This window comes from Rhipicephalus sanguineus, chromosome 8, assembly GCF_013339695.2.
Source record: "Rhipicephalus sanguineus isolate Rsan-2018 chromosome 8, BIME_Rsan_1.4, whole genome shotgun sequence".
Taxonomy (NCBI): domain Eukaryota; kingdom Metazoa; phylum Arthropoda; class Arachnida; order Ixodida; family Ixodidae; genus Rhipicephalus; species Rhipicephalus sanguineus.
The window spans coordinates 80998474-81142652 of record NC_051183.1 but is presented as its reverse complement, the minus strand read 5'-3'; the positions used below and the strand labels follow the sequence as shown (position 1 = coordinate 81142652).

The 144179-nt window shown below is 48.1% G+C and overlaps 1 protein-coding gene across 2 annotated transcripts; it reads right to left on the bottom strand.

The window, feature by feature from the left end:
- Positions 1-69809: 69809 nt before the first annotated feature.
- On the bottom strand, positions 69810-140527 carry LOC119402171 (uncharacterized). 2 transcript variants are annotated; one of them, XM_049418529.1, is made up of 4 exons: positions 140422-140527; positions 97159-97187; positions 91425-91595; positions 69810-69961 (listed from the first exon to the last, which is right to left on the bottom strand). In XM_049418529.1, exons 1-4 carry the CDS (start codon positions 140429-140431, stop codon positions 69821-69823), a joined length of 351 nt encoding a protein of 116 aa, XP_049274486.1. In that variant the 5' UTR covers positions 140432-140527; the 3' UTR covers positions 69810-69820. The 2 variants fall into 2 exon arrangements, with proteins under 2 accessions (XP_049274486.1, XP_049274487.1); XM_049418530.1 differs by having other exon boundaries at positions 69810-69957.
- Between the last annotated feature and the right edge of the window lie 3652 nt (positions 140528-144179).

Here is a 144179-nt window from a genome sequence, read left to right as displayed (position 1 = left end):
AAGGTTTTCCGCCGACTTCGATGGCGCATCCGCCTGCCACCACTGATGGGCACCCACCAGCGACCGCAGATAGAGAACCTACGCGGTCTCAGCGTGAGTTTGGTGCACGATTGCCCAAGTTACAACTTTTTTACTTTTTCAGGGCAGCTTAACTCGATACCGGCCGCTCTGGGACATGTTCCGGCACTCTGTACACGATAACTCGAGCTTATCTAACCCAGGGGTGCTATGCAGGATGACCCGAGTTTGGCGAAATTCGGGATCTTTCCGACCTCTGCCGACACTCCCTGTTGAACGAGCTAAGAGTACGAGAAGGTGAAATCCATCCCTCAGCGCACGCTCCATTCCATCGATTACGATGGAACGCGGCGTCACGTCAAGGGCGGTCGAGAAGGTTGGGTGGTGTCTTCAAACTAGAGGCACCTTCTTTCATTTGTTTGTCATTCCGCTGAGTGCAGAAGTGCACCCATGCAAGAAAGGAGGCAGAAAGTTCTAACTATATTTTAACACAAAAGTGTTTTATGCAGGAGTCCACGAAGTACTTTCGTCACGGTTATGACGTTAAAAAAAATAGACGCCAACGTGTGAGAAAGAAAAAAACTAAGAAAAAGATCTGGCGCTGGGAATCGAACCCACGACCTCGTGGCCGCGACGGCAAGCGCCCGACGCTGAACCGACTAAGCCAACTTCGCAGATGACAGACATTGCACGAACGCGCCTTATATATTTCACACATCTACTTTCGCACAGTGCTCTCTGTTGGCGGTGTAGGTAGGCGCGGCGGAGCGGGGCGGTGCCGCCGTCTGTGAGATGTGAAAGGAAGTAATGCGTCACGATTGACACTAACAAGCGCTTACTCCGAGATTCCGCGCGATATCGGAGGCCATGGTTAAAGCGTCTCGATACCAGCGAGGGACACTGGCCGCATTGGCATCGCCGAGGGAAGCTAGACGCAGTTACGTTATTTTTGGCTTTCGCTTCGTGTTAGCGTGCGCCGGCTCATCGGAGTAGTGCAGCTTCCACATGCACCAACGGGATTTCTCCGCCGCCGACTACTTCGATTGCGAGAGCACCGACTAACAAAATTGCTGCAATACGCGTTGCAAAAAGGACACGATTTCGACGGGCGAATGCCGTGCCTAGGCGGAGAGAGACAGAGGCCAGCGGGACGCACGCGCTTGCGGCTCGAGCTACGAACCTCTGCCTCCCATGTTGCTGAAGCGCCGTGTGGTAGTAGACGGATTTAGTTGGGCGTCCGCAGCAGCTCTGTGGACGCAGCCTGCGAGCCATTTCCTATGGCAGACTGCGTCCGTAAAAGCAGCTGCGCACGCTCAACTAAATCTGTGCAGTGTATGCATGAACACAGGCGTCGTAACCCATTACTAGTAAACGCACACCGTGCCGCTTCTCTCCTTAGTTGACGACGTTTTGAAGAAGTGCATATCGGGTACCAGTGTTGATTGTGAGCTTGTTGATGTCATCTTTACGCGCGATTCACGATTCGATGATTCCAAATGTAGGATCACAACTTCAGCTACCACAACGGTTTATTCATGATCATGGGCGTTAGTCATCGTGACGGAGACATGCCACTAGGCGTCAGCATGGGAGTATCGACGTGAAACGGTGCTATAGTTGCCAAACACCAGTAGACATTGTAGAGGCTCTGATATATCACTACACGATAAGCACGACTTCTGTCAAGACACGTTTAACGTTCGCGTTATACCGATTCCTATAATGGAGGGATCAGTCATGTTTTTTTACGTGTGCGCGGGCCCTTCGGATTCATTTTCAAGCGTTTAATGTCTGCACTAAGTATCCTTTAGAATAATCAGCAGCGTGGCCTCCGAGAATAGTTCCGAACGAGCGCCTTACAACACCGCGGCTAGAGCTAATCGCCGAGACCACGTGTATATTCACCATGGTCGGCCTCTATATTCTAGCGCGTTGCTCGGCCGGTGCGCGCCCTCCTTCGTCCTCTTATTAATCGTCTGCTCGCTGGCCGAGCAGGCGCTGCCGGCTGATTAGCTAAGTGGCTGGGCGGTATACCTAGCTAAGTCAGGGCATGCTATGACGAAGCCGATTGAACCAAATCATGCTAAGGCCAAGTTAATTAAGCCCCGTCTTACTAGACCACGCTAATGAACCGTGTAAAAGCTAGGAAAACTAATTAAGACCAACCTAATTAATGAAGCTAATTAGGAGCATGTAATTAACACGAAGGTAATCAAGACCTTACCAAGATAGCGTTAATTATTATAGTGCTAATTAGGATTATGCTAAAAACCTCTGTACTGTTCAAGACTTTGCGAATTAAACCTGAGATATTAATGTCGTGGTAATGAAAACATTAACAATCAAGACAGGACTATTCAGTATCATGTTAGTTAAGACCTAGCTTATTAGAGTCATGCTAATTAACGCGGAGCTAATTAGGAGCGCGCTAATTCAAACCAAGCTAATTAGGAGCTTCCTCGCCAAGTACGCTGTAATTATGATCACTCTAATTAGCTTTGTGTTAAGTACATTCGTGCTAATGAGGGCCTAATGAGGAACTGATTCACTAACACCGTGTTAATTAAAACATTACGAATTAAGACATAACTATTCACTGCCAGTTAATTAAGGCCTAGCTAATAAATAGCACGCATATTGAGACCGAACTGACACGGTCACTACTCCGAAGCAGGCCAAGCGTACTGAGTAGACGAACCACGTAATAAGCTCGAAGAAGCTAGGTGACCACAAGCTCCTCCGATGGCCCCAGCCTTGCACAAGTAGTGCAAGCTGACCAAATTATTTTAAATGCAAAGCTGCTGAGTAGCGTCCACTGCATGAAACACTTGACAGTCACACCGGCAATATGAGAGTCCCGAGTTGAACTGGGGCCTTTTCAGAATCAACGATGTTATGCCCGAGTTCGCACGTCAATCAATTTGATTGACAGACGCCCACGGCGAAGATCGTGTCCGCCCACCGCGTTTGCTCTAGCGGAGGAGAAGTGCTCACGGCGCAACGCCAGCGAGCGGCACGATTAATCAATCAGCTTAATCGCACATACTATGCACACACGCACGAAGAACTAAATGTTATATGATCACGTGGCTAGGATGTCTCGTATTCAACTTCACTGCATTCACGATGTACCACTCACAGCGACGACACAAATTCGCAATTGAAGATGGGGCGTTTGCTTTACTTTCGAATCTAAGTGGAGTGTCGAGAGAGCAGCGCACAGACCTCGATTCCAGGGCTAATGACGACTCGTAGTAATATGAATCAGACCTGCAAGCGTCCGTCGCCTCCTTCTGTCAGTGTGCCAAGGCAAACATTTCTTTCATGGCCGGCGTTTTCTGCTCCGAAACTGACTACACGACTGAAACATGCATTAGCCACCTAAGCAGAGCAGAGAAATGTAATGTATTCACAGCGGGTGGCCTTTGCTTCAAGTGTACAGCGAAAAGACACCTCGTAAGAAATTGTTGCACAATGCAAAATATGCAAATGCCGTCGTGCGTCGACAATATGTACCACAAGGACACAAGTACAGGTACAGCAACGGAAAGTACTTCGGATGCAGTCGTGCATGTAGCTACGAACGGCACGACTCCTGGACGCGCTACTGACGTTGTTCTTCAGGCTTTTCGCGCTTGGCTGATCACATCGACAGCTTGTTGTTACGTACATAGGGTTTTAGGCAACGGCAGTCAAAGAACATCCCTACGAGATGACGTTTGCAAGAAGCTTAGGCTAACTCCGATTTTGGAGATGGATGTGGTCATCAGCACGTTTGGACGAGGGCGCTCAGAACGGATTCGACGCGCGAAGGCTGTCAACGTTGCGCTTCTGAGCCAACACGACAGCACTTACAGATACAATCTGTCGTTGTTCCTTTCATCTGCGATCACATAATTGAGGCTCCGAAATTCAACATTGAACTTCAGGAAGTCATCGTTGGCGAAGGAACACCGTTGGCGGATGCTGTTCGTTTCTCAAGCGTGACCTGTGAACAGGCTGTCAGCCTTTTAATCGGTTCTGACTAGTAATGGAAACTGATACCCAATCATAGCGAACGCCGGTGGGATGCCGACAGGAGAGCTTTAATGGCAATGAACACAAACATGGGATGGACTCGTCGAGGACCATTATCCGTCAGTGGACAAGGCGGCCAGTATACAACCAGTCACATCTCTTATGCAAACCAGTAATAGAAAGGGGTGCTCAGTCATAGCGAACGCCGGCGGGGTGCCGATAACAGAGATTTAATCACAATGAACACAAGGATGTGATGGACTCTTCAAGGACCACCATGCGTCGGCGGGCAAGGCGGCCGGTATACAAGTAGTCACATCTGCGCCCTACGAACAGATTTGCACCAGCAGGAGGACCTCTCTTACCGTATGCAATGCTTTCCGGAGCTTGATGCCATTGACATTGTTGAAGGCACAAGCCCGATACAAGAAGACCTCGTCCTAAAGAGGTTCAACAAAGCAGCCAGTTTGCCAAATGGTCGCGATGAAGCTACGTTACCCTGGAAATGAGCAGAGTGGAACTTGGTTCATAAACCCAAGGTGACCATTTCGCAGAAGAAGGAAGCAAATGAACGTTACGACAAAACTGTTAGGCAACACAAGAAAGACGGAAGACAGGCGTACCAAGAAGGTCGCCGCTCATGAAATGTCACAAGAAGCAATCCACGAAGATCTGCGACAAGAGTCCCAGTTGTGTTTGATGCCTCTTCGTGCGGAGCAGGAGAGTTCTTTTTTAATGACCAACTTCAAGAGGAAGTTGAGGACCGAGAAGCTTTCTGCGTAAAACCTCCCATCGCCATCGCAACGACTTTGGACGACGTTAGAAGCCGCGCATTGCTACGCCCAGACTAGCGCTGCACACACCTCACTGAGAACGATGTGCGACGGCGCATTCTTCATACATGTGTGATTGATACTCTCGATGAGCTACGTGAGACGTTGTCGCTACTTAGAGGACGCAAGTGTGTTAAAAAAGGGCTGGGTAACTGTGGTGTGTGCGCGTGATTTCGACTCAATGCTGCCTCAACAAGAACAGCTCTTGCAAAAGACAATGTCTAGCTCACAACTATGTGTCGACTGGTTTTGAACTGTTCGATATGAACACCATACTGGGCTGGTACCGCACTGAGCACTAATAAAGGCTGCAGAGAAATTTTATCAGACACCGTCTATTACAATAAAAATACTTGGGTTTTTCATTCGAAAACCACGATATTATCAAGGACGACGCAGCGTAGGCCTCCGGAAACTTCGATCACCTGGTGTTCTTTAACGTGCACCTAAATCTAAGTACATGGGCCTCCAGCAGACAGTGCTCACAGAAATGCGGCCGCCGAGGTCCGGATTCAATCCCCCGTCCGACGGGTCAGCAGTCGTGCACCGCAACCACAAGACCACTGTGGCGGGTAACCCCTAATGTCGACTTCGCTTCTAAATACAAATGCATTGCTTGGTTGACATTTCTCAGTTACATTATAAGGCACCTTCTATCAAAATGTGAAGTCCCAAGACTGTTTCCGTTACCTTTATGATTGTTTACTGATGCCCACAGGAGCGTCCAGCGTGGATGACCACCGCCACCGAGGAAACCGTTAGGAAACTAGCCATTTGCCCGCGGACAGGAAAAATGCACCAACACCTTGGTATATACAGCGTCGGTGTAAAATGAAATGGTTTCCGAAAAGCCGAGCGTTTTCGAGGTTTTCTTTATTTTTCGAGTCTGCCCTTACGCATAATTATTATAGATTCAAAAATACACATATAAATTCTCTTCGTGTATGAAGTCAAGTAATGAGCGATGGTGAGGTCCACTAATCCAGGGGTCAAGGTCAGGTGGTCGGACATGCCTGGGGCCTCTTGCACTGAGGTGACGACAACGGTTTAATTGCACACCCATGCAAGTCCACAATAAGTGTGTCGCAGTTACATCGCAGACTGGGGCGTCGCAAAATGGGCACGATGTACCATACGGGCCGCGGTACTTTTGCGCCCAAAGGGTCGTCATAGATGGGGTAAGCGCCACCCCAACACGAAGCCTCCACAATGCAACCTCCCCTCGGTAGGTTAAACCACCAGGGAGGTCTGACCCACACGGTGGTACAAGAGCTCGTGTGGTACGTTGGAGGCTTTCTTTTTCCCGGGGCATCTGTCCTTGAGCGTCCACAGGAAAATGCGGTAGTGGGTGCGGTGCAACTTGTGGGTGGCTTGCCAGAAAAGCTTTGACAAGGTCCGGCAAAGCGGCCCGAGGCACCCACTGAACACGTATTCCACAGATGCGGAGGCAGCAAGATGGTGAATACTATCGAGAGTGACGTAGAGCGATACACTCGTCGTATATCGTGGATAGCTTGCGTCGAGTCCGTACGAATGATGAGGTGAGAGCATCTGTCAGGTATAAGAAAAGGTAGCAGCGCTACCAATCCGTCACGTATGGCAGCCAGCTCAGCAAGGTGAGCCGCTGGTGCGGTATCCGCAAAATACGAGCATGTCTGGCTAGCCTCTGGTATTAATCGGCATACAAGAGCGGTATGAATGGTGGTGCCACTCTGGCATCACAATAGGCGACGAGAGTGGCGGCATCTGGTTATCGACACGAAGTAGGCGGGAAACTTGGGCGTTTGCCTGGCATGGAACGGGGCTGTAAAGGCGACCAAGAGGTTTGTTTTCAGTGAGTTGCATTTTGTTCCACGGAGCAATATTGCTCGTCTCTGAAGGTCTATGGTGAACTTCTTTGTGCATCTCCCGCCAATGCAGCAACCGAACAGAACGTTGGTGGCTTGAGGTTGCGTGCACAGCGACGCTGGTGTACGAACTCGTCAATGGTATGTAGGTGGGACTCCTGTTGCCGTACTATCAACGGAGTGATATGTGGCAGTCCAGTTACGGCCCGCAATGGCTTCGTGGTTAATCGCCTCAAGACGTGCCCACTCTGCCAGCGTGAGGTGATTAAATTGGGCACGATAGACGAGCCTCGGTTGCAACATCGAACGAACAAGGAGGCGAGCCATGTTGGAGTTCGCGCCACCACATTTCTTCGCAATCCGTCGTATGAGATGTATTGTTTCTGATGCCTGCTGTTTGCTACGCTTCACCCAAGATCCTGCAGATCCGGTAAAGTGAATTTCAAGGCCAAGCACGCAGAGATTTCAAGCTTCATGTAGCGGTTGCTGATCCAAAATTAATTGCCGAGGCCGGACTCCCAGTATACGACGTCCATACTTGTTCGCAACCGAGATAAACTTTTTTTCTTTGGAGATTTCGAGCCCAATCTGGGTAAAGCAGTTATGAGGTATGTCGAGTATCTCTTGCAAAGCTTTTTCTTGACAGCTGATTTCAGAGTGCACTAACCAAAGCGTGATGTCATCTGCATACATGATATATTTTGCGTAGTATATTATCGCCACCATCCATGCCAGTGGGAGGAGAGCCGCATTAAAAAGAAGTGGTTTGAGCATAGATCCCTGCGGAACACCTGTACGGGAAACAAACTTTCTAAGTTGTTGACCAGCTAGGCGAATGTAGAAGCTGCGATCGTGGAGAAAGGCTTTCACGAACGCGCAGACTCGACTGGAGAATAGGAGCCAATAGAGAATTTACACAATAGCATCATGCCTCACAAGTCCATAGACAGAATGGTGCGAATCCATCAAGAGCAACATCCAAAGAGAACCATGGATAAGAGGTAGGCAAGGCGATCCTCAGTGCCCAGATGCGGACGGAACCCCATTTGGCGAGGATGCTACCAGGAGTATCTCTCGAGCCATCAAGTGATGCGTGTCGCTAGCATACGCTCCGTCAGTTTGTCCAATGTTGAAATGAGAGCTATCGGACGCATGCGTGCGATATTTCCTGGAGGCTTTCCTGGTTTGGGAATGCGAATCACTTCTGCATGCCGCCAAGGTTCAGCAGTGGCTGCAGTAAACCAAGCTTTCTTTATGACCTCTAACCAGACTAGCAAAACCTTGCCTTCGGTGCTTTTGTAAAGCTCATAAGGTATGCCATTCGGTCCGGGTGCTTTGCTCAGTTTTTATTGGTCTATTGCTGATAAGAATTCGGCCGTAGTGAAATCAGCCTGTATGGCCTCTATATCGGTGAGCGTAGGAAGCGTACCTGCATACGCTGGGAGCTGTGAATGGAGTTGGTGCCATGTCTAACGCAGGAAAGAATGTGTGGGCGGCGATGTCGGTGAATACTGCTGGGGTCTGGCCAGAGGCTAACGGGGCGCAGTCTGCGGGGTCAGGAGGCCGCCGACCGCGTTGCATGGCTGGGAAGGTGCGCCATATAGAGGCATTAGATGCCGAATGCCCGAATGAGAACGACCAGTCGATCCGACGGCCGCGTTCCAGGCGGCGTTCGTGGCGCCGAGCCGCTGCTTGAAGGCGCTGGGCTTTCAACCGAATGGCACTTGCAGTAGGGTCACGTTTTGACGCTAATTATGCTTGACGGCGCGATACCCATAGGCGCAAAAGCCGCAAATTTGGAGCAGGTCGCGATTCATCCACCCATGACACACGTGTTGCTTGAGCTAGTGCGCGCTTACGCAATCATAGGGATCCGAAAGATTGCGAGAGGTAGCGTTTTCAGAAAACACTCTGTACTGGTCCCAATACACCACGCGGCAAGGCCGGTGAAGGCGGCCAGTTCCGCCCGAATGTAAACGAAGGTTAATTAGGTGGTGCTCGTTACCCCAATAGTCAGGTTCAAATGTCCAGGAGACCGCAGTGCCGCCAAGCCACCAAGGTAAGTCCGGTGAATGACGCAACGCGCTAGGCTGATCATGCCAACAAGTGGGCACTGACATATCATTAAGAGCGGTAAAGTGTGCGTCCGAAATGTGTCCAGCACACTTACGCCACGCGCACTGCAATAAGCATAACCCCATTTTGTGTAAGGCGCGTTAAACTTGCCTGCTACCATTATGGGGCATCCAGGATGCTGTCGTCTTAAGTGCGCCAACCAGCCGAGGGACATGCGAGCCACACGACCACTTTACGGACGGGCGTAGAACGAAACAACGATAACGTCGGTGCGTTGGAGACGAAATAAAACAGCCACGACTTCCTGCCACAAAGTACCCCGTTGCGAAAGGTCCGCGTGGGTCTGATGAAGAGTGGATTGCACAGAAACTGCAACCTTTCCAGGCGGAGCATCCGGCGTTGAACACCGGCGATCCAACACTGAAGGCGAATAGTGCGCCACGTAACCTGGTATGGGTGGCAGGCCATTAGATTCCTGAAGAAGTAGATCCCGTGCACGCAGCTTTCCATATTAGAGACGATGTTGTAGCTCTCCCTTTTTTCCGACAATACCGCGGCAGTTCCCTTGTAACATGCCTTCCAGTGAATTTGATGTAGACGCCATCATGTATTGAGATTAGCCACTAGTACCCAAGTGAGATGCTGGAGTATCTGCGCAATGAAGTACAGGAGTTTTTGGGGCGAAAGAGATTTCGACTTGGGTGCTGAGACAGGAGTTTGTGTCATAGGGGCAGTAGTTGACACCGACGGTGTATGTAGCGAATGAATGCGTTCCGTCTCGCCGACGCTGGAGCAATGCACGGTGTTGCTTGAGACGCTGAATTTCCTTTTCAAGGCTGGCAAGGCGCGAATCTATCTCGAACTGATCATTTGCCGAGGTAAGCTGCACGTCTTTTAACACTGGAGGAGCATGTCGGGGTCGCGAACTTGACGCAACCACAGCACTATAACTAGGTGTTAGAGTTTTCACTGATTTAATTGCGAGGACTCCATTACAGAGAATGAAATATGCCACGCGGTGCTCCTTAGGAGAACGCTATAGGAACTAAGCAGCCACCGATTTCCGGGTATGAATGAAACTACAAATTTGACACAGCAGATGTACCATCAATCCTTCAGGAAAATGTTTTAGACAACATCAAACTTGTTAATGTACTGAAGACAGCCCTAGCAGGTAAAAATGCTCCAGTCTGAGTATTGCAGCGACTTTTAGCATGTTACTTTATTAGCATGTAGTGTCTCGCTGCGCAGTTTCAGCAGTTCCATGGTGGGGACAAGTTGTACCCAGCGCCTCCACTATTTCAAACGGGTGTGTTTTACAGGCAGGAGCTGACACCGCGAAGCACTGTTTTATCTATCCCAAGGGATAACTCGAAGCAGGCCAACGAACTCATTCCATCGTCTCCCTCGAGCCCTGTGTCCACTGCCTTTATTATAATATATATATATATATATATATATATATATATACGACGCACAACTCCTAAAAACTCTTTTTTATGTTGTTTTTGTTTTGTTCGTTTGTTTAGAAATTAGGCGGTGAATCGTGCGTGCTCCTCAAGAACCATAATGATGCTAATTGCAACCGCCATAACGGATCAAAATTTGTCTTCGCCAGGGCATCGTAAACACCGTCGACCAATTAAGGAACTTCAATCTCGAAGGCAATATATTGTCTCAACGCAGATGCACTGACTTGCGAGAAGATCTTGTCACACTTATGACGAGAACCTTACGTTGTTCTGCGTGTTGGGCTGGTTAGGCCAAGAAGCGGCTCAGTCCGAGCTTCTTTGTCCTCTTCTACCTGTGGGGGCTCACACAACCATGCGGCATTAGTCCCCCCTTTGAAAAGCATCGACTCGATGCTTGTAAAAAAAAAATAACTACAACACGCGCAGACGCAGAGAACCAGAGACTAAGTACCAATAGCCGCAGGGGAAAATAAGATGACGCACCGACACTTGCGCCATGTGCAAACAGGAAAATACAAAGGAAACAACCACAGGAGTCACATGGTAACAGAAGTAGCGCGAACGCACAAGGGCTACTGTGTGTAGTACGGCTTGAGTCGTACGACATGCACGGTTTCGGGCCGAAGTTGTCGACGTGAAGACACTGCGCCGTCCGGAAATACTTCGTAGGTGAGGTCACTGACACGTCGGAGAACCTTGTACGGTCCGAAATAGCGGCTCAGAAGTTTTTCAGACAAGCTTGGTCGTCGGATAGGTGTCCACACCCACACTCGGTCGCCAGGGTGGTAGGAGACGTTTCGACGGCGAAGGTTGTAACGTCGCGCATCTGCGTCTTGTTGATGACTGATATTTACGCGAGCCACTTGACGAGCTTCTTCGGCGTACTGGGTGTATTGCTCGGCGTCTGGAGCAAGTTCATCGCTATGATCGCACGGAAGCATAGCATCGAGCATGGTTTGCACGTTGCGTCCGTAAACAAGGCGGAAAGGTGAAAATCGCGTTGTTTCCTGCGTTGCCGTATTGTACGCAAACGTGATATATGGCAAAATCTCGTCCCAGGTTTTGTGGTGTACGTCCACGTACATTGAGAGCATGTCTGCTATGGTCTTGTTAAGTCTTTCCGTCAGTCCATTTGTTTGTGGATGGTAAGCTGTTGTTTTTCGGTGACTTGTGCAGCTCAGTTTAAAAATGTCTTCCATCATTTGTGCCGTAAATGACGTCCCTCTGTCCGTAATCACACATGACGGCGCGCCATGTCGCAGGATGATGTGGTGCACGAAGAACTTCGCGACTTCAGACGCCGTGCCGCGAGGTAACGCCTTTGTCTCGGCATAACGGGTCAAGTAATCGGTTGCCACTATAATCCATTTGTTTCCGGTGGACGACAAAGGGAAGGGTCCTAGAAGGTCCATACCCACAAGGTCGAATGGAGTCCGCGGTGGTGCAATCGGGTGGAGAAGGCCCGCGGGTTTCACAGGGGGCGTCTTGCGACGCTGGCACTCGCGGCAGCCTTGCACGTAGCGGTGTACGCTAGCCGATAGTCGTGGCCAGTAGTACTGCTGGCGCACCCTGGCGAGAGTCCGCGAGTAGCCCAAGTGTCCTGACGTGGGCTCGTCGTGGCACGCAAGGAGGACGTCATCACGCATGTCAGCTGGGACAACGAGGAGAAAGGCTTTGTCGCTACCTCGCGCGTTTTTCTTGTAAAGGATGCCCCTTCTAAGACAAAATGATGACAGCTCGCGAGCAATGTGTCGAGGAACGTGGGAGTTTCGGCCTTCTAAGGAATCGATAACAGGGCGCAATTCTTGATCTGCTCGCTGTCTTGACATGAAGTCAGAATTGCTGACTGCTCCGAGAAAAGCATCGGCCTCCTCTAAGTCCATATCGGGATGCCCCACAGGTGCTCGAGAAAGCGCGTCGGCATCTTCGTGTTTGCGTCCAGACCTGTACACAATCGTGATGTCGAACTCCTGCAAGCGCAAGCTCCATCGAGCGAGACGGCCAGACGGATCTCTGAGATTGGCCAGCCAGCACAGCGAGTGGTGATCAGTCACCACTTTGAACGGACGGCCGTAGAGGTAAGGACGGAACTTTGCCGTCGCCCACACGACTGCAAGGCATTCCTTTTCTGAAGTAGAGTAGTTGGCCTCGGCTCGGGAGAGTGTACGACTGGCGTAAGCGATGACATACTCAGCGCCGCCGTGTCGTTGTACAAGGACAGCGCCAAGTCCGACGTTGCTGGCATCTGTGTGTACTTCAGTAGCAGCGTCCTCGTCAAAATGGGCTAGAACAGGTGCTGTTTGCATTCGCTGCCGTAACTCTGCGAAAGCTGCCTCTTGTTCTGTAGTCCAGGCAAAGGGTACATCATCTCGGGTCAGTCGCGTGAGCGGTTCGGCTATCTTCGAGAAGTTGGCAATGAACCGACGATAATAAGCACACAAGCCGAGGAAACGTCGCACTGCTCTCTTGTCTGACGGAACAGGGAAGGCGGCGACGGCTGCAGTTTTCTCTGGATCGGGCCGAACTCCATCCGCGCTCACGACATGTCCCAGGAATTTCAGCTCTTCATACCCGAAATGGCACTTCTGGGGCTTCAGCGTGAGTTCAGCAGAACGAATGGCTTCCAGAACCATTCTTAGGCGCTTGAGATGTTCTTCGAAGCTCTCAGAGAAGATGACCACATCGTCAAGGTATACAAGGCAGCTTTGCCACTTCAAGCCAGCGAGAACGGTATCCATCATCCGCTGGAAAGTGGCTGGAGCAGAACAGAGGCCGAAAGGAAGAACTCGGAATTCATAAAGCCCATCTGGAGTTACAAACGCTGTCTTTTCTCGGTCTCGCTCATCAACCTCTATCTGCCAATAGCCGCTCTTTAAATCGATCGATGAAAAATACTTGGCGTGTCGCAACCTGTCGAGAGAGTCGTCGACCCGTGGAAGCGGGTAAACGTCTTTCTTTGTGACGCTATTGAGCTTCCTGTAATCAATGCAGAATCGTAGCGTTCCGTCTTTCTTCTTCACTAAAACGACTGGCGAGGACCACGGGCTGCTGGACGGTTGAATAACACCATCATCGAGCATCTCCTTTACCTGTGTCTGAATAGCTTCGCGTTCTTTAGCAGAAACACGGTAAGGTTGCTGTCTGATTGGGCGAACGTCATCGTCGGTAATAATTCGGTGCTTCGTGAGGGGCGTTTGACCGACTCGAGACGAAGAGGCGAAGCAAGATTGAAACTCCTTCAAAAGGTTGTGAAGTGCGGCCTTCCTCTCGTCCGAAAGCTTCAAATTGACGTCGATGTGGTCCAGAAACCTGTCCCCATCACTCATTTCCTCGGACGCGAAGCACTCCGTGACGTCAGCTACAGGGTCACCATAGGCCACAGTGGTGCCGCGGAAAAGATGCCGGTGCTCGAAGTTGAAATTCGTCACAAGTATCTGTGACCGTCCGTCACGAACACGCACAAGACTTCGGGCTGCGCACACACCTTGAAGCAGCAAGAGTGATAGGTTGCTCTCGGCGACCGCGTCACCGTCTCGGAGATCTTCACAAGTGACCTCTATGAAAGCAGTCGCTCGTGGTGGCAGCGTCACGCTTTCGTCAGCAACACGCAGCGCAGGTCTACGACAGCTATCGGCGTCTCGATCTGTTGCGCGTTGCGTCGAGAAGGTCACCATTCGTTCGCGGAGATTTATAATCGCGCCGTTCTCGCGAAGGAAGTCCATGCCGAGGATGAGCTGACGAGAGCAGTCGCGGAGGACGAGGCAGGTCACCACAAATGTTGACGCACGTATTTTCACTCTTGCGGTACAGCGACCCAATGGTGTAACAACATGTCCTCCAGCTGTGCGAATACGTGTTCCATTCCATGGCGTCATCACTTTCTTAAGACTAGTGGCCAGTTTTCCGCTAATAATTGAATAGTCTGCACCCGTATCCACCAATGCGCTGACCTGAAGACCGTCTATCAGCACAGGAATGTCGAGCGAGACTCGGTCACTGTGTTGAGATGTAGATTCCGGCGTTTCTCTGGCACTGCACTCAAACGGGGATTTAATGTCCTCGGCGTTTCGCGCAAGCGTCGATGGGAGGTCTTCCACTTCACACTTATGACGAGAACCTTACGTTGTTCTGCGTGTTGGGCTGGTTAGGCCAAGAAGCGGCTCAGTCCGAGCTTCTTTGTCCTCTTCTACCTGTGGGGGCTCACACAACCATGCGGCAATATCAACATTCGCATGAAGTGTCTATTTTAAAGTTCAAATAGTTGAATACCGTTGTTTATTTAGTTAATTGTTTCAAATTTAAAAGGAAATGCCGCTTGATACATTTGCTTTGAGTGAATGACCTGAGATGGAATGCTATGCTTATATTGCCATTTGATGGCGGTAAAGCATAGCGCTTGAGTTAACAGGATCCCCGGCCACGATTTCAGTGCTGCTACCGTGTTCTAGATCTTGCAAAATCATTGTGAAACGCTTGCCGAAAGTTCAACGGTATGAGCAATAGAGTGTTCCAAGAGATCAGCGCTGTTGACAGAGAAAAACTTCGGGAAAAAAATGCAATTGCTCAGTACGCCCTAACATTCCATTAACGTTTTGCTGGCGGCGCAGCCTTCAGCCATTACCACCAGGGGTAAGCGTGGCACTGCAATCTTACAAAAAAATTACACCATTTCCCGCTAAAGGGGACCATGAGGCGATGCGAAGCCGGAGCACTTGCACGATCGCGTTCCGTTGGCGTTCTTTGGGCATGCTACCGACCTCGCATCGTGGAACGCGAAGAGGAACGCTACGCGCGTCTAGTCTTCTCTCTAGCCTGGCCGTTCATTCTCACAGGGCGAGCGGGAACGCGGTCGGCAGGCGTGCGAGAGAGGAACAGCGTAGGAGAGGAGAGAGAGAGGGAGGGGACACGCATGCGCTGGTGCTGATCGCGGCGTTGCGCAGGAGAGAATTTCGGCATGTCTAGCCCGCGTTTCAGAGGAAGAGGGGAAAGGGGAAGTGGAGAGGGGGAGGGGGAGAGGGAATGTGGAGAGGAGGAGGGGAAAGGGGAAGTGGAGAGGGTATGTGCAGTAAGGGTGGTCACGCCGCACACCACCACCACCACCACCGGATTGAACTCCGCCATAAGATACTTCGCATCTAAAAACATTCTCGGAAGGTCTCTTGAGCGATATCGTTAGATACACATACTAGCCGCCATTATCTACGTTTTGTAGGATCTGATTATTTAGTCTTTCTCTCACGAGAGCTTTGCCCAGTGGCGCCCGTATTTTCGCAGCCTACAGGTATGACCGCAGAATTGTTTACAGTAGAGGTGTCTTTTATATAGATTTGACAATACCGCGTTGAAATTAAATGTATTTTTTAATTAATATACAATTAAGCAGTGTCACCTTGAAGCTTTCCCCTTGGCCTTCTCCTTGGAAACTGCAATGCCATCATGAGGCGCGATGTAATAGGGTAATCATAAATAACTGCCCTCCTGAGTTTCTTCAACGTGAACCTAAATCTAAGTGCCTCAGCGTTCTTGCCTTTCGACACAAGGAAGATACGGCGCCAAGGCACTCGAATGAAACTCTCGGCCTCATGTTCGGTAACGTAGGGCCACAGTCGCTCAGGTTTGACCTTGCGGAATAGATAGCTACCCCGCAAAGAGTAATTGTGGATGCGACCCTCATGCTTTACCTACGCGTCTGGTGGTGGCACACGCAGGTCGTCGTTTGTGTGCCCTGTTGTATTCCTTGGGTTACCTGTGTTTTTACGAGCAGCCGAAGCTGATATCAGGGGGCTATTTTGTACGCGTTCTGTAACAGAACGGAGGCGGGACCGAACGGAAGAACTAGAGGGAGCAAGCAGCCAATAGCTAGCTAAGGAATTGGGGAATGTTTTCAGCACACGAAAAAATATGAAGTTGTCATAGCTGAACATTAATATTGCCTGACAATGTTCTTCAAAGCTTTACACTGAAGAACGCGATTACTTCAACAATTCATTTGTGTTAGCATCTTGATATGGCGCTAGGTGGTGTCACAGTTTCGAGAGACGGTTGATAGTGGCGCTGGCTACCATACTGTTCAAACCAATGCTTCTAGTATTTGTCCACTTGTAGTAATATTTGAACAGCGCCAGCGCTCGAACGGTTATTCAGACGAAAGTGCCACCGGAACTCCTCTTCAGTCATCACCTCAACGCATCTTCTACCTCGGAGCCTCGTTTCCGCGTGACTGCAGCAGCCACGCAGGCGACACGAAGTGGCGTGAACGAGAACGGAGACGCCATTTTCGCAAACTGTAGCAAAAGAGAGATGGCTGAATACCAGTCAGCGCGTGAAGCCGCTCTTCTTCTCCTCAGCCCACGCGCATACGTTTCGATCCAATCCAAGTCGTCCGGAGACCGTTTTGTATCCATTTTTGTCGATAAAAGGGGGAACAAGTGGCGGTATTTTGTAAGCATTCCTAAAACGGACGGTCCGCCTCCGTCCGTTTTAGGAATGCTTACAAAATACCGCCAAAGGTCTCCGGCCGTTCTGTGGCTATCACGTGACCGTTCTATGGCTTTTGCAGGCTATTCTCACGTCTTCGACCGTTAAACAATGCATATTGAATTTCAATTTCAATCGAGCCTCGACCAATCCCGTGCAGCTCATAGAACGCTCTGCCTCTGTTCTCTGACAAAACGCTTACAAATAGCACCCCAGAGGCCACTTTTAAAGAAGCCCGTAGATGAGATCTGCTCCGCTAGGTGCCGCAACGGTCCCAGCCGTGCACAGTCTTTCCATGAACGAAATTAATTATTCTTCAATAATTATCGTGACAGCTAAGCCCCGCCACGGTGGTCTAGTGGTTATGGCGCTCGACTGCTGACCCGAAGGTCGCGGGGTCGAATCCCGGCCGCGGCGGCTGCATTTTCGATAGAGGCGAAAATGTTTGAGGCCCGTGTACTTAGATTTAGGTGCACGTTAAAGAACCCCAGGTGGTCGAATTTCCGGAGCCCTCCACTACCGCGTCTCTCATAATCATATCGTGGTTTTGGGACGTTAAACCCCAGATATTATTATATATCGTGACAGCTAATTGACCTTCGTGATATGTACGGTTGTGCTGCGATATCACATGTATAGAACATAACTCATAACTTGAGCCAGAGTCATCGATTTCTATTTTGAGGCGCGTTCATATAGATATTTAGAAACGGGCAAGTAAGCGCTCGACATGATACGCTTGGAAGATGAGCACGAGTGTTACTCGGTGTTCGTGCCACTAAAAACCTATACTCCATTTCACAAATTTCCTTCCAGCACTGTGGAAACTACAGCGCCCCTCAGCCAATAGGAAGGGCGAAAACCCCTTGCGATGTATTCATCCGCGCCGTGTCGTATGCTAAGCGTCCCCATGGCGTCTACGCGCCCGGATTGGGCGTGTAAAGCGAGCAGGCTGCAATAAAAGAGAACATTGCTGCAGCCATCGACACTGGTGCCGTCCGCCTCGAATTTATCACGTCGTCGTCGTGCGCTGTGTGGCCCGTAAGTTCCTAACTGACGCTCGTGTCTGCTTTAGATTCATTTTCTGACGCTTCGACAGCAATATATTCGCGACTATATTGCGCTATTTTCATGAACCGCTATCAAATGCTCGGCACGACAGGCTTAACATGCGTGGATAAACAAACGTGTGATCTAGCCAGTAATGACAAAAAGTCACAGTTTCGCCGCAAGGGCGAAGCAATGAATGCGATAGCAAGGAATTGAAATGTCACACAAAGAACGAGAAGCAGCTAGATACTTGCAGCGCGCCGCTGAAGCAGAAAGGAGGACACCCTAAAGAACGCAGAAGCATGCTGAGTGCAAGCGTGATTTAACAACTGTCACAGCTACACTCTAAGGCGAAATTACCCGAACGAGGAGTCACAGAGCCCAATAGGCACACGCGATGAACGGTTAGACCGTCGTAGGAGCAAGCGGAGAGGGATGCGTGCCGTGTGCAAACCAGTTAGTTTGCAAAGGGATGAACGGCGCGGGAGATGCAGGCCGTGTGCATGGATACGTTCCGTGTGCGAACTGTTGTCAGGGGAACTCCTCGCTCCTCCTCGCTTGGGTCAGTCTTCCAACTTGTGTGGTTCGCGCTGGCGTGTTGCCGCTTGTGTCGCGCTCGGAGTTCGCCGATCTAGGAACTACGGCTCGGTGCCTTTGATATACACATATGCGTGGATGAGTGTGTCGTGCTGCTTTTACGTTTCGCCGCACCCTCGAAATCTGGAGCTGCTCTCGACACGTCGCGACGCCGCGCTGTATATGTCCGGCGTAGTCACGGCACTGCGTCGCCACCGGCTAGGAATCGCGGCCGAGAAGACAGTAGGCCTATCGGATCCATGACTTCAATCTGACTCGGGGCACAAATCAGCGCTGGATTCTTTCACAAGTAAGTGATCGCTCTTTATTCTACCGTACCTATCGCTTGCGCGAAACTGATCGCGATTATCGGTAACGGACTCGATCGTGTTGTATATCGCGCGGACGAAATGCACCGCGAGGGCCGGTTTGGGCGTGAGCTCGCCTGTGCTTTGTGACCGCCTGGTTATTGGCCGCCATTGTCGTCGCCTGTCCGGATGTTCGCTCACCGATGATTCGCCGTGGTGATGAGCTGCGAGCTCGCGATATTAGCAATATTAGGAGAGGCCTCGCCGCTGTTTTGCGACTCGTCCAAAACGCTGTGCGGTAGCAACGAGCTCGATTGTATGCCGCGCCCTTGAAATGCACCGGCATGGGTTGGCGGGTGCTTCAGCTACCCGACTTCAGCTGCGTTTCGGAACTCTGCGGAAATTGGTCGCCGTGACCTTCGGCTTCCTCGACGCTCGCTCGCAAGCAGTTCGCCGCCGTTCGTGGCGTCGACCCCGCTTTCGCTCGCTGTACTGGTGCTCGGTCGAGGAATTTGGTGGAAATTGGACGCCGTTATCGTCGGCATCCCCTTCGCTCGCTCGCAAGCAGCCTGGCGCCGTTCGTGGCGTCGGCTTCGCGTTCGCGCGCTGTTCTGCTCGAGTTTAGCTGGCGGCTGCGGCGGCTGACGGGCTTGCTCGAGCTTACGACGCCGCTGGCAAAAAACTCGCCGGCTCGTTGGGGCACGGTGGTTGGCGGCGCCGCGGCGTGATGGATGCGGCTGCCGCACTTGAAGTGTTTGCGCTGTGTGGCTTGAAATGCGTCTTTGATGACGTATGACATCACGGTGAAATTATTTACATGCCATATTTTAGACGTGTGTTTTTATTTCACCTTGCACGTATTTGCCATGTACGTGCGTCTTATCCCCTCTGTGACGTGTCGCAGACTATTTGCAATAATTTTGTGCTTCGCAGGGGTGAAATTATTTGCGTGCCAAGTTTTAGACGTGTTTTAGTTCACCTTGCACGTTTTTGCATAGTGCGTGCGTCTTCACTCTCGCTGTCACGTGACTAAATATTTGCAATATTTTTTGTGCTTTGTAGGATGCAGCCGTTGCCCACAACGAGCAGAATGCTGTATGCCCTGCTTCACAGAAAGGACTGTACGAGATATGACAACGCGGCTGGATCTGTATTGGACATTTTGTAGTGAATTCAGTGAAAGAAGGCAGAAACTTCATGTGTACAGAAAAAATAAAACGTTTCATTGTCTCACTTTTGTCTTTCGTTGTCGCATTGAATGGAAAGCAGTGACACACGCATGACTAAATATTCTTTTGCGTGTCCTTTTCCGCGGCATTTGATGCTCACCGCGGAAAGAAACACGCGAAAAAAGTATTAGGTCTTGCGGAGAGTAACTGTAGAAAATCATCCCTGGGATAAAAACGCCAGGCCTGCGCTGAAACCGCAGCACAGTCACAGCGAAAGCTGGAAGAGCGGCGTTTCTGGAGCCCGTTAAGCTCTCTTGGGGCTACAATACAAGTGCACTAGAAAGGTACCCACTACGCCACAAATCAAAATTTTTGTGAAGTTCGGAAGCGCCCACTAAGCCATTATTCGTCATTCTATGGAGAAGCGAGGCACCAGCTACACGTCTGTAAGGCATTATGTGCACTTTGTTGACGTGACGACTGATGACGATGAAGAATTATGGCTCAGCCCTTTGTAATGGGTTGGAATCTTTAAACGGCCCACCAGTTATGTAATTTGCATTGGGTGACGCCCGGTCGCTATTTCCCTCTCCCGTCATGCTGTATACGTTGGCGTGGAAGAGAGACGGGGGGGGGGGCGAAGAACTTTATTGAGACCCCGAGGTAATGGATCATGCGCTTATGGGCTTCCTTGGCAACCAATACAAGTGCACTTGCGAGGAACCCACTACGCTATAAATCATTGTAATCTTACTGAGACCCCGAGGAAGTGGATCATGCGCTTATGGGCTTCCTTGGCAACCAATGCAAGTGCACTTGCGAGGAACCCACTACGCTATAAATAATTGTAATTTTTTAGAAGTAGGGCAGCAGGCACTGTGCCATTTTTCGTCATTCTACAGAGAGCGTTGGTACCTGCTAAACGCATGTAAGGGATTATGCGCACTTTGTTGATTCTGCGCCTGATGACGATGAAGAATTATGGCGGAGCCCTTTTGTAATGGGTTGGAAGCATTCAACAACCTACTCGTTGCGCAATTCGCAATTGTTTGACGCCTGGTTACAGAATTCGCGTTGTGCGACGCTTGGTGCTTATTTTATTCTTCTACCACGCTATATTGCATAGGCTAATGTGGTTCCTTCCCGACATGAAGCCTGTATAGGACCTTTTTGCAAAGCAGTTTCAAGCACCGGCATGGCTGAGAGGTTGAATACTGGGCTCCCACGCAGAGGGCCCAGGTTCGAACCTCGTTCCATCCTGGAATTTTTTTTCTTATTTAGTTCTTTTCCTTATTTCGAGCGATACTGGTTACGGACACCGGCGGCAGCGGCGGCGGCGGCAGCGGCGGCGGCGGACAACTACGGCGCCAAAAACGGCCGGAGAAATGATCTCATAACAGCTTTCGCTGTAAAAGTTCATCCGAATGGAGCGTTTGAGTGGACCGACCGTTGGTCCTTGCGAGGTGCAACTGCGAGGACTAACGGTTGCCCGGTAAGGTGTAAATGTGAGGACCAAACGTTAGTCCATTGAGGTGATCTGTGGGGACTAACATTTGCCCGGTAAGGTGTAAATGTGAGGACTAAATGTTAGTCCATTGTGGGGACTAGCTGTTAGACCCGGTGCCGTTAGTCCTTGAAGAGATTATTGGCTGTGGCAGCCCCATTTGTCCCCAAAAGAACGAACCGCACACCCTTTTAACACCCTTTTGCCTTAGAGTGTATGACGTCTATGTGCTTGAGCAACGCGCTGCAAGTGTCGACATTGAGAATCAGACGCTCTTAGATATTTCTTCTTTTAAACTGCGGCGCTTGGAATGACCCCTGCGTCTCCAGCCACACGGGCGCGTTTGATGCAAGGTGTGCCTGGTGTTCTTTGCTTTTTTGTAGCGTTAGCTACACTTGCCTAGCCGGCACCGATTTCGCGTGGGTCATCACGAGCCGTGCTGCGCATGCGCGAGGATGAGTGCGGAGCCGGCATCTCACGCGCTCTCCGCCACCGCCGCGCGCGGCTCGCCGCTGCTGGTGGCGGAGAGCGGGAGGAGTGGCGTCGTAACCGGGCAGACAGACTGGCGCAGGCGCGCGCGACTCGCCGCTGCTGCTCTGCGCATTCGAGAGGAGTGACGTCGTAGCCATGGCGCGCGCAGCTATTCGCCTTCCCTGTGCAGTCGCCGTCTGACAATGGGCTGGTGCCGCTTGATAGCGCCCCTGACTGGCGTTTGCAGGTGGGTAACGCCATGGAGAAGGAGAGCGCAAATGCTGCTCAACTGCGCAGAAGATCCGAGAAGCTTATGTCATCGGATCCCGAAGTAGTTGCCTGGCAATTAGCGGTTCAGCGTACGAAGAATGAAGAGGAAGGCTAAAAGTGCTGTGGAGGCACTGGAGGAAAGGGAGGAACGTCTAGCAAGGCGGCGTCGCCAGGATCCTGAGGGACGTGCCCGACCACCTCTGCAGCAGCAACAACGAGACGCCGTTGATGACGTCAAGGCTTGCCGATAGACTGCCTTTACTGTGAAACTTGGCGAAAGCACCAGTGCGACTCGGACCTTCGAGACATACTCCGTAAACAATCCGTTTCGATACGTGTGCAACGTGTGTGAAAGACTATGGCACATGAAAGACTTCACGCCGCTAAGTAGTGCCATGCGTGAAACGTTGAGTTTAGTGGCGGCGCCTGAGTGGGCTGAAACCGTGGCGCGGGTTTGTACAACGTGCAAGAACTTTCTCGTTAAGCAGAACATTCCGCTCTTTAGCGTTACCAATGGGTATCGTTACCCGGCCATGCCGCCAGGTCTACCGGTTCTGAACGATGTGGCGGAATGTGTGGCATGACAATCAAGCTAATCCTAGACAGTCTGGAAAGCTCAGAATAATCAGCTGAACCTCTGTTAACGCTACGAATGTCCTGGCATAGCCGAGCTAAGCCATTGCAATTTTTTTTCTTCCACACCACGAGTGGGTACAGCAAATGGCCGCTTTTTCGTGCGCGTGTCAAGGGCAGTATTCGAATTCAAAGAAAATTAGGAGCGCTGCGTCTGCAAGTGTCGACTATCGAGAATCAGACGCTCTTAGATATTTCTTTCTCTTTGAAACTGCGGTGTTTGGAGTGACCCGCTGCGTTTCTTGCCACGCGAGGGCGTCTGATGCAAGGTGTGCTCGGTGTTCTTTGTTTTCTTCTTCCACATCACGAGTGGGTACAGAAAAGGGCCACTTTGTCATGCGCGTCCCAAGGGCAGTTTTCAAACTGAAAGAAAATTAGGTGCGTGATAGAAAACACGCTCACGCTCCTCCGACATTCGCTTACCACCAGCGGTACATGGTGTACATAAATTGCTCGCAGTTATTTCGCCGGCGCGTACATGGCGTGTGGCTTTGCCTAACGCAGCGTGCTGGGGAGCGAGTGGTTGCTGGTTCGAATCCGCAGTCCGGCACTTCAGAATTTTTTTCTTCTGCTTTATTTTTCTTTGTGCATTTTTATATACACATATAGATAATATACATATCAGGGGCATGACGGCGACGGCAAAAATCAGCCGAGAGTGCCCATATAATTGCGATCGCAATAAAACGATGCGGCTTGGCTTCGTTACAGTTACCTGGCAATAACTTCACCGTATCGATTGACGGTTGCTGCATATTCAGCAACGTGGATCTATTTTTGTCCAGCTTAGAGCGCTTAAGGGACGAGGACGAAGTTCAAAGAAGGTAACGAGAGAGCGCCAACTCGCAACTAAACTTTATGAAGAGAAACAGCACGAATAAATTCAAGCGCTGCAAGCTGGTCAAAAATGAACTATTCCCAATTATCCCAGCTTTCTCTTCGTGGAAAAGGGGATCTAGTAAAAGCTTACCACCAGATTCTTGTGGAACTTTCTGACATTACTAAAACCGCAATCATAAAATCTTACGGCATGTTTGAATATATGTGCATACCCTTCGGTCTCCGAAATGCTGCTCAAACATTTCAGCGGCTGGTTGATCGAGTGCTACCTGAGGTTTCCTCTGTTTAGATGACATTCTTTTTTCAGTCGATCTGCTCTGGAACACGAATCTGACCTACGTAAAGTCTTTGAACGTCTGCGTCAATATAGCCTTGCTATCAACGTCGCCAACAGTGAGTTTGGGGTCGATTTCCTCGAGTAGAACAGCACGGCATCCGGCGCGTCTCACTCCGCGTCGACGACAATAAAGATTTCCCGCAACCGTCAACCAAAAAGAAATTGCGGGAATTTCTTGTCGTCATAAGTTACTACCGCTGTTAATTCCTCCCTGTGCTTTCATCTTGCAGCCGCTTCACAGTCTAATCTCTGGAAAAACACACGCTAACACTCGTATAATATGGACGAATGCTGCTTAATGTACATTTGACGATGCCAAAAACGCTCTCGCTTCTTCCACTTTTTTGGCGTACTCGAAACCAGACGCGCCAATATCCGTTATCTTAGACGCCAACGGCATAGTTCTTGGCGCTGTTCATCAACAGCTGGGTGACAATACATGGCAGCCTTTCTTCTCAATAAAGCTGGCATTGCAGGAAACCCGCTACAGCACTTTCGGCCGCCAACTGCTCGAAATCTACCTCGCAGTCCACCACTTCCGTCACAACCTGGAAGGTCGTTAGACCTTTATTCTCACCAATCAGACACCACACATTTACGCTCTTACTTCCAACAGTTCCCCGCACACGCCACGCAAAATTATCTAGCTTGCCTATATTTACGAGTTCACTACTCACATTCGAGGTATTAGTGGTGTCTACGATACCGTTGATGACGCTCTGTCATGGATTCACATCAACGAAAGCCAAGCAACTCGCTGCCGCATTGACTTCATTCGCTAAGCAATCGCTCAGCGCACAGACCCTTGATTTTGACCCTTCCACCTGCAAACAACTCCATGCGTTTCGACGAGGTCTTACTACTTGGCTGCGACTTCAGCGTCATTTGCGACGGGTCTACAGGCCATCCTCGGCCGTATGTCCCAAAACAATTTTGATGGCAAGTTTTTGACGCTCTATACTCCTTATCACACACACAACTGCGACCAACACAACGTTTACTCACCTACCGCTACGTGTGGACATGTATGAATGCTGAAGTCAGTTGCTGGGTGCGGATTATATCCAGTGCATGTTTACCAAGGTAAACATACACACCATGAGCGGACATGCTCATTTTTCAACACCAGACGTATGTTTTTGCCACGTTCATTCGACATTGCGCCCCCGCTACCACCGTCCGCGAACCAATGATACATACTCACTTGTATCGACCGATTTATCCTCTCGCCGGAATGAATGTCGCTTTCCGCTGCCTGTAATTTTTTGTAATTTTTGTACCTTTGTAATTTAGGCTTTTTTCTGGGTGAAGGGGCCAGTCAAGCTGTGTAATGCAGCTTTTTTCCTTCGCACCAAACTACGTATAGAGTGTATTTTCATGTACTTGTCACATGGTTGAATGAACTCAAACTCAACAATGCAGCTAAGTCACGTTACTGCAGAATCTTAATGAGAACTCACAGACAATAATGCCAAGGAAAGTACTTTCTTTGGCATTATTGTCTGTTAGTTCTGGTTGATATAGTGTCTAAGAAAGAAAAACGAGCCCTTAAACGTCCACTTGTTTTCTTACTGCAGAATCTGTTTCCCACGCTCCCGTAAATACCTAGGTTGTTCGTTACAGCGTGCCACACACCATGACGACCAACCAAGGAAGACAATATGAATCGTCTCCTTTCGGAGCTCTCCCTCGCCTTCTAGGCGTAACCCACATACGAACCACAGCATACCACCGAATTTCGAATCGCATGGTAGAGCACTTCCATCATCAACTGAAAGCATCCCTTCGTGTCAAGACTCAGCCATTCCATGGACATAACCCCTGCCTTTGGTTCTACTAGGTTTTCGCACCGCTGTGAAAGAAGATACACAGTGCTCATTGGCAGAGCTAGTTTTGGGAACAACAGTTCGCGTACCTAGCAAGTTCTTTGCCTTGGAACCGACATCTGTTGTCGTACTTATGCCGACCGCCTGGGAATTACTCTGGCTACGGCTGTACCACCGCCACTCAAACATGATCGCAAGACCGTTTATATGAGCCCATCAATACTTCATACCAGCCACGCATTCATCTGTCACATGGTACTCGTACTCGATTAGAAGGGGCTAATGATGGCCCTTTCAAAGTGCTGAAGAGCGATTCTCTGTGATTAACTCCTTGTTGATAGACGCAAGAAAAACGATTTCAATAGAACGTTTGAAGCCAGCTTATGCAGACGCTGGCAACTCCTCGACGGCAACGCCGTGATCACTGGGGTGTGAGCCATCTAGTGATCAGTGTGCTTTGCGTCCGCGGTTGAAGGCGAAGAGACCGACAAGCTCCGACATCATGGCCATGACATGGGTTTCGTCACCCGGCTAATAAATATTTGCCTCCTATTCCCACACATAATTAACCTGTTAGCCTGACTAGCCTGCCATTACTGCTACATTGGGTATTTTTCGAATCACTGTCAAGCATTGCCTCGGCTCCCAAAAAACGCACTCATTCGTACGTTTTCTGGGAACCAGTTACATTACAAACTGATACTTTTTCCTAAATGCAAGAAGAGATCTGTATAGGGGCATATTTTATATGTTATTTCCACCTCCATTTTTGCGCTCATTGTATACTACACTACCTGGACATGATGTGCTTGGGCGCGCAGAAAAGGCCTATGTATTGATACTCCAAGACATTTCTTAACAAAATCCATATCGAAAGACTTCATATACAAGCCTGCTTAAGCAGAAAAGACACCTTTGCATGTTCAGTAATATTGTCTCATTCGTGAAGTTCCAGAAACTATAAAACATTGCTTCATTGCTGCAAGGTCGCCAGCCTATTTCGGGACAATCTCGAAAGGGCTTTTAAAAACAAATCGATGTAAGCTGTCACAGAGTAAGTTAGGTCGTGCCCCCCAAAAGCAATGTAATGCTTATTGACAGGCTCCTACTAGTGGATATGCACGGCTTATTGAAAACTCTAGTGTTAGACAGTCATGCAGAACCAATTCTAATATCTGCGTTGAAAAAAATCGGCAGATCCCACGCAATGTGGGAATCGATGTAATGCGAAGCAGCCAGCAAAGAGCTGCATACGTCGTCTTGTTTGTCATTGAGGCTACTGAAGTCATTCATGTCGTGACATCTAGTTCGCTTTATATCGCGAGATTGCCATACATGCATGCGTGTACAATCTGGTATATGCCATGCTGATGAACCATATATTCTGCTACATATATAGGGATGCATGACCTGCTACTTATGTTCGTCAAGCACTCCTGTCATGCCATACCAATTTTGGTACATATCCAGTTAACAAAACGGCCGCGTGGCGTATAAATCATGATATAAATCATGAGCGTGGCGTATAAATCATACCCTACATGACATGCATGTTATGATTTCCGTGTTACCACCTCTTATTTATGTTTGTCACACAGTCACGTCGCGAGACATCAATTTTGGTGTATATCAAGCTAGCGAAACAGCCACGAGCGCACCGTGAGCGTGGCACGTAAGTCACGCTTTGCATGACATGCGTGTCATGATTTTAATGTTAACTCCTGTTATTTGTGTTTGTTAGACAGTCACGTGACGTAATACCAATTTTGGTGCATATCAACTTAGCGAAACGGCCGGAAGCGCACCATGAGCGTGGAATGTAAATTATGCTGTACATGACATGCGTGTCATGATTTTCATGTTAACTCCTGTTGTTTGTGTTCGTCACGCAGTCACGTCACGAGATAGCAATTTTAGTGTATATCAAGCTAGCAAAACGGCCGCCAGCGCACCATGAGCGTGGCACGTAAGTCATGCTGTACATGACATGCGTGTCATGATTTTCATGTTAACTCCTGTTATTTGTGTTCGTTACACAGTTACGTCATGCAATTCCAATTTTGCCGTATATCAAGCTAGCGCACCATGAGCATGGCACGTAAGTCATGCTGTACATGACATGCGTATCATGGTTTTCATGTTAACTCCTGTTATTTGTGTTCGTTACAGTCACGTCACGCAATAGCAATTTTGGTGTGTATCAAGCTAGCGAAACGGCCGCAAGCGCACCATGAGCGTGGAATGTAAATCATGCTGTGCATGACATGCGTGTCATGATTTGCACGTTTGGACCTGTCACTTATGTTCGTCATACACTCTTGTCGCGCCATACCAATTTTGGTATATATGAAATTAACGAAACGGCCGCAAGAGCACCAAGACAGTGGCATGTAAATCATGTCGTTCATGACATGGATACCATGATTTTCATGCTATGGCCTGTCATTTAAGTTCGTCATAAAGCCATATTACGCCATACCAATTTTGATGTACATCCTATTAACGAAACGGCCAGGAGAGCACAAAGTCATAGGCGGCTAGATAGATCGATAGACACGCTCAAAGTCGCAGCAGTTCGCTAAGAAATACTTCGCATTTAATATACAAACGGCTTTAAAGCTAAACTATTTTTATGACCACTTTGAGTTCTATGATCACTGAACTGGTGCCCACTTATGAAACGTATTGATTTCGTACCGTTTTCGAGAACAATATTCCGTAAAATTTGTTCTCTGAGGTGCTTGTCGAGCGCTTGTTGACGCGGCGTTGGATGTTTTATTCCCTCATATGCATCAAGCACGTTTATAAAGAGTACCTTGAAAGAAAGAAAGAATAAACAAAGCGCTGATATTCCTCTGTGGTAAAATACCTGATTGCTGCGCAAAATGCCTACGTTTGTTTCATGCATAAACCGCCATTTTCTTTGATTCTTTGCGTCCATTTGGAATTTTCGTTCACGGACAATGTCCCCGGTGCTGACATTCTGCGCCACGGGCTCTTTGGCACTATCACATTAAAAGACCAACAACCGCTTTGTCAACAACCCTGTTGACAAAAGAAATAAGTGCGCCTTTGCGCAGTTCAGTGACTTTGAGATAGAATTAAGCACTTTGTTTGAAACATTCATGTACATTCTATGGAGTGCACTGAACCAGCGTTCTTGAAATAGGACTCGTGATATCTTCGGTATCTGAGAAAGCGAGAGATTAGTTGCAGTGAACAAAGTTTAAGTTCATTGGAAATGTGCCTTGCCGTATTGAAGTGCTATGCTCTGAGTAGTTTCTTCACAGTCTCCGGGCATTGCCCTCTTAACCTAAGAGTAATTGGTTGTCTTGGCTCGCAGATGCATTGCTTGACACATAGTGAATATTTCGCAGTGTAAATAAGGTGTGAACTTGTCCAGGTAAATCTGAATTTTGTATGATTGACTTAATCACTTCTGGTGCACTTAAACTTAGCGTCATTATGAGAGTGCTTGACAGGCTTACCTCTGAAACAAGCACGAATTTTATGGCAGTAACCTGAAAGATTACTTCTTCGTAAATTTTATGTAGCGGCTATAAGTGACAATTTTTAGTTCGTGGAGCACTTCTCTAAGACCCTCATTGCTTGATAATGTATAGATATGGCTCCGCGTTTTCGGAGATTATTTTTGTTGAAATTCGGAGGTGTTTTCGCAGTTTTTTAAAACTTCAGCCTTTATCGCAGTATATTTCTCGTAAATCGCCAATTATCCAAAATTCGGTGTTAAATTTTGCATTACAAGTAGTTGCAATGTGTTCTTACTAATTTTTATTCCTACAACAAAGCGTTGTATTCTTTATTATAATTTTTTCTCCATCTTTGTGTTTTTTTTTCACATGCTGAGAGAGAGAGAGAGAGAAAGGAAAAGCAGGGAGGTTAACCAGAAGAATTCTCCGGCTTGCTACCCTGCAAGTGGGAAGGGGGAAGGGGGTGTAAAAGAACGAAAAAAGAAGAAGAGATGTGACGACAGCACGCGCCAAAATACAACAAAAAAAGCAAAGTCGTGAGCGTAGTCCAAGTACTACACGACAACATTTTGTGCCAACAGTGACAGTTTGACATTGATTCCGGTTGCTTGAAGAAACCACAACAACGCCCTCAGAGCGGCTCGTGCTGAAGACCGGGTAGGCCAGGGCCCTAGGATGTTGTTTATGCACCCTGGTAATAACGCTGCTGACGTGCGCTGCTCTAAACTAGCCAAACTGTACTTTTGGGGGGCAGGATCTAGTCAAGCTGCTTCTGTATGAACAACATAAATCACACGTGGTAACATGAAAATCATATCATGTATGTCGTGTAGGGCATAATTTACATGCCCTGCTCATGGTGCGCTCGCGGCCGTTTCGCTAGCTTGATATAAAATAAAATTTGCATTGCATGACATGACTGCATGACGAACATAAATGACAGGTCGTAACATGACAATCAAGATATGCATGTCATGATTTATCTGACATGGTCTCGGGGCGCTCGCGACCGTTTCATTATATGAATATATACGAAAACTGGTACGATGAAGCATTTCTGTATGGTGAACATAAATGATAGGTGGCAACATGAAATTATGACGTGCGTGTCATGTACGCCATGACATACATGCCCCGCTCTTGGTGCGCTTGCGGCCGTTTCGCTATCTTCACATGTACCAAATTGGGTATTGCATGCCGTGACTGTATGAACAACATAAATCACAGGTGGTAACATGACAATCATAACATGCATGCCATCTAGGGCATGATTTACATGCCATGCTCATGGTGCACTAGCGGCCGCTTCGCTAGCTTGATATTAACGAAAATTTATATTGCATAACATGCCTGCATGACGAACATAAATAACCTCTCTTATAATCATATCTTGGTTTTGGGACGTTAAAACCCCAGAACATAAATGACTGGTTGTAACATGAATATCATGACATGCCTGTCGTCTAGGGCATGATTTAAATCTTCAAAAGTACGCGTAGTCAACACAGACACAAACGAAAAAGTACAGGACGTAAGGCAACGAGCGCAATAGCTCTCTAGATGAATCAACACTAACTAGCCCACCTTATAGCTCTCCTCAATAATTTACATGGCACGCTCGTGGGTTGCTCGCGGCCGTTTCGCTCGCTTGAAATACACCAAAACTGGTATTGCGTGACGTGACTGTATGAAGAGCATAAATGACAGGTGGTAACATGGCAGCCATGACATGCATTTCACGTGCAGCATGATTTACATGCCAAACTCATAGTGCACTCGCGACTGGTTCTCTAGCTTGGTATACCCCAAAAGTGGTATTTGGGGGAGTGACTGTATGACGAATATAACTGACAGATGGCAACATGACAATCATGACGTGTATGTCGTGTAGGGCATGATTTACCTGCCACGCTCATGGGCTGCTCGCGGCCGTTTTGCTAGCTTAACATACACCAACATTGGTATTGCGTGACGCGACTGTATGATGAACACAAATGACAGGTGGTAACATGACATGCATTTCAGTTACAGCATGAATTACATTCCACGCTCACGGTGCGCTCTGGGCCGTTTCTCTAGCTTAATATATACCAAAACTGGTCCTGTGTGAAGTGACTGTATGACGAACATAAATGACAGGTCCAAAAACGCAAATCATAACATGCATCTCATCAACGGCACGATTTACATACACTGTCTTGGTGCGCTTAAGGCTGTTTTGTTAACTGAATATACACCGAAATTGGTATGGCATGACATGAGTTCCTGATGAGCATAAACGACATGCCACGTGTTGCACATACTAGAATATCCGTTTCATTATATTAAAGATTGTACATGCATGAATGCATTACTGTGAGTTTCTTTCCTCATACGTGTAGGCAAAACGTGCCTATAAAAAAGGCAGCGCCCGAAACGCGAGAGTGTTTATCAATGAATGGAAACCCGTTTATTCTACACTGGAGTGCTCTGAGGTTGCTGCGGTGGAAAGGGAGGAAGTACACTGTGTGTGTGGCTTTAAAAAGAAACTCTATACAATTGAGAGTACTAAGTAGTTAGTTACAAAGAAATAATGTGTCGTGTCCTTCGCGCTCTGTTTGGAAAAATGGTTGACGATTTGGAGTACCACGGTACCACATGTACTCTACTATGAGTGAGCTTTGTGTGTTCAGAGAAATGTATTGTATGACAGACGCTTAACACCAATAACAATTTAACATGACTTTTTCTTGCTAGAAATAAGGTCACGAGAAAGACAAAACGTAATTAAGTAACATGGACATAAACACATGAAATGACGCGGAGGCAACACGTCCAATTGATATTTGGCGCATATACACGCACATACAAATAGTATGTCACAAAAAACCAGGTATGAACGCGGCAAAAGAACCGCTGCGATGGAGCCAAGTGTAAAAGTTCACGCCTTGCTAATGTCATCCTGAAAAGTCTCCCTAACAGATATGGTTATATCTGAGAGTTCACTTCCCTATTCAAATTGCTTTACTTGTAACCTTCTCAATAACAACACTTCAAAAAAAACAATTAAATTTCCGTTTTATTCTTTAAGCAAACGATTACCAGGTAAAGAAAGTGCTTCAAATGGTGCCGTTCGAACGTCAGCTTCAAATTCCTCATCAAGGGCAGAGTCAACCAAAAGTAACAATGATAATCATAACAACGAATGAATGAATCAATGAACGAACGAACAAATGAATGAATGTTTGAATCAATCAATCAATCAATCAATCAACGAATCCAGGCAGAACCTCCATTGGGATTCCTCTGTGTGATGCGTATCCGTACAGCTTTACTGCAATTTGTAGCTGTCCCTATAACTTTGTATTCAGGGAACATCAGCAATGCGTCTTTTTCTCCTTAGAGCTTCTAAGCGTAGAAGCGCGAATTGAGCTATACGACCAGAAGGCTCTTCCCCAGAAGGAAGCCTGCTCAGGGAATATTGGTCAGTTATCACTTGGAATGTGCGGCCGTAGAGGGAGGTCAGATCGGAATTTAGTTATGGGCCAAATTATAGAAGAAGGATTGTTTTTCCGGGAAAAAAATGTTTAGTTTCCGCCTTCGTCAGTCCGCTGCTGGCGAAAGCAATGACGTACCCATAGGACGCAACCTTTCCTAGAGCATGAATGGCGCCGCCATTAAGGCTGACGCCGCTGGTGTCCGTGTGTATTGAGGCGAAAGCCTTTCATGTCTCATACTCGCGGCGTCCCTCCGTCCGTGCCCTGGAAGGTTGCCAGCTGTGGCCTCTCCCCCTCACACTGTCTCAGCAATCATGTGATGGCACAGCGGCGCATAGCAACAATTGCGCGTTGCTATTTCCAACGCCGGCGGCATCCATCCGTCAACGCGCAACAGTCGCGCGTTGCTCCTTCCAACGCGATGGCGGCGTCCGTCGGCGACGTCCGTCCGGGCACCGGCACACTCTATCAGCATTGACGTTATGGCACAACGGCGCGCGCGCCAACGCTCCTTCGTCAGACATCTCGTTGCACCAATCGAGTTATTCGGATGGCTCCCAAGCGGCCCAGTGATGATTCCACGGCAACCGGTTCGGAGAAGCGCTCCAAGAATGTGGATTCCCCCGACATCATGGCATAGCCAGTCGAAAGGTCACAGGCTTTCGCCAACACACTTTCGAATTTACAGTGTCCAACTTTTTCTGTCGTGTCGTCCACACGAAAGTGAATTGTGCATTCTTCTTTTTCAACAGACCTACAGGACAGGCGCAGGGGCTGTGCGAAGCTTTTATGAGAACGCGTTGGAGCATGTCTTCCACGAGCTCGCCAAAACTCAGCGCTCCGTTGCGAACACACGATAGGCCGTTGACGCAGTGATGGCTGATCTGCGCTTTAGATGCGGTGGAAAGCTATGGCAGTGCGGCCTAAAGCAGCTTGTTGTAGGTCGAATGACGTACGAAAGCGGTTGAGATGGTGGACACCCTGGGCGTGCTGATTCAAAGTCAGGTTGGGATCAATGCAACGAAAAAAATCGTTAGTTCACGAGATGGCTCCAAAGCAGGAACGCCACCGTCCACGGTGGCAACCTGCAGAGGAGCCGATTCTTCAGTCCCATGATACACAAAGCTTGAGTCAAGTTAGTCAGCATGACCTAGGCAGTCATCGTGGTGCAAGCTAGCAGGACAAGAAAGCATGTTGGACTTGGAATGCTCTGAAACCCTGCCGAATGGGTAGAACGGAACAAGGAAGTAAGGAGAAATGATGGTCAGCAGCAAGCTTAGGTGGTGTCAAAGGAACTGTCCAGTCGGATAATGTAGCGCAGTAGATGGGAACAAGGGCAAAAGAGCAAGGAGGAATGTCGGGTCCGGTGGCGACTAACACTCGACCAGAAGCGTCAGAGGAATCTTAAAAAATGGTGCTGGCGCATGGAGATAGCGAAAGTATAGCGCGGTCGATGTCAATGACAGCATGATGAGATGAAAGGATATTTCATCTCAAAACAATGGCACAAAAGCAGCGACGCAGGACAACAAACTCAATGGTATGCAGAGTGTTTCCTATAAAAACGCGGACGGTGCACGTTCTCAAAGTATCAGTCGCCTCGGCGCTTGCTCTTCGTAACGAAATCGCAGAAAACGGCGCCGTAACTTATCGGAGCTTAAAGCCAAGGTGGTCATAAAACACTTACAGCGCTGGCCGGCGTTAATCCGCTGGACAAGCGGATTAACGCCGGTATTCTCTGCATAAACTACAATCCAGTTCGCACGAAATAAATGAGCTCTTGACCAGTTCGTTGAGATCGCAGTGAGTGCCTCCGAAAGTGCGTTCGTCAGTTTGCGTCTTGGACAGCTTGAGGTCACCGGATGAGGGGAGGCAGAGAACAACGACGAGAGGACGGAGACCAAAGTTACTCGAGCCTAGAGAAGCGGAAAGCGCGGTGCAGAAGTGCTAAGCGACCGTAGTAGAACGGGAGGGGTAGTAAGCACAGTTGCTTATATGCCAAGCGGAATCTGAATGAAACGACACGCGCCGACGACGGAACCCTGCTACGTGGCCAGCGCATCCGCATAAAAAACATAGGGGCCGGTTCTCTTGGTTGTGTCAAGGATTGAATACTGCGGCCGGAGATTGAGCTGAGTTGAGGTGTGACTTCTCGTACATTGCTTGATGTGGTCGAGAAATGATGAGTCGGAAGGAGCCGCACAGGCGCTATTGGTTAGTGTCGAAAGCGTGCCATCTGATCTGAGAGCTCGGCCTGCAGAAAGCCGTTCTTTGCGCACTTCTTCGTAGCTCTGGCAAGGAGTAATGACTTCATTAACCGTTTCAGAGTTTTTCGCCGCTAGTATTTGGAAGACGTCGCTCTCTATGTCTTCCACGATAGCCTGTATGTTCTCGTCTTCGGTTATGTAGTGGCATGATTTGTCCCTGCATGATTTGTCCCGGACGATCGTCCCGCATAGACCATGATTAATACCACTGACTCCAATCTTTCCTGAGAGTCTCCGTACCTGACCTTCTACTTTTCTAGCTTTTAAATGCGGAGCTTCTCTTAGCGCACCTTTGGCAATCAGAACGCTTCTATCTATCTATCTATCTATCTATCTATCTATCTATCTATCTATCCATCTATCTATCTATCTATCTATCTATCTATCTATCTATCTATCTATCTATCTATCTATCTAGCCGCCTATGTCTGGGTACTCTCGTGATCGCCTACTTAACTTTGTGTAGACCAAGATTGGCATGGGAGGGTAAGGAGATTTGACATATATGACTGTCGGGTCATGACATGAAAAACGTTAAAATCTTGTCGCGTTCGTCGTCAAACCCTTTCCTCCAGACAAGTGAGGTACATACCCGTTTACCACGGGCCGTGGTGTACTGATATGCGCGACAGGTGATTGACAGTTTACATCTACCCAGGAGCGGGGAGAAGAGATATTGGTAAGTTAAATGCGAGAGCGTTAGGAAAAGCCGACATCGGCAGCGTTGACGTGACAAATAGAAAGAGTAAAAATTACGATCCCAGCAGAAACCGAACCCAAGCATTCTGCGTAGCAATCAGGTATACCACCACAGAGCCACGCCAAGTCTATAAACTGATTTGTAAAAACAGCCTATGCAGGCGCAATGTCGGTGCAACGTCAATTGTGGTTGTGGTGCTGCCTATGTAATTTTACAATAAAGCAACAAACACTACATATGTACTCCAACGATACAGGCGTCATATCAGATTAACGTGTATGGTTCTAGTGTTGGCTCCGCTTTTCTAGCAGTCTAATAAGCACTACATTTCTATTCCTATGATTCAGCAAGCTATATTGAAGGATTGCTTGACCCCGAAGAAATACATTAACAAAAGTTGCGCGTGACATTCACATTATGGCACCTTAAAGTGCACTTAGTTTCGATAATATTGACGTATGTACTTTAACGAGAGCTCTGACGTTACGTCGCGCCATAAGTTACGCTTTAAACGCTAGTGTTGTCGACGTACCCGGTAAGCCCGCGATGTGTACACAGCTACTACACTTGCAAAAACACGTCGATCCACCCCGTAACGCTTGGCTCAAAACCATAAAATACAGCATGGAAGTACTCACTGACTGCTTCGCATGAAACGGTTTCCCAAAACGCGTGGGATTTGCCGATTCTTTCAATCTTTTTCTATCATTGCGCAATACTCCCCTCCTTTTTCATTTCCTCATGCCGAAAATTTGACCTTTACTCACGCGCTTAGCAGTGCAACACTTTAGTTGCTACAGGAAGCAACGACGGATATGTGTTCATATTCAGGCAATAATGAAATGTGGCAACGTGAAATGGCAAGTGACCTCGATAAAAGATCACATTGCCATTTCAGAAAAGTCTGTATGCCGACAATTTCAGGTTCAAGAGAGCATGATTTATTGGAAAATGGCCAATGCAAATATTCAGTTACCAGCGCAATTTCGAGGGCCATATTTTTGTACGCTGGCCGGTGTCGGGTTTTCTTCGCACAAAGCCACTACCGCCACCATCACCTAAATGTGTAAATGAAGAGAAGCTCTGCTTAAAAAGAATCCCCCACCTCCCCGATGGGAATCGAGGGGAAATGCGAATGCATTTCTTGCGCCGAGAGTAGACGGCGTAGTAATTTTACCGGCGTAAAGCTGGACATATCGACGCACTCAAGTGTCTCCCTTTTGGGCGCCTCTTTCAACGAACGCTCCCTACGTGCGTTCGTAATCACCTCAGGGATGTTCCACCGCCTTCAATGCAGCACAAACGCGTTTAGAACGCGCTGTTTTCAGGCTGTGCCAAGGCAGCACAAACGCGTTTCAAACGCACTGCATTGAGGCGGTGGCGCAGGGAGGAGAGAGAGCGAACGGCGAGAGAAGGAGCGACGACGCACTGCACCTACCCTCTCCTACACTCTCTCCACACACGCCAGAGCGCGCTCCTCCTCTCCACTCACTCTCCGCTACTCCGCTCGCACCACCTGCTCTGGTTGCTAGGGGCGAGGATGAGCCCGCGCGCCCGCAGCTGTTGCTATGGGAGCAGGAGTGAGAGCGGAGAGGCGCGCGGACACCGACGCCTGACATAGCCCGACTGAGAAATGCATTCGCATTTAAAAGATATCAAAGAACAGAAACGCGGTAGTCATCACTTCTGTTAATCTTGAGTTCAAACTCGCAAGTTATGCTAGCCAATGGTTTGTTAAAATAAAAGGCTGAAGTCTTTTTAGCGAACGACCCTTTGAGCGAAATACGATGGCTGAATTATGTGGTACCAAAAATCACATGACCTACGTCATCATGATGTGTCGTATAGAGACGTCGCAGAACGTATAATATTGTGAAATCACATGATTACTTAACAACAGAACGTCGCATTATGACGTCATCACGTGGCATCGCCTCCTGGTCAAAGGTAGTCGATCCCGGAGGTTGTGGAACACCACGTGAGGAGTACAAAGCTTCAGGTGTTGAGGAACAATGCAATCAATAGGCTGGTAACGTCACGGCAATTCAATCCTTGTCTCTCACACTGAACTCATTTTGTCTTGAAAGGAGAATGTATAACTTAATGCATTACCAAGCGCGTAGGAGGCTTTCGCCTTCAAGTGTTACAATGGTAGAATGCTGCCGAAATTTTCTTTTTTTCCTTCAGTTCAATTCAATGACATTTTCGCTGCCGGCCAATGCGCTTCCTTGCAGGAAAATAGTTCTACTGCCCGACTACTGTGACCTCGGCCAGTACAGCTACAACAAACAACTCTTCAAAGCGACCTCTCATCAAAAATACGATGATTATCCGCTTCCTGGCATTGCCCGAGTCAGCATACGTATCCCCTATCACTAGTGCAGCCAAAAAATAACAAATTCTCCGCTTCGAAACCGTTAGAAGCGCCCCTTAGGGAGAGCACTGGTACGAGTGCCTCGTATGCAGCGCCTTGCTCCGTGAGAATCCATTGAGCGGAAAACTACATCAACCGTCCTCTCGGCAGTTTTTCTCTTGCAGTGCACCTGCTCGAATTCATGGAAGGGTCCCCAAACTGACAGGCGTACATAGCTCGTTCCATTCGTTTGGCGAGAGGAGCGTGAGCAAAAGGAAGGATGACTGTGGAATCTCCGTGTTAAGCGCTTCATTAGGCGACCTTACCACTACTATCGGTTTTTTTTGGTTGGTTGGTTGGTTGGTTGGTTAGTTAGTTGATCCTTGTAAACTGGCGCAACCCACCGCGTGAGATCGGCCATGAAACGGGTGGTGTCTTGTTATATATAAAAATTGTTTATATTCTAAAATTGTTTAGAAATACCTAACTTTTCAAATAACTTGTTAGCTTAATTTATAATAGGGTGTGTTCAGATAAGGACAGACCTAGGGGGGTCCCGACTATTTTTTCTTTTGCACGAAATTTTTATATGAGCTGGGCAAATGTCTCTATAGAAAGGAATGAACCTTCGTTTTGCGGAAATTGTCACGGATTTCTAGGAAAAAATTCTCGTTTCACAACAGGTGGAAAAAGGCAATTCTGCAACTTTCAGATTTCACAACTTTGGAGGCCTATCACTAAAAACTTAACGCGTTATGGACATCAGTGTTAATTTTTCGTAAATCTTCAGCAATAGTACGATCGGCCTACGGAATTTTAAATTTGTGTGACTGACAGTACATTTTTGAAAAATTGCCAAACTTTGATTTTTGAGCGGCTGCCTCTGGCTGACCCCAAATTCAAGGGTCTTTTTTCGCAGTTTTCGCTAAAGCGCTGAAGCTGAAAATATTTCTCGCAAGTCTACGAAAGGTTTTTCGCTAATTAAGCAAAACGTTATGCGACTACACTGCATATTTATTTCGTTATAAAATCCCAAAATGCCATAATCCCAAAACTAGCGAAAATTGCAACATTTTAGGGTCGTTTTAAAAAAAATAATCATCACCGATTTTTATGAAAATGATGGACTATACCTGGCCATGACTGCTAAATATTGTGCTGCAAAAATATGTTGCATTATTTTGTTTGAAGTGAGAAAATTGAGCTTATTTTAATACCCATGTATGGTCTTAACATCAATGTGTGGCGTTCTTATAATAAAACAAATTTAATAGACATATTTAGTTCGTAGCTCGCTTTTCTGGTTTTAATAATGACGATTGACCCAGCTTGTGTCTTTTTGACCGCTTTGAGTCACAGAAAAGCTGAGCTTGAATTTTTCAGAGCTCCTCTGTTTGTATCCATACTACGGCACATTGAGGCAGCCGGTGCCCGAGAGCGCGTACAAATGAGAGCTCGTGGTGTAGAGTGCAAATTTTTCTGCATGTCAACCATTTTAGTTCACATCATACCACCTGTCTAACGCAAAAGAGATTTAACTAGTATTTCCCTAACAGTACGGGAAAATGTTATTGTTGCGTTAGTGTGCCTAGACCCAATTGCTCGCTGCTGGGTGGTAGAGAAAGGGGGCCCGAAATGTGAGGTTCGCGTTTGTTTCTTTAAGGAAAATGATTATAACTTGCCCTAAGACTACTTGAGGGCCATATTTCGATGAAAATCCTGCAAAAATATCTTCCTATACTTTATTAACAATAAAAGCCTTCGTGTTACCATCTTCAACTGCGTACGTACCCTGATTTTCTTCCATCAAGCAACGAAATTTATGGACTAGAGTTGGTTACAATAATGTACAGGTGGCTCGAGCATTACCATTGTATGGGAATATTAAGACCGTTGCGGTCTTAATATTTCGATGAATTTATCATTCGCAGAAACGGGTTGAGATGGTGGGAATGAGGGAGTTATGAATCTACAAGAAGCACGTTCATGTTGCGCATTAAATAGTTTATTCACGTCACCTAGAATGAGTAATATCCATTCGGGCAATCAAATTTTGCACACTGCAGATTCACAACTCCTTCCATTCTGTGTCTGCGCACCGCGCTACGTACAGGAAATTCCCTTGGTCCGATTTCATGTGTTTGCACATGTGGGTTGCCTGAATACCTTGAACCCGTCTGGCAAGTTTCCATTCCTCCTTCTTCAGTTCTCTGAAGGCTTCCACTTCACTCTTCTCCATATGCAGTAAGAAAACCTTTTTTAAGTTTTACTGGCTACAATAGTAACAAAATCACTTGCGCACTGAATGACCTCGGTGGCGGGTGAACGCAGGTTATGTAGTGTGGCTTGTTGTTTCACAAGGCCACCGACGCCGTCGCAGGCATTTTTTGCCGTGCCCCGTTGCCGAAAAAAGCCACTTGGTTGTCTGCATTGCAATTCGTGCAGTTGGAAGCGGTTCTTAAAATGGCCAGCTGCTCCATCACTCACAAGTGTTAGTTTCGTGTAAATTGGAGCATAATCTTCAATGTGATCCTTAATTTTTCTCAGGGCCTAGCAAGCATGTGCAGAGTCGTGGCAAACGACATCGCTAAGTATTGCGTAGTTCCATGTCGACTTTCTTGTCGATACAACGCAAGTAAAGATGCTAACTTGCGTACTTTGCCAATGGTAAGGTTGTACTTCATCTGGGAGTACGATGAACCAATTTTCGGCAAAATCAAAGTGGAAAACAATGGAACCCTTTTCACAACACTGTTTTTCCTCGTGTATGGTATTTTCTTGCGTGCGCGTGAGGTAGTTATGAGGGATCCATTTTATGGTCACATTTTGAAATTCCTTTAGGAATGCTGGAGGCATCATGGTCTTCTTTATTAGTTCTCCTGATTCCCAATTAAGTAGCAAATACAATTTCTTCGTCCGGTGCTATGCCAAGAGTTCCCAGGCTGAGACCATTCTTCACAGGACATTGTTCGCACTCGCCTAAGAAGCATTTGGTGCTAGGCTGCGTGCACACACAGAGCGCCTGCACATCATCAGTCGACATCAAAGACCCCGACGCATTTTTGATCCCAATAAGGCATAGTTCGAAATTTGCACAATATTCCCATACACACCCCTCCCGATGCGGTGAGCATTTGACCCATTCTGGGCGCAAAGATATGAATTTTGTCAGACCAACCGCTGACAGAGGATTAGCAAGTTTGTAGACTGAGTATGTCTCTCGTAGCGACCGCTTCATGAAACGCTTCGAAATGAATTCGGCTTTTCCATCGATGCGCACGCGCACCACATCTTTCTTGTTTGGACTCTGTCTTGAACAGTCCAGCTCATCTTTTGTGTAGTATTCAAGGATTTTGTTGGTGTCTGTTTCACTCAATTTTTCTTTGCAGTACGGCTCCAAAAGGCTCCACACACATTGTTCTGCAGCTATCTTCCTGGCCTTTAGAATCGCGTGCTTCGTTGCCTCTGGAATGAAGCGTTGCACCTCTTTTATTGTTAGGCTCAGATGTATCAAGGATAGCAGACGGCAGCGCTCTCGAAAAGATGTGCACTTGATGTATGCTGTGTGTAGGTTTTTCTTCCAGCTGGCACAGGCGCAGCAACTGAATTGTGATGGAATGTCTTTAATACCGTATGCTGTGCGAATTCCGCATCGAATGTTTCTTACAGCAGCTCTAGTAATTTCATTTGCCTTGCGCTTTGCGTACGAGAGTCTCTTCCCTTTCTTTACACTCCGAGGAGGCTTTAGTGGCGACACTGCTGATGGGGCACCAACGACTGCCTTAATACTTTCCATAACTTCCTCTGTAGTCTGGAAACCCTCATTGGACTGACTGGATTCCTCTTCCATATGCTCAATGTCTTCCTTAAAGTTCCTAAAGCAATTCTGGCACACAAAGTGCCATTCATGCACTCTGAGCGCTGTGTCAGCTTCCAACACTTTCTTTAGATTGTCAATTCCCAAGTCTTTGACACTGCGGAAATTCCTTTGAAACCTGATCTTCCGCTTGTGTCTCTTTAAGTAGTCGGCGCAGCAATTTCGTTCAGGAAACTTCGCCATCAGAACTGTGCCACAGTGAGGTCTCTCGGTGACACAGTAGGTTACAGTGAGTATAAGGTACAATCACTTTGGGGTGAAGGTAGCGTCCAAGGAAGTTCTTAGTGCAATAACGAAAGTTCAGTAGCCGGATCGCAGCTGATGTCTTGACACCAGGGTTTACGTGAAGAGAGCTGCTTGCAGTGGGCTTCTTACTTACTCCGCAATCTCTATCTTATCTGCTTACGAAATAACTTATTATTAATAATAGAGGACGACACTAGAGTAACTACAATGTGATGAAAAAACTGTATCATTGACACACGTAAAAAACAACACGACTTCTTTGTTAGAGTTCACTATCCGGACTGACATATGGTCTACACCCAAAAAACTGCTTTTCAGGTGTGAGGGGAGCGCTCTCTCCTGTCTGGGTCCGACCGTTGCAGGCGCACCGCGATGCGTCTCGCATTTCACGACGGTCATGTGTTCTCCGTCACAGGTTCTCGGAGTGCTTGGCTGTTATACGTACTTTTGTTTCCCTCTCTTGCGGGTGGCATTCAATTACGCTGTGGTCTTGCTGTACGCGCTCTCGCGTGCCTGCTGCCTCAATGTGCCGTAGTATGGATACAAACAGAGGAGCTCTGAAAAATTCAAGCTCAGCTTTTCTGTGTCTCAAAACAGTCAAAAAGACACAAGCTGGGTCCATCGTCATTATTAAAACCAAAAAAGCGAGCTACGAACTAAATATGTCTATTAAATTTATTTTATCATTAGAACGCCGCACATTGATGTTAAGACTATACATGGGTATTAAAATAAGCTCAATTTTCTCACTTCAAACAAAATAATGCAACATATTTTTGCAGCACAATATTTAGCAGTCATGGCCGGGTATAGTCCATCATTTTCATAAAAATCGGTGATGATTATTTTTTTTAAAACGACCCTAAAATGTTGCAATTTTCGCTAGTTTTGGGATTATGGCATTTTTGGGATTTGATAACGAAATAAATATGCAGTGTAGTCGCATAAAGTTTTGCTTAATTAGCGGAAAACCTTTCGTAGACTTGCGAGAGATATTTTCAGCTTCAGCGCTTTAGCGAAAACTGCGAAAAAAGACCCTTGAATTTGGGGTCAGCCAGAGGCAGCCGCTCAAAAATCAAAGTTTGGCAATTTTTCAAAAATGTACTGTCAGTCACACAAATTTAAATTTCCGTAGGCCGATAGCACTATTGCTGAAGATTTACGAAAAATTAACACTGATGTCCACAATGCGTTAAGTATTTAGTGATAGGCCTCCAAAGTTGTGAAATCTGAAAGTTGCAGAATTGCCATTTTCCACCTGTTGGGAAACGGGAATTTTTTCCCAGTAATCCGTGATAATTTCCGCAAAGCGAAGGTTCATTCCTTTCTATAGAGACATTTGCCCAGCTCATATAAAAATTTCGTGCAAAACAAAAAATAGTCGGGACCCCCCTTGGTCTGTCCTTATCTGAACACACCCAATACTTTATTAACATTTGGCATAGTAACAATGTACATCAATATTTGCCTGCCAAAGCCTCATTGGGCTGGAAGGGCAGAGCCGACAGACAGCAGACAACAGGAATTCATTTATCTAAGACCCCTCAAGTGCAGACGCCTTTCTTTTATCTTTTCGCGCATACATTGAAACAGTAGACGCGCGTGTACAGTGGTGCATGAAGAAATAAAACTGATGGTAATACATATAACGTCACCTAGCCTTACATGAATTGACCATAAGTACACGCAATGGCAAAAATACAATAATAGAACAACATCACAATTTTGGTGAGGAAACAAAAGGAAAGCGGGAAAACCATAAAAACAAAAGAGCACATCATAAAGCAATGTAACATCATTCTAACCTGTAGAGAAAAAAAAAGAAAACAAAAATTTTAATGCCTTTAATACACCAACAGCTATGCGCAGCCTGAAATACATGGTTACCTTAAGGTTTTGATACCGCAGCGGCATTTACCCAAGGAAAAGTACAGATATCACGAAGGAGTTAAAGATTAATGCGACAAAGAAGCTGCTTCAGCTTGAATTTTGTTTTTGCACGAAAGACACTCCGGGGTAGTTGGTTGAAGCAAGACGGTATAAAGTAGCTACGAGTGCGCTGACCATATCTGGTGGAGCAGAGAATCACCTGAAACGGTTTTAGGTCGGAAATTATGGAAACGAAAAGCATAAAAAAGACAAAAAAAGAAATAAGGGGAAAAAACTCAATTTAGATAACCTTAACATTCAATTCGCTTTGTCTCGGGACACTGGGGTGCATTGCCGCGTGCTTCATCGAGCTCTTTGTTTAGAAATACATAGCTTTTCAAATAACTTATTAGCTTTATTTATGATACTTTATTAACCGTTGGCACAGTGACAATGTAATACAATATTGGGATATCTCTCGGCTCTGCCTCCATCAAAATGCGGCCGCCGGTGCCTGGTTTCGGTCCCACGACCCTCGGGCAAGCAGTCAAGCGCCACACTTACTAGACCACCTCGCCGGGCTCTTTTGCGCGCATATTCGCTGACATGAGTTGGCTAGTCAATATTTACACCGGCTAACCTCAGCGTTGTTGCATTTCCGTCAATTCTCTCTATTTCTCTCTCCCTTTCCCTACATTCTGTTCTCGCTACCTCCATTTATTGAAGAGAAATCGTGTGAATATATTGCCGACAAAAAAAATAATAAAAAAGACGAAGGAAACAATTTTTATTTGGTTGAAATATAATAATAATAATAATAATAATAATAATAATAATAATAATAATAATAATAATAATAATAAATGGCGTTTTATGTTCCAAAACCACGATACAGACGGCGTAATGGAGTGCTCCGGAAATTTCAAACACCTCGGGCTCTTTAACGTTCACCTAAATCTGAGCACCTCAGCCTCTGGCATTTTGCCTCCATCAAAATGCGGCCCCCGGTGCCAGGTTTCGGTTCCACGATTCTCGGGCAAGCCGTCAAGCGTCACACTTACTAGGCCACGTCGCCGAATTTTAGTTAAACTACAGGTATCCTAAACTACTCTGGGGATAACGTAAAAGAAAATGAAAGTTCACAAAATATCCAAATAATGTCCACGTCCACTTCTTTAGGCCTCAATGCGTACTTTACGGTACTTCATTGTACCATGTTGGAACCATGAGCCATCGCTTATATGTGAAGGTGGGTGCAAAACATTCTGTTTATCGAAGTAAAAACTTACAAAATATAGAATGAAAAAAGCAAGAGTAACTGCTGGAAATGTTGTGAAGGGAAATTTTGAGGACTGCCACTACGATGTCGCAACGGTTATCGCCTCTGTAACGAGCATTGACACCAGAAGACAACGTTCATGAGAGGCGCGAGTAGATTAACATAAAAATCTATCCGCACAGCTCTCACTTATGGCCTAATGAACATTAAAGCGGCTGCTTTCAACGACGCATAGTTTCGAAAACAAAAAGTTCAACGGTTCCTATTTTTATGCGTATCTGCGTGAACATTCCATTCCGCGTGAACATCAAGGTTGTTGTCGCAAGCAGAGCATCCTATAATTGATATTTAGGCTTGCATGCCTTCTCTGGGAACAAAAACAAGAATGCACCGCTACCGGTCCAAGTAATTCCTACCAGTTCGTTGCTTTCGGAGTACTCGTTAGTTAGCTTCCAGAGGCATTTAGTTTCCAGAGAGCACAATTTATGCCTCGAAAAGGGTGCTGAAACCGGGACAGAGGGAAACAGACTGTGATGCAGGGTAACTATAAGAATATCATATTTTATAAAGGTAAAGTGAACTTTATTTGGGCATAACACATACAGGGTTTGCCCGCGATGGTAAGGCAAGAGGAGGACTTAAACCCCCTGACTAGGCCTTACCTCGCTTGGAAATAAAACACTTCAACCGTGGTTCTTGAGAACTCAATTATCTTTGCAGCACAGTGCCAGGCGTGCTTATTTTGTTATTTTTATATAAATAGTCCGTTGCATGCGTAGCCGCTGCCTTGCGCAAGCCGCTCGCTAATGTCTGGGAACCTTCCAGGTTATTTTGGAATCTTCTGATAGGCTTGAACTCGCAAACACTAACTGTAGAGCTTATTCTGGAACTCACGCGGCCACTAGCGTTAAGGCTCGAATGTTCGATGCCGCATGTGTAAATGCCGACGCGCCTTACCACAGACCAGTTTTATAGACTGTCAACGCTGTGTTCGCCGCTATCAGGGTACAGTGTGTATTGCTGTAGTTTGGCTTTCCCTTTCCCGGCCACAACTTCGGCCAAAAAAAGAGTTTAGTCTAACACGCCATCTGCTGCCTTCGTCGATGTCATGACCCCGTGACAATATATGTTGTGTGCATGATACATACTGTATCACTCTTCTCGTAATACTGTCACATGAAGAACAAACTCTAACGCATCCTTCCAACTGTGCAAGGACCTTTATTCAGAAACACTTTCCGCCCCTTCTTCCGGCCAGTGGTGGAAATGTGTTGTCGCCAGAAAGACTGGCGAAGATCCCGTGTACAGTACGGTCAATTGTTAAAGGGAACACTCCAGTGAGCCCCTTTCATTTTGCTGGCCCTCTAGCAGCACGTGTACAGGGAAACGTTGTTCTCGCACTGCACGAGTCTGTCAAAAAGAGGCAGAACTGTCAACCAACAGTAGTCCTATGCAAATCTAAGCCACTATGCTTTTGCAAGAGAGCGAAATCCAAACATGTCCTGCACGCAATTGTTCCCTTTCACAGTGGACCCGTCTGTACGTTAACAGAGAGGCTACAATAAATCCAGTAAAGCCGATAATATGTTAGTGTTGCACAGGGCGCACAGACGAATAAGTTCCTACGCTTGCACTTACATTATTTGATTGACTCCGGAGTGATTCGGAGGTGCAGCAGACATGTGTACTCGTATGTAATGCTCAACGGCCGAAGACAACGCGTTGGGCAGTCCAGGGGTGTGACGGACGGGTAATCGAAGAGGACGGGTAAGCGCCCACACTTTGCTTTAACCTGCCTACTCAATATTCAGTTCCACGCCTTAAGCAGGCTGTGGAAGCACTCTGGGTGGGGCAGAGTTTTATATCTCCAGTGTGATGGCAGACACAAGGAAAACGACCAAAGGGATCAAGAAGTAGCGAAATATTTGTTAGGCAGCTATCAATCCATTTGGTCAATTTGCGGGTTCTTATCGTATAGAAGGAGAATACACTTGCCTTTGCATTTAAAAGCTCGTAAAGCTGATTTAAAGAAACTTCGACAAAGAGAAGTGCACTAATTTTCTCAATCAACTCTTGATATGACATAACACATAAAACGCCATAATAATAATAATTGTTGGGGTTTAACAGTGCCAGAACCCACGATATGATTATGAGAGACGCCGTAGTCGAGAGCTCAGAAAATTTTGACCACCTGGAGTTTTCTAACGTGCACCTAAATCTAAGAATGCGGGCCTGTACTAGCATTTTCGTCGCCATCGTAAATGCGGCCGCCGCTGCTGGGATTCGATCCCGCGACCGGCGGGTCAGCAGTCGAGCCCCTAACCACTAGACCACCGTGGCGGTCACAAAAAAAAAGCGAATGGGAGGTGGAACACCTACGTAAACTATCGACCACGATTGTCAATGTCAGCAAGTAGCTCAAAGTTCTGAAAATTTATGCATCTGATGATCTGGATATCGCACGCCAAGGCTTACACTTTGTGTAATTGGGATGTTTAGTAAGCATTCGTTTTCATGCGTCATTATTAATTACGGAAAGGACGGACCATCAACTAGGTATAGTGATATCGAAAATGATTAGTTGACTAATCAATACAGTGGGCCGCGAGGCAATTAAACGTCATGGTTGTCCGCCCGTTCATTCATTCACCTTACTGAAGTAAACCTTTTCGATTAATCGATGCACAGGTGGCGACAGGTGTGGCGCGAAAGATCCGAAATCGTACTAGAATGCTGAAGAAGAGCCCCGACTTTGATGCTGGTCCGAGTGCCTGATGCGAAAGCGATAGCAATACTCTAGTGTATACTGCTTTGCCGAATCCCGAATAATGCCGCCGCCGTCCGAGTGAAGAGCTTTCCCTCTCTGCCGCCACAGTGCTCATGCATTACGTCGCGCAACCAGGCTTAGCGAGTGAACACGCAGTGAAAAGATTTCCAGAGTATGTAACGTCGTTGCATCCATAGAGTTGGCTGCAATATTTACAAGAGTTAACTTTGACGCTGCGATCCTTCGGCCGTACACCATGGGAATGATAAGTAGTTCATGGATTTGCCTAATCTAGGTATTTGCTGCTTCGAACGCGCCTGTGGCTTTGTTTATTGTATATTGACTTGTGCTTCGGATAACAGAACGACTTGTTCTGAAACTCACGACCTTGTTTAAATTAGTGTACCCAGAAGTTTCAGGGAGGTGAAGTGGGACTGCTGAAGTATTGTTGAAATTTGTCTTGTGCAAAAACGGCTACATGCTACACTGAGCCGAAAGGATGAAGCTTAGGTAAATCCATGTACTACCAATCATTCCCATCCCGTTGCAGCTCCCAGAGACACTAGGGTCAGATTGCTCTCTTGTGTACTATTATGAATGTAGGTAATTCTATCAATCCATACTAGGTTAGTGAAAAAAAAACATTTTGTTTCGTGCAGTCATAACCGCACATCCAACAAATGTATGGGAGACACGTCACTTTTCTCTTTGTTTCTCTTTCTTTCTTTCTTCCTTTCTTTCTTTCTTTCTTTCCACGTCGGGCACCGCAAATAAGAAATCTTTCGCACGTATCTCTTTAAATTATTTGAGACCCTTAATCGACTGTGTTTGAAACGTTTCTAAGTAAATCATATGCTATCATACCATATCTATCATTAATCTTAGCTGCATGTACCCTTTTTATACGCTTTCATTTTTCGCAGATTGTATTCACAAACAACGAAACAACGAGTCACTCGGTGTTCGCGCTACAAAACACACTCACATCAGTTGGCAACTGTTGCTACATGTGTGCTCGTGCATGTGACGAACACTTGAGATGCCGCCTCAGATTGGCTTGTAGGCGGCTTCAAATGAGCAAATATGTTTAAGGCCAAAGTGTTGGCTGCTTCATCAAGCAGCGAAAATTGACCGTCGGCGTCGACCGTGGTCCCGTGGCGTCGCGGCCTCATCCCGAGTGATGTGTACAGAAGCATTAGAACGCTGTAACGGGCCGTCCTCTTGAGTGCCTTCTAGTGGGTCGCCCTCTTCGCCTCTTCTCGGAGAGCACGCCCCTCGTGCTCTTGCTCGGGAGAGTCTGCGAGTCTGCGCTCTGTCGTTACTGTCGTCGCTGTGCATCGTCGCCGTCGATCCCGCCGTCAATAATACCGCAACGGACGCCAGCATGCTGACGCCGACGCCCTCTCGCGCTCTCCCTTGCCTGACGACAATACCCCCTGCTCAGTATCTCACATAGCTGTTGCTTCAATCGACGTTCACACCATTGCTACCGAACAGCGCAAGGATAAATGGATCACCTCGCTGATCGACGTGCTGACGGATCCGTCGGCAACACCATCCACTCGCGCGTTGCGTCGTCAAGCCCACAATTTCGCCATTCGTGACGACCTACTGCACCGACGCAATTATAACGCCGACGGCCGCCAGTGGCTACTAGTGATACCCCGCAGTCTGCGTTCTGAAATATGCGAGGCCTTCCACTCTGACCCGCAATGCGCGAACTCTGGGGTATCCAAAACTTACCACCGCATTCGACAACGATACTTCTGGCGAGGGATGTACCGCTACGTGCAGAAGTTCGTTCGCTCCTGCCTCGATTGCCAACGCCGAAAACCTGCAACGCACGTGTCGCCAGCAAGTCTACAACCATTACCTTGCCCTAACCGTCCGTTTGGGCGCGTGGGCATCGATTTGTATGGACCACTTCCTCTGACTTCGGCTGGTAACCGCTGGGCCATCGTCGCTGTTGACCATCTAACGCGATACGCCGAAACCGCCGCCCTCCCAGCGGCTACAGCGCGCGATGTGGCCTCCTTCCTGCTCCACCGATTCATGCTGCGTCACGGTCCGCCCCAGGAGCTGCTCAGTGATCGAGGCAGTGTCTTCTTGGCGGAAGTCGTCGAAGCCATTCTCAAAGAGTGCAACGTCGTTCACCACAAAACTACTGCTTACCACCCGCAGACGAATGGCCTCACCGAACGCTTTAACCGCACGCTCGTCGACATGCTCTCAATGTACATCGCAGCCGACCACACAAATTGGGATGCCATTCTGCCCTTCGTCACGTACGCCTACAATACCGCCTCTCAGAGCACTACTGGTTTCTCGCCATTTTTCTTATTGTATGGCAGGCACCCGTCGCACACAATCGACACCATCCTTCCCTACAGGCCGGATCGATCTGAATGTGCGCCTATTTCGGACACAGCCAGGCTTGCTGAAGAATGTCGCGAGCTTGCGAAGACCTTTACAACGCACGAACAAGAGCCGCAGAAGAGCATTCGCGATGGCACCACCACTTCTGAGTCCACGTTCCTCCCTGGAGCGCTCGTGTGGCTCTCGGGCCCGACCGCTGCAACTGGCCTCTCTTCCAAACTGCTGCCCAAATACCCTACCCTACCGTGAGAGTCTGCGAGTCTGCGCTCTGTCGTTACTGTCGTCGCTGCGCATCGTCGCCGTCGATCCCGCCGTCAATAAACGCCTTTACAGATGAAAAAAATCGTCATCCCGTGGTGACGTCACCACATGACGTCAATGGAACATCACAGATCACCAAAACTTGCGACGTCATATGGACGTCACATAACGACGTAGTCATATGGCATTGTCGCTGGGTGAAAGGTGGGCTGATCACGTAGGCAGTGCAAAACAAGGTGAACTGCAGAAACCTTTCGAAGGGGTGCGGGGGAGCATGAATACATCGACTGCGAAGAACAAGACGATGGCTTTCGCCATCGAGTTGCCTTAGGCGGATGCGCATGGAATCCTTTGAGTTTTCTTTATATGTGTCGGCAAAAAGTGCCTTGTATAATTTGCACGAAGCGCAATAGACATCGTGGACGAATAAATGAAAGCGCATTTATTCCACGTTGAAATGCGCCGACAGCACTGCACCGAAAAGGGAGGGATTCTATGTGTCTATACTCGCGGACAACATTCTCGGTTTCGGCCTCCCCAGAGGCTCCCCCACCATGGTGTCGCCGCGGCAGCAGCCAGGAGCACTAGGCGTGCGACGCAGTAACCGCTCCACGCGGCAGCCCGCGCCGTGTGTCTTTCATCGAGCGGCCGTGACACGACGATGTCCGCGCCCAGACCCTAAAGCGCTTCGCCCCTAAAAGAAACTAGGAGGGCTGCCTAGCTCCGCTCTTCCTATGGGCTTGGCACCCCCAGTGCGAAGCTGCCTTAATATTTTTTTAAAACACACGCTGAGCTTGAAACATTGCCACGTCGCCGCAATTTAACAGATTTTGCTCGTTTAAAGAATTGTACCGCCATGCAGTCAGATGGCCATGTATTTTTAAGACAATTAATCTTTTTCAAAACAAAGACAATTCATTGTAAAAGCGACATAATGCGTAGTCCTTCATAGGCCCTCACTTTATCTAACGGAACATTTTAGCATGCCATATCGCCAGGCAAAGTGACCTTGTACATTTCCACAGTCTTTGACTTATTGCTGTTATGTCCTTAGATTGCGCATCATGCGGTACCATATATAGTTATTTTGCTACGTTGAATGTAAGAATGATCAATGAGATAGCAGTGTGTTTCCTTCATTTGTATATTATTTTACTTTTAAGGATAAACATGCCGGCTATTTATGTTATTTCTTCAATATAAGAAAAATCACACCATCTCCCGTTAAAGGGGACCATGAGGCGATGCGAAGCAGTGTTTCGGCATGTGGAGACCGCGTTTCAAAGGGGGAGTTGTGAAAGGGGAGGGGATGAGGTGAGGGAAAAGAGGAGGGAGAGGAAAGAGGAGGGGAGCGGGGAAGTGGAGAAGGTTTGGTGGTCACGCCGCACACCACCACCACCACCACCACCGCATTGAACTCCGCTATAAGATGCTTCACATCTAATAGCCAGACTGGCTCACATGCTATGGGGTTACCTCCTGGCACCGGGGGCCAGGACCACGAAGGAAGAGTGGGACCGAGCTCTACGCAGCTCGGACCTTGAAGCACAGCTCTGGGCTGTCCATCGGGCCCGCGACGCGGCGGAGGTCCAAGGCCTCTGTGACCCGACGTGGGAGCGGCCCGTTGCGCGCTAATCGCGCGTACCGAAGGACTAAAATAAAGTTGTTCATCCATCCCTCCATCCAATATACCTAATAATAAGGCCTGCGGTTGGCATGTGTGTTCGAGTGTCATTTTTTGCACTCTATCCCATGGAAGAAAAAAATGGGAATAGGGCATGGGCCCGGTGTGCCACTGCCCGGATACGCCGCTGGTGAGCAGGGTCTTTAAGGTGGAAACGAGAATAGCACTTAAAGCTACGCTATAAATTATTCAGCCACACTTAAATATCCGGCAAGCACAGGATCTACCGAGAAACGGGGTATCTCAACTGCGCTCGGCGCGGCCTATTCGCCTTTTTAACGGAGAGAAGGCTCCCCTCCTTTCTGGGCTGTTGCACGCCAGTACAAAGGCTGACGTCACAGCCTCGGAAGCGCATTTTTCGGTGGCCACGCATGTTAACAACAGCCCAGAGTGGCTTATGCGGGCTCCCAAGGAGCCTTCGTTGACAAAACATCATTGCAGGTTGCATAATAAATTTGGCTCACTCACTCACTCACTCACCCTGCAAGTGTGATATCATAGAGGATAGAAAGAGCGCAGAACTGTCATACTTGACATGTTCCTGGCTAGATAAAGAATGAAACAGAAACCGAAACCAGCTGTGTGTTGATACGACGGGTATTGACATTGCAGCTGTGGTGGAGGGAAGCACCGCGGAAGTGTATCCTCGGAGGCGTCGGTGAGAGTAGACCATCGATCGCTGCTCAGACCGCCCGTATGCTCTCGCACCGCTTCTGATGTTCCGTTCCGCCTTCCGCGCGGGTCGGAGGCGGCAATAACTTTTCGGCTTCGTGCGGACAGACGGGCTACGCACGCTTTCTCGGTGGCTGTTTGGCTGAAAAAAAAGGTGTTGACGGCATACGACGTCTACACGTGTGCTCGTTGTGAAACCATTCGCCGGCATGAAGAGAAAAAGCGAGAGCTGAAGCCTGGTCTGCAGCCGCGTAAAAAAGTTTTGGTTTAAAGTTATTGTCATCACTTATCGAGCGCCCACCCGAATATCCATAGCAAGGCAGCAAGCCGGAGAAGCCCTCCTGCCCTCATCAGTGCCTGCGATCGCCGTCGGAAACAGACGGTGCGTGTGCTGTGTCTAGGCGAGGATCGGAGGCCGCCGATTTGGTCTGTTTCGTGCCGTCGTTTGCTTTGGTTTGGGAACTGGAATATCCCCACATGCAAGTGTAATCTGCGTATGACACATGCTCATCGTGCAATAACATCAAAAGTGTGCGATCGCCGCAAACAGCGTTTGCGAATTGTAGGTATACTGTGTTCGGGGTTCATTCCAGCGAAATGCGTGCGTTTATGCAGGCGCTTTGGGCGAACGGCCAGTCTGCGCGAAGGACGGAATGATGGTACACTGAGTAGCGAGAAGTTTTATTGCCTCTGTATTGCCGTCATTCAATATGTTGTACGGCGTGTGCGCTGTTTTGCCGCTTGTGATGCGCCGTGAAAACCGCGTCGCATCCGAAGTGCTCGATCGTGTCCCCAGTTGACGAGGTTGCTCACGAGATACAAGTCGAGATATCAGCCTGCGATGTGCTGCAGCAGTGTTAGACGCAAAAGTTCTTTGCGGTGTGTGTGCTCTGAAGTGTACCGTGCATGTACGCTGCCTGTGGAGTTTTCTTGTGTATCAGCCATCTAGATATACAAGCTCCATCAAACTTTAATTTGATTTTTCACTCGCGTAAGCTTTGTTTCAAGTTCTAAGAAGTTTAAGAAGTCGCGATGTACCTTGCGTTAAGAAGAACAAAGTGTCTCAAACTTCCACGTTACTAAGTTTATTTCAATGTAATGAGCGCACAAAATTCAGTTTTCAGGTTGTGTTACACCGCACGCGTCTTAGAAATCAGGTGTATATAATGCTAAGCAATACAGTAAACCGAGAAAAATTGAGTCTTATATGGAGACTTGGGTGGTTCTTGTGAATGTATACCAAATTTGCCACTATGCATGCTTTCTTGTGAAACAACTTTATGTTTGGCCTATATTCAATTGCTTTCACAGTACTCACAGGGTTATTCTCAATTTTATTGCTAAGTTGTGCAGTGACTAGCTGTTTTTGCAAGATATCCACATCCCATACTGACGTTGAAATTAATGTGCACACCTCTGTTGAAGGAACGATCAGTCGCTTTGTTATGAAAATAAATAATTGCAACAAACATTAACTCAATTTCTCAGGCTGCCTTGGCTATGGTGCTAGTCAAGAAACCCGCGCAATGTTTTGTGTTCTTGGAATTCTAATCAACTAATTTTATTACACTAACGTTCTACTATCTCGGAATGGGCTCGTACAAGTTGTACAGACGCAACGAATATACATGCAGTGCATATAAGCTACTGCAGGCTAGAATTGGTGTAAGAGCAGGCATGAGATAATGTTCTGTCCTGCATAGTATGTTTCATAGTACGAGCCTAGCGGAATATCAATGTCATGGTTGCATAAAGCAGGTATAAGCTAATGCAGACAAACACAAACTTGCTTGCTGCGTCAACCTTTACACACTGTGTGAAACTCCTACTCATTACAACGCTGAGTATCCTAATAATTTGAGTTTGTTTTTGAATAAAATATAGGTACTGGCCTCCTGTTTGTTGTGCTAGTCACTTATCATTGTTTTAAAAACATACTGTGCATTCACAAAGCTAAACTGTTCCTACATAAACAATATCCAGGCCATGTTCAAAGAGCTTGTGATGGCTCAATGATATTCCTCGTCCCGTCTAAGCAAATCAAGTTAGTGAAAAGGATCTAAAATGCATAGTTGATGTTCACTTGTCCCGCGGCCACAAAACAGACGTACTCAGATGTCGAAATTTTACAGCGAAAGCTGTTATGAGATCATTCCAACGGCCGTTTTTGGCGCCGTAGTTGTCCGCTGCCGCCGTCCGTAACCACTATCGGGCGAAATAAAAAAAAAACGAAATAAGAAAAAAATTTCCATGATGGAACGAGGGCTCGAACCTGGGCTCTCGGCGTGGGAACCCAGTGTTCTACCTCACAGCCATACTTTTTTTTTTCTTTATTGCCTATCTACATACATACAGCAGTGAAAACAAATATATACCGTACAAATAACAAAAATATAATAAAAAAATAGTTTGCAAGCTTCTTAAAATTGATTCATCTGTAGAAGGATTTCTACTTGATGAAGCCAACCCGGTACATCTTCCTGGACCTTTTGTGTTTCCACAAATGAGCATAGAGACTCGAAAAAGTATTGTCGAACCGGACGTGCATTAATATCAGCATGGCGCACCGCCATTCTTGACTGCCATGTACTGTGCAGGCCCAGTAACATGACTAGATCGAATGGCACCCCTTCCTCATTTTCAACCGGGAGAAATCTGATGCCTTAGGCGTCGAGGGGCCAATCCTTTTTTAAAGTGCGTTGAAGAACGTCCCAAAAAAAGACCGCATCCCAGCAGTCAAGAAAAACATATTCGATTGTCTCCGGCTTCCTGCAGAGTAGACAAAGGTCTCCTCAAGGAACGAATAAGCCCTTTTCTTGCATCCATGTTTTGACAGGCAATGTTGCACTGTGATTTTTTTCAAGGGCTCGATTATCTTTGTTACACACATTATTAATGAGAACTAACAGACAATAACGCCAAGGAAAGTACAGGGGGTGTTAACTGTAGTATTTAGAATATGAATGTGAAGAAAGTAAAGTGGACGAAAAGATGACTTGCCGCCGGCAGGGACCGAACCTGCGACCTTCGAATAACGCGTCCGATGCTCTACCACTGAGCTACGGCGGCCGGTCTCGAGCTATAGCGAGGGTCTCGTCCTGGCAGACTTAATGCCTTCAGGTAGTATGCGAGGGATTATTGGTCAGCTGCCAGCTCGTAAAAAGATCACGTGCTACGTGACGCCAACAGGCAAAAAAAGAGTGTTCCACACTCGCCGCCATGGCTGCGATTGGCGCTGACTAACACTCCTAGGTTTAAATCAACATATATACCCCAGAAAGTGGACGGGAGGATGACCGCCGCCGTAGCTCAGTGGTAGAGCATCGGACGCGTTATTCGAAGGTCGCAGGTTCGGTCCCTGCCGGCGGCAAGTCATCTTTTCGTCCACTTTACTTTCTTCACATTCATATTCTAAATACTACAGTTAACACCCCCTGTACTTTCCTTGGCGTTATTGTCTGTTAGTTCTCATTAATAATGTGTGTAACAAAGATAATCGAGCCCTTGAAAAAATCATCTGCTTTCCTTCATTCATAGCGAGGGTCTCGTCCTGGCAGACTTAATGCCTTCAGGTAGTATGCGAGGGATTATTGGTCAGCTGCCAGCTCGTAAAAAGATCACGTGCTACGTGACGCCAACAGGCAAAAAAAGAGTGTTCCACACTCGCCGCCATGGCTGCGATTGGCGCTGACTAACACTCCTAGGTTTAAATCAACATATATACCCCAGAAAGTGGACGGGAGGATGACCGCCGCCGTAGCTCAGTGGTAGAGCATCGGACGCGTTATTCGAAGGTCGCAGGTTCGGTCCCTGCCGGCGGCAAGTCATCTTTTCGTCCACTTTACTTTCTTCACATTCATATTCTAAATACTACAGTTAACACCCCCTGTACTTTCCTTGGCGTTATTGTCTGTTAGTTCTCATTAATAATGTTGCACTGTGTAATTTGAAGAAAAAGGATTTTACTCCAGGTGTTACCTCCATTTTTTTTACTCGGCTTAAGACATTCTGACCTGGGCCTACACCGTACATTGCTCTATAAAGAGGGACAGGAAGAACTGTATCTACTAGATATTTGTATAATTTTTTGCGGGAAACAGAACAGAGATATTTCAAAGAAAAACGTGTTTTTAAAAAAAGACACGAATTAGCTACTTCTTTCAAGTAACCTCTAACATTTGTTTTCACGTTGCCAGAAGCCACCACAAGTTCCGGCAACACCCTCCCAAGCCTAAGCTGTATAACAGTACGTATGAACGGGTCTCGATTATTTCGGAAGAACATGAACCGGTTAACTAACTGACGCAGATACAAATGACACAGACTAAGGCCACCGGAGCGAACCCGTCGGAAAAGGTTAGTTCTACTTATTCGCTCCCAAGAAGAACCCCATAAGAAAACAGCAAATATTCGGTGAAGCTTTTCTACATTCACACGCGAACCATGCAGTACTTGAAGCACGTACCAGAGCGTACAAACCAACAATACGTTACAAATGTTGCTCTGACGAAAACTGATAGATGAAAGCCCTTGAATTGCTGAGTTTTTTCTCGCAGTTCAGCGGCTTGACGCCGCCAGTACGGTTCACTGTCACAATAATACTCCAGTGGAACACCTAAGTACCGCACAGGGGTAGTAGTCCATGAAATACCGGCAAAGAAGTCAGGAGTCACAGGCCATTCAACGTGCCAGTAACCCACACATTTGCTCGAGTTGACCAGACTTCCACTCGTATTGCAATAAAGGTTCACAATTTTAGCGGTTTCAGTGACGCTTTCGTAAACTTTACAAAACACAGCTATATCATCGGCGTAAGCCAGTAACCGTACTTCAGCTTCTTGTAGTTTGTACCCTTTTATGGTACTACGTTCCATGACATTCCGGCAAAATGACTCCATATAAATTGAAAACAGAAGAGAAGACAAAGGACAGCCTTGCTGCACAGAACGTTCAACATTGATTCGTTTTCCGATAACTTTGTTGATGATGAGCCGCGTTTTACATCCAATATACCATTCGGACACCATCGCGAATCACGCTACCAACATTAACATAGTCCAACAAGAGAAGTAGAATGTCATGGGGTACTCGGTCAAACGCTTTTTCTAAATCAATCTGGATCATTGCAATGTGGTCAATTGTGGCATCACAGCATTCCGTACACTTCGTGCCTTATGAATGTTTGCAAATATAGTACGCCTTTTAATTCCGCATGTCTGGTGGTCGCCTACAATATCATGAACAACTGTCTGAAGTCTCCTTGCTAGGACTTTCATCAAAATCTTGTAGTCAATATTCAATAGACTAATTGGCCTGTATGACTTTACGTCACATAATTTAACTGCGTCTTCACTTTTCGGAATTAATATAGTATGAGATAACAGAAATGACGGCGGCAGTACTTTTATATCTAATGCTTCGTTAAATACCGCTGCTAGACATGGGGTTATTTCGTGTTTCAACTGTTCATAAAAGGCAGCCGTTAATCCGTCAGGACCTGGGGACTTTCCCAAATGAAGGTCAGTGATTGCTTTTGCCACTTCTGCTGCAGAAAAAGGGAGTTCTAAGTTATCTTTCTTACAGTCTTCAACCTTCGGCAATAACTTTAGAAATTCTTTTTTAAAACCGTCTACATTTACTTCACTCTTATCGAATAGCTGGCTGTAGTACTCACGGAAAGCATGCTCTATAGATTTCTGTTCACTTGTAATATAACCTCTGTATTGAATCTGCTGTATAGCATTCCGCTGAGTATTTCGTTTTTCAAGACCCAACATTCTTTTGGTCGGCTTTTCACCTGCGGTCATCTTCTCCGCCCGTGCCCTTATCTGCGCACCACGGTATTTTTCCTCTTCTATTTGCTCCAATTTCGACTTTACTGATCTTATATCGTTCATAAATACCCCTGGTGCTTTACTTTCCTCTGCTAGAAGCTCTTTCAAGTGTGAGCGTAGGGTACTTTCGTCTTTACACTTCGCGTGCTTTATTGCACTTGAGCGCTCCAGCGCTTTCAGCTTAATATCTTGTTTAAATTGTTCCCATTTCACTCCGTATTTTTGATCTCCGCTGTCTATGTTTAACAAAGCCTCTCGAGCTTTGTCCATAAATATCTCAACCTCTAAGAGATTAGAATTTAGTTTCCACATGTCCCAGTTAAATACTTGTCTACTTCTGTTTCGTTTGCCTATTACAAAAGATACTAAGCAGTGATCAGTCAATGAAATGGGGTGGACGTTGTACTCACTGACAATCGGAACTAATTCCAGTGACACATAGGCCCTATCTAAGCGCGCATGACTGGAGCTTTGAAAATGTGTATACAGTGTCGGTCCTTTACCAATGCTATCTGCCACATCGTCGAGACTATAGTGAGTGATTAAATTTTTTCACGCTTCTGTGCTTGAGTCGTTAAAAGCGGTTGTACTTGTTTTATCTCTGGCACGGCAGACACAGTTAAAATCTCCCATTAGGATAACGAAGCGATCACAATGACAATAAGCACGAATTTGATCAAACATTGCGCTGCGTTGATCAGCTGTAACAGGTGCATATAAAGAAATAACTCCCCAATTAAATGAAAAGAAAATTGAATCACAAACAACAAACCGTCCAGATGAATCAGAAGTGACATTTTCGACAGTGGCACTTAAACTGCTCCGCACAAAGATCACACACCCTGCGACCTACCAAATGCACGACTGACGCTGGCGCTGTAGCGTCCGGTAAAACGCTGCAACAGACTCTCGGTGCCATCCTCGCTCTCCACTTTCGTCTCTTGGACTGCGATAATTTCCAGGTCATGGTCCATGACAAGCCTATAGAGTTGGGTCTGCTTCTTTCTAGAAGCCAGCCCTCGTACGTTGAGCGTCGCTGCTTTCACGGACCCGCTCAGCGACGAGATCGGTGAGCGGGTCCACGCCGAGACCTGCACTTTCACTTGTTGGGCTGTCGTCGTCCAGGGTGGATCCATGGCGTTGACCTCTAGTTTACGCGGCCGTCGTCGCGTTTGAGCGACGACAACCGTTGTCGGGCAGCGTTTCGTTTCTTTCCTCCACTGACCACCTTCCACTGCACTTCAGACTTCACTTGTGCTTCATCCTCTTGAGCACCATCATCTGAATCATGCCGGCGCTTTGAACACGCTACCTCTAAATCCATACTCGAAGTATTCAGATCACCAAGGAAACTTTGCGTTTCATCTGTTTCTATCCGTAAAGGATGAGGTGAAGCCGATTTCAATGATATCACAGTAGGCTTGAGCTACGACGCCGAGATTTCCAGGCGCTTTGCTTCCAACGGCGCGGCGTCTGCTGCAGGCGCGGGGCACGTCTGTCCATTCACTGTTGAAGTACCCTCCGTGACTACTGCAGTTTCTTTCCTTTGCTCGGCGTTCATGTCGGAGGTTGTAGAAGGCTGCTTACTGTTTTAGGGGCGAAGCTCCTTAAAGTGGCACCCGTTCGTACCTCGTAGTGCGTAACCAGTCGTAACGCTAGTACCAGATCTTGACCTCCAAGGTGGTGCCGGTGGGAGATTTCTCCTGTGCGTTGTTGAACAATAAAAAATTCGCAGCGTGCGCGTTAACTAAAAGCCTAATTCTTCTGTCTCTCATAACCCATTAGCAGCCATTGGCATGTTCCAGTAGGAAACGTTAGTAGCAGTAGACGTGTCTAAAAGCAGACTTCTTCTGTCTCTCATTCCCATTAGCAGCCATTGTTTACCTCCAAGGTAGTGCCTGGTGAGATTTCTCCTGTGCGTGATTAAACAATAAAAATTTTGTTCAAAACGCCGTTGATTGATGAAATAAACCAACGAAAGACGCCAGAGGTTTTCTAAAGCCATGGTTTTCTAAACAATGAAAATTCACAGCGTACATGTAAAATTAAAGTGAGCTGCAAGTCGTCATAACTCTCATCGAACCTGTAGTATAAACGCGCCCGATCTCACGTCGGTGATGATGTACTGGGCAGAATTCACGGAAGATTCACGGTTTACCGATGAACCTCCGCAGCTTCGCCCACTCATCATCATTCACTCCGTGGATATGCTGTGATTTTTCAACACCGCCGCGTCATGCGATGACGTTAGCTTCTGTGGTGTTGCAGGCACCGACGCTTGTTCCGATTCTTCTTCATCCATGATGAGTTCACTCTGTTGAGTCTCAGATTGTCGCCCGGCAGCTGGAGCGTAAGCGGGTGCACTCATCTCGCTCATGTCCGAAAGAGTGACAGTCGTTGCACCTTGGAACTTTGCAATCGCGTCGCATGTGCCCCGTACATCGGCAACGCAAGCACAAAGGCGCTCTTCCTGGCACTACGACAAGTGCCATGCTGCTTCCAATACGCATTTGATGCGGCAGTTGATCCACAGAAACACATTCTCGAAGCTGCAAGCGTATCATGCGGGTTGTTGATTCTACTCCTTCAAAATCCTCTACCCTCCACCGGTCATCGCTCACCTTCTTGACGTCGCCGTACTCATAGAAGGCACGTCGGATAGCTTCCCTTGTAACATCAAACGCCAGCCAGTGCAGCTTCATCTCAACTTCTTGACGTGTCGGGTCGATGACAAGGCACACCCGGTTTTTAAGTTTCAGGACCCCTGCTTCTGTTAGCTTTTTCTTCGCTTCGTCGGTCTTCATGTTTAATAACCACACGTGCGACATCTGATATGCCCCGATGCCACTCACTTGCTGTATCACAGCCAAGTCTTTGAGGGGTTTCCTGAAGTCGTCTATGCGATATGGTCGACCACTGACGTCGCAGTGTAGTGCAACTGCTCGTTTCTTCGCTTCTCCTGATGGCAACGAAGGCAGAATAATCCTGTAGTCTTTTGGAACGAGAGGAGACGCTATACCGCGGCCGGCGTCGACCGCTGTCGCTGCTCGGGGCGAGCTATCCATCCTGCGTCTGCACCGATCGGCGTCCAGAAGCAGAATGACAGCCATACTGGCGCTTGAAACTGCCTTGTAAAAAGACGCTATACAGGCTTCATGTCCGGAAGGAACCACACTAATCTATGTAATATAGCCTGATAGAATAGTGAAATTACAAACAGGCGTCACACGGCGTGAATTCTGTAACCAGGCCTCACACAATGCGAATTGCGCAGCGAGTAGGTTGTTGAATGCTTCCAACCCATTAGCTCTGCCATAACTCTTCATCGTCATTAGGCACAACATCAACAAAGTGCGCCTAATGCCTTACATGTTTTTAGCGGGTACCACGGCTCTTCGTTTAATGACGAAAAATGGCATAGTGGCTGCTTCCCTACTTCAAACAAATTATGATGAGTTATAGCGTAGTGGGTTTCTCGTAAGTGCACTTGTAGTGGTTGCCAAGGAAGCCCATAAGCCCATGATCTATTTCCTCAGGGTCTCAATAAAGTTCTTCCCCCCTCTCTCTGTCTCGCTTTCTGACGTCGACGTATGTTATGTTGCATGATGGGAGAGCGAAATAGCGACCGGCCATCACACAATGCGAATTACGTAACTGGTGTGTCGTTTAAAGCTTCTGACCCATTACATAGGGCTGAGCGACAATTCTTCATTGTAATCAGTCGTCACGTCAGCAAAGTGCACATAATGCCTTACAGCCCTATTGCAAAACCCAGCGCCACTGGGTACCATCGTCCAGTGCCATGCCTGATTATGGGCCCAGCGTCGCGCTGGATACTGGGCCGCTGGAGCGGCGTTTTACTGGGAGGCGCTGGGTACTCAAGTGCAAAACGGCTCTAGAGCGTAAAAACGGCGGTGCTTACGTGCCCTACATAAATATATTACTAAAGAAAGTCGTATAGAAAGCATTAGTGCAATAAAAAAAAGCCGTAAAAAAAAAAAAAACTTCACCACCAGGATACGAACTCGCCACCTCTCAATCCCCAAGCGAGTACTCTACCACTGCGCCACGCTGAAACACGTCAACATCGCTGTAAAACGGCTAGTCAGCACAGTCAGACAGCGTTTCGTTTCATATTTCCGTGTCGCGTATACAAGGAAGACGCGATCTTCCTTTCCAAAATCACGCTTTCTTCTTTATTAAACACAAACAAAGGGTGGCCGGAAACGAATGAAATGCCCAAAATGGCAAGAGCGCTAGGTTTCTTTAAGAATTCCCGTTTTAACTCCGAAAAATATCAAATGGATCAAGGACCAGCGTACAGTTTGACGGCTGTTACTGCCGATTTTTAACAGCCGTTTCTCGCCTTTGCTAATGATGAACATGCACAGAAGCTTTATGATGACTCGTTCGATAAACACGCGCCTGCATGAATTCAAAAAGAGTAGTTTTCTCGCGCGAGCGACGATGTTACTGCGGGGCGGGCGTGTCTGTATTCTGACTTGCAGTTCTATCGATAACTACAACTATAAAACCGCTACGCAAAAACAAAATACAATTAGTTGAAAAAAGATGCCAGTGTGTTAGTTCACTAACGCGTACCAGCTGACACGTATGTGTTCTGACGTATGAGTCAGAGAAGTACCGGCGAGTGCGGCCGGCTGCTTTCGGTGAGCCTGCGTTCGTTGCTGAAAGCGCGTCGCATCGATGGTCATCGCTCCTTGTGCGGACACCGTACACAAGAAAAAATGGTTAATTTAGGTTAACGGATGTCCAGACTATACTTTACAGTAAATCTTACACGTTGGAATTGCGTGTACTTAAACGAAGAAGCGCCGGTGGCATGTGGACGGACTCGGCCGGTACGCTAGGCCTAACACTCGCTGGGAGCCGCACTGGGTTGAACCGATCTCGGCGCAAATGAGTTCCGATGGTTGAAGTTTCTGCATTTTAGCCTCGAAACCTTTTTAACTGTTACCTAACGTATTGCTGAAGTAAGTGGAAGTGCGAGAATTGCCCGAGATGCGTTTCCGGTGTGGCGATATCGAACGACGGCTGTTTTTCTGGCCTCCGTTCGGAGGGGTCGCGAAGCCAGAGCTCATCTACTTCTTGCAACTGCACGGCGATGTAGCAATTTGCTCTGTTTGTTCAGGCCAATGCCTCCAGACTTATAAACATTAAAATATGAAGTCATTACCGCAACACATCACGAATGCAAAACTGATATATATGAGCGGCATGCACGAAATGTGTATTCCCTGCTGCTACGTGCTCCGCAAAACTTAACGACTTCATTGGTACTGCATGAATAAAAAAAAAAGCGTGGTAGAAAGCAATATTATTAGTGTTGGCTGCTTTGGGTTATTCACATATTTTGTTCCACATTCGGCAGGGAAACAATAAAAGTGACCGTGATTTCACATGTATCATATCACGTATATTATGAAAATAGTGCGCATCTCCTCGTCTTGCTCTGCAAAGCTAGAATTTGTGACACATGTTTGGGACCCGTTAGGATAGCATCTATCGGTACCATCGAATCAGACATTCGATATTCAACGATACCAAAGCATTACCAAAGCGCTCGGCACTGGCAACGATACCAAGGCGCTCGGCACTGGCAGAACAGTGCGGGCTCCAGTATGTGCCAGTGCACGCCAGTGAGAATTCCAGCGTCTCCAGCGCTTCCCAGTGAGCGCCAGTGTCACAGCGGCAAAGCCAGTGGCTCTACCAGTGCGACCCAGCTCTCTCCCAGTGCTTTCACCGACGTCCCAGTGAATTCGAGCGTATACCAGTGTTCCCAGTGCGGTCCAGCGCCAGAAAACGTACCGGTATCACGCTGGGGTGCTGGAAGGGCGCTGGTTTTTGCAATAGGGAGATGTGTAGCTGGTACCTCGTTTCTGCGCAGAATGAAGAATAATGGCGTTGTAGGTGCTTCCCAACTTCACAAATATTGTGATTTATGGCGTAGTGGGTACTTTGCTAGTGTACTTGTATTAGTAGCCTCAAAACACTTTACAATGAGCTCTAGCCCTTTCGGCCCTGGCGGTGTCAATTGACACCATGACACAACATTTCCCCTAGCACTTCGGAAATGAAACCAAAACTGGCCATCCTTGGGGGAATACTTCTTCAATGATCCCCACTGCGTTTGACACCAAAATGGTGACATGCTTGCGGAGCTGGGAGCCGCAGTGAAGAAGCTTGACCGATGTCATGGGTGACGCCGTGGCGGGTCAGCTGAGGCGGCTAGGCGCAATTTTCTGGTAGATGTACCGAAGCTTTTCAATGAGTATCACATTGAAAAATGAGACGTGGTTCACATTTTGTGTACTCTAGTGAACAGCGGGAAAAAAGATGCCATTTTTCTCATTTCTCAACCGCTGAGCCCTGATGACTTAAGTTGATGTCATGTCTGTAATCCATTAATAATTGCACCACTGGCTCAATTTTTTCGTTTGTGGTCTTCTGAGGTCATAACTATTAGGAAATCAAACACAAAAAATGTCCCCGACCAAAATAAAAAATCCAGGGCTGAAAGGGCTAGAAATGCCGCTCTTCCAGCTTTCGCTGTGACTGTGCTGCGCTTTCCGCGCAGGCCTGGCGTTTTTTTAAAGACGATAGTCTTTCTTGGGGAACTTAAACGCAGAAATTTTGGTCTGTCTTTCTATCTGTCTGTCTTTCTGTTTGTCGGCACGTCCCTCGATTCAGCCACTCGGCCAAAGTTGAACCACTTGCCCAAGGGCCAGCCGTCTTGAACTGGTACGGCTGTTCATACTTGTGAACGTTGTCGATCAAAAAGTAAATATCATGCATATCTGAGGTGCAACATCACTAGGTAAGTATTAGGTGGCGCGTTCCTTTAATAGAAAATGCATACATACGTAATTTTAAGGACCCTAGTTTCTTAAGCTGCGCTGAAAATGCATAAGAATGGAAGCTTGAGCGAGTTGGTATGCGTTCATCTTTGTTGAAACAGCGCTCACTAGACGACGACGAAGTAAAAGAAGGCACAGGACAGGCAGCGCTGTTTCAACAAAGCTGAAAATGCGACTGCGCTGAAATTTGCGTTCCTCCGTGCCCTTCGCACGAGCTCATGGTTGTTTCGGTTTCGGTTCTGTATTGCACTGTAGGAATGCCATTAGTTGGTGTTGAAAAACTTTAGTTTTGAGAAGGCCAAGAAGGTGAAAAAGAATATTTAAAAAATGAAAAAGCAGCGTTGTGGGCGGCCTTCAGGCTGCCGGTTGTGGGCGCCGCTCTGGCGTTCCTGTTTTACCCAGGCGACGTGTAAATAAAAGAGTGTGTGGAGAGTACTCGTTGAGTGCGGACGTTTCTCTGATTCAGCGCTTCGCGCCAAACCGCGTTTTCGGGCTGGCTGGCGTCCCCGCCGGTCGCGTTGGTCACCGCCGGTCTTCGCCTGCTGCTGCGCCGGGACTACCAGCACGCAACACAGCACTCTTGTTTCCCGACGTATTGCCAGATGGCGTCCATATCTCACACAGCGCCTCTTCTATCGTCTTTACACGACATTTGCAGCGAAGCACGCAGATACGCGGCCAATTTTTTATAAACAGATCAGGCCTATCATAGTAATGCATTTCTGAGCTCTGGGCTAATGTACCGTACATTGTGTAAGTTCTCTGTGAAGTGCGACTAACTAGTGAAGTTAAGGGAGATAAGAATAGCCCATGAGACCACTGTGATGAATGGAACAAAAGTGTGTCGTCGACGACGAAGGTGCGAGGCCGGACAATTGCGATTCCGAGCCAGCTCTACGCGCGACACCAGCCAATCAGCTAATGACCTGTGGTGTTCCATCGAGCTGGTGTCCCAAGATTGGGCCACGTGTGGAGAATACGTGGCTAAATGCTTGGTGGCTGGGGACGAGCCGAAGCAGCGGCAGACGCAAGACAGCAGGCCGGAGCATTGGAGGCAGGCGATCCAGGTTACAGTAAGGGGGCGCGGCCGTCCTTGCTGCTGCCGCCCAACCACAATCTGAGGCGGCGTTGCCTCAGGTTGCCAGCAGGAGTACTGCATCTTGGAGCGCGGCCTGGCCTGCTGTTCTACCCCTTGTCGAGAGCATCGCGGATCCAGGCAAGGCGTCTCCACGTTCAGCAACGAGCGTGGCCTGGCTAATGGTCATGGTTGCACCAAGCGTCGCGACTCGAGAGCAAGCTGCCCGCTGAGCAGGCTCACCATGCCTGGACGGAGCATCGCACCTCTGATACGGGTTTACTAATCGCAGTCGGACCCACGTCGTCAAACTCTATCCTCTTCACAGCGTCGCACATGGAGACGCGCACCGCTCCTGCACTTCAGCGTCCGCCGTGCCATCCAGCGCGTCGTGACGTCTTCGGTCATTCTTTCGTGCACTCACAGTCATTCTTTCCCTCGTTTGGCTTAGTCTCTGTGTTTGCATTGTACCTTAGTGTTTATTACAGCTTGTATTCTGTGTTTTGTCATAAACGTCGACTGTCTTTTACCGTGTCGTTCATGCGTCCATTTGTCTGCGCACGGAACACACAACGAGCGTGGCGAAGGCCTTTATATTACAACCACCTGCAAAAACTTTTATGCAAAATCATTTCGCTCGAAACAAGTTGGCTTCCCGAGATAGGAACGTTTGCTTTCTTGTAAATACTCCATAATTGGTCATACCTTATAAGCTGCTCTGCATAACGTATATATAAATTAAAATTATTTTGTATGTGCACTTGCTCCAGTATGTGAGCCACTTATGGGCAACATTATAGTGCATATTAAAACCAATCGACATGCTTGTTCACATCTTTTGTGTTTCAGGGTGAGCAGAGCTTTGAGTCCGAAATTTAAGGAGTAGCAAGCATTGATATTCTGCAAGGCTGCAGTTCTATGCTGGCTATTTCCTCTCTTTGGATTTCGTAGACGAAGAAAAATGAAAAGTACTCATCTCGTGCCCCAGTATTTGGGATGTGCGAATAGCAAAGTTTAGGTTCGAATCGAATAGTGATTTGGTCGAATAATTTCGAATAGAATGCTTCAAGTGCCATATACAGTAAAACCTTGTTAATTCATATTTCGCGGGACCGGCAAAAATGTCCGAATTAACCGAATGCCGAATTATCGAGAGTATCAAGATAACAACAAGCAACTAGCTGTTACATCAATACATTTTCATGTTCTTGAGGAATACGTAAATACTGTGCTTATTTAGCACAAGAGCCGCAATTTTCGTCATCCTGCGACTTCGTTCACAGTGCAACCATGGTACCAGACCCCCGTATTAATTACATCGAAAGGCGCTCTGCACCCCTCCCTAATGACATACCGCTACCACCACGCGCACGCGACGATAGTTTCTTCGCATGTAAAATTGCCGGGAACTGACAGTTCGTCAATCCCTATGTAGCAAGCGAGTTTTATACTTGCTGGCCGACGGCGGCTGAAAGCTCTTCATCTTCAACAGCTCCCGCCACGTTTGAGCTTTGCAGCATTGTTTGCGCACTGCATGAAGTTAAAACGAAGCTGCTGAGTGCCCGATCCGCATGTGGACAAAAACCGCGGTCAAGAGGCCATGCCTACAGCCCCGCCTCGTTTCGGATGTCTGGGAACGCTCTTTTCGCTCCTTTGTGTCGCACATTTGCTGCGCTTTGTGCTTGGCGTACTCCGAGGATCGTCCGAATTAACCGGGTTGCAGTCATGTATGACCGCTTAAGGAGAGTTTGATGGCATTAAACTATACCTGTGCTGGCCGGCATCACAGAACACGTCCGAGTTACCCGATTGCTTGAATTAAAGTGGGTTGTATTAACCAGCTATTCCTGTATCACGTAATATAAAAATTACTATTTTTGTCATGATGCAACCCACCTGTACACAATATATATATATATATATATATATATATATATATATATATATATATATATATATATATATATATATATATATATATATATATATATATATATATATATATAATTGGAACAAGGCATGCGCGAATGCCCCTCTTTTGGGTTCGATGTGAACTGGAAAGAACCTTGAATAGTATGAGGATTTCAATTTCAGTAGGATGCAAGTGATAGCTGGTAAAATGCATTATGCCACTTTATTAATAATATTTACTAATATTACTAATAATTTCTAATAATGATTTACTAATATTTATTAAGATTTACTATACTGAGAACGTGTAAGCCAGTATAACAAGATTTTAGGCTTCAAAAATGATCAGTCGATGTGAGGTTAATACGTTCATTTAACCTTGAAATACGCCAGGGCTTCGTGGCAGTGCGTATTTTTTCTGGGTACGCGTTTCCAAAGCAGCGCAATTCTACGCGCATGTGGTTACTAGAAAAGGCAATGCCTAATGACCTGAAGGCGAGGTGAACCGGGTATGTGAGGAGCGGCAAGAATTTTCCCATATATCGTTCAATGAACGTATTGTTCGCTCGGTGGCTACATGAATCTTTGGAGAACGAAATGAAGAAGCGACGGAATGAAAGAAGCATTGTACTTTCGGTGGTTTCTGTCTCAGTGAAGCTTTAACATAACGAACCACAGAGTATGTTGGATATTACACTGTCCATAAAAGCATCTGGAGACCTGAAAAACGTTATGTCGTGCTTTAAGTGAACAGTCTAGATTGCGTTTCTCCTGCAAGTTTTTTGCGAGAAAAAACCTTGGCAGCTAATATTCAGAGTAAGTTTCGCAAAAAAGTATGTGCTATTAGTTACCGCGTTTATATGAAAAGGAGAAAGGAAAAACATGATGAACACGCCAGGGCTGATTTTCACTTCCTCGGTCCTCGCCTCTTCGGCATTCCGGAGAGTCAGCTAGACCACCAACAGTTCTTCAAAGTTTCATTTCTAATGCCTATGTACAATCGATTTCGTTCCGAAATTTCATTTTTATTGTGAAATAATATGTATGCGCCTCAGCACAATTGGAATCTTGGCCTTCTTAATCGTAGTTTTCAAGATGAAGAATTTGTAGTATTCGTACAGATGGTATAACGAAGCGTTTCATTAGCAGAACACGTCCATCCGGGCGGTGCTGTGCCATTATATTTTGCCTCTGTGCACTGTGGAAGGGGGTTCCTAGCTGTAACAGGTGCAGAAGCATGATTGTGATGCATTAAATGATGTCCTAACGCTGAGTGAAGCAAACTGTTTTTCTGTTATAAGTAGGCGTTTCTGAGAAACGGAAGAACCACTTGTGATCACGAAAATTGGTAGACAAACAACGGTGCAGAAGTAAACGCCAATTCACCGCCAACACGAAAAAAAAAAGCTTTGAACAAAACAATGGTGGAAACACAACACATATAACTCGTTTTACACGCTTAACTAGGGCAGCAATAAATATGGACGCACTAAAAACAGCCCGCTGAGTCATGTCCTCATGGAAATATTTCCTTTTTACTGAGTACAGCACATAATAAATAACGCAGCCTGTGTTCCTAACACTCGAGGAGAAACATTGTTATAGTGAAAACGGCAAGCTCTTCGACTGATCACCGAATGTAGTAATTGATCTGGCAGTCTGTGAAAATTCGCGTTGGTGTTAATTGGTCTACAAGCAGAAACGCAAGTTGATAAATGTGACTTCATAGCCAGCGCGCCGAGAAACAACATGGATTACCTGTAATAAAGAACATCGCAAGGCAAATTACGGCATTTATGTTTCGTATTTAGGGTAGGACTAACGGCTAATAAAAAGCAGCTTCGAACTGGGGATTTAGAAAAGCTTGTTCTTTGGCTAGTTTGCCTTGTTCTTAATTGGGCTAGTACTTCCTAATTGGTGATCTGAAGGTATACGTGGGTCACGAAGTGAACAATAATTTTGCGCTGCGGCCCGAACGCTTATAGCTATAGTCTCAGCTTGAGCCGATTATTAACTGGGGCGATCAAAGAAGGGAACGGGAAAAAGTGGGGTACGCTTAAGCTTCGCCTTTAAGAATTGAACGCCATGGTGATGTCTGACCCCATATCTGATATGCGACACACAAACACACACACACACACACACACACACACACACACACACACACACACACACACACACACACACACACACACACACACACACACACACACACACACACACACACACACACACCTATCGCAAAGGTAATGGTTTCCGCCACCTTCAACAGCACTTTCATGACAACAGCGCGCATTCTCACGTAGTGTGCGTAAGAGAATGCGCGCCCTACTGTATGTGCCCTTTGTAATAGGTGGCATGCTTAAAACCAGCAGCAATTACGCGCGTGATACTTTTACGAAGCTGCGATGCACCCACTACGTGTTCGTACGGGAATACGCGAAGTAATGTGTGTGCTTTTTGTAATGGGTGGCCGGTTTAAACCACCAACTCGTTATGCACTTCACATAGTGTGACGCCCGATGGGAAGGTACCCTTGTATCGCGTTTTACTGCGATATTACACCTCATACTGTGACGCCTGTGCAGTCAAGCGCGATTTGAAGGTTATCACGCGAGCGTCGACTAAGAACTGCAACAGCGCCACGGCCCCGAATCAACTTTCGAGGACAGGAAGGTATGATGCAAGCTTCACTCACTCTTTTTGCATTTCCTTAAGCTGCGATCACTCCGCTTGAGGAAGGCCCATTTTCACTTCGTTTCTTTTATGACAATGCGATATATCTTGTGCAACTTAGCAAGGCCTTCAAGTGAAGCAGTAACCAGCACGAACTTTACCATATCTGTCCAATCAACTTCGTTATCGTCTGAGGCGATAAGAACAAGCGAAGTATACGCTTGATCGCAGCGAATGGAAAGCTTAAAATAGAGAGAAAGGGTGCAGAGTTCGTTGTAGGGGTGATTGTTCTAGCATGAAACAGCCAACGAGGGAGAGAATATTGCGTAATCTTGATTTTCACTGTTCTGAAACGTGCCGCTAGGCCCTTGGGACGACAGGCCGGTCGGCGCTCGCGCGATAACCTCGAAATGGTGCTCTACAGTACACAGGACTCGTATGTTTGTGAAGCATGAAAGTTAATGTCACTGCAGATCCAGGCATTGCGTGACTCGGCAGTAGAACACCTGCTTGCCACGCCGAAGGCCTGGTCACGATTCCACCTCGTGTAGAGTTTTTTTTTTTTTTATTATTTGCATCAATGGCGATTTGTCGGTTACGAACAATGATGATTTTTCGACGTCGACACCTCAAATACTGCCACACGGGTTCTTTACGCTATCGTGTTAATAACCACCTTTTGATTCACTATTGCAGCAGAGCCGTGCGCTGTAAAGAGCTACGCGATGATATTTACCAAGCTTCTAAGATGAAACGAGCAATCGCTAGCATAGCAAGATCCGAACCATCTCGCGCCTACACAGCTTGCTCACTATTTCAGTCGTCAATTACTGAAATTCAAAAACCAGACAGCAGGAGCAATCCATTCCCACTACTAAAATTGACACCCTCGTGGTGGATCTGGTATCGAAACACCTGCCGCGCCCTCATTTTTGTAATCTTTTTGCTCATGGGTGCACTTGGCGGCGTAGCAACCCTAGTGCACCCTTTTTATATATTAAGATTGCAAAGAGCGCGTTTCTGCGCATTTCACACCCTTCTGAAATTAAGCGTGTTGCGGCGTTTCACCTTTACAAGCTAGCAAAAAGCCTGACGAGCTTATGTGCAAGCTGTTCGCGCGAAAGTTACTGCTGTACAGGTGAAAAAATTACACTAGGTCGTGGACTACCCTTGCTTAATACACAAGGCATACACAATACATAAACGTACAGATACATTAACGTGTGAGTGCCTCCTATGGGCAATACAGAAAGTACAATGCTATCCGGTTAAGTTCCAGTTCGTGGCCCAGGCAGATCATTGTGCTTTGACATGGCTGCATAGTATGTCGTCGAAAAATGGTGGGCTCTTGCGTTAGAAAGAGCCCACCATTGCGTCCCATTTAGAAGTCTGGAAAAGGCCAAGCACACCCTTCAGGCTAAAATTGTAGGGAGTGTTGGAATGGGAGGCTGGAAGTAGAGAAGAGAGAAGGAGAGAGGACGAAGAAAGGTAGCATGAAAACACACACACACACAAACCCATGCGCCCACTCACATAGCACGAGTTATGTAGTCGAAGATACGCTGCAGAGATTACTGCGTAGCTACGGCTCACATAATTTTCTCCCCACCAATGTCCGCTGTGAAATGTGCTGCGGCAAAATGCCGTCGAGCGCCCGTGACATGAAAGTGATGAGACATTGCTATCCACAAAATCTTTACCGCGTGGTTTCTCCTTGGGGTGTGTCATTACGGATCTAGACGTTAGATGACATCAGGATGTTGGATACATACCCGTGGCCCAATCTGTAAGGGAGCTCTGCCAACATCTTTGGCGACGCGTGCAAAGTGCCAGTGCACGCGCGTTCTGCATAACAACAACGCCTCTATGACTGAGTAAGTTTTATAAGCTTTCCTTAGTTATAAACTAAGAAGACACATGTATGACGCTGAGGCACCGTTGCTAGTGTCACAAAGAGCGGCTTCAATGCAGTGGCACTTCCGCTAAATATCTTCAGAGCATAAAATAATTGTACTTGCAGTGTCAGTTTAATTTCTCATAATTTGCATCTGTTAACAGGAGGCCGCCATTGACCCTGCCTCACCAGGGTCAGTGCGAAGACTGTTCATGTTTGCTGGCATTGCGGTACCGTCGGACGCCCGGTACGAGCGCGGCATGAAGAATTTATCACAAAAGCCTTGCGGAAATGTCTCCTAAGTGCATTACCGGCATTAATTGACAGGCTTTGCTAACCACGTCCTCAGGGCTTCAAATTCAGTATAAAATCAGCTTCCAGACATTAAACCGTATTGAGGACATATTAGAGACACTGCGTGCCTACTGGAGGTTCACTAATTAACTCGTATAACGCAATGAAACTCAGTGGAGTTATCTACCATCTGAAATTGCGAGAACTCGACGCTAATCGATTTAACAAACTTGTTCACTTGTATCGCGTGTCCGTACTGCTAGTCAGCCGTGCACATATATTGTTACTTTTTCTCTGCCCGTATTGTTTCTTTAGTTTTCGGTTGATCGGCCGCACCTGGCCGATCAAAATACCTTCAGTACTCAGGCGCCCCCACTCCGAGACCCCCGATAGGCATTTCGTATAACTAGAGATGGCCGGCGTCTATCCTCACCGCTTGAACCGAGATCGTCAACTGCCCTCGCTTACGCCAACTCGCACATAGGTCGTACGGCGTGCTCATCGCAAAATTTGCACTGGGACCGGAAGACTTCTGGGTGCCACTTGCTGTAAAGTACGGGGTTTAGAAAAAACCCTGTCTGCAATTTTCGCCACATAACCTCGTCTTTCTTAGTAAGCGATCTGTCCGCACCAGGGTATAATTGCCGATTCAGCCTGTAGTGTGCTACGATTTCACGATAAAACTAGGGTTTCATCAGCGAAACATGCACAGCGGCGCCAATTGGTCAATGGCGTCGCGAGCATATATGGTAGCATATGGCATCGAAGGCTAGATGGTCTGAAGCAACATCGTGGGGTCGTGACCATACAAAACATACAGATGTGCAAATCCCAGAGTGTCGTGTCAAGAGCAATTACATGTAGAGGTCACGTAGGCCAGTGTGGCTTCCCAGATGCTATGATCTTTAGAGACGTACTATATAGAAAGCACCTCTCTGAGCGTGCGGTTCAGGCGTTCAGCAAGAACATTAGTTTGGGGGTGTTTGGCGGTGAAGAGCTTGTGATCTGTGGCAATAGATTGGGGGAGGTCGTCGACAACTCTGCACAAAAAGAGCAGCCGTGGTCCGCCAGCAGTGTCGAGATGCACTGTGGAGGATGATGACGTTATGAAGACGAAAATCCGCGACGGCAGTGGTGCAACTAGTTGGCATGGACTTGGTTATTGCGCAACGTGTCACATAACTTGTAGCGACAGCGATCCACGCATTTCCCAGGTCGTCGTCGGAAAAGGCCAAGCAAGTCAATGCCCACACCATACAATTGTTCAGAGGGAACTACAAGTGTGTGAAGGTATCCAACAGGTGGCAGAGGAGGTTTTTTCCGGCGTTGGCAAAGGTAGCAATTAGCAACATAACGGCGCACACAACGGTATTGGCTAGGCAAAGAGAACCGACGTTGCAAGCGGTCGTAGATGCAGGAAACTCCGAGATGTCCCGCCGCCGGTGCGTCATGAAGATCTTCAAGAATGACGGGTCGTTTATGACGAGGAAGGAGAAGCAGAACCTCGGGGCCTTCAATGCTAACATTGCGGCGGTAGAGGATTCCGTCAGGCATCACGAAAATACGGTATGCGGCATCGATGCCGTCAAATTGGACACCGTCGACGATAGTGCGCAGTGACTTATCCCTTCATTGTGAGGTGCGCATATCGCTCATGTCAGCAAATGTCATTACGCAGCTAACCGGGTCTTGCGAAACGGAATCAAGAGGATACACCGGATAACAAAAAATGCCGTTTGCGTCCTTGTGCAAGCGTCCATACTTGTAGGTGACGGTACACGAAAATTCCTGGATGCGCGAATCCCTGCGACCAAGACGTCAGCTCGGATCCTTCTGAGAGATGAGCCAGCAGAGGCCGTGGTGGTGCGTAACAACTCAGTACGTTCGGCCAAATAAGTATGACCGGAACATGGCGACAGCCCACGCTGAGCACTCTCTTTTGGTGATGGAGTAATTTCTCTCGGGAGGTCAGAGCATGCCACTGGCGTAAGCTATCACACACATTCTACCGTGCTGCCGATGAGCGAGAACTGCGCCGATACCGTGGCCGATTGCGTTGCCGCAGGCTTCCGTTGGAGTAGACAGACCAAAGTGGGCAAGTACGGGGAGAGTATTCAGTAAGATTATGAGACCGGTTAACGCTGGAGCCTGCTCAGGACCCCATGAAAATACGCTATCCTTCTTCGGCAGATATGTTAGTGGCCTTGCGACGTCGGCAAAGGTCTTCACTAAACGACGGAAGTAAGAGCATAGGCCCACGAAGCTACGTACATCAGAAGTAGAGCGGGGCACAGGGAACCTGGGGATGGCGCAAAGATTTTCGGGATCTCTTTGAAAGCCGTGAGCGTTAACAAGATGGCCGAACACGGTAATCTGAAGGCGGCCAAACTGGCATTTTGTGGAATTCAGTCGAAGCCCGGCTGTTCTGAAGACTGCAAGAATTGTAGCGAGAAGGGTGAGGTGGCTGTCAAACGTGGACGAAAAGACAACAGTAACAAAGATAAGGAGTCCAATGCAACGTTGCAATAAAGAGTCCGTCATCCGTTCAAATGTCACAGGAGCGGTGCGTAGGTCAAAGGGCATTACCTTAAGCTGGCATAAACCATCAGGGGCTATGAAGGCAGTCTTAACAATATCTGGGGGTTATATACGGGCCGTTGCGAAGGTGTTGTGTAAGTGAAGTACCCGCGTTCTCCACAGCCGGTCGCATGACAATGTGTGATAACATGGCTCTGCTGTAGTTTTTCGTAGCCCTGACGGATTGCCGTAGTAATCTTGACGATGAAGTTCACCAGAGGCTCTGAACGCGATGTGTGCCGTGTAACACAGAGTGAGCAGTTCGAGGCAGACTGAAGGCGTGTGATACGCACGTCGCAACATCCCCTTATCTGAGTTGCTCGTCGTCCACACATCATCGCGCACGCACGCTTTGAAGGCTCAGAGTTCCGGTTCTAACTAGTTAACCCGTTAATCGCAAAATAAGTAAATCGCAAAATGTTGGCCATGACCAGCTTCAGGTTTGTTTTGCACTGGGCCTCTTGGTGGGAAAGTTAGAATCGGTGATTAACGTGAGGCCAAGGTCTGCCGCTGCCTGCCAGAGGTTCGCGCCTTTGCGTGTGGTGTGTGGGTAACCCCAAGGCTTATGGTGGGCAATAAAGTCCCCGGCCACAAAAATGGGGGCCCTGGCCCTGCCTGCTACAGAAACTTCCTTAGCCAACAATGAAGAGAAACGATGCTGCCCCTCTCTAGGGGAACTGTACACGTTGAGGATGAATACGCTATTTTTGAGCTCGCCGCTCGGGATAACCTCGCCAAAAAGGTATACAATTTTGCACTTACCCATCTTTAAGCCATCCTCGATAAACGTGTGTTTGTTAGACACCAAGGTGGAGACCCCCCTACCCTCCGGCCCTTTGTTTACGTATGATGTGTAGCCGGACAGATAAACTGTATCCGTCAATACCGCTTGCAATAAGATAATCTGCGGCCGCGATGCTCTCGATCTGAGGAACTGTTGTAAGGCCGCCCTGTTTTGACAGAAGCCCCAACAGTTCTATTGCCAGATCGTGAAGTTCAATATCAGATTCAGATGAAGTTCAAGGTCGTCGCCGTTCCGACAAGCGCCCGCGTCTACAGGGTGTTGTCGCTCGTGCGTGCGCTTATCACGTGATCGCGGTGGTTTGTACGTCTCGAGTTGAGAGCACGAAGGTCACTTGGCTCATCCGAGCGGCCACTTTTGCGAAAGGAGCGCGGTGCTCACGCAGAAATAAGTTACAAATGTGGCAGTTCGCTCTCATCCTGTGTATGTTCGTTCCGTGCGTCCTTTCTGCTTGAGCAGCGCGTTGCAAGTTTCGAGCTGCTTGCAGTTCTTCGCGTGACATTACAATTTGTTGCTGTAGCATTTATTCCTTCGCCCTTGGGGCGAAAGAAAGCGCAACAAACGCTCAACTACGTATGTGAAGACATGTTTCACTTTCGTTGTATACCGATTCCTATGACAGAGGGATCAGCAATGTTTTTTTCTCCCCTTTCCCCTCCCCCGGTGTAGAGTAGCAGGCTAGAGCATGCTATCGCTCAGGCTGACCTCTCTGTCTCTCTGAAGATAAACCTCTCTCTTTTTGCCTTATTTTATGGGCAGCCTTCTTTGTTTCTCTTCGGTTTTCTCTTTCTTTTCTAAGCTATTTCTTTCTTGTCCTCTTCTCCTGTTCTTTTTGTGTTTTTTTTCTCTTTATTTTTATTCTTCTCGTAAATCAGGGCTCGTAAATCAGAGTTCGGCGTAACGTGCGGATCGCTGTCTTGCTGAAGACGCAGAGACTGCAGCTCGTCTAGGCGCTGGCATGTCGAAGTAATGTCTTCGACTGTTGTAGGGTTTTGAACAGCCAAGGCGTTGAACGCGATCGTGCCTATTCCTTTGAGAATGTGGCGAACGCACTCGGCTTCCGTCATTTCACTGTTCGCACGACGGCAGAGGGCCAAGACATCCTCGATGTACGAGATGTATGACTCGTGCGCGAGTTGAACACGCGCAGCCAGCTTTTGTTTCGCGATCTCGGAGCGGCCCGATGAGCATGCGAAGATTTGTCGCAGCTTGATGGTAAAAGCGGACCAATCGGCGAAGTCAGTTTCATGATTAAAATACCACGTTTTTGCCACACCGGTGAGATAAAATGGGACATAAGTCAATTTCTCGGCTTCGGTCCACCGATTGACTGCACTCACGCGGTTGTAAATGTCGAGCCAGTCGTCGACGTCGTCACCGCGGAGACCCGCGAACACGGGTGGTTCGCGTTGAGGGCTTGTTGCAGTTGACGAAGAGCGGGCAGCCGGTGACATCGGTGTTGTAGCGTTAGGGATAGCGCTTTGGTCCGATGGCTGCATAGCTGTAGGGGTGGCCGGGCGCAAGCGGCGACCGGATTGTAGCTCCAGGTAGGACGGGAACGCAGGAGGACGCCGGGATCTTGACGAACCTCCACCACTGTGAAAGGCGTAGGACGACCGGACCAGAGAACGTCAGCAGAACCGTTATTTCCACAGTGTCTGTCTCGGCACAGAACCACGAAGAAGAAGAATAGGGATGATGATGGCTATATACAAATGAGAACGATGAAGTGCGTTAAATGTGCTTACAATAGTTTTTTCATTTATTTCTCTCTCTTTCTATTTCTCGCTTGCTTCCTCTTAATTTTTATACGTGGTTTTGCCTGCGCTCGACAAACAACACGAAGAAGAATTCCCTTCGGCGCCAGCGCGCGCTCGATATGCTACAGTTGGTGATGCTATGTGTGGTTTTGCCCGCGTTAATATTGTCACATAGGTGTTTGTGCCACTGTGAACTAGAGGACGCTACTAGCCGAAGACGAAGTTGAAGTGTCTCGGGCGTTGATCGATGGTGTTGCACTTGTTATAGTGCGTCAACGCTACGCCCCTTACGTATTGTAAATATATTGTAAATACCGTAACTCTACGCGTAACATTTTGGTGGAGCTGCGGGGTAGTCTCTACGAAAGTCGGACCTGGATCTCCGCAGCGGACGTCACATCGGTTCCGCTGCTATGGCTACCGACAGTGTCCCGGCCAACCCGACACCCGTGCAATACGTCATGAATCCGCTTCGTGATCCGGGAATCTTCACCGGTACTGGCAAGGTCGACGTCGAAGAGTGGCTGGCGATGTACCAGCGCGTCGCCAACAGTTACAGGTGGGATCCAACCCTTATGCTGGCGAACGTGATATTCTACCTGGGGGAAACCGCAAAGGCATGGTTTGAGACGCACGAAACCGAGCTGACAAGTTGGGACATCTGCAAAGAGAGGCTACGTGATCTCTTCGGAAGACCAATCGGACGCCAAGTAGAAGCCCAGAAGGAGCTAGCCTCCCGTGCCCAGACGTCCACTGAATCGTACATCTCCTACATTCAGGACGTTCTGGCACTTTGCCGAAAAACGGACAGCAACATGCCGGAGGCAGATAAGGTCGGACACATTATGAAGGGCATCGCCGACGATGCATTCAACTTCTTGCTTTGTAGGAGCTGCACAACAGTTGATTCCCTCATTAAAGAGTGCCGCCACTTTGAACAAGCAAAAGGCAAGCGCATCGTGCAACGTTTCGACCGGCTTCCAAATACGGCTCCGACCTCATCCTGCAACGAACCCGCGCCGTTGCTTCAACCAGCATCACCAAATTTGACGCAAGCCATACGTCGCGAACTTGAGGCTATGGCTCCGAGTTCTCGTGGACCTCCCACTACGCATGACCATCTAACAATCTCGCTCATTCAAGCTGTTGTTCGCCAGGAAATTGCGAATATGGACATGCCCTCCGCCGTTAGCCCCCGTCCCACCTCTACCGCTCCGATCATTGCCTCTGCTGCACCTCGACAATATTTCGCGAATCGGTACCGAAACCCATCTGAGTGGCGAACACCAGACGACAGACCAATCTGCTTCGTGTGCTCCCGGATCGGCCATATCTCTCGCCACTGCCGTGACCGCTGGAATTCATCGCCTCGACCATATGCTGACCGCCGCTACCAACACGCCTCTCGTCCTCTGTCACCTCAAGTCGAACCGTCCAATGATGGCCCTGCTGCTCCTCCATTCACCAATAGCCGCTCGCCCTCACCTCGGCGCCGTCAGTCCCGTTCGCCTACATCTCGGCGTCCCCCGTCCCCATCATACTCAGGCCGCTTCTCGGGAAACTAACCAATGCAGCCCCTGGAGGTGAGGCTGCGTTGACGACCTTGACTGCAAAACCTCTGTTGACCCTTGCTCCTAAACGAAACCTAGTTGAAGTTTTTGTTGACCATGTGCCCGTTAAAGCCCTCATCGACACTGGAGCTCAGGTGTCGGTCATGCGCTCCGACCTTCGTAGGCGTCTTCGAAAAGTGCTAACGCCCGCCGAGTCGCCTGTCCTACGCGTAGCCAACGGCAGCACAACAGCCGTAATGGGAATGTGTACAGCCCGTATTACCATCGCCGACCGTTCAACGTTAGTTCTGTTCACTGTACTTGCGGAGTGCCCTCATGAGGTGATTCTCGGCATGGACTTTTTGACTGCTCACTCTGCGCTAATTGACTGCTCAACCGGTATTCTGAAGCTTGAGCTACCCCAGTTTTGTGCCGACACCACCGCAGATATCCACTCCCGACTTCGCTGCACTGAATTTGTTCGGCTGCAACCTGCTGCTGCGACTTATGTGCTCATGTCGCCTTGCCCACCACTTCGGGATGGTAATTATGTCGTGTCCCCACTTCACGACGTCCTGCTGGAGCGCCAAATAGCTCTCCCTAGCTCCATCATTACGCTCACCAACAACCATGCGTGGCTTCCTCTCCTGAACTTTGGCTCGTCTCCACAAGCTCTCCCTGAGGGTGTGTCTCTCGCTGTGTTGTCCCCTTTGGAAGAGTCCAGCGTATCTGCTCTCAGCTATGAACGACCATCTGAGTTCGCTCAACTTTCGGCTCCGACGATGCCATCTAACGACAAATTCGCCAGAATGATAGCTCCTGACCTACGACCTTCATACGCTGAGGCCCTCCGCCGCGTTTTGATGTCCTACGAAGACATATTTGATTTCGACAATCGCCCGCTGGGTCGGACCGACATCGTCACCCATTCGATCCACACTGGTGACGCTCCGCCCATCCATAGGCGTCCCTATCGTGTGTCGGCGGCAGAACGTCACGTCATACAAACAGAGGTCGAGAAAATGCTCTCTAAGGACATTATTGAACCTTCCTCCAGTCCGTGGGCATCCCCTGTCGTTTTAGTAAAAAAGAAGGACAATACTTGGAGGTTCTGCATAGATTATCGTCATCTGAACAAGATCACGAAAAAGGACGTTTACCCGCTTCCGCGTATCGATGACGCCCTGGACTGCTTACATGGTGCCAGTTATTTCTCCTCGATCGATTTACGTTCTGGCTACTGGCAAATCGCAGTCGATGACAGAGATCGCGAGAAGACGGCCTTCGTCACCCCAGATGGTCTCTACCAATTCAAAGTGATGCCTTTTGGACTCTGTAATGCTCCAGCCACATTCGAACGCATGATGGACTCTCTTCTACGTGGTTTTAAATGGTCCACATGCCTGTGTTACCTTGATGACGTTATTGTTTTTTCATCGACGTTTGACAGCCATCTCCACCGGCTCTCGGCCATCCTTGACGTCTTCCGTCGAGCAGGCCTGCAGCTCAATTCTGCGAAATGTCATTTCGGCCGTCGTCAATTACGAGTCCTCGGTCACCTGGTGGACGCTACTGGCATACAACCTGATCCCGACAAAGTACGCGCAGTCCGAGAGTTTCCACCTCCTCGTACCTCTGCTGATGTCCGAAGTTTCCTGGGGCTGTGTTCCTACTTCAGACGATTTATTGCGAACTTCGCCGACATCGCTCGTCCTCTCACCAATCTTCTCAAAAAGGACAGCCCATTCAGTTGGGGACCAGAGCAAGCTCAGGCATTTTCAACGCTTACGAGTCGCCTTGTAAATCCGCCCGTTCTGGGTCATTTTGATCCGTCTGCTTACACTGAAGTTCGTACGGATGCAAGTGGCCATGGCATTGGCGCTATTTTGTCCCAACGACAGCGGGGGATGAATCGTGTAATCGCTTACGCTAGCCGCCTTTTATCACCCTCGGAGCGCAATTACTCGATCACAGAACGTGAATGCCTCGCCCTTGTTTGGGCCATTGCCAAGTTTCGCCCATACTTGTTCGGACGACATTTCACCGTGGTAACAGACCATCATGCCTTATGTTGGCTCTCCTCACTCAAAGACCCTACGGGACGCCTCGGTCGCTGGGCTTTACGCCTCCAAGAATTCACATTTTCTGTGTCGTACAAGTCTGGACGGCTACACAAGGACGCCGACTGCCTCTCCCGTTATCCCATCGACCCACCTGATACCGCCGAAACTGAGTCGGATGCCTGCGTTTTGTCGCTCAGCGACTTCCTTCACATCGCCGACGAGCAGCGTCGTGACCCGTATTTGCGATCTCTTACAGAACGCCTCACCTCAGAACAACGGAACGGCCTCCTCCGTATGTTTGTTCTGCACGACGGTACCCTATATCGACGCAATATGACACCACACGGTGCTGAACTGCTTCTCGTTGTTCCTCAGCATCTGCGACCATCTATCCTCTCGCAATTGCACGATGCTCCCACCGCTGGACATTTGGGTGTTTACCGAACCTACGATCGCGTGCGCAGGCGTTTCTTCTGGCCTGGCCTATACCGCTCTGTTCGCCGCTACGTCGCCTCCTGCGAGCTCTGCCAACGGCGCAAAAAGCCTCCTCTCCCACCCGCTGGGTACCTTCAGCCTATAGCTGTCCCCAGCGAACCATTCTTCCGTGTCGGCCTGGACCTCCTTGGCCCTTTCCCGACGTCGTCCGCGGGTAACAAATGGGTGGCCGTAGCGACAGATTATGCCACACGTTATGCCATCACGCGAGCCCTCCCTACCAGCTGTGCAACTGATGTCGCTGAATTCCTCCTCCATCAAGTCATCTTACACCATGGTGCTCCTCGTCAGCTGCTGACTGATCGAGGTCGCTGTTTCCTTTCGCAAGTTGTCGACGACCTTCTCCGCTCTTGTGCAACGTCCCACAAGTTCAGCACCGCTTACCATCCTCAGACAAACGGACTTACTGAGCGCTTGAACCGTACACTCACGGACATGTTATCCATGTACGTGTCTGAGGATCACCGAGATTGGGACTGCACATTACCGTTCGTGACGTTTGCCTATAATTCGTCGCGTCACGACGTTACTGGCTATTCTCCGTTTTATCTGCTGTATGGCCGCGACCCGCTCTTGCCTCTCGACTCAATACTTCCTTCAGAGGCAAACTCAACCACATTCTACGCTCACGACGCCATCGTTCGCGCGGCGACGGCACGTCGCGTTGCCCGTGATCGACTCGTGGCGTCTCAGGCCGACCAAAAGCGCCTGTACGACAGCCACCACCGGGACGTGCGTTTCAGCCCTGGCTCCCTGGTCTTGCTCTGGCTGCCTTCACGTCGCGTTGGCCTGAGTGAAAAACTGCTGCCGCGCTACGTTGGGCCTTACCGAGTTCTTCGCCAAGTAACCGAAGTCACATACGAGATTTCGCCACTGAACCGCAAGCCTTTGTCCCCCTCACCAGCTACTGAGACTGTGCATGTTTCCCGCCTAAAGCCCTACGTCACGAACACCGATCCGATGCACCGAGACGGTGCTTCTGCCGCCGGGAGTTTATGTCACATAGGTGTTTGTGCCACTGTGAACTAGAGGACGCTACTAGCCGAAGACGAAGTTGAAGTGTCTCGGGCGTTGATCGATGGTGTTGCACTTGTTATAGTGCGTCAACGCTACGCCCCTTACGTATTGTAAATATACTGTAAATACCGTAACTCTACGCGTAACAATATCATCATCAAGGCGCTCGAAGGACAAAAGGAAGGCATCTCTTTGGCGCGAGCGAGTGCTGAGATGACTATTCTTTGCCTGCATTGCGCCAAGCTACGACGACAGCATGCGAACACAACCTGCGACAGCCCGGGGCCCTAAAGTGCTCCGCACTTAAAATGTGTGATCCATTAGGAAAAATGTTGGGAATAATGTCCCATTAGGAAAAAGTCACAGTTTCGCCTCAATGGCGAAGCAATGAGTGCGATAGCAAGAAATTGGAATGTCACAGGAAGAACGGCGAGAGCTAGAAACTTGCTCCGGGCTGCTCAAGCACAGAGGACACACAAAAAGAAAACACACAAGGCGAGTGCGAACAAACAACTGTCATAGCTCGACACTTGCAGCGCGCTGCTCAAACACAAAGAAGGGTGCACCAAACGAACGCACGGGTATGCATAGAACGAGTGCGAACTGTCACAGTTGTTACTTCAACTAACCCCTACTTTGGCTCTTCTAGCGAGCAGATCACTCTTTTCGCAAACGCGGCCGCTGCAGCGCGAAAAGTGACCTTGTGGTATATAGCTTCAACGCGAAATTTGCAGTGAACGCACAGGACGTACAAAACTCCCCCTCGAGAGATAATCGCGCGAGCATGGTCGACCACGCCCTGTATATGAAAGTACAAGTCGAAGGCGCACATCCCAAATCCGCCGAAACACTACACAGTTTTAGAATTGGGGACCCAAGATACTTGCGTGCCGCCAGGACGCATGCTCAGAAGGCAAGCCACTCTCGCACTCTTGCGCTCGCATTGTCCCAAGACCCTGCAGCGCCTTCCTTTGGGCAGCAAACAAAACCGCAGAGCGCGCGACCTCAAGAGAAGGAAATAAAGACGCTGTTGGTAGTGGCACGTGAAGCCGCGGCTCACGTTCCCTGCGGGCGTCGATTCTGGTCACTAAGAAAAAACTTCATTTGGCTCTAGTTGGTACATATTCCTGAGGCTAAAATTACAGTGCAAACGGACATCTTTGTCCTTCTTACTTCTTCTTTACTTCTTTGTCCCTGCACCCATCTGAATATGTTTTCATGCCTTCGCATATCTAATACGCTATTATTCTTGCTACACGTTTTGATTTAGACCTAATATTGTGTGCGCATGTGCGGTAAGTTAGCCTTGGCCTTATATATGCATTCACGTATGAAAGCATAAAACAGTTATTAGTCAGCGCTTGTGTCGTACGTTTCATTTCTTCGTGAGTGTCTTGCGCGTTTGTGCTCTCACTTTAGCCGCAGGATTCCGGTCGCGGTGCAACATGTATGCTGTCATTCTGCTTCAGCCTTCTCGTTTCTTCCCTCATGTGACATAAATCTAGAAGATCCAAAGTGCTCCCACTATCTCGCGCCACCACGAGCCACGGGACGCTCTTCTTTTTTCCTGGCGACTGGCTACGAGTGGCGTGGCGCTCGAGTCCCAAAATGGAAAACTAGCGTGAGTCGTCAGCGATACGATGCAAACGAAGCGCGGACAACGATGCATAATGGCCCGCGTCTACCATAAATTTATTAGGGGCGAAGCTCCTTAAGGCGGCACCCGTTCGTCGCTCGTAGTCGTCGTCATCGTAGTAGTCCGTAACAAGTCTTACGCTTTGACCTCCAAGGTGGTGCCGGTGGGAGATTTCTCCTGTGCGTTGTTGAACAATAAAAAATTCGCAGCGTGCGCGTTAACTAAAAGCCGAATTCTTCTGTCTCTCATTCCCCATTAGCAGCCATTGGCGTGTTCCAGTAGGAAACGTTAGTAGAAGTAGAAGTGTAAGTGTTAGCTAAAAGCCGACTTCTTCTGTCTCTCATTCCCATTAGCAGCCATTGTTTACCTCCAAGGTAGTGCCTGGTGAGATTTCTCCTGTGCGTGATTAAACAATAAAAATTTTGTTCAAAACGCCGTTGATTGATGAAATAAACCAACGAAAGACGCCAGATGTTTTGTAAAAGCAGAACGAAAGAACGCCAGATGTTTTTCTTAAAGTGTAGTAGTAGTAGTTGTATGTAGCCACCTCGCCCGATCGTCAACGGGCGAGGTGGACCGGCAACGGCGCGAGGACCCTGCCGTACGAGAGTTAAATCACACTAAAAGACATACTTTGCGGGCGATACACTCTAGTGAGCTTTCAACTTTTCGTCTTAATGTACATGATAAAGAAATTATTTCTACGAAAAACGCAAGGCACACCTTGAGCAATATATTTGGTTTTGGGACGCTAAATGGAACCATGAGGCGATGCGAAGCCGGAGCACTTGCACGATCGCGTTCCGTTGGCTTTCGTTGGGCATGCTACCGACCTCGCGTCGTGGAACGCGCGTCCTGTCTTCCCTCTAGCCTTGCCTTTAATTCGCACAGGGCGAGCGGGGAATGCGGTCGCTCTTGGCGCTCTTTCGCTCGGGAGCGGACTTCTTCCTTGCATTTCACCTATCACAAGTGATAATGAAGGGACCACGTAAACCAACAGTACAATAAAAGTTTGATGTTTAATATATACACGATGTTTCACACTCTTTATATTATGTACTGGGCGCATTTCACGGAAGAGTTTCACGGTTTACAGATGATTCCCTCCGTAGCTTCGCCCCACTCATCATCATTCACCCCGTGGATATGCTGTGATTTTTTTTCACCACGTGTGGCGTCCCGTGTGTTTCAGCCAACGGCGCGTGCGTTTATACTGTGCCTTTGGTATCCTGGAGAACGAATGAGGTATGGCGCAATTGTCTAAGGCAGCGAGCTGTAGAGCGAGGGGTCGCAGGTTCGAAACCGCAGTCGAGCACTTCGGAATTAACTTTATTTGTGACTTTTAATTATATATACATCCATATACATATTTGGGGCATGACGGCGACGGAAAAAATCAGCCGGGAGTGTCCATATACTTGCTATCGCAATAAAATGTTTACGTTATAACGCTCTAGTCGTCATTGCTTAAGCAACCAGACATCGAATACCTGCAGAAATCATCTTGATTACATCCGCGGGTTGAAGACGCATAAGTGCAGCTTGTAGTGATATAGTTGTTGCAAGGTCAGTGAAATCTCGCCGATTTTTATTACACATTAGAGATATGCTTATATTTTAGCTTTAGGTAACGTGAAGCGCTACATTTTTAAGTTGAAAATTGAAGCTCTTATTAAAGAGAACGCCTTAGACGCCTGATCAAAGGCGAAAATTGACGATCGGCGTCGGCGTCCGGAGGAGTGATAGAAAGAATCATCAGATGATGACGTCACAGAATACCAGCGTTTCTGTCTTCCTCATCACGTCAAATGATGACGTTATCACATGAGAACGTCGCTTGGTCAAAATTGCGCCGGTCACGGAGACAGTGCAAAACCACGTAAGGGGCACAAAGTCTCCAATGCATCCGTTCCTCAAGGCAGTGCAAAACATGTTAGATGCACAAAATCTTCGGAGAATAGTGGGGTAGGATCAATACATCGACTGAGCAGCAAAAGAACAAGATGGTCTTCGCCTTTGAGTCGCCTTAGGCGAATGCATAAGGGACACTGTGAGTTTTTTAACACGAAAGTGTTTTATGCCGGGGTCCACCCAGTACATTCGTTACGGATATGACATTGATAAAATGGACTCCAATGGGCGAGAAAGAAAAAAAAAACAAGAAAAATATCCGCCGCAATGGACAGGTGCATGTGGTTATATGCACTCTAGCGGGGTTCGCATTTCTCGTTGACTCAGGCCAACACTCGCTAGTAAAGTATTCAAATAAGCACGGGCAAAGATGATTATGTTGTCTAGCTGTTCCGTAGCGAACATCGCGCCCACCTAGGTTGTACTTACCGCTGGACACGTTCCTGCGAAAAGAATACACGAGCAGGAACAGACACTGGCAAAACACAACTTCAAACATAACTTTCTTGCTTAAAACAATAAATAATTTGGTAAAACTTTCTCAGTCAGTAGACAACTAGTGTTGCTAGTAAATGCGCTACTTAGCATAATTTAACTAGGACCACCTCAATCTTAAATTTACGACTAAACAAGTGCAAAAATGAACTAACTTTTTCGCAACTTTGTCGTCAGCTGTGCACATCATTTCACACCATATACAACTCAAACTATTTTTTCGCTACAGTAAAACTTTCTGGCGATCAGTTAATACGAAATATGACATTTCACTGAATGTGGCCTTCCTATGAAAAAAACGCCAGGCCTGCGCTGAAACCGCAGCACAGTCACAGCGAAAGCTGGAAGAGCGGCGTTTCTAGAGCCCGTTCTAAGCTGCCTTGGGGCTACTAATACAAGTTCACTAGAAAGGTACCCACTACGCCATAAATCACAATTTTTGTGAACTTGGGAAGCACCTACTAAGCCATTATTCGTCATTCTGCGGGGAAGCGGGGCACCAGCTACACGTCTGTAAGGCATTATGTGCCCTTTGTTGACGCGACGACTGATGACGATGAAGAATTATGGCTCAGCCCTTTGTAATGGGTTGGAAGCTTTAAACGGCCCACCAGTTATGCAATTTGCATTGGGTGACGCCCGATCGCTATTTCCCTCTCCCGTCATGCTGTATAACATACGTTGACGTGCGAGAGAGACGGGGTGGGGGGGAAGAACTTTACTGAGACCCCGAGGGAATGGATCATGCGCTTATGGGCTTCCTTGGCAACCAATACAAGTGCACTTGCGAGGAACCCACTATGCTATAAATCATTGTAATTTTACTGAGACCCCGAGGAAATGGATCATGCGCTTATGGGCTTCCTTGGCAACGAATACAAGCGCACTTGTGAGGAACCCACTATGCTATAAATCGTTCTAATTTTGTAGAAGTAGGGCAGCAGGCACTGTGCCATTTTTCGTCATTCTGCGGAAAGCCGTCGTATCTGCTAAATGCATGTAAGACATTATGCGCACTTTGTTGATGCTGTGCCTGATGACGATGAAGAATTATGGCAGAGCCCTTTGTAATGGGTTGGAAGCATTCAACAACCTACTCGTTGCGCAATTCGCATTGTGTGATGCCTTGTGACAGAATTCGCGTTGTGCGACGTTTGGTGCTTATTTTACTCTTCTATCACGCTATACTGCATATGCTAATGGAGTTCCTTCCCGACATGAAGCCTGTATAGGACCTTTTTGCAAGGCAGTTTCAAGCACCGGCATGGCTCAGAGGTTGAATACTGGGCTCCCACGCAGAGGGCCCAGGTTCGAACCTCACTCCATCCTGGAATTTTTTTCTTGTTTTTTTTTCTTATTTCGAGCGATAGTGGTTACGGACACCGGCGGCGGCGGCGGCGGCGGACAACTACGGCGCCAAAAACGGCCGGTGAAATGATCTCATAACAGCTTTCGCTGTAAAAACCCACAATGGTCCAGACTGTACATATTTAAGGCCCCATAAAAACCCGCGAAAGCGTAAACGTTCGCGAAACTTTTTACAGCGAAAGCTGTTATGAGATCATTTCACCGGCCGTTTTTGGCGCCGTAGTTGTCCGCCGCCGCCGCCGGTGTCCGTAACCACTATCGCTCGAAATAAGAAAAAAAACGAAACAAGAAAAAAATTCCAGGATGGCACGAGGTTCGAACCTGGGCCCTCTGCGTGGGAGCCCAGCATTCAACCTCTGAGCCATGCCGGTTTTTTTTTTCCTTTATTGCCGGTTTATTAACGTCACATGTACATCAATAAGAGACACCACTTATTCTGAGCCATGCCGGTGCTTGAAACTGCTTTGCAAAAAGGTCCTATACAGGCTTCATGTCGGGAAGGAACCACATTAGCATATGCAACATAGCGTGGTAGAAGAGTAAAATAAGCACCAAGCGTCGCGCAACGCGAATTCTGTAACCAGGCGTCACACAATGCGAATTGCGCAACGAGTAGGTTGTTGAATGCTTTCAGCCGCGGAGGTTTAAACCTCCTTGCTTCAACCCACTACAGGGCTCTGCCATAATTCTTCGTCGTCATCAGGCACAGCATCAACAAAGTGCGCATAATGCCTTACATGCGTTTAGCAGGTACCACGGCTCTCCGTATAATGACGAAAAATGGCACAGTGCCTGCTGCCCTACTTCTCAAACATTACAATCATTTATAGCGTAGTGGGTTCCTCGCAAGTGCACTTGTATTGGTTGCCAAGGAAGCTCATAAGCGCATGGTCCATTTCCTCGGGGTCTCAGTAAAATTACAATGATTTAGAGCGTAGTGGGTTCCTCGCAAGTGCACTTTTATTGGTTGCCAAGGAAGCCCATAAGCACATGATCCATTTCCTCGGGGTCTCAGTAAAATTACAACGATTTATAGCGTAGTGGGTTCCTCGCAAGTGCACTTGTATTGGCTGCCAAGGAAGCCCATATGCGCATGATCCATTTCCTCGGGGTCTCAGTAAAGTTCTTCGCCCCCCCCCCCGTCTCTCTCCCACGTCAACGTATGTTATACACCATGACGGGAGAGGGAAATAGCGACCGGGTGTCACCCAATGCAAATTACATAACTGGTGGGCCGCTTAAAACTTCCAACCCATTACAAAATACTGAGCCATAATTCTTCATCGTCATCAGTCGTCGCGTCAACAAAGTGCACATAATGCCTTACAGACGTGTAGCTAGTGCCTCGCTTCTCCGCAGAATGACAAATAATGGCTTAGTAGGTGCTTCCCAACTTCGCAAAAATTGTGATTTATGGCGTAATGGGTACCTCTCTAGTGTACTTGTATTGTAGCCCCAAGAGAGCTTACAACGGGCTCTAGAAACGCCACTCTTCCAGCTTTCGCTGTGACTGTGCTGCGGTTTCAGCGCAGGCCTGGCGTTTTTTAAGTGAAAAGTCTACGATCGTTCTGTAGGGAACATTTTGTCCTAGCCTAATTTAGAATGAAGAGACTTCTTGGAAAAGCGTTTTACGAGTCATAGTTTCGAGTTTCCAAAAGATTTCACATGCGGTTTGGGCAGTGAAAATTTTTTTCGCGAAAAATAATTTGGCGGAAGACTTCTTGCTTTAGATAGATGGTGCTCGATTTTTTCATTCAAATCACAGATGGTCGAGCGACAAGGCTGGGACAGTTTTCGTGGAATGACCCACCGATTCCTATGACGCAGGAAGCAGCCATATTTTTTACGTGTTACGTATAGTTGCAGATGCTGCATTATTATTGATGAGCTGGCAAACGCACTCCCTCTTTTGTTCGAGCAAGTCGCTAAATTGTTTATGTAGTTATTCGTTTTCATTATTTACCGCGAAAAACATATACACCTGGAAAAATGTTAATCCTACAGTGTTCCTTATTTTTCTATTTGTGCGAGTATACTCCTGCGTAGATGCCAGTCTATGCGGTGCTGATCTCCGACATCGTCTCACATTACTGCATCGCAAGGAAACCCGATTTGTGTCGGTAACATGCACGCAGGAACTTACTTGCATTGCACTTTTGCTCGCAGAAATTCCTTCCTGGAAAATACTTATCACCCTCTCTAACCAGTGCACCAGCGCATTCATTTGAACTACTGTTGTAGTAGTACCGGTGTATTGTGCCATTGTCCTTTGCTGGATCGTAGCCTGTGCTGCAGTTAGCACGCCATAAGAATTCTGAAAAAAAAAAGAACGAGGCTTTAAGCTTTCTATGCATAAAGGAGGAAATGCAGGGCTACCACATAAATCTAATTCGTATGGCTTACAATCGAACATGATTATTTTGTCGGTGATATAGAATTCAGGAAATACACACATTTATTTAAAGGACGCTACAAAAATATTCACAAAACTGATAGTGCGCGCCTATGATACATTATGAGGGACTCCGTAGTGGAGGGCTCCGGAAGTTTCGACTAACTGGAATTCTTTAACGTGTACCTCTATATAAGTACACGCGCATCAAGCATGACCGCCTCCATCGAAAATGCTGTCCCCGTGGCTGTGATTCGATGCCATGACCTTTGGGTCAGCAGCCTAGTACTATAGACACAAGACCACGGTGGTGGGTATAGTCTGTATTTTTGCACGTATAGTCTGTACGCATGCACAAGGATGAAACCACGCGGTTGATAGTTGAATCACCTACCATACACGAGTTAGGCCAAGATTGTGTCAGCGCACCTTCATTATCATTGTCCAGAAAAGAATTGTCATTATTAGATCATCCACATTTGCGCATGCCTTATGTCCGCAATTTTCATGTATTTATGCAGTGATCCGGTTCACAATAAATCATTGTCGAAAGTTAGCGCCTGTGTGTGTGTCATTCCCAGTCCCGTCCTCGTCAGTTCAGTAATAATAATAATATCTGGGGTTTAACGTCCCAAAACCACCATATGATTATGAGAGACGCCGTAGTGGAGGACTCCGGAAATTTCGACCACCTGGGGTTCTTTAACGTGCACCTAAATCTGAGTACACGGGCCTCAAACATTTTCGCCTCCACCGAAAATGCAGCCGCCGCGGCCGGGATTCGATCCCGCGACCTTCGGGTCAGCAGTCGAGTGCCATAACCACTAGACCACCGTGGCGGGGCCGTCAGTTCAGTACTGCGCTTAGCGTTACACATGTCGCACCAACAAGGCCAGAGATCTACCCTTTCTGTAGTCTGTTTGTTAATTCAAGTTGTTCTGAATAAGAGGATCGGTGTGACTGTTGTGTTCTCCAAAAGAACAATCGCTACAACGGTGAATGCAGTCTCCTACGTCTATCGTGATTCATTATCATGTTTATAAACTACACATAGGAAGTATACAGTTTGTCGCAGATAAAATGGGACAAGGTAATTTTGCAGAAAGCGCAGGGAGGAACGAAGACGCATTTCAAAACGCAGCAGTACCGTCGATTGCGGCGTTCCTTCGTAGCGTGCGGAGCGGACTCGTCTGCGGTTGTTTTTGCCATCGTTCTGGCGAGTCATCCAGTAAGCACTTCAGGGCGGTATGGTGGCGCGTCCGACTAGCGAAGGGAAATTCACAGCTTGTTCTGAGTGTTAAATACGCAAACATACGCATTATATAGCTCAATCGTTCTTTCGCACTCGCTTGTTGGACCTGCTCCCACAGCAAACTGTGCGAGGGAGTCGGTCTTTTACTACCCAATACTGCTCCGACAGGTGGCGCCATGCGTCTTGCGAAACTCCAGTGTCTGGCGTTTATCGCCCCCCTTGGCTTCCGGCCGCACCTTTTCAGAAAACTAAGAAATGCAGCCTCCGGAGATGGTGCTGCATTGTCTACTACTGGAGTAAATCCTTCCTCTATGCCCACTAGACGAAGTGTCACTGATGTTAAAGTAGATTGCGTACCTGAACAAATACTTGTCAACACTGGAGCAAATATATCGGTAATGAGTGCAAGCCTACGCAGTCGTTTAAAGGAACTCCTGACAACAGCATCTACACAAGTGCTCCATGTGGCCGACGGCGGCACGCCGGTGGTTCTTGGTAGGTGTACTGACCGCTCAAGTATAGTCGACCACCCTACCTCAGTTGCTTTTTTTTTTGTAATTGACCGATTCTCTCATAATGTTATCATTGGACTGGACTTTTTGTCAAATAATTGTGCTCTCATGGAGAGTGCTACTGGCGTCCTTTAGTTAGAACTGCCGCAGCTCGTCGCTTCTCCAACACTACCCTGCCGCGCCACTGCTCTCTTCAAGATGGGCGTGTATCACCTCAGGCAGCCACCTACGTCGTTTTGACCGCACAGCCCCCGGTTCCTGCCTTGACCGTCAGAAACATGGCGCCTCCTACCCTCAGTGACGTCCTTCTGAGCCGGAACGCTGCCATTCTACATACACTCGTGACTGTCACCACCAACGGTGCTTCTCTTCTACTTGTAGATTTCATCTTGCACCCTCGAGTGCTCTCCCGTGGTATGCTCTTTGCCAGCATATCTAATGCCGGCGAATTTGAAATATCAAATCTGACCGCTGAGACCCTTCTACTTCCGCATACTGTCACGTGGTAGTCACGCAGACGAAGACAGCAGTCAGCACGTCCGAGATGAAACTGTTTATTTGGCCGAACTTGTGGCCGGGAAACTGAAATTCACAGTACAGCAATACGCTGATAGCGGCGAACAGAGCGTCGACCGTCGATCAACTGACAAGCGATCAAGCGCGTCGGCTTTTATACAGGCGCTATCGAACTTTCCAGCAATATCGCTGGTGGCGGCGTTATCTCTAGACAAAACTGGAACATTCGCGCGCGGGGCGCAATCTTAACAAACCGATCTACTACAATCGCGACGCTTCTAGAACACTACTTCGCGGACAGCGTCGAGCGTTGATAACCGTCCCTGCCGGTCAAACCCGAATACATCAAAACAAGACAAGAAGTGGGCGTGGCAATACTGTGGGTAACACTTCGTATTTTTTGATAGATGATTTATCGAAGATGATTGCACCCTGACCTCAACTCTGCACAGGCCAATCGTGTCCGTCGCCTTCTCGCGTCGTACGGTGATATTTCTTTAGATTGGCGACAGACCTCTAGTGCAAACGTCCGTCGTTCAGCAACGTATAAATGCTGGTGACGCCAGTCCTATTCGTCGGCGTCTCTGTCATGTCTCGCACAGTGAGCGCAGAGTTATCCAAACGGAAGTGGCCAAAATGCTCAGTAGAGGTGCCGTCGAACCATCAGACAGTCCTTGGGCCTCCGCTGTAATCCTTGTCAAGAGAACAGATGGTAGTGGTGCTTCTGTGTAGGCTATCACCACTGCCAAAAAGGTCACGCGAAAACACGTTTACCCGCTACCACGCATCGATGACGTGTTCAGCTGTCTGCATGGAGCTACATATATCTCGTCTATTTATCTTCTTACGGCTACTGGCAGATTTCTGTCGATGCAATCGACCGCGGAGAAGACTGTCTTCATGCCACGGTGGTTGCACTTCGGTGGAGGCGAAATCATAGATGCCCGTGTACTGTGCAATGTCAGTGCACGGTAAAGGACCCCAGATGGTGTAAATTTCCGGAGCCCCCGACTGCGGCGTCCCTCATAATCATATCGCGGTTTTGGGATGTAAAACACCAGATAATAATAAGACTGCTGTCATAACACCTGATGGATTATATCAGTTTAAGGTAATACACTTTGATCTACACACTCCTCCTACGACATTTCAGCAGATGACGAACTCTTTATTACAATGTTACAAGTGGGCTCTTTGTCTTTGTTGCCATTGTCTTTTCGCTCACCTTTGACAGTCAGCTCACCCTTCTCGCTACAATTATTGCAGTCTTCAGAACAGCCGGGCTTCGACTGAATTCCACGAAATGCCACTTTGGCCGCCGTCAGATTACCGTGTTTAGCCATCTTGTTAACGCTGACGGCTTTCAAAGAGATCCCGAACATAGTGGCGCCGTCCCCAGGTTTCCTGTGCCCCGCTCTACTTCTGATGTACCTACCTTCGTGGGTCAATGCTCTTACTTACGTCGTTTAGTGAAAACCTTCGCCGACGTTGCAAGGCCACTAACATATCTGCCGAAGAAGGATACCACATTTTCATGAGGCCCTGAGCAGGCACCAGCGCTAACTGGTCTCATAATCTTACTGACTTCTGTCCCCGTGCTTGCTCATTTTGATCTGTAGAATGTGTGTGATAGCTTAAGCCAGTGGCTTGCTCTGACTTCTCGAGAGAAATTACAACATCATCAAAAGAGAGTGCTTGGATTTAGCGTTGGCTGTCGCCATGTTCCGGCCATACTTACTTGGCCGAACGTTCTGAGGTATTACGCACCACCATGCCCTCTGCTGGCTGGCTCATTTCTCAAAAAGATCTGAGGTGACGTCTTCGTCGCAGGGATTCGCGCATCCAGGAATTTTCGTGTACCGTCACCTACAAGTATGGACGCTTGCACATGGACGCAAACGGCCTTTTTCGTCATCCGGCGTATCCTCTTGATTCCGTTTCGCACGACCCGGTTAGCTGCGTAATGACATTTGCTGACATGAGCGATATGCGCACCTCGCAACGACGGGATAAGTCACTGCGCACTATCATCGGCGCTGTTCAATCTGACAGCATCGATGCCGCATGCCGTATTTGCGTGATGCCTCACGGCATCCTCTATCGCCGCAATGTCAGCATTGAAGGTCCTGAAGTTCTGCTTCTCCTTCCTCGTCATATACGACCCGTCATACTTGAACAACTTTAAGACGCACGGGCGCCGGGACATCTCGAAGTTTTGTGCATCTACGACCGCTTGCAACGTCGGTTCTCTTTGCCTAGCCTATACCGCTGTGTCCGCCGTTATGTTGCTAATTGCTGCATTTGCCAACGCCGGAAAAGGCCTCCTCTGCAGCCTGCTGGACACCTTCACACACTTGTAGTTCCATCAGAACTATTGTATCGCGTGGGCCTTGACTTGCTTATCCCTTTTCCGAACACGACCTGGGAAATAAGTGGATCGCTGTCGCCTCCGTTTTATGGAGCTAGGCAGTTCAGAGCACATGCTCTGGCGATGATCCTCCTTACTGGGCCGCGATCAAGCCAACCAAGCCAAGTCGTGCACCGTCATCACAAGCCCCAACAAGGGGGATCAGCTTTGGTCTGTCCGCAGAGCCCACGATGGGGCTGTCAGGCTTAGCTTGCTGCCCGTCTCAACGTGGGAAGAGCCCACTGCGTGCTAGTCGCGTCTCTCAGCACTGTTAATAAAGCTTGACCAAACAACCAGCCAACAAACCAACAGACGCTACTGCGAGTTCGGATTCTTGCACAGCAGATTCAAAGAATCTACTGTTGGTCGAATATTGTCAGTGAGTTCAATCATGTGGTTTTGGTTCGTAGTATTTTATCTCAGGTGAGCGTCTCTCTATCCCCCGCCTCTCTGTCCTAATGGGTCGGAGAGCCGGAGCGTTGAATTGTTGCTCTAATTTCTCTGAATGAGTGCCCAATTATCCTTGTCGCATTAATTGCAGCCTTGAATAGAAGTCTACTTGCCAAAACGTCGGCTCCAGTCATGACCCGTGTTCACAAATTCTTCACCTGTTCAAGCCTCCATCTTCCGCTAAGAACTTTTGTCAATTATCTTTATGTGTTCTGAAGTTAGAAGTTACGGCAACGATTTCACTGGTGCTTTGTCTTTGTTAAAGCGAATCCGGAGCTATGTTTCCGCTTGTACTGTAAATTATATTGTTTGCGACAAGAACGCGTTGACTTATGTTAAAGCACTTACCCATAGCTTTTGGTGATAGATTGGCCCGTCTGCAAATTTCAAAGGAAGAAACATATTGTTTTGTTTAAAGACACATAACTGCCACTATCAATATTGCTGCAGTCAGAGTTAGCGTGTTACCTCCACTGTAGAACGAATATCACTTATAAATACCCGCATTATATTAGCATTCAACATGTCAATTTTATCTCACGCTGGCATTGTTAAGTCCATGACACTACATAATTGTCTGCGGACGTATACTGCACTCCCGTTGTCTTAGGAAGACTTCGGTATTCCTGAAGGCCTATGATCAACTTCCGTAAGTGATAAACGGCTTGAGAACTTTTCCTAATATACCCATTTTTAGCACCTCATTCCTGTTTCTTACGTACATAGGTTTAAATACTGTCCACCACTCTACTTTCTACTTGCAGTAAGAGGAAGGTACGCATCACCTCGAAAGAACTCTGTTCTATAAGCACTGTCAGGAAAAATTGTTGCCGCTTCTCTACAGAACAGCTCTCGTCGCTGTCTGTAATTGAAGTTGAACCACCTCAGTCGTATTTGGTAGCGTGAGAGTGACTTCAACAGATAGTGTTGCATGAAACACTTTTTCAAGATTGATTTCTAGTGCTGCAGCTTGTGCAGTACTGAACAAGGTGGCGCACGCAAAGTGATGTACGGAAGTTGGTGTACGGAAAGTGAAGTTATGAGTCGTAAAAGTCGAAGCCCTAGTAGACGAAACGAAAGCACGTTCCATTTCGTATTTTACTCTGCCAGTCACGTCACTGATTGCTTCTGTTCTCCTCGCGGCAGTAGTAGAGATACACCGAAAATTTTGCCATCAGTGACCCTTGCGGGGCACACCTATTATCTTGTTGCCAGTTTTTTTTGGGGGGGAAAATACAATATTTAACAAGCGAAATCATCTTAATGCGATAGTGCTAAATAAACGGCTGCAAAAATTCTGTTGTCGGCTTCGGCGTCGTTGGTTGTTTGCGAAAAATCCATGTTGTCCTTGTTCGAAATATCGCGAGGATGGGAAATAATTAAAAAAGGTCACAGTTTCGCTGCAAAGGCGAAGCAATGAATGCAATAGCAAGAAATTACAAAGTCACGAGAAGAACACCAAGCAGCTTGATACTTGCAGCGTGCTTGATGGGCGCGCTGCAAGTATCGAGCTTGCAGGTATCTAGATGGGCGCCCATCAAGCGCAAAGGACTCACGAAAAGAGCACACACAGGATGACCACAAACTAACAACGACAACAGCTCGACACTTGTAGCACGCTGTGCTGCTCAAACATAGCGAAGGATGCTCGGAAAGAACGCACAGCTATACACAGGACGAGCACGAGTAAGGAACTGTCCCAGTTCCTTACTGGTGTTTGAGCGGCGCCTAAGAACCCAACGATCTTAAATATTTTTGTTTTATTGAAAACTGCGGCGCATTGCCCCTCCGCGTGGCCCCTCCGCGTCTCCTGCCACATCGCGTGCTCCACATCGCGTGCGGGTGCAGAAATAGGCCTCTTTTTAGCACGCGTCTCAAGGGCAGTTTTCAAACAGAAGCAAAATCTATGAGCAGTGCTTCAAAACGCGCCCTGTGGGCAATCTCGCGGGTGAAACTGCACACGGGGAAGCACCTCCGAGATCTGCATGCCGCCGACGCCAAATGGTGTATATAAATAGCTCGCCGTTAGTATGCCACACTAGAGGTGTGCACGGGCTCCGGGTAGCCCGAAAGCCCGAGCCCGACCCGGCCCGCGGGCCGGGTTCGGGTGGGCCGACGTATATTCGCCTCGGGCCCGGGCCGGGCTCTGGCTACTTGGAGTTTTATCGGGCCGGGCTCGGGCCCGGCGCAAAGCCCGACTCAAGCCCGAAATATAGAGAATGAGCGGGAATTGTTTTCGAGCACACATACAGCGCCTTTTCCGCGACCGCCCTTTACCGCTTTTCCTTTCCATTCGCTACTTTAAGGGGGTATGGTAGGGTAAATGGTATATGTCAGTTTTAACTTAATATTTTAGAAATGGCTGCAAGTATTCACATAAAATTTCACGTGCCCACAAAGTGTGCCAGTGCGTATCACTTGACACCCTTTTTTATGCCTAGGTTGCTTATCCTTCCTGTGGCCTACTGTCAAATTTTAGAGTGTGTTCAATTATTCAATGTACGTTTTCTCGGCAACCACCGAAAGGAATCTAATGATATTAAGCCGTGTTATTTTAGAGACCCGTAGGTTATATCTGAACTAAAAAAATAGGACATCATTAATGGAGTTTTTGTGAAAAAAAAAATAAAATTACTACATGCACAAAGCCACAGAGGGTACATGTTGGTGTGTAATTTCTTTACAGGTTAAATTTTCATAAAATTTGCAATTGTTTTAGTTCAGATTATTTCGAACTTGTTGTAGCACATTCATGCAAAATTTCATCGGAATCGATTCAATACTTTTTGAGAAAAGGTACATTGAATTTGAGAAATTCATAAAAAACGCAATTTGAGAAAAACGAAGTTTTATGAGCACATACTGCTTACGGTTGCTCAAAATGCCCCAGGAGAGTACAAATTAGTGTTGGCTTTTTTCGTGCTGTCTCCAAAACCCTTCTTGGTGTTCCTTCTTTTTCGTCGCGTTTCCTTGCTTTCGACAGAGTCATAGAACTCTGCCCTGTCCACACGCTCTTTGTCCATCCTGTTGAGGGCATTATCGCAAAACACACCTGGAACGATTCCAAGGGCCTACAGAACAGCTTTTCGTGCTGAATTACCGTCATTGTAGTAGGCTACAGCATCGTTTGTAGCGGTCTTCAGTGTGTCAGCACTGACAAATGTCGTCTTAGGACAGCGACACCAGATGAGTTGGTTAAGGGACTCATTGGTGTTCTGTGTTTTTCCGTGAAGACATTTGTTCAAAAGTCCTGGATCACACAACGCCTTGAACACCGGCTTGATGACGTCCATTATAGCCTCAGGAATGCAGTTTTTGTGGCGGTAAGTCTAGCGGAGACCTACGCCGGGTAGGCTCCTCTGCTCCCTCCACCACCGCACCCTTCCCTCTTGGGATAAATAAAGTCTTTCTCCTCCTCTCCTGGTTTCCCTCAACAAGGCTGCGGTTATAGCCACACCATGAAGATGACCCCTTCGGGCAAAGTCCGTGGTTTGGCTTGACGTCTGTTGATAGCTTATGGAAGTATATAGCCCATACAGCTCGTCTCATATTCTCCAAACTGTCTGTATTTTCCCGAATAGCTTTGCCATAGTAAACCTGAAGGGAGTCTATGTCTCTTTCTGAGAGGCGTCCTTTCCCGGAGAGTGGCAGACCGTCGGCGAGCTTTTTGCCCTTGAGATTATTCTTTAGGTTCCTGAGCCTGGTGCCCATTCGCTTCTGGACGTGTCCTACACATTCGTGTTTTTCTATGGCCTTCTCGTAGGGCTGTGAGTCTCTGATGGCAATGTACGCCTTGCTGTCTCCATCACCAATGTATGTAGTGTACATTAGTTGATGTTTTTCCACAGAGCGTCCAAAGATCTTTACAGCGCCAGCAGATTCCATTCCACCAGATGGTCCATTGTAGGTAATTTTACATTCACCCATATTAACATCTGTGTGAAGGTTGCGGGCACACAAGTGGCAAAACTTAGATTCTACTTCAAAGTCGAGCACTTTCCCTGTGTCAGCCGATATTGCTGCTACGACACCATATGCAGTGAAGAATAACCCCGCTTCATCCATGTGCCATCCACTGTCACCGCAGTTTCCAGTTCCCCCTCTTGGGTGGATGCCTCTGTCTTCAGTTCTTCGGCAGCTTTTGCCATACTGTTGTTCACGGTGGTTGTGGATGCGTCAAGGAGTCTCGCATTGTACGACGCAAACTTTGTTGGCGGTGGCGGCATATTGAGCACAGCACGCATAATGCGACCAGATGCCAATCCTTTTCCGCAGGTGCGAAGGGCATAAACGAACCTTTGGTTTACTTCAAATATGTTGCCGGAACTGCGCCTGGATGTCTCGAATACATTGAGAGCATCGCAATCGCTGCAAGTAGCGTTTATGAAAGATGCCAAGCCATTTCGCCTGTCAGTTGCTTCTTTCAATTGTATTGTTCCGTTCTTGCACTTTTTACACACAACAATATCCTCAAGGAAGCTGCGGAGAAGATCCAAGTCGATTAGACGGTAGCCAGTCGTACTTGCGTCTTCTACATTGAAGTTTTCAACACCAATTCTTTCACCAAGTTTCATTCGGCTAGCGCTTCGCCGTGCTGGTTTCTCGGTGCTCTTTTCCCTAGTGAAGCGATTACCTTTAAATGTTCTCTTTCTGGTCCATTTGCTGGATGATCGTGCCATCCCCACTGTACTACTTTTGAAAAGCGAAGCAGAGCTGAGCGCAACGGGGTTCGTGAAAACAAAAGCATGCAAAGGCAGACAAAACACGCTACAAAAGCAACCCTAGCGGCGGATCTGTAAAATAAGTAAGTATTTACAACAATCGATAATGTAATAATATGCATACTTACTAGTAACACCCACAAAACAAAAAAACACACCAAAATAAAGGAAAACAACCATAAACAAACCGTCCTCTGAGCGCCCTCCGCCATTTTTAAACACCAGGGCGCGTGGCGCACTTTGGCGCGGTATTTAAACGGCTTGGAGCGGCCGCTCGACTTGGAGCTTCCGCAGGTTTGTTCCTCAGAGTGCAGTGGATTTCTCGATGTCAAAATTGCAAATTCGAGTTTTTGGGGGGTTTACCCTACCATACCCCCTTAAACAAAAAGGGAGCGGGTAAAGCACTGCCTCTGTTGCACTCCGACAGGCAGAGAAGTAACACCACCTGAGCTAGTGACGGCGTCACGCGACTGTTCGCGTTAGATTTGAGGCTAAATTTTATATGAGTGAAAATGCACGCGACAGCGACGAGTGACCCGACGTAGATCGCCTTCGTGCAAGCTTGCATGGGCATACCCCATACACGTGACGGCTTGATGATGATGATGATGATAACTGTGGCCTTGCTCTTTGTAACGGGCGATCAACGAGCATATACAGCCCGGATCTGACCTTTAAAAGGAAAAAGATCTATTTGTCTGCACTTTCGGGCGGAGCTGGCGAATTTCTGGTGCGCCACCAGTGCTCCAGCCGCCGCTTCGTCAATTCCACCTCTTTCCAGTTTGGGGGCGCACCCTGTTCGTGGAATCCCAGCGCCGTCGCCAAGGTATTGGGGCAACTGGGGTTCGTCTGCTCGCGCGGAGGCCCGGGCTGCAGGCCAGTGCATTCGAGCACAACGTGTTTAATGGTTTCCTCGGCCGCGCTGCAGCGGTGGCAGGTCGTCGACGTGCTCGGTGTGTATTTGGCCTGCAGGGTGCGAGTACGAAGGACACCTCCACGGGCCTCGGAGAGGAGACTGCTTCCCCTGGAATTGTCGAAGAACCGTTCTGGTTCAATGGCTTGTTCGTTTGCTCGGTATACTGACAGCGCCGACTTTGTCTGAGCCGAAGTCCTCCATCTTTCCAGTTCAGCGGCTCTGACGCGCTCCCTCAATTTGTGCCTTTGGCCAGCTTGTGGGGCGGTCGTGAGCTGGGTGGTTTCGACGCCAAACCGTTCGGTAAGGATTTTTGTTCGAGTTGCCCACTTGGTGTTATGGGATCGTAGGTAGATGTACTTGTACATCTGCCGGGCCCACCGGTCATCGGACATCCCGCTTAGTCTCCGTTCGAAGGAGATTTTTGCCACGGCCTCTCGCGCTTCAAAGGAGGACCAGCCAACCAGGGTGTCGGAACGAAATGTTTTTCGTTTCGGTTTTAGTTTCGTTTCACCGCAAAAAGTTCCGTTTCGTTTCTGTTCCGGAACGAAAAAAAAAACGTTTCGTAACGGTTCGTAACGGTTTTTTTTCTTTGTATAAGAAAACAAGAAAGTATGAAAAAGGTGAGGCAATCATTAAAAACAACATTGGATTTGTGATGTAGTTGCTTGCCCTCCTCTTAAGAAAGTGGGACAAGGGTAAAACACGTTCTTCAGAGAAGCGGAAGTAACTGTACCACGTATTCCTACCAACTAGCACAAACCAGTATTCATTTCAAAGTCATAGTATTTATTTTCTCACAAGATAAATACGAATTTTTTTTTAGTTGGCCTAATTCTTTGTGTCAAGGGAGTGAGCACGATCTCAGAAGCAGCACGTCATTGAGTGTACTCTCTGATGTGCGAGACCGCTGTTCTGATAAAAAGATCGCCAGGCCTGCGTGAAACACGCAGCAAGTCACAACAAAAGCCAGAAGAGCGGACTTTGTAGAGCCCGTTATCTCTTGGGGCATCTAATACAAGTAAACATGCAACGTGCCCACTACGTCATAAATCGTCGCAATTTTTCTGAAGTAGCGAAGTTCCCAATACGCCATTTTTCTTCATTCTTCGGAGAATCGCGGTACCCGCTACACATCTGTAAGGCATTATCTGCACTTTGTGCTGTGACTGATAATGAAGAATTATGGCTGAGCACTTTGCAGTGGGTGGGAAGGAGTGTTGCGGAATGGGCGCCTCCATTGGATTCCAATTCCATTCCGGGGAATTAGAACTTGCCGCAATTCCATTCCTTTGAATTCCTCGGAATGAAAAAACTTAGCCCATTGGCACTCAGGGAATGGCCTGGCAGTCCGATTCCATTCCTGTAATTCCTCAACGTAGGAAACGCATCTTGATAGTTTTATCGAGTTAAGAATGAACGCCCCCTAAAGCTGATGTCATCAAATGCATTAAGAACTGCAAAAGTATGCAAAACACGTTGCCAAGGTCGAGGAATAGTAGCTTGGTGAGATATCTCGTGCAGTACAACCACCCTACTAATTCCCATAGGGGCAGTTCTCCCGCTACCGATAGTATTTGCGTGGTCAACATGTTTGAACGAATGGTGGTGTTTCAATATTGTTTAAGCTTAAACCTGTTAACGCTAAAATGACGACATAGCGTATTTTTATGCTGACAAAAGCGCCTTTGCATCGAATACGGAACACTGGGCCGCACTGCCCGTCAGTACTCACGCTTGTCAAGCGCGCCTCGCAAGCATGGATGGGGTGCGGAGAACTTTCTGTGTTCGCCTGTGCGTAGGCATGCAATGTCCTCCTTGTCGCAAAGGTTATTTACGTGTGTCAGGTACTAAACTGCTCGTGAGATAAAGATCAGGCTGTGCATAGAGTATTCGCCACTTTCGGGTGGGGGTATCAATAGGAACTAACGCGCAGGGGTAATTTGTTTCTCCCTTCGGTATCTGCTGGGATAATGCATTTGTTTGTACACTAACTTATGCCTCAGTTTGTAGTATGCGCGTTGCTTATAAATGTACCGTGCTTGTAATCAGCTAAGCCATTTTAAAAATACTGCTTTAGTGTTAACTTGCGAGGCTCTGACTTACTAACGTTTGAAGGTTGAAAAACAGCACGTAGACGAAAATGTCCTCTATTTTCGGAAAAAGCCGTAATTCCATTCCCATTCCATTCCTCCGAGCGTTGTCCCCATTCCATTCCGGGGTCGCGAAAATGTGGAATGATTCCGGAGTCATTCCAATTCAGGAGTGGTAACTCCGCAACACTGGTGGGAAGCATTAAACCACACACTCTTTGCGCTATTAGCATTGTGTGATTACTGGTTGTTATTTTACTCTTCTGCCACGCTATATTACACATGTTAACACGATTCCTTGCCCGACATGACGCCTGTGTAGAGTATTTTTGCGATGGAGTTATAAGCACCAGCGTGGCACTGTGGTGGAAGACCCGACTGCCACGCAGAGGGCCCGGATTCTAGGAATTTGTTTCTCATTTATTTCTTTCTTATACCACGCAATAGCGGTCACGTACACCGGCGGCCGCGGACAACTATGGAGCCAAAATCGGCTGTTGTGATCTCATAACAGCTTTCGCTCTAACAAACTTCAGCGCCGACAATGCCCTCTCCACTTTGGCCTGCTTGACAGGTGCGCAAAAGTCCACTTGCGTTAATATAAACATCTCTGGTTGCCACTGTTCTCGTTTTTTGCACAATTTCAGCTTATCTTTGCTTTGGATTTCCTGTCCGGGGTACGCGCTAATACTATACCCTGAGATATGCCCACATTGCATGAGCTCAGTTGTTCCGAATTGCGAAATTTTCTCGTGAACCGAAAAACGATTGAAAAAATTTCGGTTTCACTCCGGAACGAAATAATAAATAACGTTTCGGTTACGTTTTCGTTCCGGTCAAAAATATCGTTTTTTTCGTTTTTCGTTTTCGGTTTTCGTTCCGTTCCGACACTCTGCAGCCAACATCGCCCTGTACGGCTTCATTTGGCATGCTTCTCTGTGTGCCGAGAGCCATGCGGCCGACCTCCCTCTGTCGGGTCTCCAGCGCCTGTCTTGTGCCGGACGAAAGGCACAGCACAGCATTTCCGAACGTGAGGCCTGGCACTGCCACTCATTTCCATAGCGCTCTGCACACCTCGAATCGGTTGAACGACCACACTGCCCTAGAGCCGAGAAAAGATCGTCGGGTCTTCGCCTTGGCTGCCAGGTCTATCTCATAACTCTGCAGGTAGTTAGGGGCAGATGTGATTGATATCCCCAGATACTTGCACTCATTGGTCCAAGCTAGGGGTTTTCCTTGGATGGAGAGTTCTGGGGTCTCAGGGGGGGGTTGCTGGTCCATAGGTCATCACCGCTGACTTTCTGACACTGAAAGTGAAGCCTAGCTTTGTGCCCTCCTAGCCGCATATGTTCAGGAGATCCTGCAGCTCATCAGGGTTGTTCGCCAGGAGGACAATATCGTCGGCGTAAAACAGCGCCGGGATGCGTCCTAAGTTAGTGATACCCTCCTCCATGTAGCTCAGGTCAAAGCCAAGCCCACTTTCTGTCAGACGCTGCTCTAAACCTGCAACATAGAGCATAAAAATCAGCGGTGACATGGGGCAACCTTGTCGCAGGCCCCTAGTCACTTTGACGGGGTGCGAGTTCTTCTGACCCCACTGTACAACTGCCTGAGTGTCGGTGTAGAGGACCTTAAGCAGTGCCACCACTTCCTCTGCCGCACCTAGTTGTGACAGTGTCGACCACAAATTAGTCTGCTCTACGGCATCGTATGCCTGTGATATGTCCAGAAAAGCCAGACAGACCGTACGGGATTCCTTTAGAGCGACTTCCATTGCCTGTGTGACAACGAAAAGATTGTCTTCCAGGCATCTGCCAGGCCGGAAACCGTTTTGTAGTTCCCCTAGGACCTCAGCCTCGGCCCACCGTTGTAGCCTTGCTCGCACGCTATAGGCAAACAGTCTGTACATGGCCGAAGTTATTGTGATGGGTCGATAGCTGTCAGGGAGACTCTTGTCAACCCCTTTCTTAAGGATGAGCCTTATGCGGGCGTACCTCCATTCCCTCGGTATGTTGCCAGACTGGATGACATAGTTTAGGGCGTCTCGCAAGTGCTCCCGAGTCTTCTTCCCAATTCGTTTCAGTAGCAAAGGCAGAATTCCATCCAGCCCAGCCGCAGATGCACCAGACAGTCGCTTGAGGGCTCGGTCAAGCTCTCGCTCAGTGATACCATCGCACTGTGCCAGGTCAGGAGATTGAGGCCTCTCATCCAAGCCAACACTGTGCTCAGCTTGTGACCTGAGCTTTCCTGCCATATGTTCTGCGATGAAGTGGAGGCATGCCTCACCTCTGTACTCCAGCCCCATTTCGGGATCCCGAAGGCTGTCTGTCCATGGTTGGGCTGTCGCCTTCTGACCCTGTATGAGTCGCCAGAATTTCTTCCCTGCATCTCGACCAGCCTCTTTTATTTCCTTTAGTATCTTGCGGTTTATGGTTCTTATGCGGTCTTGGACCAAGGCAGACATTGATTTCTTGGCCCTCAGATAACAAGCCCACAGGTTCTGGACCTCCGCCTCATCAGCACCAAGCCGGAGCGCAAATCTATGCTGTCGGCAGAGCTGCTTACGTGTAGCTAGGGCCGTTGCCACGTTGTTATCCCACCAAGCCTTCCTCTTCTGCCTCGGTGGGCCTCTCGAGGGCCTGTGCTCGCTACCAACCTTCCCTATCACGTTTTTTATCCAGGTCTGGAAATCATCAAAAATTTCCATGTCTTTCTGGACTGCCTCCTCTTCCATCCACCCAAGCACCTCCTTTGGCGAGCGAACTCCATTGTTGCTGGCATGAGGCCGTCTACTTGTAATTTGTAATCTGTGTATAGAGACCGTTCGTCGTGTGTCGTTTGATCATATTTGATATGCTCAATAAAATGCCAAATTACCGGAAAACGATGTTTTGTTTTCACGGCGAACCTTCAAAAAGCCGGGCCGGGCCGGGCCGGGCCCGGGATTGCGTTTTCGTACGTCGGGCCGGGCCGGGCGGGCTCGCAGCCCTTTGCCGTCGGGCTCGGGCGGGCCTTCGACAAAGTCAGCGGGCCCGGCCGGACTCGGGCTCCGAAATGCGGCCCGTGCGCAGCTCTATGCCACACAACCGGTCGCGCGTGGACGAGGTCATTAAAGCGGCGCGCTGCAGAGCAAAGGGTGGCAGGTTCGAATCCCGGTGACGCACTTCCAAAATTTCTTTCCTCTGATTTATTTTCGTTGTTGGTTTTATTTGTATATACTGTAATGACGAAGAACGACACCGGGGCTCTGGCGCGAGAGCAGGATGTGTGAAGAAGAGAAGAACGAGGAGCAGAATAGAACAGCTGGCCTAGTGAACAGGCGTTGTCTCTGTTTCTCTCGTTACAATACATATATATATACATATCCAAGACATGACGGCGACGGCAAAAATATACCGAGAGTGTTCATGTAATTGTTATCGGAATGCAATCACAATTTCGAGGCAAGGGCGAGGCAATGAACGCGACAGCAACAAATTGGACTGGTAAACGAAGTAAGGCTAGCCGCTAACTCTTCTGGACCTACCAAACGCTCATGTGAGGAAATACGGCCGCTCCAAGGAGTGAAGCGGTTTTCGCGCGGTTGGTCGTCTGAATGCGAAGGAAGTGGTGAAAGCGCAGCAAGTACAACCCTATTGAAAATCGTGGGTTGGTGGATGCTGGAAATCTTGGTGGACATGGTGGAAACAATAGTGGACAAGGTGGAAAGAATAGTGGATGTGGTGGAAGCTGTGGTGGTCATGATGGCTGATGATGGCGAGAGTGGAAAAAATGGTGGCAGATAGTGGTGGTGGTGGCGAGCTTCTTTTGGTGTTAAGTGGAAAATGCTGGTTGATTGTGGTGAGCAAAACATGTTTTGGTGGATGACTTGGTGAACCAAGCTGGATGACGGTGGCAGGACGGAAGCATGGTGGATGACGGTGGCATGATGGAAGTGAACGTGACATTATGTGAAGTTGCTGTCAGTTCTAATATTTTCTTCTTGAATGTGCAGAAATATATGCAGTTCAAAGAAGCCAACACCGATCATTAAGCTTTCCAGCACTATTTTTTTATTCATGCGGCGCCAATAACCGCCACAAGTTTTCTGGAGCACAGCAGCCGTGAATGTTTACATTTTACGCACGTACTTATCAGGTTTACATCCGCGATCTGCTGCTGCATTTTGATGTTTACAAGTCTAGAAGTGTCGGTGTGAACAGCGACAGTAACTGTGTTACATCGCCGCGCATTTGCCGAGAAGTAAATGAGTCGATCCTTCCAGCGGGGAGACCAGAAAACAGCCTCCGCTTGATACCGCCACGCTTGAAACGCAACTCTGGCAATTCTTGCACACTGACTTACCTCAGCGGCACTTTAAGGTAATAGTGAAAATGCATGCAAAGCTAAAATGCCAAACTTTTACCTTCGGCCTGCGTCGAGATAAGCCCCACGAAGTATGACTACCAGCATCATATTCTACCACCATGATTGCCACCAAAGGTTAGGCATAGCGTAGCGACCGAGTCCGTCTACGTGTTATCGGCGCTTCTGGTTTCAGTATACACAATTCCGGTGAGCACGAATGACTTTACAGCACACCTGTGGCATCGGCTAACCTAAATAAGGCATTTTTTTCTTGTGTACGGTGTCCGCACAGGAAGCGATGAGCATAGATGCGAAGCGCTTCCAGCAAACGCCTCCGGTCACCAACCGCCGCCGGTCGCACTCGCCTGCGCTTCTTTGACACGTATGCGAGAACATAGACTTGTCAATCCGTACGCCTTACTGAACCAATATGATGGCATATTTTTCACGTGCACTGCACTTGTTTTGGCCCAGCTGTTATGTAGTTGTAGCTAATGATACAGCGTCAGATCAGTGCGCTGGCACGGCTGCGCTGCATACGTTGCGCGAAAAGAAAAACATCACAATACTCAATCAATTGTACGCGCGTATTTATCGAATGCGATTAGAGCCGACAGAAAGCCTCTGCACATGTCGCACTTTGGAAAAAGCGAGAAACGGCTATTAAAACTTCCCAGTAACAGCCGGTTGACTACGCTCCTCGCTCCACTTGACATATTTTTTTGGAGTTACGTTGTGAATTCTAAAAGAAAGTTAGCGCTGTTGCCATTATCGACGTGTCATTCGTTACCGGCAGCAGTTTGTTTGCGTTTAATAACTACGCAAATTTTAGTAGGATGTGAAGAGCGCGTCTGTCTCCAGTATGAGAGAACAGAGCTGAAGCCAAACGGTGTATTAGTATGTTGACTAGTCATTTTGCAAGTCGCTAAGCAAGTGTTTTATTAGACAATTGGTGTCCCGTTTTTTCTATTTTCGGGACTGCGATCATCCGCTGCTTCGAACATTTTTACAAGTGAATCTCGTCGACGTTTTACCAAGTTTAGTGGTATCTGCTAATTGTGCCTCGCCTCCCTATTTGCAAGGATTCATGCGTGAAGTGTATGAATCAGTGCGGTTTTTGACAGTAAGATTCTCTAATGACTATTTATTCTCTAGTTCACGAAAAGATCTATATAATGCCATATTAGATATGTTGTTTCCTGCACCTTTGTACCGCTCACTATATGCTGGATTGCCTGGACACGACGTGCTTGTGCGTGTGAAGAAAATGCCTATTTCACCAACATCCAAGACATTCTTCTACAAAGTGCATACACAGACGCTGCCTGTGAAGACCTGGTTAAGCAGCAAAGGCATCTTTGTATCTTCAGTTAACTGTCGCCTCTGTGAAGTTCCGGAAACTATAGAACATTGCTTCATCAGCTGTAAAGACGCCATACTCTTCTGGGACGTTCTACAAAGGGCTTTTAAAAAACAACTCGATTTAAATTCGTATAGCATACGTTATCTCATGCCACCCAAAAGCCATTCTATTCCTGTTGACATGCTATTACTAATGGGTATGCACAGTTTATGGAAAACTCGCATGCTAGACAGACATGCGGAACCCATGGTATCATCGCGGTTGCATCTCATTCAAATGGCTCTTCAGCTAAAAGACTTTTACAAACAATTAGAGTTTCAACCGGACTGGTATCCACTCTTCATGAAATGTATAGCTTTAATACCCTTTTAGGGCTTCTGTGTATCGCTTGCACGCTGGTAGAGACCGCCTTGAATATTTTGTTCGCTATGTATGCTAGTTACACACATTTGTAACAAATACCATGAAAGAAAAAAAAAAAAAAAAAAAAAGTTAGCGTGGCGTAGTGGTAAAGTACTCGGCTCGGGATCCGCAGGTCGGACGTTCGATTCCCGGTGGCGGAAGTTTTTTTTTTTTTCGCGTACGTTTTTTTTTTTCTTTTTTTTGTACTAGTGCTTTCTACATCGCCTTCTATACAATTATTTATGTGTGACGGCTACGCACGATGTAGCCGACGCTGTAGAGCCGTTTTACGTTCCGTCGTTCTCCAGCATCCATCATACGCCAGCATCCAGCATACACCACGTGCCACCATCTTCCAGCACCATTCCTCATGGTGGATGAATTTTCAATAGGGAAAGGTACATTGGCTGTCTACTGACGTCTGTCGACATAGCACGCGCGCTAGCGCTCGCGACCGCGCCCTTTTGAGGAATGTGTGCAGTTCCTGTTCGAACAGCGCAGAGCGTGGTTTAAAGGCCTACCCATTACAAATTGCTCAAGCATACTGGACCATAAGCAGGCGTAATAGCATCAAGAATGTAGGCAGCGGTGTTGGTGCGCATATTGCCTGACAGGCGCGTAGTGCTCCTTCGCCCATTCGCAAAACGGTGAATTAAAAGCATAGTGGGCACTTCGCCGTAGACGCGATTCTAGCAGAGTAACACAGGGAAGCTTACGCTCACAGACGCTCTTTTCGTCGCTGCATGGTTGAAATGCTCACGAGAAACGAAGCCTGGCCAGCAAATGTGAAGGGATGACCCGACTACGATAACGCGTTCTGTCCTTCGCAATGAAGCTCTACGTCCTCCAAGTTTTATGTGCGAAACATTTCTTAGAGAACTAAAGGAACTTTGTCCACTTCTATCTATCTATCTATCTATCTATCTATCTATCTATCTATCTATCTATCTATCTATCTATCTATCTATCTATCTATCTATCTATCTATCTATCTATCTATCTACCTATCTATCTATCTATCTATCTATCTATCTATCTATCTATCTATCTATCTATCTATCTATCTATCTATCTATCTATCTAGCCGCACATGTCTTGGCGCTCTCGTTATGGTCTCTTTAGCTTGGTAAATACCAAAACTGGCGTAGGAGGACATGAGTGTATCATGAACACGATTTACAGGTAATGACATTGCGCCTTGGAAAACCTTGGAACTCTGTAGTGGGTCGTGTTTCCTAGTGCCTCCCACAGGGTCATCCTCTTCGGGGCTTTTCTAAAGAAACGCCGCTTGTGCTAGAGGTCCGTGCTGGGATTCACTGTCGCCATTGCACTTCTCCGAGGGCCTCCCAAATAACATTTTCCAATTTGGTAGAGAGTGATGTCCCCGCAAAGCAACTTCTGTCCCCCTTCAATGCCCATGCATCTTCGGTCCCATATATTGTCATCTGACATGCCTCAAGGCACTTCCCAGCAAACGCCTCCTTCCTCACCAACTACATGTCCTGGTGTCGCTCGTGTCCGCGACCCCCTGTCTTCACTGGCACGAATGGTACCGACGTGGAGGACTTCTTCGCGATTTGCGAGCGCGTAAGCGTACTCAATAGATAGGACGAGGCAGAAAAATTGAGCAACTTCTTATCTACCTCGCCAGTGTGGCAAGCTTGCAGTACAAAAACAACGAATCTCATTTTCCGATGTTGTAGGACTCCAAGACAGCCATTATCGACGTGCCCGGCCGCCCTGCCGTTCGTAAGCTGCAAGGAGAACAGCGTTTACGCGAATGAGCTCAGCAGCCCGATGCATACTTCGCAAGTTATATAGAACACATCTTTGACTTGGGCAAGCAAGCTAATGCGACCATGTCGAAGTCTGATAACTTCAGAAAAACTTATGAAAAGAGTCGACGGCGATGCCTTCACCATGCTGCTCGCTAAAAAACCAACACTGTGGCAGATGTAATAACGGTGCTCAAAGCTACGAAAAGCGGAACCGGCAGCGGTTGATGACCCGTCACCATTCGTCACGCGACGCAGATTTCGCTGGCATGTCGGTCATTTCTGACTACTCCACGTTCCTCGCTGAAGTGAACACATTCGTGTGCAAAGACAAAAATTCGGCAGATCCTACCTACCGTGGGAATCGATGTTATGCGAAGCATGCGCGGGAAGGTGACTGTGGCGTAATTTTTCACATTGAGCGAAACGTACGGAATGACGCTAGAGGAATGTGGAAGTGGTATACGCACACTTATATAATGAAGACTCGCATATGTATTATATAACCAGTTGTTTACAGTTGCGTGACGAAGCTGACAGCAATATGGGTGTTACCAGCACCAGACGCGGTAAGCTGATATGTAGTGCTTGTATTCTTCAATACGTGATAGCGCGAATCCGAACACGACAAAGAAGGAACACAGATGCCCAGGACAGGCGTTGCTCGCAACTAAGCTTCATTGGGGAAAGTTTCCCTAGATATATACACAGCCGAGTGGCACGCGCAGTCGCACCACGCGTACGTTATAGTCACAGTTGCAGTTGTCACAGTTGCCTTACACTTGTTATGCTTATACTTGTCCTTTATGACGGAGAACGCACGCACGTTTCACGAACCCGTGTGTATGTGTAGAAGGGGTTCTTGACAGTTCTTGAACAAGGTCATCATCACGGTGATCAATGAGCACCAACAGCTGGACCGGACTTGCTAATCGGATTCGTTCGTGATCGCGGCTCCGAGGGGTCTAATTGGGGCGAAGTGCGAGGTGCAGTACAGCTGGTGGAAATCCTGGATAACTCTTATGATGACATCATCTATGATGCCTCCTGACCTGGACGTGGCAGCGAGATCTTTTGATGCCCTGCCCAGATACAAGCCGTCTTTCACGCAGTATAAGGACCAGGTGTTGTTGGGTGTTAATAAATCAATGTTGAAGTCACCGGTAATGATGAGAGGCCTGGTTCTCGGTAGATTTATTGCAGCAAGCATTGACCACGGTTTTAGCGTAATCCACATGGTCCACGTTGCGGACCACGTGGACGAGTGGATGGTAGTTGAACATCTTCCAGGAGTGTTCTGTCTTCAGCTTCCTCACTTTCCTTGCGTCCGATGCGGTGGTGTAGCGGTTACGGTGCTCGGCTGCTGACCCGAAGGCACTCGGTTGCTGACCCGCGGCGGTCGCATTTCGATGGAGGCAAAATGCTAGATGCCAGTGTCCTGTGCGATCTCGGTACACGTTAAAAAATACCAGATTGTGAAAATTTCCGGAGCCCTTCGCTACGGCATATCTCTTAATTGTATCGTGATTATGGGACGTAAAACCCCAATAATTATTATTATCACCTTGCTTGTGTGTCAATGTGTATGTTTGCAGTTACTTTATTGATTGAGACTGTGTATCACCTGTGGCACATACCCGTATAACACGAACTCTGGTATGCGAGTATGTGCCACACGAGACTGAGAGAAAAGATTTCATGACGCAGTCGACAGGTATTTTGCGTTATTCATGTCATGACCAGTGAATCGTGTTCGTCGTACACTGACCCGCTGTTATGCCAATTTTGGTATATTACAAGTTATGGAGACGACCAGGAGAGCGCCCAGACGTAGGCGGCTAGATAGATAGATAGATAGATAGATAGATAGATAGATAGATAGATAGATAGATAGATAGATAGATAGATAGATAGATAGATAGATAGATAGATAGATAGATAGATAGATAGATAGATAGATAGACAGACAGACAGACAGACAGACAGACAGACAGACAGACAGACAGGTAGGTAGGTAGGTAGGTAGGTAGGTAGGTAGGTAGGTAGGTAGGTAGGTAGGTAGGTAGGTAGGTAGGTAGGTAGGTAGGTAGGTAGGTAGGTAGGTAGGTAGGTAGGTAGGTAGGTAGGTAGGTAGGTAGGTAGAAACGGCCAAGGTGCCTGAGGTTCGCTGAGAAATCCTTCGCATTTTAAATTGCGCGCCACCTTTCTCCGCTGACCTATGTTGCTGTCGACCGCGCTTCTTCCTCCCCTCATCCGACCCACTGTGCAGTAAATCGCGGAGGTCATGCCTGAATACCACCAGCACCCTCCTGCTTCCTTCACCTCTGAAGCGATTCCTTCACCACTGAAGTTATAGCCTTGCCCCCAGAGCATTCCCTGCAGCTACTCAACTTAGTCACGCCGAAGGCGTTGCCGAAGCTCCTTGGAAATCCCCCCCCAAAAAGTAAGTTTGCCTGAAAAAAATTTTGACAAAGCTTTTGTGGGATGGTTATTCGAAATTAAAGATTTATATTATTACTATGGGATGTTTTTATTTAGTAATGAATATATCATATGGGAGAAGGGTTGCCGCGCCAAGTCCAAGTTCCTTCAAAGACAGGTGCACTTCGTTCATTTCTTCGTTTGCGGCCCTCCAGCTCTGTCGTAACACTATTATTCGTTGCCACAAGATAACCTCCTCGCTAGCATGGGAGAGTGCATAGATAGCTTTGGATCTGTAACATTTCGGAATGCATTATGTATTGCTGCAGCAGGTTTTCAGGAATTGCTGTGTTTATCTACATTTGACCTAAATTGAATGAAATTCCCGGACCTTCACTAAAAAAATTTCACCATCTCCCACTAAAGGGAACCATGTGGGGATGCGAAGGAGCGCATGGGTCGACTTAAAGTTCCGTTCGTCACGGGCACCTTTCCCGATGTTAACACGTCCTTGCGTGAGGAGCACACCATGAATTCACTGTAGTTTCTGTTGTTGTTACTCGTGCCGAACTCTTGTTGGAGCACGCTACGTGGGTTCATCAAACGTCTGCAGAATCTCGTTCCCCGATGCTATCACTTGATTGCTGAGAGAGTGTAAGGAGGAGAGGCCACAGCGTCTTACCCAGCCCCTTACACAGGCCCGAACGCGCTAGCGCGTGCCAGCACAAGAGGTTTTGTCTGCGTTGCGCCAAGCTAGGACAGCATACGGCAGCCCTGGCCCTTAAAGTACTCTGCCCATATCATCATCAAGCCGGTCGAAGAACAAGGTGAAGAAGACTTCTCCTTAGCACGAGCGCGCACTCAATATGCTACAGATGGCTATGGTACGTTTTAGAAAGCGGACGGTCTCCAATGAAACTACGGACAAAGCCCAGCGCAAAAGCTGCTTCGCATTTAAACTGAATTTGTATTGGTTTGCGTATTGGTCCAGTACTCAGTGACTTCTTTCTTGCCCATTGTTACTGACTGATTTTCAGCGCCTCAAAGATTTTAAACATCCAAACTTGTTCAGCTACGCGGATGTTTATTTTTATATCTAATGCATGGGTGCGATCATGCTTTTCCAGCTACTATGAAGCGGCTTCTCAGCCTTTTTAGTGAACGTTGCAATACTTCAAATATTACACACGAAGTTCCAGGAGATGGCTTTTTACAGCTTCTAGAATTGAAACTTAAGCTCACGGAGAAACATGTGTGCTGAGAATATCATCCCCGAGGAAGTAAATTGCTGTTACCGTATCATTCATACCATCCAAAACTTGTTAAAAAAGGAAGCACTGGGCTGTGCTTAAACAACACCCTTAAAATCAATAGTTCATTCCCGGGCAACCTTTTCGGAATGTAAGTTAAACAACTAAGACAGCAGGTTGTCGAGATGGTGTTGAGTGATCTGTAGCTGAGGGGAAGCCGAAAAAACAACCAAGGAGTAAAAACCGTTCGCAAGAAAGAAATATAATCAGCACTGTTCCCCTTTCGTACATGCATAATACGTCGCACCGCCTAAAGAGATTCCGAACCAGAAGCAAATCAAAGTTGTGTTTCCTATCACCAAGAAGCTCGAAAAAAAGCAAGGCAGCTCGCCGGCAGAACGCCAACATTGGACCGATCTTGGCCCAACGTCGGCAGATGTCGGCAGCAATATTGGCCCCACGGCGGCAAATCGCGTTCGCTCTACTTTCACCCACATGATGTGGGATGCCAACATCGGTTCGAGACGGGCCTGCCGTTATTCAACCGATGTTGGCAAGCCGCCTTTTTGGACCTATGTAAGCTAGCCGATGATGGCGTGGTGTCGGCCGCACCGACATCCGGGAGCCTCCGGTGTGAAGGTTTGCAGCCGTTATTATGGTGCTTTAGCAGTGGTGGTTTACCGCGCGGTAAGTACGGTAATCCTTTACCGTCGTGGTCTGCACGTAGCTAGTTTAGCGGTCACACCGGCGGTACTTTCTCAATGGTTACAGTAACTTAACTTGAAAGGCTGATACACGGGTAATAAAGTAAAACGGTTCCGTTTTTTTTTTTGACAACAGAGGCAGTGCACACTTGCACATCATCGCCGGCTCGCGTCTCTTTGCTATCGTCTAGCAGCGCAGCCATGGCGAGTCAGCGTGGCGTGTGCACGCGCTGTTTGACAGAAGAAGACATTCAGAAGCTCTTGACTAATTCGGACTCCGAAAAAAAGGGGTATTTAGTGTCTCAGCAACCCTCAATTATTATTTAAATATAAAGAAAAATTACACCATCTCCTACTAAAGTAAACCATGTCGGAATGCGAAGCAGCGCATGGGTCGACTTATGTTCCGTTCATCACGGGCATCTTGCCCGATGTTAACGCGTCCTTGCAAGTGGAGCCCACCATGAATTCACTGTAGTTGATGTTGCTGTTACTCGTCCCGAAATCTTGTTGGAGCACGACACGCGGGTTCACCGCGCCTCTGCAGAATCTCGTTCCCTGACGCCATCACGTGATTGCTGAGAGAGTGCAAGGGGGAGAGGCCGCAGCGTCTTACCCAGCCCCTTACATAGGCCCGAAAGCGCTAGCGCGTGCCAGCACACATGATTTTGTCTGCGTTACGCCAAGCTAGGACAGCATACGGCAGCACGGGCCCCTAAAGTGCTCTGCACGTATCATCATCAAGGCCGTCCGAGAACAAGAGGAAGACTTCTCCTTGGCGCGAGCGCGCGCTCAGGTGGCTATGCTAGGTAATAGAAAACGGACGTTCGCCAATGGAACTACGGACACAGCTCCAAACAAACGCTGCTTCGCATCTAAAAATTACTTATTTCTCTAATTATTTCATTGCTTGTAATGAGTGCTATTTTTCTTTTGATGAGATAAGACACTATGAAAATGTTTACATGTTCTTAACAGCGTCGTACTTAATTAACAGAAAATTTGAACGTGAAGAAAGAAAAACCAGCATGGAGCGTGCAGCAGTGCCAAAAAGCCCGGCAGTGAAAGTGTTCGAGATTTAGAGCGGAAAGATGTAGGAATAAGGATTAACGGAGAATATCTGACCTACTTGCTTTTTGCGAGCGATATCGAGCTTCTGAAGAATTACGGTGACGAATCACAAAAAATATTGGAGACGTAAAAGAAGGAAGCGTTAAAGTAGGATTAAAGATAGACATGAAGAAAACAAAGGTAATATTAGGCGCCCGGCGAAAAAGCGAGATTAAGAGTGGCAACCAGACTAGAAGAGCATGTATACGCGCAGGTTAATTACTAACAGAGGAGTCTCCAGATGTTTATGAAACTCACCAAATAATAGGGTCGGGTTTGTTCGAAACGTTAGGCTTTCACAACACTTGACTGACAATTAAATTACCACTATACTTTAAGCGGATATTACAATTTTTTCAGTGATAACTTACGGGCGAGAAATATGAATAAACTACTGCTAGCGACGTGGAAAAATATTGTGAGTGCTACCACAAGTGCCATTGAACTCTACATATCAACAAGGTAGACACGCACGCATGCACTGCTAATCTCAAGGTAAGACTGACGAAAAGGAATCGTGAATGAAAACTTCGCACGTGTGCACGTTAGCTCGGTAAGAACACGAGGGTACAAAAAATGCGAGCTCACCATAGCAACAGAATCCACAAAAAAGAATGGTCAACAGCAAATACGTGTCAACAAGAGAACAAAAATCTGATGAGACATAAGAACTTTCAACACGTGCCGTTATCTGAGGCGAGTGAGTCCAACGCTGAAGCACTGGGCCAGTGGTTGCGTGCTGCAGCGATCACTGCCGAAAACAGTGCCAGACTCCTGCCGCGTATCGGTCTCGCACACGAAGCCGCTCTGCTTAATATTAAACATGAACTAATCACAAACATCGAACATACACTCTACTCACTCACTTTGTTCATAGACTTTAGGAATGTCATGAAGTACTAACGGGTAAACTTAGCAAATATGGCGTACGTGATGTGGTTCTTGAGTTAATGAAAGATTATCTAACAACTGTAGACATATCTAATAGCGCGAAAAACACACAAAGGACGAGGTAAAAGGCGGCAGACAGGACGCTTCTCTAATACTATATCACAAACCGCCATCAATGTTTGCATAAACAACAGTGAATCCACTTATTAAATATAACAAGAGGAGTACCGCATGGGTCAATTATTGGCCCTCTATTGTTCATAATTTATATAAACGACCTGTGTGATATCCCATGTTCTCTTAAGTTAATAATGTATGTAGATGACGCTAGCATATTCTTCAGCGGCACATCCATTCTAGAGCTTCAACACCAGGTTAATAACAACCTACAAAAATTGTCCTCTTATCTTAGTGTAAATAAACTGCAAGTAATTGTTAGTAAAACGAAATACATTGTATTTGCCCCACCTAATAGGCCGCGTAACTATAGTTCGGCTGTTTCATTCGAGGGCGACGAGTTTCTAGGTGTAGGGTTTTCTGAACACCTCACATGGAACACACATCTATAAAAACTAACCGTAGAACTCAGTAACACCGTTAAATGTTTATACAAGGTCAGTCCAATCTTATCAAAGTGGTTACAAATAGTCTTATGTTAGGCCCTTTTGTACTCTAAAATGATATACGGTATCTTGGTATGGGGTACTACTACACAAACTATCAACAATTACTAGTTCTTCAAAAAAGAGTTTTGGGAGCGTTCGAGCAATACCACGGTATTATCAGGGACTTGAAAACTAAACCACTCTGAAAAATACGCAACACTAATGGTAACAAAACTGTATCACTTCAAACTTCTGCAGTGGGTTAAACAAAACAAGCCACAGTGTCTTCAGAACCCGCCTGAACATACTCATTATACCATGCGTCAGCAACGCCGGAAAATCCCAGCATTAAGGACAAATTATGGCAAGCAACACGTTCAGTATCAAATACCCACAATGCTAAATCGTTTCCACGGTCTCATAGATTTCAATTCCATACCTTCGATCACGATTACCAAGTCCATCCTAATGCACCATGATAATAACTACGCTTAGTAAAGTTTCTGTGCTTGATTTGTTACATCCAATTTATCAATTTGAGTTATGTGTTGTAGTTTCTTATGCTTTATTTCACATTGTGTATTGATGAAGTTTCTTTTAAGATGAAGCTTTTTTGATAAAGTTCTTTTGATATGCTTTCTCTGAAAGTGTGTAACAAGACTATGCTAATTTTTGTTGTGTTATTGTTTCATTTCTGAAAACATCTGCGAAAGATTGAGGTGCTCAGCGGCCTGCCTGCGAAACTGTATTTAGGAGCAGAGGCCCCATGTCAGGCTATATAGCCTTAGCCTCTGCTCCCAATCCAGTAAGAATTCAGGACAAATAAACTTCAATTCAATTCAATTTTGACTTCCCGCCACAAATGTGCACACACCGACTCTTCTTGAAGAATTCTGCTGGCCGGACCTAAAAAAACCTGCTCCCGCAACAAAGATGACTTTGCCTAATCAAACGACTTTCACGACAATGACGCTTGAGCGAAGAAGGGGCGGAGGGGTAGAGGTTGAAGAAGACGACAAAGAAAGCGAATTCTCCCTTCTTGGGAACACGGCTCGGCCTCCGACAATAGTGTGCGTTTCCACCAGCATGTCGTATATGGGCATGCAGTTTGCGAAAGGCGGTCATTGAATTTTCAACGCATCGATAGTGCAATGTGTCGCTACATTAAAACTGTGTACACCACGTTGGAACCGCATTTTTGGTGTATTTCACGTACAATAATAATACTAAATGCGACAGTTTCTACAAGCACGTGGGAGGCAATCGATAAACGAGATTTTTACTCGAGAAAGATTAAAAGTCGGCGACGAAGTCAATACACGAACTGGCAAACACGTGGCAAACACGCGTTTGTCATTTCGTTAATGATCGTCGCTTGGCTAGTTTGGTTGAGAAGGGTTGTAATGAAAAAAAGCGTCCTTTCACTTCGTCCCAGACTTTCTTGCGTCATACCTATTTTTCTGAACTAATGAATCAACTAGCTCAGCCACACGCCTTGCTGACATTTTTACCACTTTCAGAAGGTTATCTCACATCAATGAAGCAAATGCGCTTGCTACGCTTCCTACATGTACACACGCAAATAGAAAACTGCCCATGTAGTCTATGAGAACTCGCGAGTCGCGCCACACAGTCAGTGGCTGAAAGATGTCAGGTTCGGTCTGAACAGAACCAGTTTTCAGATAAATCTTCCGCTCAAATCATTCGAGCGGGAATGTTTGGTCGAATCCTGATGCTGGACATTGCCACGCGTCTTTGATGCTTTATTTTAATGTGTTCGGGTTACACCCACAGAGAGTGTTAGAAGTGCTCGGCGCAGACCGCGCCGCAGTGCTTGAGAAGCTTCGCGTTTGTTCAAGATCACTGCTAAAATGACGATTACTCTGTTACAACGACGACTCCAATGTCTCGACCATCTTTCCACGTCTACTGATGTCTCCCCGCTCGTCAACAGCAACAGCTCGGATGCCTTCTGCACCAATACAAGAACTGTTTCTCATCGTCATCAAGGATTCCACAAACGCCACTTGCTAAGCACCGCATCACAACGGAAGAAAATGCCCGGCTACTCTGTCAGAGTCCCTAGCGGGTTTCGACGCGCTTACGGGAAGCTACAAGGCGACAAGTCGACGAAATGCTGCATCACGAGATGATACAGCCTCGGAAGAGTCCGTGGGCATCGTCCGTAGCCTTGGTGAAGAAGGATGGCACTCGGTGTTTCTGTGTCGATTACAATCGCCTGGCGAGATCACAAAGAAGGGCGTTCATTCACTGCCACGAATAGACGACGCCTTAGATCGACTCTGTGAGGCAAAGTACTTTTCTTCAATGGACCTCAAGACGGGCTATTGGCAAATTGAAGTCGACGAGAGAGATCGCGAGAAGACGGCTTTTATAACACCGTATGGTCTGCTTGAGTTCAAGATCATCTTATTTGTCTTTGTTCGGTGGCTGCGACGTTCCAGCGCGTTATGGACACAGTGCTGGCTGGATTAAAGTGGCAGACTTGTCTACGTGGAAGACTTCGTCCTCTTCAAGCCTAATTTTGATGTACACCTCCGACGCCTTAGAACAGTACTTCAGGCAATTAGAGCATTGGGCCTAACGCTCAAACCGGAGAAGTGCCGATTCACGTACGACGACCTCCTCTTACTAGGGCACATCATCAGCAACTATGGAGTTCACCCCCATCCTCAGAACACAGCCGCGCTACATTCCCGCCATCCACCGACCAGTAGGCCGTGCTTCGATTTCTCGGCCTGTGTGGCTATAAATGGCGGTTTGTCAAAACCTTTGCCCGTATCGCCGACCCACTTACATACCTTATCAGGGCCGACGTCGAGCTGAAGTGGGAAAAGCCACAGGGAGAAACATTCTACAAGCGAAAACGACACATCCAGTCGCCTCCGAAACTTGAGCATTTCGACGAATACGCCGATACGGGAATACACACCGTCGCAAGTAGCGTAGTACTCGGCGCCGTTTTTGCACAGAGGACTGACGAACGGGAAAGGGTTATCAGTTAAGCTAGCCGGTCCCCTTCGACTGCGGAAGCGAATTATTCCACTACGGGAAATGGGTGCCTTGCCATCATCTCGGCTACATGAAAGTTTCACCGCTGCCTCTACGGCAGACCGTTCAAATTTGTGAGGGACCACCACACCCTGTATTGGCTAGCTAACTTGAAGGACCCTTCAAGTCGCCTCGCATGATAAAGTCTGAGACTTCAAGAATTTGACATTGCCATCGTTTACAAGTTCTGATAAAAGTACTCTGACGCCGACTGCTTGTTTAGCGCCCCCATCGACCCACCACCGCAGGGCGACCAGGATGATGACTGCTTCTTGGGAGCCATAAGTCCCGACGACATCGCAAAACCACAGCGAGCCGTCCCACTCGAGGGCCTTGTGGAGTACCTAGAGGGCAGGAACAACGTTGTTCCGAAGGTATTCAAGCGAGGACTGGCATCGTTTTTCTTTCGAAACGGCATTCTCCTAAAGAACTTCTAACCCCTTCGAGGCAACCACCTTCTCGTGGTACCTTAGCATTGCAACCTGAAGTCCTCCGGGCCCTACACGACGACCCGACGGCTAGACTCCTCGGCGTTTCCCGAACGCTCGCAACAATACAGGAAAGGTACTTCTGGCCGACGTCGCTCACTACGTAAGGACATACCGAGATTGCCAGCGACGCAAGGTACCCCCACCAAGACCAGCAGGCTTTCTTCAGCCAACCGAACCACCTCGCCAACCGGTCCAGCAAATCGGGATGGACCTACAGGCGCTGTTCCCAACGTCGACTTGCGGAGGTAAGTCGATTATCGTAGCTACCGACTACCTCACACGGTACGACAAAATAAGGGCCCTGCCGAAAGGCAGTGCCGCCGACATTGCGAAGTTCGTTGTTGAGAACCATGTCCTTCGTCATGGCGCCCCAGAGATTCTTTTCACCTACAGAGGCACGGCCTTTACTGCTGACCACGGTGTTAGAAGTATTGTAGCTGGATCGACCGCGCCTCCGGAAGCGGCGAACTTCTGCCCGTGGTTTGTTGCGATTTGTGCACAGGGCTTTAGATGGTGCTACACCACCGGTGGTTCATCAGCGGTATCAGGCATGGTCGCTTCGGAGCCGCGAACGCCCTTCGAAATGAATAAAAAACTGTGCGTTCGCGCTATAACGAGCGCAAAAATAAATAAAAGAATGCTGCGAAAAAATCGAAATTTTGACAATACAGCCGTTATCTGTTGAATATGTGGAATTTGCCACCTCGAAGGTCCGCAATAGGAGGATGCTTTGCTCATTCGGGCATGTAAAATCGTGCGTTTAAACATATGACAGTGACGTCATGCTGAAATATGACTGTGATGATGTGGATTGTGTGGCCAGTGACGGGGTGAAGAGGGAACGACAGTTCTGCTCTGCGTTACGCCTTGGAAGAGAAGACGAAGAAAAGGAAGCGCGAGCGGGGCGTGCGGCTCGAGCAGTTGGAGCGCGACACGGTTGGAACGGCAGCCGCTGGTCGGCGGTTCGGGTCGCGACATCGCTTAAACAGGCGTCCGGCAGCCTTGCGGACCTGGTGAGACTGGCTGCCTGCTTCGGGCTGCGTCACTCAACCAGGCGTCCAGCAGCCATGTGGACGTGGTGAGCCTGTTTCCCGCTCTGTACCCGGTGCTGACACGGAGACCGGCAGCCTAGTCTGTTCCTGGCCTGAGGTCCTGGGGCCCGAGTGGTGTGACGAGGTGGCCGCGGCTCATGTTGGCGACGGGCAGTTAACCTGCACTGCAGTGGCCTGGTGATCTACCGGCCTGCAGTGCCACCATCACCACCACCACCACCTCGCCACGGTCAAGGCAGCGTGACTGTTGACTGCACAAGGAACACCGGTGACGACCGACCTCGCCGCAGCGGCAACAGACATAACGGCGAGTAGGACAGTTTGTGTGCCGAGGCGCGTAGGACGTTTAAAATGTACATAAGGAATGCTGTAGTGTGTTGTGTGTAAATCGTCAGTTATCGGTTGTGTTAAAGTCTGTGTTGTGTGTACAGAATCACCTGACTGCCGGTGGAATTATTTCGGATCCTGGGCCCACATTACACCATCACAAACTTGGCGAGCCTGCCAGGATCCGCCAGTAACATCTCGAACGCGGAAATCGCCAGTCAGGTGTGTGCACGCAGCACAAGACGAGAGACATGGATCTAGATAAGTTAGCGGCTGTAGCAGCTCAGTTAGGCTTGTCTGGCGCGGAACTTCGCGAATGGATTGAGCGAGAGCAAGTTAGGCAGAGAGATGAGCGCGCAGCTGAGAGAGAAGAGGCCAAAGAAGCAGCAGAGAGGCAACGGTTAGCGGACGAGAGACAACGGTTAGCGGACGAGAGGCAGCTACAAATCCTGCAACTTAAGCTCAGGCTTCAGGAAGGTGCGCAGAGTGAGCCATCTGCGGCGACAGCACTCGCACCGTCGACAAACCCGTCATGCCTGAATCCGCAGAAGTTGCTACCGCTATTTGACGAGGGTCGCGATGACCTGCATGCGTATTTGCAGAGGTTTGAACGCGTGGCTATGGGGCAAGATTGGCCAAGAGATAAATGGGGTATGGCCGTAAGCATGTGCTTAACTGGCGAGGCACTCACTGTCATTGGTCGTATGACTGCTGAGGAGGCACTCGACTACGACAAAGTCAAAAAAGCTCTACTTCAGCGCTTCAGATTCACGGCACAGGGATATAAAGACAAATTTCGGAAAGCCCGGCCGGAAGATGGTGAAACAGGGAAACAGCTAGCAGCAAGGATCGCAAGCTACTTTGACAACTGGATTGAGATGGCTGACGTGCCGAAAACATTTGAGGGTCTTCGTGATCATGTCATAGCTGAGCAATTCTTATGTTGCTGTAATCCAAAGCTGGCCATCTTCCTGAAGGAGAGAGAATGCAAAACCCTTGCATCCCTTTCAGAGTGCACCGACCGCTTTCTCGAAGCCCACGGCGTTAATAACATTGGTAGAGTTGCCGACGATGCAAAGGATGCAAATAAACCCGGTGCTGTGTCACAGAACAAGCATCAATCGATTTGCTTCATTTGCAACCGCAAAGGGCACAAGGCATCTGAGTGTCGAGAAACATTAGCAGATTCTGAGAAATGCAAGTCATGCGGGCGCCTCGGACACAGAACGTCTGATTGCAAGAACCAGGCTGCACAACAGGTGTCCTGCGTCATATTAGAGAGTGAGGGAACGCGAGATTCCAGATCTCTCGCTGAGCCCCCGACGAAGACTTGCGCTGCAATTGAATGCTGCAGGAGGGAAAAGAAGCCGCCTAGGTCAGCAGTTGACTGCATGCCAGTTGTCCAAGGACGAGTACTGGGACAGGTAGCACACGTCCTGAGAGACACGGGCAGCAACACCACGATCGTACGGTGTGATTTGGTTCCCAGGCGATGTCTAACTGGAAACACCAGGCAAATGGTGCTGTTGGACGGCAGCTGCAAGAAACTGGCCGAGGCGCGCATCTGGATTCATACGCCGTACTTCATAGGAGAAGTAACTGCACTATGCATGTGCAACCCAATATACGACCTCGTGCTAGGCAACATCCCAGGAGCCAGGGAGCCGCACGAGCCAGATCCTGACTAGGAATATCTGGACTGGTCAACCAAAGCCAATGCCGCAAGCCATGCGCCCTCATCTGGAAAAAGGTATTCAATAGTTTCAGCTGTTACGCGAACGAACAGAGACCTAAGCTCTCCAAGCAACTTTAGCAAGTGCTCTAAGCAGCGTGGGGGCAAAGAAGACATCGTGGAGAAGGGTGCTGGTGGACTCGCGAACAAGAACGATGATGGCGAGAGCAAGTCGTCGACGCGCAGCACAACGACACAACGGCTGCTATGCAGTGCTACGAGAGTGACGACGACGGCGACATGCAGCAAGACCACAAACAATTCAGCAACGGTAGGAGGACAGAGGTGGCAGCCAGAAAAGCGACAGGAATGCAAGTATGAGTGAAGTGTTTCAGAAGAAACGCAAAGCATCTGAATCAGTTTAGTCGCCCCAAGGTCACATTCTACGAACGTTCCTTAGGAGATGATGAGGCCAGAGACGAGAAAGAACCCAAAGACCGCGCCGATGGCAGAAACATCGCAAGCAGTAGCCATCATGGAAAACAACGAGCAAACGACTCTCCGGCGCTTCCGCGAGCAAAGCGTACCAAGCCTTTGGAAGACGAGAGCGACAATGAAGACAACGGGAAGCTGGATTGGGATGACGAGCAAGTGTGCCGATATGGAAAAGCATGTTTCAATAGGAATGCCCAGCACTTGAGGAACTTCAAGCACCCACCCGCAACCAGTAAGAAGAAAAAAGCTCAGACAATGTAGGAGCAGACTACTTAAGTCGCAATTGAATTGCTCGAATATTTCTCCAGTTGTGTATTTGTCATGTGTGTTTTTTTTTCATTACGTGCTGTGTGGAACACGAACATTCGGACTCGTGTGAACTTGTTCCCACTTTACAAACGCGCCTGCACTTTTGCCTACTCACCGCCTGACGTGGAGTGGAATAGTTGCTCGCAACTATCTGAAGTGGGGGGTGGTGTGATGATGTGGATTGTGTGGCCCGTGACGGGGCGAAGAGGGAACGACAGTTCTGCTCTGCGTTACGCCTTGGAAGAGAAGACGAGGAAAAGGAAGCGCGAGCGGGGCGTGCGGCTCGAGCAGTTGGAGCGCGACACGGTTGGAACGGCAGCCGCTGGTGGGCGGTTCGGGTCGCGACATCGCTTAACCAGGCGTCCGGCAGCCTTGGGGACCTGGTGAGCCTGGCTGCCTGCTTCGGGCTGCGTCACTCAACCAGCCGTCCGGCAGCCATGTGGACCTGGTGAGCCTGTTTCCCGCTCTGTGCCCGGTGCTGACACGGAGACCGGCAGCCTAGTCTGTTCCTGGCCTGAGGTCCTGGGGCCAGAGTGGTGTGACGAGGTGGCCGCGGCTCATGTTGGCGACGGGCAGTTGACCTGCACTGCAGTGGCCTGGTGATCTACCGGCCTGCAGTGCCACCATCACCACCACCATCACCTCGCCACGGTCAAGGCAGCGTGACTGTTGACTGCACAAGGAACACCGGTGACGACCGACCTCGCCGCAGCGGCAACAGGCATAACGGCGAGTAGGACAGTTTGTGTGCCGAGGCGCGTAGGACGTTTAAAATGTACATAAGGAATGCTGTAGTGTGTTGTGTGTAAATCGTCAGTAATCAGCTGTGTTAAAGTCTGTGTTGTGTGTACAGAATCACCTGACTGCCGGTGGAATTATTTCGGATCCTGGGCCCACATTACACCATCACAATGACAGAAATTAGTTCTGTTTGTAGAAGTATAGTTGAGATAGCTGGAAAAAATAACGTATTAGCCATAGCAAATGCATACTGTCTTTGCTGTCGCGAACATTCGAAGTAATTTGCGGTCGTTGATCGCGGAAAAAAAGTGTGACGAATAAGACTTTTTAGCTGCTCGCGCATTAGATACTCAATTTTAGCGAATGCCAGCAGCTAAGTTTGAGGCACCGACGAAGGACATGAAAAAGCATCCTGGTTTGGCACTGCATTAAGAGTGGTGGATATTCTTCTCTGCTGGCAACTGAGGGATATTTTTCAATGTTTATGTCTCGCATAGTCACCCGAGGGCAGCAATACTACTTCATATTTCAAGGAACACGTCGATCGCGGTGTGTGGAGTCTTTAAGAACGTAGCCAGTCAACCGCGGTGGTACACCGCTTACGGTACTCGGCTGCTGAACGAAGTTCCCTCGTGCGATCGCAGCCGCGGCGTTCGCATTTTGATGGATGCGACGTGCTAGAGACCCATGTACTCTACGATGTCAGTGCATGTTAAATAACACCACACTGCCGAAATTTGTGAAGCTTTGTTACGGCGTGCCTCATAATCATAACGTTGTTTCAGCTCGTAAAACCCCAGATATTCTCAATGTTAACAAGCGTAGCTTTCGCATGGAGAGAGAAAGACTGCACACGCATGTAGGTATTGTAGAGGCGTTTATTGACGGCGGGATTGTCGGCGACGATGCACAACCACGACAGTGACGACGGAGCGCAGACTCGCACACTCTCACGAGCACAAGGGGCGTGGTCTCCGAGAAGAGAGGAAGAGGGTGACCCACTAGAAGGCGCTCGAGAGGACGACCCATTACGGCGTTCTAATGCTTCTCTACAATTACCCCGGGTACGAAAACGAGCCGCCGGGCGACCTAAGAGATGGTCACTATGAGCGGGTCATAGTAGGGCTTGAGGCGCTCCACGTTGACAACGTCGCGCCCTCGACGGCGCATGTCCGAAGATGGTTCAATGGGTTCAATCAGGTAGTTCACCGGGGATGTGCGCTCGACGACACGGTAGGGGCCTTTGTATTCGGGCAGTAGCTTGGAAGAGAGGCCAGTTGCAGTGGTAGGGACCGAGAGCCATACAAGCGCTCCAGGTAGGAACATGGGTGCAGAAGTGTTGGTGTCACCGCGAATGCTCTTCTGTCGCTCTTGGTCCTGCGTAGTAAAGGTCCTGGCCAGCTCGCGACACTCCTCAGCAACTCTGGCTGTGGCAGAAATAGGCGCACACTCAGATCGATCTGGCTTGTATGGAAGGATTGTGTCGATAGTGTGCGACGGGTGCCTGCCGTACAATAAGAAAAGGGGTGAGAAACCAGTGGTTGTTTGAGGGGCGTTATTGTAGGCGTAGGTGACAAAAGGCAGAATAGAATCCCATTTTGTGTGATCGGCGGCGACGTACATTGAGAGCATGTCGCCGAGCGTGCGGTTAAAGCCTTCGGTGAGCCCATTCGTCTGCGGGTGGTAAGCAGTAGTTTTGCGGTGAACAACGTTGCACTCTTTGAGGATGGCTTCGACGACTTCCGACAGGAAGACACGGCCTCGATCGCTGAGTAGCTCCTGGGGTGAACTATGGCGCAGCATGAACCGGTGGAGCAGGAAGGAGTCTACATCGCGCGCTGTAGCCGCTGGGAGGGCGGCAGTTTCGGCGTATCGCGTAAGGTGGTCTACAGCGACGATAGCCCAGTGGTTACCAGCCGACGTCAGAGGAAGTGGCCCATACAATTCGATGCCAGCGTGCCCAAACGGCTGGTCAGGGCAAGGTAGAGGTTGTAGACCTCTTGGTGACTGGTGCGTTGAAGTTTTGCGGCGCTGACAATTGATGCAGGAGATATCGATAGACTTTCGTCTATCGATATGTCTCTTTCCGGTATATATGCCGAGCGGTAGTTCTTCAACAATCGCTCCAAAAATGGCCATATCTTGCACAGCTTCGGCTGTGGATGGCCACTCAGGTCGGTGATGCTGGCATTGTGCACAAAGTGCAACATTCGCATAATGAGCAGAAACCGGTGGCAGGACATCACCTCTCCGAAAACAGGTGTAGACAACAACTTGTTTTTCGACCAGTACCACTCCTGTCGAGGCTTGTGAACTATTCCCTGCAATAGCAGGGGTGCAAGGAATACCCACATCTATTCTTTTGTAACTGGCACCCATCTTTCTAGGCGGGAGTGTTCACTCAGAGGACAGCTTTTCAACTGTCATCCGCTTTGCGATTGGTTTCGTCTACCACTAGTGATAGGAGTGCATCGTCCAGAAACTGCTGAATATATTCCATTAGGTCATCTGGCGATGACAAGTTGAAATTTTTGCCTGGAATGGCCAATAATGGAAAGCGAGGAGGCTTTGCAGGACGATTGTCCGCATCAAGCAGGATCCACTGGCGAGCACTCGCGATGCTCCCTTCCGAGCTGTCTTCATCATCACCGGAGGAGCTGCTCAATTCGCCGCCATCACTGTCTTCACTTCCGGGCACAAGATAAACACCTGTATCTTAATCGTCATCACTCGAAGAAGATGACGAAAATGAAAAGCTTCTTTTTCGTGTTGACGAGCCAGCTATGCATGGGTCGCCGCCACCGCAAGCCATCTTTTCATACAAAAACCGCGCTCTTTCCGCAAGAGAAAAGTAAATTTTCAAGTAAATGTTGCCATCTGGTGGTTGACACGCAATGTAAGCTGTACACGATCGCTTCTCGTCCTGAACGCTAGAGGGGAGCACCTATTCCGCTAGGACGAGCTCTGCTCGTCCAAAGCAGTTTGGGGACAGTTTGGGCAGGACAAGCTCTGCTCGTCCAAAGCAGTTAAGGGGCTAGTCGCAACAGTGTCATTTTAACTGCGGCAAAGTATTTCCGCCTCGACGTGGAGTTCGTGCGTGAAAGCGACAGGTGTCTTACTGTGAGAAGTTTCATGAAAAATTTGTGTTGTCTAAAAAGACATCATATATATATATATCAGCCTAGCAAGTCATGCCGTACCTAACATGCATGTTATGATTTTTATGTTACCACTTGTCACTTATGTTCGTCACACAGTCATGTTAAGCCATGACAGTTTGGGTATATATCAAGCTATCTAAACGGCGTTGAACGTGCCATGAGTGCGGCATGTAAATCTTACTGTACATGAGAGCGACGTCATGATTTTCGTCACAACCTTTATGTTCATCATAGGGTCTGGTCACGCCATAGCAATTATGGTATATATCAAGCAGGGATAGGAAGTAACGCGATATCTCGAGAGTATCTTAGCGATGCTCTTGAGTTTCTGTATTTCTGTATTGAGATACATTTCAAGAATGTTTTGTAGCGTTAGCAACACTTGCTCAGCCGAAGCCGGTTTCGCGTGGATCCTCATAAGCCGTGCTGCGCATGCGGGAAGATAAGTAATATCAGCCAGCTGGCTCACCGGAAGCGGCATCTCACGCGCTGTCCGCCACCGCCGCGCGCGGCTCGCCTCTGCCGCTTTGAGCGTTCGGGAGGAGTGGCGTCGTAGCCGTGGCAGCCACACTGGCGCAGGTGCGCTCGCAGGCTCCGCCACCGCCGCGCGCGACTCGCCGCTGCTGGTCTGAGCATTCGAGAGGAGTGACGTCGTAATCATGGCAGACACACTGGCGCCGGCGCGCGCGCAGCTAATCGCCTTCGCTGTGCAGTCGTCGTCTGACATTGCGCTGGAGTTGCTTGATAGCGCCTCTGACTGGTGTTTGCAGGTGGGTAACGCCATGGAGGAGGCGAGCGCAAATGCTACTCAACGGCGCAGAAGAGCCCAGAAGCTTATCTCATCGGATCCCCAAGTAGTTGCCTGGCAATTAGCGGTTCAGAGTACGAAGAATGAACAGAAGAAGGCTAATAATCCTAGACAATCTGGAAAGCCAAGAATAATCATCTGAACCTTTGCTAACGCTACGTATATCCGGGCATAGCCGAGCTAAGCCACTGCAAATGTTTTTTGTATTGAGTAGTGAAGTACAATTGCTATGCATCGATTATATCGCGATACTTTACAGGACACTGGAGTCTCGTTACTTATTTTATCAGAAATGCACTGACGCGTCTTTAAGGGCAAAAGGAAGACTTCTTTTTGTGCTAAGCCAGGCGTAGGTGCGCCGCAGGTCGGCGACACAGGGAGGGAGCAACTGGTTTCCCACACACACATAATTGGCCGTGTGGTGGAGCGGCCGACGCCGTTAGCAGCCGAATCTTGGAGGCAGTATTGTCAGTCTCTGCCAGTGAAAGCCGCTGTGTCTCAAGGCCGGAGCAGCACCTTTAATTTTTGCAGGCGGACAGTCATTTCGCGAGTTCGCATGTCTTGGGTTTAGGTCAAATTGACGCTCTACAGAAGACAGCCTGTTGCTTAGGTATATTTAACGCAACAGCATTCTCGGTAAAACGGATATCATGTGCAAAATATAATGTACATTTCCGGTACGTAAATCATGCCATATCATGACATCGTCATACAGTCATGTCATGCTATACAAATTTCGGCATGCATTATTTCATTGAAACGCCTGCGAGCGCCGCAGCACCGTCTCATGTAAATCATGCCGTACATGCCATCCATGTCATGATTTGCACGTTACGACCTGTCAGTTACGTTCGTGATACGCTCTTGTCGCGCCATACCAGTTTTTATATATATGAAATTTTCAAACGGCCGCTACAGAGCCAAAACCGAGGCACGTCAACCACGCCACTCATGACGTACATGTCATGATTTTTCATTTTATGAGGTATCACTCATGTTTGTCATAGTCATGTCAAGCCATACCATTTTTGGTATGCGTACCATTAACGAAACGGTCACTAGAGCAGTCGTAGGCGGCTGCATAGATAGATAGATAGATAGATAGATAGATAGATAGATAGATAGATAGATAGATAGATAGATAGATAGATAGATAGATAGATAGATTAGAATAGATAGATAGATAGATAGATAGATAGTAGATAGATAGATAGATAGATATATATAGATTAGATAGATAGATAGATAGATAGATAGATAGATAGATAGATAGATAGATAGATAGATAGATAGATAGATAGATAGATAGATAGATAGATAGATAGATAAGCACGAACTGGTGGAAGTTCGCTAAGAAATTCATTTATTAGTACCTTTGGCTGAACAGTGACGTCAGTGTCTTTGCTAACTGTTCACAGGAACTTCAAATTTTCGACCGAGAACCAGAGACATGAACCTGTGCTTGTGCTGGAAAGTAACCTACCAGAAATTCGTGAGGGGTGCTTGACGTCACGCGAATAAGCAAATGTAATTGGCAGGCGCTCATATGCAAATGCTCACCGGGTGGGACAGCGACGTCTGTGGGCGGACCTTATAGATATTTTTAGGTCTGAACCGAAATAGACATGTTGTCTTCTGTTATAAGGCTCCTATTGCCGCCATTTTATTCACGAGGACTCGCCTCGATGCGATTCTTTTACCGAACTTCCACTTGTATAGAGCAAATAAAAAGGTAAAAACCAACTATTCTTCTCTACTTATTGGTGAACTTTCGACAGAAGTCTCTGGTTGGGGCGGTATTATGGTGACCATATGGTTTGATCGTAACCTTTGCTCGGAGGGTTTGCTTTTTAGCAGCCAAGCGAAAGAAGGAGGAAGTGAAGATCATCTGCGACCTACTAAAGAACGGATACGAGAATTCTACTAGTATTATGAGAACACTGCGTAGTTAGGCTGCTATCGAAAATGACATGCGGATATTGCGATGATGCGTAGGCGTGTGTTAGAGCAGTCCCCGAAAAAATAATCACCTAATGCACCGAATTATTCTCGATTATGGTATCGCCGCACTCACCTACGCGGCTTCCATCTTCACTCTTCCGCTGTATTGTTCTCCGCTTTCGTTCTCATCCACACTGTGCGAATACGTCATTCGCTCGGCGTTGCCCACGATGCTAATGCAACTTCTAAGCGCAGCTGCTTAGGTGTTTTTATTTTGCGATAAGTTGAGGCGCCATTGCCTCATTAACCGGGAGACTGCGGAAGGCAGCGCGTGGGTGCGTTACACCACAGCCTCCGCAGGCAGGCCTCCGTTCATGCAGTGCTTTATTTTCATATATGGCATCGGTGGATGACCTCGCCGCATACCTTAGTGATGACGTCATCGGTGACCGCATGATGGCGCGCGCTACTGTGGCGACGTAGGTGGCCACCGCGGAACCTGTCGTCTCGCCACTGTCGGTCTCTCCTCCTCGGGCTCTCCTCGCTACCGCCATCTTGCAGCCTCCGCTGCGCTGCTCGTTCACTCTCTTTCGTCCTCATTCGCTCTGCCGGTTATGACGGCGGTGACGCCGCTCAACGTAGGAATGGGAGAGCTGCGCTCTAATACTTGTTTATTATGGGCAAGCTTGTACGCGGAAAACTAGATGCAAGATCTAAGAGGCCGCTAGAGCATTCTACACACAGTGTCCCTTCGAGCAACGAACGTCTTCTTCTCCCAAGCCTGGCAGGTCAACCCACTTTCTTGTGCCCGTGCGCGAGATGCGGGCGTTGCGCTGTCACAAGAAGCTCGAGCAGGCACGAGGAATTGCAGATGCTAATATAGCGGCTCGCTGCGCTCCGCGTTCCCTCTCTTTCGTTCTCGTTCGCCCTATCGGTTACGCCAACGGCGGCGACCCCGCTCAACGCAGAAATGGTCGCCTAAAAGCTGTGTTATAAAAGCGATATTCAGGGGCCAAATTCACAAAACTTCTTGTTCGTAAGTGCGTCTTCCCATTGGTCAGCCCGCTTGGCTAATGCTATGTCCCGCAGCATGATTGGCTGAAATATTTTCTTGCTAAACTTTTATACGTAAGTCGTGTATCGTGGAGACTACGCATGCGTCGCACGTATCAGCTAGCTTGCAGTGACGAACAGCAAACGTCAGCCAACACGTGCCTGTGATGTCCACGGCTGTATATACTATACTAAGCGCGTTTCCTAAACAAAGCTCAATTTCGCTTCTTGCATTCCAGCTGAATTATACAAGACGTGTTTGTGAATTTGGGCCCTGGCGCTTACGTTCGCATAAAAGGCGCTCGCCGTACTTGTAGCAGGTGAACTTTCAAGCACGTAACATATGATGCCTTTGTGTTGCACGTCATTTCGGCGTGGAGGCATGCGCTCTAAAAACTGTATATGTCTTACTAAAAAAAGGCGTGAAAAGGTATACAAATTTTGTCGTATTACGCCGTGTATGTACCGGACTGAGAAGAGGAATAAGTGTGTGGAGGTTGGAAGAAGAAGATCTCTCGGCAGCTTCGTCCTGTGCGGTCTTGCCATCCAAGCCATCTGTAAATAAACCCCAATCCCTTACTTGGGCGTAACAGAGTGGCGGAGGTGCTGGGTAAGACAACCAACAACGGAACCGCTAACCTTCGGACTTCGCCTTCTTCCATGCCCATCATGCCTGACGACACAGACACTCGGGAACCAGCCCCCAGCAGTTCTTGGCCGCATCACAAAGAGCCACGACCCTTCTCCGGCAAGGCTAACGAAGACGTGGACGCATGGCTCAAGCACTACAAGCGGGTAAGCGATTACAACAAATGGGATGCTGCCTCCCAGCTATCTCACGTGGTTTTTTACCTTACCGATGTTGCACTCGTCTGGTACGAGAACCATGAGGACCTATTGACGACATGGGACCGCTTTGTGGAGGAGATAACGAAATGTTTCAGTAACACAGCTGCGAAAAAGAAACTTGCTGAGAAGACTCAGGCACAAAGGGCTCAGTTACCCGGAGAGACATGCACAATGTATACGGAGGAGATTTTGAGGCTCTGTAGGCAAGCGGATGCCAGCATGTCCGAAGAAGACAAGGTGGGACATTTGCTGAAGGGCATTGCAGAAGATGTGTACAACTTTCTCATAAGCAAAGAAAGCCTAACTTCAGTGTCAGATGTCATTCGCCACTGTCGGACGTTTGAGACATTGAAGCAGCGCAGAATAACGCCGAAGTTTGGTCGTCTCGCCAACGTCACCACGGTGGCCAGTGTAGAAACTACACCAACTGTTGACCTGGCTACAACCATCCGTCAGATCGTTCGGGAAGAGCTATGCAAACATGAAAGCATGACGCGTGCAGTGGCCGGCTTCTCTCGATGGTATTTTCCGCAAGATGTGGCTACCCCGCAGCTTGAGGATTTCGAGAATCCGTCCGTCAACGCAGCGGAGGTTGCGGAATCTCGGCCTATCCGTCGCTCAAGCATCACTTACTACCAAAGACCAATGTACCCTCAGCGCTTCCGCATCGAACGCCCATACCGCCGATCAACGAACGATTATGTTGAGCGTCGCACTTACGCAAATGAACATGCCAACGTGCCGGAACACGTCGAAGGGCAGCGACGACTGCGCCCAGCTCCCGTGTGCTACAACTGTGGTGTGACCGGTCACATATCAAGGTACTGCGATCGCTCGCGAATACTACGCTATGAACGGCCGCCACCCTGGACGCAGCAGCCTGGTTTCCCACCTTTTGAGGAACGCTAGACCACCCAACCACGACCCAAGAGCAGCTTTTGGCAGGGACCCTTTCGCAACCGTTCTCCTGCCTCCGACCGAAGTGTGACACCACCTCCAGCACCTCGACTGCGCCGGTCTCCGTCGCCCCGTCGCCGCTCCTCGTCACCACATCAGGAAAACTAGACAGCGCGGCCGATGGGTGTGAGGTCGCTGGTGACTTGCAAGAAGAGATACCTCCACCGGTGTTTATGTTTAAGAACAAAGTGCAAGTTTTTGTTGATGGTGTAGATACAATGGCCTTGGTGGACACTGGTGCGACCGTGTCGATCATGAGTGCTGCTTTCAAAGGTCGTTTGGGACGCAAAGTGATGTTTTTGTGGGAGAAAGCGACAACATTCTGTGGCGTGGGTGGCAACTCGCTGTGTCCGATTGGTGTTTGTACCGCGGCAGTGTCGCTGAGTGATCAAGTGTTTGCGACAGAATTCACGATTCTTCCACGGAGCACGCACGACATAATTCTGGGTATTCATTTCCTGCGAATGTGTGGGGCCAGTGTTGATTGTAGAAATGGCGAGGTGTTCATAAGTGACATTGTTCCTGATGGACTTATGGAGAATTCGGGCAGGGAACACGGTGCGCTCTGAGTCTACGAAGATACCGTTGTCCCGGCATTCTGTGCTGTATGCGTTCCCGTAGTTCCTTCGCCTATTTACGACAACGATACCAGCTTCGACGCGATGGTGGAACCTTTCCATTTGAGTTGCATTAAGAAGAACACGTTTGTACCCCATTGCATAGTCTCAGTGAGGAAAGGGTGTACGGAACTTTGGACCATAAATTGTTCAAATAAACCGGTGCTACTACCAGGGGGACTTAAGCTCGCTTCATTCAAAGAATACTCGCCGACAACAGTAGCTGTCCTCGGTAACGTTCGACCTGATGCCCAAGTGAACGCTTGCTCAGATGATTCGAAAATTTCACCTATGGTCGACAAGTCACTGACTCCTGACAAGCGCCGCATACTTCTAGACGTTCTGCTAAAGTACTTGCCGGTTTTTGATTTTTCACAGAGAGACCATGCGCCTTCAATCCCCGCGTCTCGTACACGCCACAGGATCAATACAGGAACAGCACAGCCAATCCGACAAAAACCGTACCGAGTATCGCCGTCCGAGCGCAAGATAATAGACGATCAAGTGCGTGAAATGCTACAGAAGGGCGTCATCCGAGAATCATCGAGTCCTTGGGCAGCTCCAGTGATTCTTGTGAAAAAGAAGGACGGTACCTGGAGATTCTGTGTCGACTATCGCCGTTTGAATACCGTCACCAAGAAAGATGTTACCCTCTCCCACGAAGTGATGACGCCTTGGACTGTCTACATTCGGCGTCCTACTTTTCGTCTATAGATTTACGCTCAGGCTACTGGCAGATTCCTATGCATCCAAAGGACAAGGAAAAAACTGCTTTCATAACCCCGGACGGACTGTATAAATTTAACGTGATGCCGTTTCGGTTATGTAACGCTCCCGCCACATTCGAAAGGTTCACGGATACTATTCTGCGCGGCCTAAAACTGGAACATCTGTATGTGTTATCTCGATGACATTGTGATTTTCGGGCGCACATTTAGTGAACGTAATGAACGAGTGGACGTTGTTCTGGAATGCATTAGAAACGCTGGCCTGGTTCTCAATGCGAAGAAGTGTCGTTTCGGCGCGCGACAAACCTTGGTGCTTGGACACCTCGTCAACAAAGATGGCATCAGGCCTGACCCCAACAAGACAGCGGCCGTGAAAGCGTTAAACCACCTCGCTCAACGAAGGAGCTTCGTAGCTTCTTAGGCCTGTGCTCGTATTTTCGCCGATTTATTCCTACCTGTGCTGACGTTGCCTTCCCCTTGACCAGCCTGCTTCGTCAAGGTGCTAGTTTGAATGGACACCTGACTGCGTGACTTCCTTCAACCAACTGATGTTCCTACTCACGTCGCAGCCTATTCTCCGCACTTTGATCCTTCTGCGGCAACTGAAGTTCATACTGACGCCAGCGGAATTGGCATAGGTGCAGTTCTAGTACAGCGCTGCAATGGAAAGGAACACGTGATTGCATATGCCAGTAGAACTTTAAGTAGCCGGAACGCAATTACACAGTGACTGAGCAGGAATGTCTGGCACTCGTCCTCGCTGTACAGCGATTCCGCTCTTACCTGTACGGTCGTCCCTTCCAAGTGGTCACGGATCATCATTCTTTGTGCTGGCTTGTTAGCCTTCGCGATCCATCCGGCCGTCTTGCACGCTGGCCCTACGCTTGCAAGAGTACGACTTCACGATATTGTACAAGAGCGACAGGAAACACGCTGACGCTGATTGCCTTTCGCGGATGCCGCTTGATACGACAGCTTGCGATGCCGACAATTTCGATCACCTCATTGCGTCAGTGACACCAATGTTCCCGGACAAGGCCACCTTTGAAATTGAGCAGCGCAAAGACGTCAGCTTGGAGCCGTTAGTTGCTGACGCACGCGCATCCACTTCGGAAGGCCGCTTCTGCGTTCGTGAAGGACTGCTTTACAAGAACACCTTCTCGGCCACGGGTTCCCGCTTCCTGCTGGTGGTTCTGGATAAGCTACGTTCCTCTGTTCTGCGCGCCATGCACAACGACGCAACTTGGGGTCACCTGGGAATGACGCGAACACTCCATCGTACACAGGAGCGCTTTTACTGGCCACGCATGCGCCAGTCAGTTGAGCAGTACGTGGCCAGTTGTACCCAATGCCAGGCGCACAAATCAGTCACGACAGCTCCAGCCGGTCTCCTCCAGCCTGTGACGCCTCCCAGGGCTCCATTTGAGCAAGTTGGCATTGACCTCGTGGGCCCTTTTCCACGCTCATCGAAAGGCAACAGATGGATTATAGTGTGCGCCGATTACCTTACCCGCTACTGCGAGACGGCCGCCCTGCCATCTGCAACTGCTGGGCAAGTCTCCTCCTTCCTTCTGCACTCGATTATACTGCGCCACGGACCTCCTTGCATCATAATAAGTGACCGCGGACGTCAGTTTACGGCAGACGTTGTCGAGGAACTCCTCCGCATGTGTGGCTCAGAACTTCGACATTCGACGCCTACCATCCACAGACGAATGGCCTTACCGAACGAACAACCGGACACTGGTAAATATGTTGTCAATGTACGTGGCGTCCAACCATAAGAACTGGGACGACGTTTTACCGTTCATCACGTATGCCTTCAATACTTCCCAACACGAGACCACCGCCACAGCCCTTTCTTCTTCTTTATGTTCGACCCCCTCGTTATACCCTCGATACTATCTTTTCGTTCTCTGATAATGACGGTCCTTCTTTAGCCGAAACTCTGTCTCGCTGAAGAAGCTTGCCGTCTTGCCCGTCTGCGTACCATAGCATCACAAGGCCGATCGAAGCTCCGCTACGACAACAAGCACCGGCATGTCACTTACGAACCGGGAGACCTTGTGCTCGTATGGAAACCTTTGCGCAAGCGTGGCTTGTGCCAAAAACATCTCGCCAACTACGCCGGCCCATTCGTTGTCCTCGAGCGTCTCAGTGCAGTGGACTATAGAATAGCACTCCTGACAGCTAGTGGGAGACGATCTACAAAAACTGAGGTCACCCATGTGGCTCGCCTGAAACCTTTTAGTCAGCGGGACGATGCCTAAAACGCGCGGTGCGCTTCGTCTGCAAAGGGGGAAATATTACGCCCGTGTATGTGCCGGACTGAGAAGAGGAAGAAGTGTGTGGAGGTTGGAAGAAGAAGATCTCTCGGCAGCTTCGACCTGTGCGTTCTTGCCATCCAAGCCTTCTGTAAATAACCCCAAACCCTTACTGTGGGCGTAACAATACTATACTAAGCGCGTTTCCTAAACGAAGCTCAATTTCGCTTCTTGCATTCCAGCTGAATTATACAAGACGTGTGTGTGAATTTGGGCCCTGGCGCTTACGTTCTCATAAAAGGCGCGCGCCATACTTGTAGCAGGTGAACTTTCAAGCGCGTAACATATGATGCCTTTGTGTTGCACGTCATTTCGGCGTGGAGGCATGCGCTCTAAAAACTGTATATGTCTTACTAAAAAAAAGGCGTGAAAAGGTATACAAATTTTGTCCGAACCTGGATTAAACAAGGCACACTCACCTGCATTCATCTATGCAAGAGAATAAGAACGATAGTTGTTTCTGTTGCCACTGCACCCCAGATATCCAAGAAATTCGCATGTTTGAGATTTGTTATCGTAGTAGTATCACGGCGGTAGCACGGCTCTGTATCACCGCCGTAACACATCCAACCTTCGGTCACACTGCCGTTAGCACATCGCGGTTTTTCACGACTGTCTATAAAAGTTCGAAAAACACGAATAATTAACGTAGTAAGTACAAGATCAAGAAGGGAGCCGACAGATAGATACACGGAGTGGAATAGGTTTCAAACAGGAGAAAGTGCCTCAGAACAGGCTGACCGACGTTTCGATAGGTGGACCTATCTTTGTCAAAGGCGCCTTGTCATCCTTGGTGTGTTAGTTTTAAACGGTTAGTGTTGACGTCTGTCCAGCGGTGGAGCTTATCGCTGTTGGCGATTCCAGCCTGGAAGAGGCTGGAATCACCAACAGCGACAAGCGCCACCGCTGGACATGACGTCAACGCTAACCCTTTAAAACTAACACGCAAAGGATGACAAGGCGCCTTTGACAAAGATAGGTCCACCTATCGGAACGTCGGCCAGCCTGTTCTGAGGCACTTTCTCCTGTTTGAAACCTATCCCACTTAATGTAGTAAGTAGTGCGCCGCTTATGCACTTCTTTCTTTATTATAATACCGGAATACATTTTCACATAAGAAGCATTTTTGGAATACCAAGCCAGCTTAAGCGCATCTATCTATCTATCTATCTATCTATCTATCTATCTATCTATCTATCTATCTATCTATCTATCTATCTATCTATCTATCTATCTATCTATCTATTATCTCATATTAGAAGTCACAGTTTTACTGCAAGGGTAAACCAATGAATGCGATAAAAACACATTGCAATTTCATACGAAGAAATGCTAGCATTTCACGCAGGGCCCGTAGCCAGGGAGAGGGGCCCTAGGGGCCCGCCCCCTCCGCCCCGGATTGTTGGTGTAGTAGTGTTTTTTACCAAAAATAAATAATAAAAATGGGTGTTTTTCTCAACAAGCCAAGGTTTTCAGCAGTCCCCCCCCCCCCCGAAAAAAATTCCTGGCTACGGGCCTGATCTCACGTCTTTAGCAAACGCAGACGGTGCAGCGAGTGAACTGACCGTAGGACGATCTATGGCCTCAAAGCAATCTTTGAGATGCGAGTACAACACGTACAAAGGTATGAGTCATCTGTTGATCTACTCTGGGGTAAACGCGAAATCGCAGATGACCACGCCCTGTAAGTAAATGTAGGGCTTCCTCCAGCAGGCGTGCAGCATCCCTTTCAGCTCCTATCTCCATGCGTCATGACGAAACACGGACGGGGCAACGTCCTTTTACGCAATAGCGTTAAAGAGCTGGTTTCGCAGAAATTGCGGTGTCGGTCCTGGTGTCGGCGACCGGTGTCAACGACGGCGTCGTCGGTTGTGAGCGTAAAATCAGCGTTGCCTGAGAGCGAAAATTCGAGTAGACGCAAGTAAAGGAATAATAAAAACTCTTCAGTTGGAGTGGGACCAGAGATTCGAACATGCACCCCTCGCTTCCTGGCGCCATGCGTTTAGCCACTCGGCCAGCACGCATAATCATTTAGCGTACTAACGGCGAGCTATTTATCGTCATCATCATCCGCCTGACTACGCTCGCCGCTGGGCAAATGACTCTCCCATGTTCCGCCAATCAATCTGGTCCCATGCTTGCTGCGGCCACGTTATACCCGCAAACCTCCTATTCTCATCTATCTACCTAACGTTCTCTTCTGTCTTCTCCTCACGCGCTTGCCTTCTCTTGGAATCCAGTCGCTTACTCTTAATGACAAGCGGCTATCTTTCCTACGCGCTACATGCCCTGACAATGTCCATTTCTTCTTCTTGATTTCGCTAAGATATCTCAACACATGTTTTCTTCCCTGACTCACTCTGCTCTCTTCTTGTCCCTCAAGGTTACCCCTATAATTTTCCTTTCCATTTCTCGTTGCGTCGTCCTCATTTCAAGTTGAACACCCTTTGTAAGCCTCCAAGTTACCGCTCCGTAGGTTATTTCCGGTAAGATGCAGCTGTTATATACCTTCTTCCTGAGGGATAGTGGGTAAACTACCATTCATGACTCAAGAATGCTTTCGAAAAGTGCTACATCCTATTCCTATTTTTCAAGTTACATCAATCTCATGGATCGGCTCCATAGTCACGTATTCTCTACAACTTCCAGTACTTCACTTTATATCGCAAAGCACTGTTCTCTTCCGAGACTGTAGCATATTACTCAGTTTTCTGCATACTAATCTTCAGAACTACCGCTCAGGTTTCCTTTTAACGCGATAGCGCTAAAGAGCTGGTTTCGCAGAAATTCTGGTGTTGGCGGCGTCGGTGTCGGTGTCTGCGTCATTGGTTGTGAGCGAAAAATTATCTTGTCCGTAATCAAAAAGTCGAGAAAGCCGCAAATAAAGCAAATTATAAAAATGTTTGGTCTAAGTGAGGCTCGAACCGAGGCCGTCTGCGTGGCAAGCAGGTGTTCTACCACAAGGTGTTTTAGCACATAGAAGGTTATACCAGCCGCCCGTGTGATGGCTTCCGAGATAGCGCGCGCGCCAGCGATCACGACCGTGCCCTTGGATTCAAAGTTCAAAAGTTGCTCGCTCTTCGCGTGACACCCCCCCCCCTCTCGCGTCTTCGCGTCTTTTACAGCTCGTTAAAGACGGGCGGGGCATTTCTTGTCTGCTTCGGCGGCAGGCCTCCGGAGCGGGGGTGATATTTAACGCATGCACCCTCCGAGCGACGCCTCGTTTGAACTCTGCTTCGGCCGCTTTCGTCGCCCCCGCTCGCGCGCTTTTACCCGCGTAGAACATACAATGCGCGGGGGGATCTGATCAATTGGGACTTCATACCGGAAGGACATGACGGCGATGGCGACGGCAGCGGTGACGGCAAAAACCCGTAGAGACTGTCCATATATTGCTGTTGCAATAAATACGCGTCCCGTACACAGGTTTCTCAGTACAAGATGTAATATCGCAGTAATATTGCGTGGTATAACTCTACTTTGCCATCGGCGTCACACCCATCGAATATCATAACGACTTGGTGGGTTAAAGCAGCCACCCATTACAAAAGGCACACATTAGCGCGTATTCCCTTAGACCACGAAGTGGGTGCATCGCAACTTCGAAAAAGTTTATCGCGCTAATGATCCCGGTTTAAAGCATGCTACCCATTACATAAGGCACACACCTTAGTGCGCGCATTCTGAGAGAAAGAGTGAGCGAGAAAGAGAGAGAGTCCTATTTACAGAAAGGCAGAGAGTTCGCCTGAGCTACAGCTTGCTTTGGTCTGCTACTCTACACTGGGGAGGGGGGGAGGCAGAGAGTTCGGCCTGAGCTACAGCTTGCTTGGTCTGCTACTCTACACTGGGGAGGGGGGACAGGGGAGCGAAAGAGTGATGAAGGACGATGATAAGGTAGGAGATGAGAATGTAGTTCCGTTTACCCTGGGGCAAATCTGAAGGCGTGCATCCAGTCCAGTGCTTGTAAGAAAGCTACGACTGCTTCTATAACCACAATTGCGCTGCTGACGTCAGGCCAAAGACCTAACACAACCTCATCGGTATGGTCTACTATGATATTGCCCAATCGAGGAGTTTAGTTTCTGACGTTCTCGTATGTGCGCTGGACAGACGCAAAATATATCTTCAAGTGTTTCTGGCCACTGACAATCACCACAATCGGGACCTGTGTCCATAG

Coding starts and splice junctions, on each gene's coding strand:
- LOC119402171 (XM_049418529.1), bottom strand. Junction 91,596..97,158: donor TCTATCACCAAAAGCTATGG/GTAAGTGCTTTA, acceptor TTTTTTTTTCAG/AATTCTTATGGCGTGCTAAC. Junction 69,962..91,424: donor CGAGCAAAAGTGCAATGCAA/GTAAGTTCCTGC, acceptor CACCTGTTACAG/CTAGGAACCCCCTTCCACAG.